Source organism: Carcharhinus amblyrhynchos, chromosome 23 (assembly GCF_965287045.1).
Source record: "Carcharhinus amblyrhynchos chromosome 23, sCarAmb.v2.hapA, whole genome shotgun sequence".
Lineage (NCBI taxonomy): Eukaryota > Metazoa > Chordata > Chondrichthyes > Carcharhiniformes > Carcharhinidae > Carcharhinus > Carcharhinus amblyrhynchos.
Window position 1 is genome coordinate 1,373,731 of NC_137346.1, and position 144,179 is coordinate 1,517,909.

The following is a 144,179-nucleotide window of genomic DNA, read 5'->3' on the forward strand; positions in this document are numbered from 1 at the left end:
GAGGGGGAGCCGAGGCAGAGGGGGGGGGTCGGCCGAGGCAGAGAGAGGGGGGAGCCGAGGCAGAGAGAGGGGGGAGCCGAGGCAGAGGTGGGGGGTCAGCCGAGGCAGAGAGGGGGGGGGTCGGCCGAGGCGTAGTTAGATGATCAATGTCACGAAGTGGCTGTAGGTGAGCTCCGGTGAATTAGTGAGGATGAAGCTGAGTGAACAAGATCAAAGGAGAAACCTTACAGTCCATATTCCCCAAGGTAGCAGGATAGGCTGATCAGGTGGTATGGAATCCTTTCATTTATCAGCCAGTGGATATAGTATAAGAGCGGGGATGTTAGCTGGGTAATATAAAGCATTACTTGGGCCACAACTTGTATGCTGTTCTAGTCACCTCATTACAGAAAGGATGTCATTGTGTTAGAGAGGGTACAGAGCAGATTTACAGAGATGTCGCCAGGTTGGAAAATTGCGGCTATAAGGAAAGATTGTCCAGGCTGTGGTTATTCCCCTTGGAACAGAAGAGGAGAGATTTGATCGAGATAAACACATTTGTGAGGGAATGGATAGATTGGATGAGGATTTATTTACTGCAGCGGAGAGGTCAGTGACTAGGACTTAAAGTGGGGTAGCACGGTGGCACATTGGTTAGCACTGCTGCCTCCCAGCATCATGGAGCCAGGTTCAGTTCCCAGCTTGGGTCACTGTCTGTGTAGAGTCTGCACAATCTGCACCTGTCTATGTGGGTTTTCTCTGGGTGATCCGGTTTCCCCTTTCAGTCTGAATGACGTGTTGGATAGGTGCATTGGCTGTGCTAAATTCTCCCTCAGTGTACCCAAACATGCGCCAGAGTGTGGCAACTAGGGGATTTTCACAGTAACTTGAAAGTGATTGCTAGAAAGATTAGAGGAGAGATGAGAAAATGCATTCACCCACAGGGTTGTTGGGTCTGGAACTCTCTGCCTGAAAGGGTGGTAGATGCAGAAACTCTGAACTGAAGGTGTCTGGATATCCATCTGTCGGGATACAGAAAAACGGATGCTGAAAACGGGGTTAGGCTGAGTGGCTCATTTCTCAGCCAGTGCAGATATGATGGGCAGAGTGGGCTTTATCCGAACCATTAACTGTGATTCTATACACTGTGATGACTGATCTCCTGATGGGCAGATACTGGGCAGATTTAACTAGAGCCCACTGGAGGAGCTAACATAGTAAAAATCACACATTGCTCCTGGTTACACCAGGGTAAACACCTTCTAACAGTGCCTTGTGATATACTCTCTGATTATACACTCCGTCTCCATGCTGAGTTATTCTGATGAGTTTTTGTTCTGTGCAGGACACAGAGGAAGCAGACTGTAGATGCTCAAACAGCTCCTGTGGTCACCTGGTCTCCAAACTCTCTCTCACTCAACAAGTGCAACAAATAATCAGCAAGATGGATATCGCCAGGGGATTGAGTGCCGAGAACCCAGGTACGGCGCCTGGCGCTGACCGGTTTATGGTGACACACAGGATTTAATGGGTGAGAGTTGTTGTCAGTGCCGTGGGGATGTTTTACCGGTTGCTCTCTTTCAGATGCTGCTTTTCAAATCCTCTCCGAGTGCCAGCAGACAGCACAGAACCTCCTGTCCAGTCAGCACCCAGTGCAAGGGGAGATCGAGGACTGCCTGGCACAGCTTTACGCATCTCAGGGTGAGCTCACTGTCTGTGCGGTCTGCACTGTGGGGTGTGGGGCTGTGTGTGGGGATGAGGGGGGGGTGGTATTGTGATGATGGGGAGGGTCTGTTTAGGGCAGTGGGGTGAGGGTGGGGCTGTGTATGTTTTGGGCTGGGGATCTTTCTGGAACTCTGCTGATCATTGCTATGCCTGCAGCTGATTGGAGCGCTGCTGCCGGGCACCTGAGGCGGAGCTGTGAGCTGGTTGGTGCGCAGTTTGGAGATCGCAGCGTGGAACTGGCAAAGCAACTCTTCAAACTGGCACAGACTCTCTTCAACGGGTAAGCTGCCCAGACTGGGGGTCGGGGGGTGAACTGGGGGTCGGGGGGGTTAGACTAGGGGTGACAAGGGGTTGGGCGAGTCAGACTGGGGGTGACGGGGTTCAGACTGGGGGTGACGGGGTTCAGACTGGGGGAGTGACAGGGTTCGGGTGTCAGACTTGGGGTGACGGGGGGGTTGGGTGGGTCAGACTGGAGGTGACGTTGACAGGGGTGGGGGGTGATTCAGACAGGGGGTGACAGGATCACAGTTTGCACTCTGCCTGCCTGACTGTTCCTTGCTGTGATTTGTAGACAGGTTGTGGATGAAGCATTGGGTGTGATTGAACAGGCCGAGTGCCTTTTCTCTCTGCACTGCGGCTCTGACAACCAGATGCTGATAGAGTTGAAGGAAATGAAGTCGTGCCTGCAGCCCCTGGCCAGTATCTTCCCTGTCACTGCCCAACACTCACTCCATCACACACACTGACTGCATTCTCAGCCAACCAGAACGGGAATGGTTCCATCTGTGTACAGTAAGTGCCTGTGTGTACTGTGACTGCGCGTGCCTGTGTGTACTCTGACTGCGCGTGCCTGTGTGTACTGTGACTGCGCGTGCCTGTGTGTACTGTGACTGCGCGTGCCTGTGTGTACTCTGACTGCGCGTGCCTGTGTGTACTCTGACTGCGCGTGCCTGTGTGTACTCTGACTGCGCGTGCCTGTGTGTACTCTGACTGCGCGTGCCTGTGTGTACTCTGACTGCGCGTGCCTGTGTGTACTCTGACTGCGCGTGCAAACGCATCTATGCACCTGTGTTCTCTGGAAGGAGCAAGATCAACCTGACAATATTAAGAAATTTTTATTCAAGAAATAGATGGCGAGATAGATATGAAATATTGTGTCAAAAATTGAACAACTAACTCATCCTCTCAGGTAAAATAATCTTCTGGTTACCTTGGTAACGGCTGATTAGAACTCTCACAACAACATAAGAAATAGGAGCAGGAGTAGGCCATCTAGCCCTTCGAGCCTGTCCCGCCATTCAATAAGATCATGGCTGATCTGAAGTGGATCAGTTCCACTTTCCCGCTTTACAAAGAACAAAGAACAACACAGCACGGGAAACAGGCCCTTCGGCCCAACGAGCCCGCGCCGCCGTCCCACTGTCTCAGTGACCTATTCATGATTTTAGTCTACGCCTAATGTGCGAGGATCAGGGAGGTCCAATTTAGGGACAATTTAGTACCCAATCAATCAGCCTAAAAGCACATCTTTGGGGATGTGGGAGGAAACCGGAGCACCCGGAGGAAACCCACGCAACCACGGGGAGAACGTGCAAACTCCCACAGACACAGGCCCAAATCCATGTGTCCGCACAGTAACAGAGATAGTCTCTGAGCTGTCATGTTGCCCTCGAGATGGTCCAGTTTAAGCACACTAACGACATGAAGCAATAGGCAACTCCCGAAGCAACGTCCAAGAGCAGCCCACTACAACCTGCCGCATGCATGCCCCTTGCTGGACTTAAATGCCTGTGGAGACAAAAAAATTCATTATTAAACAGGCAAAGACTAACATCCCTGAGGCAAAACGTATTCCCAAGCCTACAATGTTTAGTAAGGCCTACTATATCCCCCTATATGTAGCCCGCTCATGTGGCTGTCTAAGTGACTCTTAAACAACCCTAGCGTGCCTGCTTCCACCACCTTACTCGGCAGTGCATTCCACACCCCCACTACCCTTTGCGTGAAAAACTGCCCTCTAATATTTGTCTTATACCTAGCCCCCCTCACCCTAAGCCCGTGACCCCTCGTTCTATCCATTTCTAATAGCGGAAAAAGCTTACCACCATTTACTCTATCTATCCCCTTCATAATCTTATAAACCTCTATTAGATCCCCCCTCAGCCGACGTCTCTCAAGGGAAAACAGCCCAAGTTCACTCAATCTTTCCTCGTAAGACAGCCCTTCCATACCAGGCAACATCCTGGTAAATCTCCTCTGCACTCTCTCCAGGATCTCTACATCCTTCCGGTAGTACGGCGACCAGAACTGGACGCAGTACTCCAAGTGAGGCCTAACCAACGTTCTATACAACTGCAACATCAGACTCCTACTCTTATATTCTATACCTCTTCCTATGAAGGCTAACATACCATACGCTTTCCTCATCACATTCTGCACCTGCACCGACACCTTCAGGGACTTGTGCACTTGCACCCCCAGGTCTCTCTGCGTATCTATACTCCGGATAGTTCTACCTTTTATCGTATAACTCCCCTCCACATTATTCCGGCCAAAGTGCATCACCTCGCATTTCTCCGGATTAAATTCCATTTGCCATCTATCTGCCCAATCTACCAGCCTGTCTATGTCCTGTTGCATTGCCAGGCACTGCTCCTCAGTACCCGCCAATCCAACCATCTTAGTGTCATCAGCAAATTTGCTGATCACACCACCTACCCCCTCTTCCAAGTCATTAATATATACCACAAATAGAAGAGGTCCTAGTACCGAGCCCTGCGGCACACCACTGGTGACAGACCTCCAATTGGAAAAGGAGCCTTCCACTACTACTCGCTGTCTCCTCCTCCCAAGCCAGTTCTCCACCCATCTACATACCTGGCCTTGTATCCCATGAGCCTTCACCTTTTCTATCAGCCTACCATGAGGGACCTTGTCAAACGCCTTACTGAAATCCATTTCTCCCCATAACCCTTAATTCCCCTGTCTATCAAATTCTTGACACTTGTACTCCTTTCCTTGTAAAGGTGTTTCTTCACACAGAGCGGCAAGTGGGAAAACACCCAGAATAAAGCCCCATCAAACACTCCCAGGACAGGTACAGCATGGGGTTAGATACAGAGTAAAGCTCCCTCTACACTGTCCCCATCAAACACTCCCAGGACAGGGACAGCACGGGGTTAGATACAGAGTAAAGCTCCCTCTACACTGTCCCCCCCCATCAAACACTCCCAGGACAGGTACAGCACGGGGTTAGATACAGAGTAAAGCTCCCTCTACACTGTCCCCATCAAACACTCCCAGGACAGGTACAGCACAGGGTTAGGTACAGAGTAAAGCTCCCTCTACACTGTCCCCATCAAACACTCCCAGGACAGGTACAGCACGGGGTTAGATACAGAGTAAAGCTCCCTCTACACTGTCCCCATCAAACACTCCCAGGACAGGTACAGCACAGGGTTAGATACAGAGTAAAGCTCCCTCTACACTGTCCCCATCAAACACTCCCAGGACAGGTACAGCACGGGGTTAGATACAGAGTAAAGCTCCCTCTACACTGTCCCTATCAAACGCTCCCAGGACAGGTACAGCACGGGGTTAGATACAGAGTAAAGCTCCCTCTGCACTGTCCCCCATCAAACACTCCCAGGACAGGTACAGCACGGGGTTAGATACAGAGTAAAGCTCCCTCTGCACTGTCCCCCATCAAACACTCCCAGGACAGGTACAGCACAGGGTTAGGTACAGAGTAAAGCTCCCTCTACACTGTCCCCATCAAACACTCCCAGGGCAGGTACAGCACGGGGTTAGATACAGAGTAAAGCTCCCTCTGCACTGTCCCCATCAAACACTCCCAGGACAGGTACAGCACGGGGTTAGATACAGAGTAAAGCTCCCTCTACACTGTCCTGTCATTGATTAATGTGGCCGTGAGTTTGGAATTATGACTTTAGGTTTCACCATTGGTAAAGTATAAAACTAAATTCTGTAGCAGAGAATCCTACAGTGCAGAATGAGGCCATTCGGCCCATCAAGTCTGCATCATCCACAATCCCACCTAGGCCCTATTCTGTAACCACACATATTTAGCCTCTTAATCCCCCTGACACCAAGGATTAATTTAGCATGGCCAATTCACCTAACCCACACATTTTGGAGTTTGGGAGGAAACCGGAGCACCCGGAGGAAACTCACGCAGACATGGGGAGAATGTGCAGGCTCCTCACAGACGGTGACCTGAGGATGGAATTGCCCACTGTGGGGCAGCAGTGCTAACCACGGTGCCACTCTGCCAGCCTAAGGGAATTTAGGGATTTGTGCTGTGACCAGAGTAAAACCACTGAGGAAACTGTCTTCTGTCAGTCTGCCAATCCACTGGTCTGGTTCAGAAAGCAGCTCCTTTAGCATCCATCACTCTCAGGCTGTAGATTTTGCTGAATTTCACTCATTGTTTGTGGATTGTTTTATGTCCTGGATATACAGTTCTGGGAGACAGGAAATGCATTCTCTCCACAGAGCAGTTTGATATCTTGCTGCAGGCTTCTCAGCAGCTCATCCTTTGAGTCCTTGTCAGCATAAAAGCTTAGAGACCATTTCTTTCCTCCCTTTAGGGTGCTGACTTTCGCTGTGAGAAACATATCCTCTGAAATATCAGCAATCAACTCTCTTTCCCCTGAGCTTCAGGCATGAAGAATCGAGTGCTATCTGGCCCCAAGCAGACTCCAACCCTGCCGCTGATTAGACACAGGATTGTGATGAGCAGGAAGGTCAGTGAAGCCAACATAACTCCGTGACCCTCCCTCGCTGATTGAGTCGGATCCACATTGCCTGAGAATGGAATTCCCCTGTGATGGACACGCTTATTACACTCAATCTGCTGCTTATTAAACTGGCTGAAGATCCTCAGCTACACACTGTTGATCTTACTCCAAACACATGATTAAAAATCCCAGAGCAACCAGTGTCTCTGTCATCTGTACGTGAGCTGTTGTCCGTGTGCCCCCACCCCTGGCTGCATTTAGCATGTACATGCAGACTTATTCCTTATCTTCCCAGGCCTATTGACAAATGGCAGTGTGTTCATGGTGTCCATGAGGCTGAGAGGTGAGGGGAGAGACGCAATCTGTAAATAAACAGGAAAGCAAGTGATTTCATTGTCAGGGAGGGAGTGCCATAGTCAGATGGAGAGAAAGAAGGGCAGCTGTGTAACTGAGTGTGAGAGACCAGGGCAAATGTGATTGTTTAAGTTGCCCCAAGATAGCAGCAGCAGTTTACTGTTTCTGTAGGGGATGGAATTGTTCCTCTTGGGATCTGTCATTGCAATGATGAAGATCCTTATGGAATACCCTGTACTCTGTTCACCATTAACCCTTTCTATACTGTGCACATTGAGTCTTCCTCACTAAGCAGGTTGGAGGCTTGCTGAAATAGGTGGTTAGCAGAAGCCTCTCACTGTGTGTCAGAGGCTCTTACCCAGTGTCAGCAGACTGTAGCTGATGGTTGTTGCTTCCCTAAGTGTGTACTCTGTTGTTCATGCCTCTTTAACCTTTTAGCTGCCAGCTAGCTCAACAAATCACTGCCTCCCACATTTGGAAACAATTTGGAGCCATTTCTGGAATCCAGTGATTAAATAGTGGATATTGTGTAAACTACTGGCACCAGACACACTGAAACATCCCGAGTGTGACCATAACAACTGGGTACCCCCACCCAGAGCCTGGACACATCCAGATCTCAACCCTGACCCCGTCCTCAACCCTGACCCCGTCCTGTCCCTCACCCTGATCTCAATCCTGACCCCGTCCTCAACCCTGACCCCATCCTGTCCCTCACCCTGATCTCAATCCTGACCCCGTCCTCAACCCTGACCCCGTCTTGTCCCTCACCCTGACCCCATCCTGTCCCTCACCCTGATCTCAACCCTGACCCCGTCCTGTCCCTCACCCTGATCTCAATCCTGACCCCGTCCTCAACCCTGACCCCATCCTGTCCCTCACCCTGATCTCAATCCTGACCCCGTCCTCAACCCTGACCCCGTCCTGTCCCTCACCCTGACCCCATCCTGTCCCTCACCCTGATCTCAACCCTGACCCCGTCCTGTCCCTCACCCTGATCTCAACCCTGACCCCGTCCTCAACCCTGACCCCATCCTGTCCCTCACCCTGACCCCGTCCTGTCCCTCACCCTGACCCCGTCCTGTCCCTCACCCTGACCTCAACCCTGACCCCGTCCTCAACCCTGACCCCACCCTGTCCCTCACCCTGACTCCGTCCTGTCCCTCACCCTGACCCTGTCCTGTTCCCCACCTTGATCTCATCCCGTAGCTGGCCTGGTTGAGGTCTCAGCTGTGTTTTGCTGTGGTCCCTCCTTTGGATATGAAAGGGCTGATGCTGAGTATGTGAATGGACACTCTTTATCTTCAGTGATGATCTGACAGCACGGTACAGTGAGGGATAGTTTCTGTGGGCAGCCTCGTGCTAAGCCTGACCTGTGCAATCAAACACTCAGCCTTGGCTCCAGCAGTCTCAATCTGTCCTGACCAGACTCAGACCTCAGACCCACAGCGACAATAACACAGTCTCCAGACGTGCAATTTGTAGTGGATTTATTTGCACCTCACAGCAACATAACCTTTGCCCAAAGGAGCGTTACACGTGGTGGTGAACACACGGTAGAGTGTGTACCCACACTCACTGCTGCCTCTCGCTGCATTCACTCCCAATAAACAAATCTGCAAAATCAGAAACCATTCTAAACTGAAAGTTGAGGAGGGGGGTTTTTATCTGAATATAAGCAGCAATTAATATGCCAGTGAAATATAACTCAGTGTGATGGATGCTGTAAGATTCTGTCCTTTACTGTGATTGTTAAAATAGGCAGTAGTGTTCAGTCGCTGTTCGATGGAGCAGTCTCTGACCTTCCATTGAGCACAGTTTGTGTTTGCAGTTTCACTCACTGCTTTGTGTGTCAGAGGCAGTTACCACAGCTTCAGACACCAACACCCCCACACTACAATCAACTGACACCCACTGTATCCTAATCCTCCGATATCCCAACCTCTTCCCCCACTGCACATTCTTCAGCTGCAAGTCTCTGCTGCCTATTCAACTATCAGAAGCATCACGGCCAATGTTGTCCTTTTTGGGCTTTGGACTCTCTGCTTTCAGGGATGGTGGAGTGTTCAGAGACAAGGTCACTTCCCAATTTACTGCTCCCTCTTGTAAAGAGGACTCGACGATGGGGCCTGCGCTGTGTAACTGCAATGGGAGAGTCAGCGAGCAGGACTGATGTGGAGCAGCTGTGGGGGGGAGCAGGATGGGAGGGAAAGGACCCCATAATGCAGAGGGAGAGAGACTAATCCTTCATTATTACTGCTAGGTGGAAAGTAGCAGCCTAATAGGAGCTCCTAAATCCAGAGCTCTGAGTGTCAGAAATTACTAGGGGGCAGGCCTAGTCTGCAGGAGCAGATGGAGGGCGGAGCAGCAGCACAGAATGAGTATAAAACTAACTTACCTTGGGGATCCACGGCCTAGTCTGCTTGAATCATTCCAAGCTGTGATTCATCCAGAAAGGATGCATCTGTAAAAATAGGTGAGAGTTATAGCAGACAGGCCAAATTTCCTTAGCTTCCTGAGAAAGTGATGGGTTTAGTGGCACCATGATGTACCACATACAGATCATCTCTAATAACAACCAGGATTCAATCCAGATTATCAACCTTCCTGGTGCAGAGATTTTCCACATAAAGCCCCCTGTCCTTGCTCCAGTGAGTCCGACATCTGAGCTTTCAGGTTATAGACTAAATCAAATAAAAACAGAAAACTTTGTAAATTGACAGCACCTGAACCATGTCAGAGAAGAACATAGATTCAGGAGCTGATAATAATGATTTTGAAGATTATATTCCCCTTCACAACTGACCAAGTCCTTTTCCAATCCACTGGAATGGCACTGTCTGTCCCGAGTGGGATGAGGTTCCTTTAAAAGTTTGGTCATGTGACATCTGACATCATCAGCACTTGGGGGACACTTTTCCTGATAGTTTTATACCTTTATTGTCTACAAGTCTCTTTCAAAATACCGGAGAGAAAACCGGAGCTGAGCTGTTTGAATCCAAACTGCAAACGCTCACCTACAAAAACCCAGTGAAGAACAGTTTTTGCTCAGTGCTGCATTTTCAAATGACAACCATAAGACATCGCTACACAAAGCTGATGGCTGGGGGTTGGGAAGGGAAGAGGAGCAGCAACGTCAAAGAAATATCATAGAATCCTACAGTGTAGAAGGAACCATTCAGCCCATTGAGTCTGCACCAACCACAATTCCACCCAGGCCATATTCCCATAACCCCATACGTTTACTCTAGTTAATCCCCCAGAAACAAAGGGGCAATTTAGCATGGCCAATCCATCTAACCCATACAGCTTTGGAATGTGGGAGGAAACCGGAGCACCTGGAGGAAATCCACACAGACTCGGGCAGAACGTGACCCAAACCGGGATTTGAACCCAAATCCATGGCACCATGAGGCAGCAGTGCTAACCACTGTGCCAACATGCCACCCTGTGCTCCAGAATACTCTGGAGCAGTGCTCCCTCTACTGTGAGTAGTAACTATTGCATCAATTAATTGATCGCTTGGAGAAGGCAGAGGAGAACTCAGGTGATCTAATTTGAAAGAAAGAACAAGGTAGAACATGTGGTCCATGGTCATTTTCCAGCTGGGAGATCAAGGTTCGAGAAGATAAAGCTTAACTGGAGTGCTGTCAACGGATTGGTCAATGCCAAAACAGACCTACAGCATCTTCTGGATATGTACAAGGGATTATTGGAAGAGATACTTAGCTCAATGAATGGACTTCAAGTGAAACTCAAGATTAAGTCTAATAGTTAACCATAGATTTCAAAGAGAGAGTGGTGCCATAGGCAATTCACCCCAAGGTTGAAGAAGAATTAGTACGATTTGTTAACACTGGTGTGTTAGCACCAGTTACAATGAGGACTGGGCTACCCCCATTGTGCCTGTCATGAAACCAGATGGTTCAGTTTGTAATTGTGGTGATGCTAAAACAATCATTAACCCAGTGCTGTGTGCTGATCAGTATCTGCTTCCGTTAATTGAAGATTTGTTTGCTGGGTTATCAGGTGGACAGAAATTCAGCAAGATTGATCTTTCACAAACATATTTACAGATGCGTGCAGCTGCTGAATCATAACCATTGCTTATCATCATTACTCATAAAGGTTGTTTTCATTTTAAAAGATTGCCTTTTGGAATAATATCCGCACCAGCCCTATTCCAAAAGATCGATGGATCAGATTGTAAGTGGTCTCTCTGGTGTATAATGTTACCTGGATGCTGTGCTAATTAGAGGGCCCAGTGAACATGAGCACTTGAATAATATGGAAGCAATATTAGGACATCTTCAAGCACATGATCTGTGTATCAAGAAAGAAAAGTGTGATTTTTTGCAGATGTCAATCCAGTATTTGAGTCACATTATTGATAGCAAAGGCCTACATAAAGCATCTAAAAAGATGGAAGCTATTTTAGATGCGCCATGTATAATGATTATGATTCAATAGAGGTCTTTTCTGGGATTAGTGAATTATGGAAAATTTGTCCCTAACTTAGCTACATTATTGAAGCCAATGCATAATTTACTCTGTGTGAAACAGTTATGGGACTGGAGAACAGAATGTGAGAAAACAAACAAGGATGTCAGAGATGCTTTTCAGAAGTCTAAAGTATTGGTTCATTCTAATCCAAAATTAACAATTTTGCTTGCTTATGACACTTCACCTTATGGAGTAGGGGCAGTAGTCTCATATTATGCCTTTGGGAAAAGAACGGCCAATAGCTTTTGCTTCATGTTCTCTGATTAGTGTTGAATCTAACTATGCTCAGCTAGGAAAAGAAGCTTTGAGTATAATTGAGAATAATACCAAATGTTCAATACAAAGGTTCCATCATTATTTATATGGTCGACATTATTGACTGATCATCGACCCTTAGCTACTGTTTTGGGGGCGTTTAAAGCTTATCCTAGTTAGTTTGCTAGCTGATTGCAAAGATGGCACTGATCTTATCTGCACATTTTATTGTAAAGTATTGTCAATCAGAGTGTCACGCTAGTGCTGATACATTTACACGTTTACCTTTACCTATTCAGCAGATGCTGGTTTTGCTCATATTCTTTAGTATTCACTAGTAGATCATTTACTTGTAACAGCTTCTAAAGTTCAGAGGCACATCAGACTTGTGTAGACACTGTAGTTGTTGCGCTGGTGGCTCTGGACTTGCACAGCTCGCGCTTAAGTTGTGCTTCAGCAATACACCTTGCTTCGTGAGCTTGACAGCCTTAGTGGATGAGGCAGTGCCAGGTAGGGCGGTTTTGTGCCAGCGTTTCCCAGGTGATCGTGTCAATGTCACGCGACTTCAGGGAGGCTTTGAGTGTATCTTTGAAATGTTTCTTCTGTCCTCCATTCGAGCGTCTTCCAGCAGAGAGTTCCCCAAAAAGGAGCTGCTTGGGTATGCACTCGTCTGACACACGGATGACATGACCTGCCCACCGGGTCTGCGCTCTCATCAGGAGTGTGTGGACTGATGGTAGACTTGCTCCAGAGAGAACTTCAGTGTCTGGTACTTTGTCTTGCCATCGAATGCGTGATATTCCGCGAAGTCATGTGGAAATGATTGAGCTGTCTTGCATGCTTTCGATACACAGTCCATGTTTCATGGGCAGACAGGAGGGTAGTGAGTACCGCAGCGCTGTAGACCTTCAGTTTTGTTGCTGGGCTGATTCCTCGACGTTCCCATACAGTGGAGCGCAGTTTACCGAAAGCAGAACTTGCCTTTGCTATTCTGCAGTTAACCTCTGTATCAATAGTTACTGCTTGGGAGAGGGTACTGCCAAGATAAGTGAACTGGTCCACTGCCTGTAGTTTCTGCCCTTTGATTGTGATTATGGGTTCTGTGTACGGTGCATGAGGAGCAGGCTGCTGCATGACTTCAGTCTTTTTAATGTTGATAGTGAGTCCAAAGTTGTCACAAGCCGTGGAAAATTTGTCCATACTGACTTGCATCTCTGGCTTTGAGCCAGTACGCACAGTAAAAAGTCTGACAACACCAGGTTTAAGTCCAACCAATTTATTTGATAGTAAACTCACAATAAATTGTGGTTGGACTTAAACCTGGTGTTGTGAGACTTCTTACTGTGTTTACCCCAGTCCAACGCCAGCATCTCCACATTCTGAGCCAGTATACAGGGTGTAGTTACCAGCAAAGAGGAAGCCTCTCAGAACAGTCTCCTTCACTTTGGTAACAGCTTGAAGTCTCCTCAGGTTGAAAAGCTTCCCATCCACTCTGTACTTGAGGCTGATTCCAGCAACACTGTACTGGAAGGCATCATTCAGCATGGCAGTTAACATCATGCTGAACAGCGTGGGGACGAGCACACAGCCGTTTGACACCTTTGGTGACTGGGAATGCCTCAGAGGATTCTCCGTCATCCAGTACTCTGGCCATCATGGAACTGGTGTACCATTTGAACGAATTTGGGGGGGGCAGCCGAACTTTGTCATGATCGTCCACAGGTCTTGTCGGCTGACAGCGTCGAAGGCTTTCGCGAGGTCAACAAAGGTTGTGTAGAGCTTGCGATTCTGCTCCTGACACTTCTCCTGAAGTGCCCAGTAGAAGTCATGTCAGTAGTCCCACAATCTCTGCGGAAACCAGACTGTGACTCTGGAAGCAGGCCCAGCTCCAGATGGGTGACCAGACGATTTAGCAGGACTCTTGCGAGGGTTTTTCCTGTGACGGAGAGCAGCGAGATTCATCGGTGGTTTTTGCCTACTTGCCGATTGCCCTTCCTCTTGTAGAGGTGTACGATGGAAGCATCTTTAAGTTCCCGAGGAATGGATCCTTGCTTCCAAAAGGACTGGAACAACTCGGTGAGCTTCTTGATAAGTACAGGACTAGCAGCTTTATAGATCTCTGCGGATATGGTATCTGCTCCTGGGGCTTTGCCACTGGATAGCTGGCTGACAGGTTTCATGACTTTGGCTACTACCAGTGGGTCATCCATGGCGCTGTCGATGTCAGCCTGGGGAATCCTGTCTATTGCCTCATCGTTAATAGATGACGGTCGGTTGAGGACGGCTTCAAAGTGTTCAGCCCATCTCTGCAGGATCTGAGCCCTCTCTGTAATGAGAGTTGTACCATCTGTATTCAGGAGGGTGGAACTCCCGAGAGATTGAGGTCCGTAGAGAGTGTTGAGGGCTTCATAAAACCATTTCAAGTCGTTTCTGTCAGCATATCCCTGTATTTTATCTGCCTTGGCGCTCAGCCAGGCATCCTGTATTTTACACAGTTTATTCTGGACTGTCCTGCGAGCATTGGTAAAAGCATTTTTCTTGGCAGCTGAAGATGGGTCGTTTTGACAGGTCCGATGAAGACAGTGCTTTTCAACAAGTAGAGCCTGTATCTCCTCATCATTCTCATCGAACCAATCATGCTGCTTGGGGGTAGAGGGCCCGAGCATCATCACCGCAGATGTATGGATAGCATCCCTGAAGTGTTCCCAGTCATCCTCAGTGCTGCCTGCAAGGTGTAGGTCAGCAAGCTTGATTTCTAAGTCTTCAGCCAGTGCTGAAGCTATGCTGGGGTTCTTTAGCTTGGCCGCATTGATTCTTTTCATAACCTTACTTAATATACACAGGGACTGCTATTCTCTATAATATACACAGGGACTGCTATTCTCTATAATATACACAGGGACTGCTATTCTCTATAATATACACAGGGACTGCTATTCTCTATAATATACACAGGGACTGCTATTCTCTATAATATACACAGGGACTGCTATTCTCTATAATATACACAGGGACTGCTATTCTCTATAATATACACAGGGGCTGCTATTCTCTACAATATACACAGGGACTGCTATTCTCTATAACATACACAGGGACTGCTATTCTCTATAATATACACAGGGGCTGCTATTCTCTACAATATACACAGGGACTGCTATTCTCTATAATATACACAGGGACTGCTATTCTCTATAATATACACAGGGACTGCTATTCTCTATAATACACACAGGGACTGCTATTCTCTATAATCTACATAGGGACTGCTATTCTCTATAATATACACAGGGACTGCTATTCTCTATAATCTACACAGGGGCTGCTATTCTCTATAATCTACACAGGGGCTGCTATTGTCTATAATATACACAGGGACTGCTATTCTCTATAATATACACAGGGACTGCTATTCTCTATAATACACACAGGGACTGCTATTCTCTATAATATACACAGGGACTGCTATTCTCTACAATATACACAGGGGCTGCTATTCTCTATAATATACACAGGGGCTGCTATTCTCTATAATATATACAGGGGCTGCTATTCTCTACAATATACACAGGGGCTGCTATTCTCTAGAATATACACAGGGACTGCTATTCTCTACAATATACACAGGGACTGCTATTCTCTATAATACACACAGGGACTGCTATTCTCTACAATATACACAGGGACTGCTATTCGCTACAATATACACAGGGACTGCTATTCTCTATAATACCCACAGGGACTGCTATTCTCTATAATATACACAGGGACTGCTATTCTCTATAATATACACGGGGGCTGCTATTCTCTATAATATACACAGGGGCTGTTATTCTCTATAATACACACAGGGACTGCTATTCTCTACAATATACACAGGGACTGCTATTCTCTACAATATACACAGGGACTGCTATTCTCTATAATATACACAGGGGCTGCTATTCTCTATAATATACACAGGGGCTGCTATTCTCTATAATACACACAGGGACTGCTATTCTCTACAATATACACAGGGACTGCTATTCTCTACAATATACACAGGGACTGCTATTCTCTATAATATACACATGGGCTGCTATTCTCTATAATATACACAGGGGCTGCTATTCTCTATAATACACACAGGGACTGCTATTCTCTACAATATACACAGGGACTGCTATTCTCTACAATATACACAGGGACTGCTATTCTCTATAATATACACAGGGGCTGCTATTCTCTATAATATACACAGGGACTACTATTCTCTAAAATATACACAGGGACTGCCATTCTCTACAATGAACACAGGGACTGCCATTCTCTATACTATACACAGGGATTGCCAACTTTATAATATGCACATTGACTGCTATTCTCTGTAATATACATGGGGAACCTGTGATATGGTGTATCTGGGTTTCCAGAAGGCATTTGACAAGGTGCCGCACCAAAGACTGCTACATAAGATAAAGGTGCATGGTGTTATGGGTAAAGTATTAGCATGGATAGAGGATTGGTTAACTAACAGAAAGCAAAGAATGGGGATAAATGGGTGTTTTCTGGTTGACCATCAGTGACTAGTGGTGTGCCTCAGGGATCAGTGTTAGGACCACAATTGTTTACGATTTACATATCCTGCTGTGATAGTGGAGTCGGACACTTTAGGAATTTTCAAGCGGTTATTGGATAGGCACATGGAACACACCAGAATGATAGGGATAGCTTGATCGTGGGTTCAGACATAGCTCGGCACAACATCAAGGGCTGAAGGGCCTGTACTGTTCTATGATCTACATTCTATGATTTGGTGTTGGAGACCAAGTGTAGTGTGTCAAAATTTGCAGATGACACTGAAGAAGGGAAAGGGTTAATGAATTTAATGCATTTTGTACCTAGCATATATCACAAACATAATCCTTCCCCATGGCTGATGTCCTCAAGCTTTTACTGCTCCTGGTATCAACATAAATTATTTATTCATGTTTCCCTTACTTGTTCATGTCTTTCATTCTTTAACTTTCATTTCCATAAAGACAGATAGTTAAATGTGAATGTTATTTTGTAGACATTGCGAACCTTACCTGTTTGTACTAGCTAAACATAGTTAAACAGCTGCAGATGGTAGAGTGCAATAACGACTATTTGACAGCAGGGAAGCTGGGACCAGACAAGTTACTTGAATGGAGAAGCTGCTGAAGCCGCTGGAAAAGCTGTGGATTGTGACTGTACCGATGGTGGTGTCATGACTGAAGCTGCCAGACAAGCTGCGGGTCCTGGCTGAAGCCAGGGGTTGCATCGTGGCTGGAAGCGGAAGCATTGCGGATCCTGACTGACTGATGCTAAGAATCATGATGTATAAATACCCACTCTTATTTGTGTTCAGTGAGAAGCCTGATAAACTGTTGTTAGGTACCAGGTCTCTCCCAAAGGCTTTTGAAATAAAACTACTGTACTTTGACTCACTAACAGTCTCAGAGGTGTCTTTTACCTATGACAACACTAAGATGGGTGGAAGAACAAAGTGCGCAGGGGACGCTGAAAGTCTGCAAAGGGATATAGATAGTCTATATCTAATGGGCGAGAGTCTGGCAGTTGGAGTACAATGTTGGTAAATGTGAGGTCATCCATTTTGGTAGGAATAACAGCAAAATGAACTATTATTTAAATTGTAAAAAACTGCAGCGTGCTGCTGTGCAGAGGGACCTGGGTGTCCTTGTGCAGGAATCTCAAGGAGTTGGTTTGCAGGTGCAGCAGGTAATTAAGAAGTCAAATGGAGTTTTATCCTTCATTGCTGGGGGATGGAGTTTAAAAACAGCGAGGTTATGTTGCAGCTGTATAAGGTGCTGGTGAGGCCACACCTGGAGTTACTGTGTACAGTTTTGGTCTCCTGACTTGAGAAAGGATATACTGGCACTGGAGGGGGTGCAGAGGAGATTCACTAGGGTGATTCCGGAGTTGAGAGGGTTGGCTTATGAGGAGAGACTGAGTAGACTAGGGCTATACTCATTGGAATTCAGAAGAATGAGGGGAGATCTTATAGAAACATATAAGATTATGGAGGGAATAGATAAAATAGAAGCAGGGAAGTTGTTTCCACTGGCGGGTGAAACTAGAACTAGGGGGCATAGCCTCAAAATAAGGGGAAGCAGATTTAGGACTGAGTTGAGGAGGAACTTCTTCACACAAAGGGTTGTGAATCTGTGGAATTCCCTGCCCAGTGAAGCAGTTGAGGCTCCCTCACTGAATATTTTTAAGGCAAGGGCAAATAGATTTTTGAACAGTAAAGGAATTAAGGGTTATGGTGAGTGGGTGGGTAAGTGGAGCTGAGTCCATGAAAAGATCAGCCATGATCTTATTGAATGGTGGAGCAGGCTCGAGGGGCCAGATGGCCGACTCCTGCTCTGAGTTCTTAAGTTATGTTATGTTCTTATTCTTGAGCCTTGACAAAGGGTCATCTGGACTCAAAATGTTAGCTCTTTTCTCTCCTTACAGATGCTGCCAGATCTGCTGAGATTTTCCAGCGTTTTCTCTTTTGGTTTCAGATTTCAGCATCCGCAGTAATTTGCTTTTATTTGTGTTTCTCTGTGTGGCTCTGTGTTTATGTCTTTGTCTCTCTCTGTCTGTATATCTGTCTGTGTGTGTGTCTCTGTGTGTGTCCCTGTGTGTGTCTGGGTTCTGGCTCTCTGTGCTGGGGGCTGGATTGTTTGCAGTGCTGTGTGTCCAGGGGAAGGTGTGAACTTGTGTCTGGCTGTGTGTGTGTTTCTGTGTCTGTCTCTCTGTGTTTCTTTCTGTGTGTGTGTGTGTGTATTTGTTTCTGTGTGTATTACTGTGTGTGTGTTTCTGTATCTGTGTGTGTGTCCCTGTGTGTGTGAGTTCTGGCTCTCTGTGCTGGGGGCTGGATTGTTTGCAGTGCTGTGTGTCCAGGGGAAGGTGTGAACTTGTGTCTGGCTCTCGGACGCTGTCCCGCTGTGAGAGGAGCTCAGTTTGAAAGCGGAGCCGGAGTTTCATCTCCACAACCGGCAACTCCGAAAGGAGCAGCAAGATCCCGCTCCACTTCCCTCGGCTGGATGGAGGAAAGGCTGGAATCACAGCCCCCGGGGCTGGAAGCAAAGGGTGAGCGGGGTCCCCAATCCCAGCAAATCCCCGGCGGCTCCGGCAAACTCACCGGGAATTTCCCGGAGCCACAGGGACTGGGAGGGAGAGAGAGGGAGAGGGAATGAGGGGCTGAGGGAGGGAGGGAGTGGGGCAGAGACACTATGGTTGGGAGGGGGTGGTTTGGGGATTTGGGGGGGGGTGGATTGGGGGTTGGTTTGGGGGAGGGGGTGGTTTGGGGGGGTGGTTTGGGGAGGGGGTGGATTGGGGGGGTGGTTTGGGGGGTGGTTTGGGGGAGGGGGTGGTTTGGGGAGGGGGTGGTTTGGGGGAGGGGTGGTTGGGGGGGTGGTTTGGGGAGGGTGGTTTGGGGAGGGGGTGGTTTTGGGGGGGTGGTTTGGGGGGTGGTTTGGGGGAGGGGGTGGTTTGGGGGGGTGGTTTGGGGAGGGGGTGGTTTTGGGGGGGTGGTTTGGGGAGGGGGTGGATTGGGGGGGTGGTTTGGGGGGTGGTTTGGGGGAGGGGGTGGTTTGGGGAGGGGGTGGTTTGGGGGAGGGGTGGTTGGGGGGGTGGTTTGGGGAGGGGGTGGTTTGGGGGGGGTGGTTTGGGGAGGGTGGTTTGGGGAGGGTGGTTTTGGGGGAGGGGGTGGTTTTGGGGGAGGGGGTGGTTTGGGGAGGGGGTGGATTGGGGGGGTGGTTTGGGAGAGGGGGTGGTTTGGGGAGGGGGTGGTTTGGGGGAGGGGGTGGTTTGGGGGGGTGGTTTGGGAGAGGGGGTGGTTTGGGGGGGGTGGTTGGGGGAGGGGGTGGTTTGGGGGGGTGGTTTGGGGGGGTGGTTTGGGGAGGGGGTGGTTTGGGGGTAAAGGTATATGAAGGGGATTGGATGGTTTATATCCGGGTGTCTCTGTGTTTGGATCTAATTTTGTTTTATTGGTCTATCAGCTGTGGGGCTGCGGGAGCTCGACTTGGGGTTTCTGAGTGAGGGGCAGCGAAAACGGAAGAGAACCATCTTCAATCGGTGGCAGCTTGGAGAACTGGAGAGAGCTTTCATCCTGACACCTTACCCTGATATCAATATCAGAGTGACACTGGCTGAGATTACCAAACTGCCAGAATCCAAGATCCAGGTAAGATTTCCCCAAATTCCACCATTAACCCCACTCTGAACAATCACATTTGCTTTCTGATTGGCTCAGTAAATAGTTCCAAACTGAGCAAGGTTAAATACTGAACCTGAGTTCAATGGGGAGTTCGGGTGAGATCAATTCATCTTTGGAGAATTAATCACAAAACGATAATAGGGCAGAGCAATTAATTGCAAATCGAGAGCTTTCTGTCTCCACATTGAGCACGGGGGGGGCTGGTGCCCACGTCCCACCCTCCCCCCCAGAAACAGCCCTCTGTCCATCACTGACCTCATTCCTCTGTCCTCTACTGGCCCCCCTTTGTCCACCACTGGCCTCCCCCCATTCCCCACTGCCCTCTCCCCTCTGCCGCCCCTCCCCACTGGCCTTCTCCCCCTCCCTGTCTCTGGAATCTCCTCCAAGATTTTTCTGCTTCTCTCATTCTGACCTGGGGACATCCACAGTTTAAATCACTCCATCATTGCTACCTTCAGCTGTCTGAGCCCCAAGATCCTGCATTCCCTCCATAAAACTTCATAAACTCAACTCATTCAACAAGTGGTTGGCACAGTGGTTGGCACTGCTGCCTCACAGTGTCAGGGACCCGGGTTCACTTCCCGGCACGAGTCACTATCTGTGCGGAGTCTGCACATTCGCAGTGAACAGATATTGTAAAGGGACTGTATGGTCAGAATTTTCGAGTTGATTCAATTTCTGGCACTCTGTGGTTCACAGACTCTGCCAGAGGGTTCACACCAGTGGGGGAGGGTATGGCCTAAACCTGTGCGAGAGGCTGGCATCTGTGCACAGAGAGGGGCCACTGTGCATGCTCCAGTGTCCTGATGGCTTTTCTAACCTCCCCCCTCCACCGCTCACTGCGTAGAGTGCGCAGCACTGCCCAAGGGGCAGCCCCCTGCCCCGGAGCTCTCAGGGGTGGAGCGTGGGGGGGTGCAATGGCCTCTGCCCCACCATCATGCCAGTTCCTTGTTGATGCGGACTGGCTTTACTCCTTGCTGGTGGGAACAGCTCCCTGCAGGATGGGAAACATTAGCCATGCCATCCCAGGCTCACTGAAAAGATGCTAATCTCTGTTGTAATCAGCCTGTCACTGTTTCCCGCCGTGAAGGTGATTATATCATAAAAATTGGCTGGGGAAAGTTGTGACAGGCAGACTCGAGCAGCAGAGCGGGCTGGCAAATTCACACCTGTGGGTGACTCTCCTGCCTGTTTTTTGGTCAAACTTAGTTAGTTGGTAGGTCTGGCATCAGCATCCTGAGTGGGTCACTGCATATGTGCCAATCTGTCAGATTAAGTGTCACAAGTAAGGCTTCCATTAACACTGCAATGAAGTTACTGTGAAAATCCCCTAGTTGCCACACTCCGGTGCCTGTTTGGCTACGCTGAGGGAGAAGTTAGCATGGCCAATGCACCATAACCAGCACATCTTTCAGATTGTGGGAGGAAACTGGAACACCCGGAGGAAACCCACGCAGACACAGGGAGAACATGCCAACTCCACACAGTGACCCAAGCCGGGAATCGAACCCAGGTCCCTGATGCTGTGAGGCAGCAGTGCTAACCACTGTGTCACCACGTCATTCAGTAGGGAGATTGGCATATGCATCCTGGCCCCCACCTCCCCCCACCCATCACCTCCATGATGACTTTGCCAATGTCCCTCTGCCACCGTGCCTCCCGCCCGATCATTGGCCCTGACAGCCCCCTCCACCCCGATTGCACACCTTCCTTTCCCCCCCGTTGCTGTGCAGAGTGCGCAGCCCCCCCCCGCCCACCACCAATTGGCCCACCCTGAGAGAGTGCATGTGGGAGACAGACAGTGTGCAAGGGAGAGTGTGTGCCTAAGAGGGAGACAGAGAGACTCTGGTGTCTGGTTCACTCTCAGTCTCTGGCACATTATATGCTGATCTTTATTAATTACTCTTATTTAGTTATTAATTCATTGCTTTAACATGAACATAGAACACTACAGCACAAACAGGCCCTTTGGCCCACGAGTTGCACCGATCACATCAACACCTACCAATCTATAGACCTATCTATAACCCCCAATCCCATAAAACCCCATATACTCATCCAGAAGTCTTTTAAAAGACCCCAGCGAGTTCGCCTCCACCACCACTGACGGCAGCCGATTCCATTCACTCACCACCCTCTGAGTGAAAAACTTACCCCTAACATCACTTCTGTACTTTCCTCCCCGCACCTTAAATCTGTGTCCTCTCGTAGCGACCATTTCAACCCGGGGAAATAGCCTCTGAGAGTCCACCCTATCTATCCCTCTCAACATTTTATAAACCTCTATCAGGTCGCCTCTCAACCTTCATTTCTCCAGGGAAAAGAGTCCCAGCTCCCTCAACCTAACTTCATAAGGCATGCATGGTTTTATTTATGTTCAGCTAATTGATTTGAGCACACCTCCATGTTTGTTTTCAAATGTTGTGTTTAATGTCATTCCAATCCTGATCTTTCCAAAATATATCCATTGGCTGTGAGTGAGAACATGAAAGTGTCTCTCTGCCCTCTCACTGTGAAAAGAGCAGAGAAACCAGATTGATAATCATCTCCCAGTCCAGTCTCTCACAGGGGGAACTGGAGCCCCTCCACTGCCAACTCCAGTTACAATCCAGGAAATCTCTGTTAGTTTATCTCACTCCGCTGGGCAGTTGTTCCCAGGTAATGGGAATGAACGAAAAGGAAGTGGAGTAGGGAAAGGGCAGTGTGATTGAACCCAAATAACCTTTTGCTGTGCTTCTTATTTCCTAGTTTTTTGCTTCTTGTTTTCCAGGTCTGGTTTCAGAACCGTCGTGCTCGCTGCACTAAACAGCACAAGAAGGCGAGGAACCATCACCTGGGACAGTCTGCAACCCAGGCTCAGAGCTACTTCCAAACCGCTGTTACTGCCAGGGTACCAGACAAAGCTGCCCTCTGCAACACCCCACCGATGGGCAGGGACACCAGACACACCCTGAGTCATGGCAGCTCCCCAGTACAGCAGCCAGGCTGCCTGTCAAACCTCTCTCCAGCCTTCCTGGACCAGTTTATGTGGGAGAATAACTCCGTTTCCAGCTCCCTGCCTCAGCCACCAGGACAAAGTATTCCTCGACACAATGCCTGCCTTGGATTTCAGGATAAAGGTGACACAGTGACTCCCTTCAAAATCCAGGCTGCCAATCTTACACACCTCACAGGATCTGACCAAGTGAAGCCATACCTGGAGCCAGCAGCGGGACAGCAGGAGGACACAGCAACACACACCTCCCTCCGTCACACCTCTGATCTCATCTACAATGCTGCCATTGTCACCAACGTGTAAGCAGTATTGCCCCAGGCTTGGAGGAAACAAGACAGGCTGGAACTGCACCTCGTGAACCAGACTCAGGGAATCTCTCCCTCCCTTCCAGACATCCCTGAGAGTGAGCTGCAGGGAACCAGGCTGCCTGATTTACTATCAATATATCCCTTCCTCACAGGCCACGAGTGACATCTCCTTTCCTTGGGAACTGCACCATCAGCTCAGGTTGATGAGAGCCTGGTTTCCCTAGCCTGCTGATGCCTGTGGGTGCAGAGAATGTAACACAGAATACCAATCCCCTCCTGTTCTGTACCTCACTCATCCTGTACCTCACCCTCTCTGGACGCTGCGCTCCATTATGGAGCTGGTGGAAGTCTCAGAACAGAGCCACATCTGCCATCAGTGAACAGTGGGTGATTGAGGGGCAGTGGGGTGAGGAGTAACGAGTAGCAGATGAGGCAGTGGGCGGGGTACATCAGCACTGGCTCCCTGCGCTGGTCTGGTTTTTATATGTAACACAGTGTGACACACACGTGGCTGATGTGTCTCCTAACACAGCTGAGTGTGGCATTCCTACTCTCTGTGCCCCAGATGGGAATGTGATTCCACAGCTCAGCCCCACTGTCCATGCTGGCAGCGTGCAAGGACTAGGTTTCTACTCTCCCTGGTCAAACATCTGCAATCACCTGTGAACAATGAGCCCAGGGAATTGGGAATCACTCACTTTCAGCAGACAGGGAGAGACAATTGGAAGATTGTTGAAGAGTTCACTGCACCATCTTGTCTTTGTGATCCATTCTCCGTATTGAGATTGCTCTCTACTTGACCTTTCATAAACCGGGTTTTTCTTGCTCTCTCTCCCTTCCTGTAACTGTTAAACCTGTGGAGATACTCAATGAAATAAAGATGCTATAATCTTTGGCTCCTGAACATTTTACTCCAAGAATTTCTGATCCTTTTTCTAATCCAGATTGAAGTACAATTTCCCTAGCCCCATTTAAAAGACAAAGTCATAATAACATTTTTTCATTATTTTAGATCTAAAAACCCTTAGAAGAATCAGATCAGATGATAGACAGGAGCCTCACAGATGATCCTTTTAATTACAGGGGGATTTTTCAGGATCTAGATATCAGCAGCTATTATTCTATAGCAAGGTTTGATGATCTGACCGCTTCCTCAGCCCCTGTGCAGCTGCCTCTATAGGGCAGTCAGTGTATAGCGAGACCACGGCAACCAGAATAATCTTCAACAATCCCTTAATCCTACTCTCAGAATGAAATTGAGTGCAACAAGGAAGAACAGTGTTTACACCGACTCCCACACTCAGGTCACTCATAAAACCCTGCATTCATTTTTGAAAAAAAATTGTTTTAGCATAAACAAGGGAATTTAGCTGGTTTAATAGACATTACAACATTAATCAACATATCCAGTGGCTACAGGCCAGAGTGAAGCTGTATTTCAGTTCATATCTCTCTGCCTGTGGTCTAATCCTCATAGGCAGCTTCTGACCACTCAGTCCGACTCCTCAGTGATCATCAATGCTGCACACACTTCACCCGATCTCCTGGACAGCCTGGGTGAAGATGGAATTTGCAAAATTAAGATAAAAATCAAGGCAGTTATGTTGAACCAGGCACTGTGGCCAATTCTCAGCACCAGCAGGCTGCAGGGAGAGTGGATGTGAGTTTACTGGCAGTGGGAGCAGGGATACGGAACAGCCAGAGGGCCTAGTCTTCTCACAGAGCAGAGATGAAGGGAAGAGTTCAGTAGAGTACGAGAAACTGTTTCCAGTGGTAGGAGGGCTGGGAACTGCACAACTCGGATTTAGGATGACTGGTAAAAATTGGGAGGCGTTGGGGGGAATGAGAACTTAAAAATACCCCAGTTGTGATCTGGAGGGCACTGCCTGAAAGAGCGCTGGAGGCAGATTCAATAGGAGCTTTCAAAATAGAAATGGCCAAATATTTGAAAGGCAAAAAAAATTGCCACCAGTTCCTGTCACTGCAATGTCAGTTTCCATGGTGGTACAGCATGGTAGCACAGTGGGTTAGCACTGCTGTCTCATAGCGTCAGGGACGCAGGTTCAATTCCTGGCTCGGGTTACTGTCTGTGTGGAGTCTGCACATTCTCCTCGTGTCTACATGGGTTTCTTCCAGTTTCCTCCCACAGTCCAAAGATGTGCGTGTTAGGTTGACTGGCCATGCCAAATTGATCAGAGTGTTCTGGAATGTGTGGGTTAGCAGGGTAAATGTGTGAGGTTGTGGGAATAGGACATGGGGGGGGGGGGAGAATTGTTGTTGGTGCAGACTCGATGGGCTGAGTTTCTGTGATTGCTATGCATGGACACCGTTCAGCCCAGCCACTGGAATGATTTGAAAACATCCTGCAACATTCAGTCAGTTCCAGGTGTTCATTACTCCCCTGAAGTTTTTGGGAAGGATTATGTGTTAAAGATGCTGCAGATACAATCTCTCTCTCTCTCTGTGTCACAAAACATTGCTCACATTGCCCACTTCCTGTTGCTGTCACTGTTTTTCAAACACTCCCAGGACAGGTACAGCATGGGGTTAGATACAGAGTAAAGCTCCCTCTACACTGTCCCCCCATCAAACACTCCCAGGACAGGTACAGCACGGGGTTAGATACAGAGTAAAGCTCCCTCTACACTGTCCCCATCAAACACTCCCAGGACAGGGACAGCACGGGGTTAGATACAGAGTAAAGCTCCCTCTACACTGTCCTATTTCTTGCTGGATAAACAGAATGGTTTTGTTGGGTTCTTCAGTAGTTTGGATGTTCGCCTATCACTGGGTTTCCATCAGTCACTAGCTCAGCTCACCAACAATCAGAGATGACACATCAGGAAAGTGGATTTTATTTCACTTGTGACGCTTGGTTTACATTTATAAATTTCCAGATACTATTCTGTCAATAGTTTGGAAAAGGGGGCTGGTCTCTATGAGGCAAAGATTGAGAAGACGTTTAATTGAGGTGCTAAAATCATGAGGAGTTCTCACCAGAGCAGAGGCAGAATTTGTTCCCCCTGACAGAAGGCTTGAGAAGCAGGTGATAACAATTTAAAACAATTGGCATAAGTGACAGTGACACCAGGAAAAACATTTTGACACAGTCAGTGGTTAGGATGTGGAATGTGCTGCCTGAGAATGGTGAAGGCAGGTTCATTCACAGCTTTCAGAAGGGAATTGGACAATAATCTGCAGGGTTACGGGGAAAAGGCAGGAGACAGATACTAAGTGAAAAGAGCCAGCACAGCACAATGGGTCAAATGGCCTCCTACACTGTAATGAGTTGAGCTGTTCAGTTTGAAAGTAGAGAATTCCTGATGGGGACAAGGTGGAGTAACACTGATCAAGCGAGGCTCACCTCACGCTGGCAGCCGCACCAAAGGAAAGCAGGTTCCCTCTAACTATAGCTGGTTCACTCCTTAAAGACCTCAAAGCAACAGAAGGACAGGAATGGGGACATTACTGCTCCAAGCTTAGGATTGAGTGAAGAAATACAGGTATCCCTAGCACAAACCCAGACTACAAGCTTCAAACATCCCCACAGTACAGTGTCACCCCAAGCAGCTACACAGCAAACTCAGCTGAAACATTAGAACATACGCACACACACACAGGTCAAGGTAGGTGTAGGAAAATGCTCTGTTAAGATGGCGGCGTGGGCTCGTTGGGCTGAAGGGCCTGTTGCCCGTGCTGGGTTGTTCTTTGTTCTTAACACCAATCCCAGCCTGTGAAACGAGCTTTCAACATAGCGTTACACATTAGCGTTACACATTAGCGTGCTACATCTCTCCCAGTTCTCCTTCCATGGCTCGTACTATCACATACAGCTCTGCCAAACCAACCACGGAGGACACAATCAGTGCAGACAGGACCCGCTGAGAGAGAGAGAGAAAGAGAGAGAGAGAATATATTACACAGCACATTGAGAACACATCAGCCCCATTCTTTATCTTGCAACACTCAACAGCAGACTGGTTGCAGCTCAGTACAATATATTCCCCGTGACATGTTGACTTACTGTATGTACCAGAGTCCCAGTTATATTCCGCTGAATAAAGCATTTGGCCCACAAGGAATCAAGCATATCCGTGTACAGTTGTCAACAAGTGAAGCTTGGGCAAGGCTGAGCCAGAGAATCAGCACGTTACAGAGGGTATCACAGCCCAATCCTGCATTCAGCTCAGGCCTTGGTTTACCAGCTGCGACAGAGGTTGGCACTGATTGCTTTTTGAACACACTTCTGATTTTACAATCTTTAGGTGTTTTATACACATTGACCAGTGAAACATGCACAGGCTCAGAGTGTCCAGAGCCTGAGTAATTGGGAGACTGTGGCTCAGCCAATAGCAGAGACTGAGGCTGAGCCAGCCATGAGGTGTACTCGATCTGTGTCTCGCTCACATTGGAGAAATTGTGAGCAGGATCTCATTTCACACAAGCAATGATCGCACAATTCATTCACTTTCAAATATTGTTCACCGGAGTTTATCGATTTCTTAAAGTGCACTGTGCAGTAAAGGAGGCATTTTCCCAGTGAAACTGATGTAAGGCCTGTGGCACTGTTGCTTCCCTGTGTCAGGGACCCAGGTTTGATTCCCTGCTTGGGTCACTGTCTGTGTGGAGACTGCACGTTCTCTGTGTCTGCATGGGTTTCCTCTGGGTGCTCCAGCTTCCTCCCACAGTTCAAAAGACGTGCTGGTCAGGTGTGTTGGCCATGCTAAATTCTCCCTCAGTGTACCCTAGTGTGATGATGAGGGGATCATAGAACATTGAAAAACTACAGCACAAACAGACCCTTCAGCCCACAAGTTGCACCGATCATATCGCTACCTACTAGGCTTACCTATATCCCTCAATCCTATTAAGTCCCGTGTACTCATCTTAGTCTCTTAAAAGACCCTATCGAATCTGCCTCCACCACCAAGGGCAGCCGATTCCACTCACCCACCACCCTGAGTGAAAAACTTACCCCTGACATTTCCTCTGTACCTACTCCCCAGCACCTTAAACCTGTGTCCTCTTGTGACAGCCATTTCAGCCCTGGGAAATAGCCTCTGAGTATCCACCTGATCAATACCTCTCAACATCTTATACACCTCTATCAGGTCCCCTCTCATCCTTTGTCTCTAAGGAGAAAAGATCAAGCTCTCTCAACCTAACCTCATAAGGCATGCCACCCAATCCAGGCAATATCCTCGTAAATCTCTTCTGCACCCTTTCAATGGCTTCCACATCCTTCCTGTAATGAGGCGACCAAGTGGGGTCTGACCAGGGTCTTATAAAGCTGCAGCATTATCTGCCGACTCCTAAACTCAATTCCTTGATTGACGAAGGCCAGTACACCATACGCCTTCTTAACCACATCCTCTACCTGCGAAGCTGATTTGAGAGTCCTATGGACCCAGACTCCAAGATCCTTCTGATCTTCCACACTGCCAAGAATCTTACCCTTAATATTATATTCCTTCATCCCATTGGATCTGCCAAAATGTACCACTACACATTTATCCGGGTTGAAGTCCATCTGCCACTTCTCTGCCCAGTCTTGCATCCTATCTGCGTCCCAACTTCTGACATCCCTCCAAACTATCCACAATACGTCTGACCTTCATGTCATCGGCAAACTTACCAACCCATCCCTCCACTTCCTCATCCAGGTCATTTATAAAAATCACAAACAGCAAGGGTCCCAGGACAGATCCCTGGGGCACTCCACTGGTGACCGACCTTCATGCAGAAAAAGGCCCATCTACAATCACTCTCTGCCTTCTGTGGGCAAGCCAGTTCTGGATCCACAAAGCACTGTCCCCTTGGATCCCGTGCCCCCTCACTTTCTCAATAAGCCTTGCATGGGGGACTTTATCGAACACCTTGCTGAAGTCCATATAAACCACATCTACCACTCTTCCTTCATCAATATGTTTAGTCACATTTTCAAAAAACTCAACCAGGCTCGTACGACACAATCTGCCTTTACCAAAGCCACACTGACTACTTTTGATACTATACTCCTCTAAATGTTCATAAATCCTGTCTCTCAGGATCTTTTCCATCAAGTTACCAACCACTGAGGTTAGACTCACCGGTTGGTAATTTCCTGGGCTATCTCTTCTCCCTTTCTTGAATATAGGAACCACATCCGCAATCCTCCAGAAGCTCTCCCGTCTCCATCAATGATGCAAAGATCATCGCCAGAGGCTCTGCAATCTCTTCCTTCACCTCCCACAGTAACCTGGGGTACATCCCATCCGGTCCCAGCAGCTTATCTATCTTGATGCTTTTCAAAAGCTCCAACACATCCTCTTTCTTAATGTCCACATACTCAAGCTTTTCAGTCCGTCACAAGCCTGCACTACAACCACCCAGATCCTCTCATTCTTCTAAACTCCAAAGAGTAATGGTCCAGGTCTATTTAATCTTTTCTCCTTGAGCAATCCCTCCACTCCAGCAATTTGTTTAGTGAACCTTCACTGCACTCCCTCTACACTAAATAAATCTTTCCTTAGCAAGGAGGGCAAAACTGCACACAATACTCCAGCTGCAGTCTCAGTAATTGCAGTAAGACATCTTTACTCTTTGCGTAATAAGGCCAACTTAACTGCGTGCTCTATTTGCCTATTAGCTTTCAGCATCTCATGAACAAGGACACCCCGGACCCTCTGAAGTCCACCACTTCCCACACTCATTATCTAAGAATGAATTGGCAATTCTCTTATTCCTAACAACGTGGATAAATTCACATTTCTCCACATTGTATCACAGACAATTTTTCACCACTCACTCAGCCTCTCTAAATCCCATTTCAATGTCTTTGTATCCTCCTCACAACTCGCACTTCCGCATGGGTTTTGTGGTCATCCGCAAATTTGGAATTCCTCATGCTCTAATAGGTTTGCAGAGCGCTGCAGAAGGCCATTTGGACAGCTGTACCTGAACCAGTTTTCTGAAAGATTCATTAACCCATTCTATCCCACAGCCCAGAATGTTTTCCACAAGTCCAATTGCCTCCTGAAAATTCCTCTGCACTCTGGTTCCACCACCTCCTCAGGTCTGCAGTTCCAGATCAGAACAATCCTCTGTGAAAACAATTCTCATTTCCTCATCTTTTGCAATGATTTTAGATTCCTGATTCACTGGCTAAAGGAAGCAGTTTCTGTGTTTGTCTGACTTATAACATTACTCTCTTCATACTCCTAAACTTTATTACGTTTTCCCAGAGCTCGTCCCTATTGTACTTTGTGAGCGATGTTTCTCATTTTCCTTCTGTTGTGTGGGCTGCAGCAGATTCTGTTGTACTCACCGCTGCGATGTCTGTGAAGAGGTACTGACTGCCGAGGTATGTGCAGGCAAATGCAGCGCCCACTGTCACCAGGAAGTTAAAGATGGTCACAACCACCGCCTTCACCGATCGCACTGCATCAAAAACAGCAGAGATTAGGACAGCACAGCATGGCTTCAAGAAGCTATGGCCAGCCAGGGTCACCAAGGGTCACCAAGTCAGCCAGAGTTACTGGGTCAACCCCAGAGATGCTGAAATGACTACAGTGACATTAGAGCAAAGTTCAACTGTACCAGCAGCTCCTCACAACAGCAACAGCCGCTGGGAGCGCTGGGTTTAAAGGGACTGCGGATCTTTGCAGACACAGTGCCTATTACACAGAAACATTCTGGAGCAAATCTTCCCACGTCATCACAAAAGGAGACCAAGCTGCTACTTCCTAACTGGACACTGTGATGCCGAGGTTACAGCATTGCTCCTATCAGAATCCAATCCTCACCAGGTCAACGTTGGCAAAGGAAGCATATCCAACACCCAAACAGCACCCATACCACTCCACCATGAGTGGGAGGGACAGAGGGAAGGACAGCAAGAGAGAGTGGTCCATTATCTTAGTTTGAACTTTATGTTCAAGGAGGTAGGATGTTCACACCCAGCAGTCCGAATGTGTGTGTGAGCACCCACAGTGACGTACCCATTCTATCCAGCCTGTAGCACAGGGTGAGGTGTTGAATAGGCTGGAGGTAAAGCTCCCAACATTATCGAAGTTTGACCTTTCCCTAGTTGCACTGTGGCACCTCAGGAATACAGCTGAATTCGGTGTGAGGCTGTCTGTGTGGAGAAACAGGAACCAATCCAGAATAAACTCACCTTGTCTTCCCAAATCTCCCAGAGTGCCGTACCGGCGTATCTGCTACAGAAACAACAAGAGGTTATAATCAGGATGTAATTTCAGTGCCAAGCTAGACCAAACAAACATGACAGAATCAGAGTGAGAAAGGCTGAGATCCATTACAACACCTGGCAGTTGACATTTTTAGTAATGCGTCTGTACTCTTGGTTTGCAAGATTCGCTTTGATTGTCTCCAACCTGGCCACCAGCTCTGGGTTCTGAAAGAGACGTCCAAGTGAGGTGAGGGAAGAACCTTTTAAAATTCCAAAACTTACAATGTCTACAACATCCCCAGTGTCCCTTGAACTGAGAGGCTTCCTCAGCCAGAGGGGAATTTGCAGCAGGAGGGTAAAGATCCAGTTGTCATGGTTCACATGGGTACCAATGACATAGGTAGAGAAAGGATAGAGGTTCTGCTGAGGGAAAATGAGCAGCTAGGGACTAAATTAAAAAGCAGAACCAAAGGGTAATAATCTCGGGATTACTAGCTGAGCCATGAGCTAATTCGTACAGGGTCAATAAGACCAATGAGATAAACATGTGACTTAAGGACTGGTGTGGGAGAAATGGGTTTGAATTCATGGGACATTGTCACCAGTATTGGGGAAGGAGGGAGCTATTCCAATGGGACGGACTCCACTAAATCATGGTGGGACCAGAGTCCTGGTGAATTGCATAACTGGGGCTGTAGATAAGGCTTTAAATAGTCGGCGGGATGGGTTCAACTGTGTGGGAAATTATAAAAAAAACAGATAAAGGGAAGGAGAGCTCAGGAGAGATTATTAAAGTCTCAAACAAATAATAGGACAGAGTTTAGAAAGGGTTAGGTATCTAACTTCAGGCACAGCAGATAAGGGGAGGACAAGGAGAAGGGAGGCAGTATGCGCAGGGTCAAGGCTGTTGGATTTGAATGCACGCAGTATACAAAATGAAGTAAATGAGCTAATAATGCAGATTGAAATTGGCAGGTCTGATGTTATGGGTGTTACAGAGATGCAGCTGCAAGGGGATCAGGGCTGGAAGCTAAATATCCGAGGATAAGTGTCCCATCGAAAGGACAGGCAGGAGGGGGCGGGGTTGCCCTGTGTACCAGCCTCTGAGCAGTCGTCGGGATCTGGGACACGAAATACACAACTCTATCTTCTGGTGTGAGAAAAGCAAGATTACGATGGTCATGGAGACTTCAATATGCAGGTGGATTGAGAAAAATAGGTTGGAAATAGATCCCAAGAAAAGGAATTTGTGGAATGTCTACTAGATGGCTTTTTGGAGCAGCTTGTGGTAGAGCCCACTAGGAAAAAGGGAATTCTGGATTTAGTAATGGACATAACGAGGCAAACTTGCTTTGGGAGCTTAAGGTGAAGGAACCCTTAGGAGGCAGTGACTATAACATGATAGAATTCACCCTGCAGTTTGAGGGGGAGAAGCTGTATTACAGTTGAGTAAAGCCAACTACAGATAGTGAGGGAGGAGCTGGCCAGAGGTGATTGTGGGGGGAGCCTTGCAGGACAGACGGTGGAGCAACAAAGTTTTTGGGAGACACGACAAAATTTCATTTCTAGGAAGAAGCATACTAAGGGAAGGATGAGGCAACCATGGCTAACAAGGGAAGTCAGGGACTGCATAAAAGCAAAGGAAAGAGCATATTGTGAGGCGAGGAATAGTGGGAAGCCAGGGGATTGGGATTGGGAAGCCAGGGGATTGGGAAACCACTAAAAACCAACAGAGGACAACTAAAAAACCAAGTAAGGGGAAAAAATGAAATATGAAGGTAAACTATCCAGTAATATAAAAGATGACTGCAAGAGTCTTTTTAGATACATAAAGGATAAGAGTGGACCTTGGACCACTGGAAAATGATGCAGGTTGAGTTGATAGTTAGGAAAGCAAAGGCATTGTTAGCATTACTTTCAAGAGGACTAGAATACTAAAACAGAGATGTACTGCTGAGGCTTTATTTGGCTCTGGTCAAACCACATTTGGAATATCGTGAGAAATTTTGCGCCCTGTGTCGAAGGAAAGATGTGCTGGGCCTGGAAAGAGTCCAGAGGAGGTTCACGGGAATGATCCCTGGAATTACGAGCTTATCGTGGATGTGGGGAGGATGTTTCCATTACTAGGACAGACTGGGATCCAAGGGCACAAGCCCAGAGTAAACAGATGACCGTTTAGAACCAAGATCTAAAACAAGTTGTCACAGGTATAGGTTGAGAGGCTGTAGATTTAAAACTGAGATGAGAAGGAGCTACTTCACAGAGGGTGATGAATTTGGGAAACTCACTGCCCCATAGCGTGGTGGAGCATGAAAAATTAAATGGTTTCAAGAAGGAGATAAATATATTTCTCATAAACTGGGTTAAAGAGATATGGGGAACAGGTGGAGGGGTGATCTGAGATCAGGGAGAGATCAGTCGGGCGGAGCAGGCTCAACGCTTGGAATTTGCTGACTTGTGCTCCTAATTCCTACGTTCCGATGGGATGAGGAGGAATTTCTTCAGCCAGAGGGTGGTGAGTCATCGGAATTCATTGCCACAGAGGGCTGTGGAGGCCAGGTCATTGAGTGTATTTATGACAGAGATAGGTCGAATAAGGGGATCAAAGGCTATGGAAAAAAGGCAGAAAGGGGTTGAGAAAAATATCAGCCATGATAGAATGGCGGAGCAGATTTTAAATTCATTTATTTGTGTCACAAGTGAGGCTTACATTAACACTGCAATGAAGTTACTGTGAAAATCCCCTAGTCGCCACACTCCGGACCTGTTCAGGTACACTGAGGGAGAATTTAGCACGGCCAATCCACCTAAGCAGCACGTCTTTGGACTGAGAGAGGAAACCCAGGCAGACACGGGGAGAACGTGCAGACTCCACGCAGAGAGTGACCCAAGCTGTGAATTGAACCTGGGTCCCTGGCACAGTGAGGTAGCAGTGCTAACCACTCCACCATCATGCTACCCTTTAATTCTGCTCCTATATCCTCTGGTCTAACTTTTTGAAAGCTCCCTCGCTGCACTCCTGTAATGGCTGGGATTTGATCAGTGATTGGTCAGACACAATTTAACAGCCTTACATTAAAAACTTAAATCTTTCACTACTTCAGCTCCATTTCAAAAATAAATTAAGCTCCAATCTCTACTCAAAACACACACAGTGGGGAGGTGATGGCCTAGTGGTATTATCCCTCAAACTGTTAATCCACAAACTCCGATAATGTTCTGGGGACCTGGGTTCAAACCCCACCAACGGCAGATGATGGAATTTGAATTCAATAAAAATATCTGGAATTAAGAATCTACTGATGACCATGAAACCATTGTCAAAAAACCCATTTGGTTCACATCTTTATTTGGTCTGGCCTACATGTGACTTCAGAGCCACAGCAACATGGTTGATTCTTAACTGCCCTCTGAAATGGCCAAGCAAACAACTCAGTTCAAATAATTGCTACAAATTCTCAAAGAAATGAGACCGGACGGACCACCTGGCATTGATCTCAGCACCAGAAAAGTGCAAAACAAACTGCCCTATCGGCCCTGCATAAGTTCTCCTCACTAACATCCGGGAGCTAGTGCCAAAATTGGGAGAGCTATCTCACAGACTAGTCAAGGAACAGCCTGACATAGTCATTCTCATGGAATCATACCTTACAGATAACGTCCCAGACCCTGCCATTACCATTGAGGGCTGAAGGGCCTGTACTGCGCTGTAATCCCTGGATATGTCCTGTCCCACCAGCAGGACAGACCCAGCAGAGGTAGCAGCACAGTGGTATGCAGTCAGGAGACAGTTGCCTTGGGAGTCCTCAACACTGACTCTGGACCTCGAAGTCTCATGGTTTCAGGTTAAACATGGGCAAGGAAACCTCTTACTGGTTCCCATGTACTGTCCTCCCTCGGCTGATGAATCATGTTGAACATTTGGAGGAAGCACTGAGGGTGGCAAGACATACTTGGGCAATTTTCTACTGGCAGGAGTGGCTGGGCAGCAGCATTACTGATCGAGCTAGTCGGGTCCTGAAGGATTAACGGCTAGACTGGGTGTGCAGCAGGTGGTGAAGGAACCAACAAGAGGAAATAATATACTTAACCTCATCCTTACCAATCTGATAGCAGCGGTGACCACTGTACAGTCCTTATGGAGATGAAACCCTGCGTTCACTTTGAGAATAACCTCCATGGTGTTGTGTGGCACTATCACCGTGCTAAATGGGACAGACTTCAACCAGATCCAGCAACTCAAGACTGGGCATCCATGAGGCACTGTGGGCCATCAACAGCAGCAGAACCATACTCCAGCACAATCTGTAACCTCATGTTCCAACATTTCCCCCACTCAACCATTCCTATCAAGCCAGAGGATCAAACCTGGGTTAATGGAGAGTACAGGAGGGCGTGCCAGGAGCAGCACCAGGCATACCTAAATCTCTGTTCTGTAACTCTCCCCAACGCCCTACCATTAACTGAGTAAGTCCTGTTCTGGTTCAATCAAAATGCATCACCTCATTTATCTAAATTAAACTCCATCTGCAATTTGTCAGCCCACTGGGCCAATTGATCAAGATCCTGTTGCAATCAGAGATAACCTTCCTCATTGTTCACTGTGCCACCAATCTTGGTATCATCTGCAAACTTACTAACCATGCCCCCTACATTCTCATCCAAATCATTAATATAAATGATAATTAGCAGTGGGCCCAGCACTGATCCCTGAGGCACACCGCTGGTCACAGGCTTCCAGTTTGAAAAACAACTCTCTACAACCACCCTCTGGCTTCTGTCAAGAAGTCAATTTTGTATCCATTTAGATACCTCATCCTGGATCCTGTGAGATTTAACTTTATGAAACAACCTACCATGTGGTACCTTGTCAAAGGCCTTGCTAAAGTCCATGTAGACAACATCAACTGTACTGCCCTCATCTACCTTCTTGGTTACCCTTTCAAAAAACTCAATCAAATTTGTGAGACACAATTTTCCATTCACAAAGCCATGCTGACTGTCCCTAATCAGTCCTTGCATCAAAAACAGCAAGTGATAGACAGAGCTAAGCGATCCCACAATCAATGGGTCCAATCTAAGCTCTGTAGTCCTGCCACATCCAGTCGTGAACGGTGATGGACATTTAAACAACTCACTAGAGGAGGAGGCTCCTCAAATATCCCCATCCTCAATGAGGGACGGCCCAGTACATCACTGCAAAAGATAAGACTGAAGGATTCACAGAAGTGCTGAGTGGATGATCCATCTCTGCCTCTGTCAGTGCTCCCCAGCATCTCAGATGTCAGTCTCCAGTCAATTCGATTCACTCCACATGATATCAAGAAGAGTCACTGGATGCTGCAAAGACAATGGGCCCGGATAACATTCCGGCAATAGTACTGAAGATTTGTACTCCAGAACTTGCTGCTCCCCTCGCCAAGCTCTTCCAACAGTTATAATTCTGGCATCTACCCAACAATGTGGAAAATTGCCCAGCTATGTCCTGTACACAAAAAGCAGGACAAATCCAACCCTGCCAATTACTGCCCAATCAGCCTACTCTCCATCATTAGTAAAGTGACGGAAGGGGTTATCAACAGCGCTATCAAGCAGCACCTGCTCAGCAATAACCTGCTCACAATTGTTCAGTTAGACTTCCATCAGGTCACTCAGCTCCTGACCTCATTACAGCCTTGGTTCAAACGTGGACAAAAGAGATGAATTCCAGGGATGAGGTGGGAGTGACAGCCCTTAACATCAAGGCCACATTCGACCAAGTGTGGCATCAAGGAGCCTGAGTGAAACTGGAATCAATGGGTATTGGGGGGCAAACTCTCCACTGGTTGGAGTCAAACCCGATACATAGGAAGATGGTTGTGGGGGGTCAGTCATCTCTGCAGGAGTTCCTCAGGATAGTGTCTGAGGCCCAACCATCTTCAGCTGCTTCATCAATGACCTTCCCTCCATCATAAGGTCAGAAGTGGGGATGTTCGCTGATTGCACAATGTTCACCATTCGCAACTCCTCAGATACTGAAGCAGCCTGTGTTCAAATGCAGCAAGATCTGGATAATATCCAGGCTTGGGCTGACAAGTGACAGTAACATTCGTGCCACACAAATGTCAGGCAATGACCATCACCAATAACAGACACTCTAACCACTCCTCTTGACACTCAACATAGGAACATAAGAAATAGAAGCAGGAGTAGGCCATCTGGCCCTTCGAGCCTGCCCCGCCATTCAATAAGATCATGGCTGATCTGTCGTGGCTCAGTTCCACATTCCCGCCCTCTCCCCATAACCCTTAATCCCCTCTTATCAAAAACCCATCAACTCACGTCTTAAAAATATTTAGCAAGGCAGCCTCCACCACTTCAACGGGCAGAGAATTCCAGAGATTCACCACCCTTTGAGTGAAGAAGTTCTTCCTCAACTCCGTTCTAAATTGCCCCCCCTTTATCTTGAGGCTGTGCCCCCTAGTCCTACTGTCCTTTCTGAGCGGGAAGAGCCTCTCCACCTCTATCCTATTCATCCCATTCATCATCTTATACGTCTCAATGAGATCTCCCCTCATTCTTCTAAACTCTGACGAGTACAAGCCTAGTTTATTCAGCCTCTCCTCATAGCTCAACCCCCTCAACTCCGGTATCAGCCTAGTAAACCTCCTCTACACTCCCTCCAAGGCCAAAATATCCTTGCGTAAGTACGGCGCCCAAAACTGCACACACTACTCCAGCTGCGGCCTCACCAATGCCCTATACAGCCGCAGCAAGATCTCCCTACTTTTATATTCAATCCCCCTCGCTATGAAGGCCAGCATCCCATTCGCCTTCCTGACCACCTGCTGCACCTGCAAGCTGGGTTTTTGCGACTCATGCACAAGGACCCCGAGGTCCCTCTGCACCGTCGCCTGCTGCAGTTTTTCTCCACGTAAGTAATAGTCCTTCCTACCATTCTTCCTACCAAAGTGGACCACCTCACACTTGCCAACATTAAATTCCATTTGCCATTTCCTGGCCCATTCGCCCAGCCCATCTAGATCCTTCTGTAGACTCTCCACACCCACCGCACAATTTGGCTTTCCACCAATCTTGGTGTCATCAGCAAATTTCGACACCATACACTCGGTTCCCTTCTCCAGATCATCTATATAAATGGTAAATAGCTGAGGCCCCAGCACCGACCCCTGGGGCACTCCACTAGTCATCAACCGCCAATCCGAATAGCACCCATTGACCCCCACTCTCTGCACTCAATGGTGTTACCATCACTGAATCACCTGCTGTCAACATCCTTGGGGTTACCATTAACCAGAAACTCAACTGGACTCACCACATAAACACAGTGGCTACAAGAGCAGGTCAGAGGCGGTGAGTAACTCACCTCCTGATTTCCCAAAGACTGTCCACCATCTACAACGAACAAGTCAAGAGTGTGATAGGATAATCCCCACTCACCTGGATGGGTGCAGCTCCAACAATACTCAAGAAGCTCAACACCATCCAGGACGAAGTAGCCGCTTGATTGGTGCCACATCTATAAACATCCCCTCCCTCTACTGCCCATGCTCAGTAGCAGCAGTGTGTACCATCTACAAGATGCACTGCAGCAATTCATCAAAAATCCTTAGACAGCACCTTCCAAACCCACGACCACTTCCATCTAGAAGGAGAAGGACATCAGATACATGGGAACACCACCACCTGCAAGTTCCCCTCCAATCTACTCACCATCCTGACTTGGAAATATATTGACATTCCTTCGCAGTCATTGGGTCAAAATCCTGGAATTCCCTCCCTAACGGCATTGTGGATCAACCCACAGCACACGGACTGCAGGGCGGCACAGTGGTTAGCACTGCTGCTTCACAGCTTCAGGAACCTGGGTTCGATTCCCGGCTCGGGTCACTGTCTGTGTGGGGTTTGCACATTCTCCTTGTGTCTGCGTGGGTTTCCTCCCACAGTCCAAAGATGTGCAAGTTAGGTTGATTGGCCATGGTAAAATTGCCCCTCAGCGTCCTGAGATGCGTGGGTTAGAAGGATTAGACGGGTAAAATATGCAGGATATGGAGGTGGTAGGGCCTGGGTGGGATTGTGGTCAGTGCAGACATGATGGGCCGAATGGCCTCTTTTTGTGCTGTAGGGCTTCTAAGATTCAAGAAGCCAACTCACTACCACCTTCTCAACGACAGCTAGGGGTGGGCAATAAATGCTGGCCAGCCAGCGACGCCCATATCCCACGAACGAATAAAGAAAGAACAAAACTCAACACTCGGAGTCATTTACACCGAGGAGTTTCCGGCCTCCATGCTTTTAACTGATTGAGAAATCTAGATGAGAAGCCAAGAGCCAGCGCGCAGGCCAGCACCATGGGAAACACAGCAGAACAGGACCAGAATCCTTGGCCATTCTGCCAATTGAGACTACTGCACCACTCAATGAGATCCTGACCAATCTGATAAGATACTCCTCCTTTCCCACCACAGGATGAGGTAAATTTAATGTACGACATCAAACTGGGTTTTAAAGGAAAGCAAATGAAGAAATCCACTCCTGGAAATGAGTGATCGTTTCAAGATAGAGGGTAGTTAGTGTAAGAAAGGGACATTGAGCTTCAGACACATCTCAACAACAATTGCTATGACAGCATTCCTGAAAAAAAAATCAGCAAATTATTCAGATTTGTACAAATAGATCACATTCTCCAGGATATCAGAGTGTGGCAGCATGTCAGATATCAGTTAATGTTTCTCATTGTTTCAGCTTACAGGGGGCATTCCCCCTCCCTGAGCACTGTGCAGGAGATTGATCCTAATTGGAATTTAACCCACTATACTCACTCTCTCCGGCAGTCTCACTTCTGGTGTGAATATTTCTGCTCCTTCCAGAAGTTCATGTAGATAGATGGGGAACCCTGCAAACAAAACAACTTTTAAAGCAAATACATATACTATACATATTGTTTTATTTATTCTTTCACATCCATAATTGCCTTTGAGAAGGAGGTGGTGAGTTGCCGCAATCCATGTGGTGTATGTAGGTACATCCACAGTGCTGTTAGGGAGGGAGTTCCAGGATTTTGACGCAGCAACAGTGAAGGAACAGCGATATATTTCCAAATCAAAATGGTGAGTGTGGTGAGTGACTTGGGGGGGGGGAACTTGCAGGTAGTGGTGTTCTCAGATATCTGCTGCTCTTGTTCTTTTAAGCAGTAGAGACTGCAGATTTGGACAGTGCTGTCTAAGGAGCCTTAGTGAGTTGCCACAGTGCATCTTGTAGATGGTACACACAGCTATTACTGTGCTCCAGTGGTGAAGACACTACATTTTAAGATGGTGGATGGGGTGTTGATTCAGTGGGCTGTTTTGCCTTGGATGATGTCAAACTTCTTAAGTCTTGTTGGAGCATCCAGGCAAGTGGAGAGTGCTACATCACACTCTGACATGTGCCTTGTAGATGGTGGACAGGCTTTGTAGGATTTGGATTCCTAGCCTCTGACCTGCTCTTCATCACAATATTTATGTGGCTAGCCAGGTTCAGTTTCTGGTCAATTTTTCAAAATCTGGTTGTCCTCTCAAAATTCTATAGGTTCTGGCGCAGTTCCTGCAGATTGGAAGATAGCAAATGTAACCCCTTTAAGAAAGGAGGGAGAGAGAAAACAGGGAACCACAGATCTGTTAGCCTGGTGTCTGTAGTGGGGAAGAAACTAGGATCTATTATAGAGGATGTGATAACCTGCCATTTCAAAAGAGATTAGGAATAAACAGGTCATTCTGAGCTTGGCTGGCCGTGGCTAGTGGCATATTAAGACCATAAGAAATTGGAGCAGAATTAAGCCAATCATCGCATCAGCTCTGCTCTGCCATTCACTCATGGCTGATAATGATTCTCATTCCCATTCTCCCGCCTTCTTCTGTAACCCTTGATCCCCTTATTGACCAAGAACCTAACTATCTTTGTCTTAAAGACACACAACGACCTGGCCTCCACAGCCTTCTGTGGCAATGAATTCCACAGACTCACGACCCACTGGCTGAAGAAATTCCTCCCCGTCTCAGTTTTGAAGGAGTGCCCCTTCACTCTGAGGTTGTGCCCTCAAGTTTAGTTTCTGCCACTAGCAGAAACATCCTCTCCACATCCACTCTATCCAAGCTTCAGTGTTCTGTAAGTTTCAATTAGATCCTCCCCCATGTCCTTCGAAACTCCATGGGGTATAGACACAGACTCCTCAAACTTTTCATTCCTGGGATCATTCTTGTGAACCTCTTCTGGATCCTCTCTAAGGCTAGCACACCCTTCCTTAGGTATGGCGCCCAAAACTGCTCATAATATTCCTAATGGGGTCTGACCAGAGCGTTATACAGCCTCAGTATTACATCCCTGCCCTTGTATTCTAGCCCTGTAGAAATGAACGCTAACATTGAATTTGCCTTCTGAACTGCTGACTGAACCTGCAAGTTAACCTAGACAGCCCTGAATCAGGACTCCCCAGTTCCTTTGTGTTTCTGATTTCCAAAACCTTTCCCCATTTACAGAATAGTCTATGCCTCCATTCCTCCTTCCAAAGTGCATAACTTCTGACTTTTCCACATTGTATTCCATCTGTCACTACTTTGCCCACTCTCCTAGTCTGTCCAAGTCCTTCTGCAGCCTCCCACTTCCTCAACATTACCTGGCCCTCCACATATCTTTGTATCATCTGCAAATTTAGCAACCATGCCCTCAGTTCCATCTTCCAGACCATTAATGTATATTGTACTGATCAGTGCTTGGACCTCCACTGTTAAACAATTTATATTAATGATCTGGATATGGGAATCAAGTATAATATTGCCAAGTTTGCAAATGAGACAAAACTAGGTGGGAATGCATGTTGTGAAGATGATGTAAATAGGTTTTCAGGGGATTTGGGCCAGATCAATGAGTGGGAAAGAACATGGCAGATGGAATATAATGTGGATAAATGTTACGTTACCTACTTGGGTAGAAGGAATGGAGGTGCAAGGAGTTCGATTCAGGTGAGATACGAGGAAATATTGATGTCAAAAAGAAAGGAACTTGGTCAAAGGTAACATGCAAGTTCAGCAAGATATTAGGAAGGCAATTAGTATGTTGGCCTTAATGCAAGAGGATTTGAGTATAGGAGTAAAGTATTCTAGCTTCAGTTGTGCAAAACTTTGGTTAGACTGCACCTGGAGTATTGAGCATAGTATTGGTCCACTTATCTAATGAAGGATATACTTGCCAAAGAGGAAGTGCAGTGGAGGGTCACCAGACTGGTGCCTGGTGGGATTGTCCTAGGGGGGAGAGATTGAGGAGACTGGACCTGTATTCTCTGGAGGAGTGATCTCATTGAAACTTACAAAATTCCTACAAGGCATGACAGGGTAGATATTTCCCTTGAATGGTGAGTCTGGAACCAAGGGACACAGTCTCAGAATAAGGGACAAGCCATTTAAGACTGAGAAAAGGAGGAATTTCTTCACTCAGAGGGCAGTGAACCTTTGGAATTCTCAATCTCAGAGGGCTGTGGAAGATCAATCGTTGACAGCGTTCAGAGATTAATAGATTCCTGGATACTAATAACATTAAGAGCAACATAGTGGCACAGTGGTTAACACTGCTGCCTCACAACATCGAGGACCTGGGTTCAATTCCGGCCTCAGGTCACTGTGTGGAGTTTGCACATTCTGCCGGTGTCTGTGTGTGTTTCCTCCCATGCTCCAAAGATGTGCAGATTAGGTTGATCGACCATGCTAAATTGACTCTGGTGTCAGGGGATTAGCAGGGTAAATATGACATCTCATCAGAACGGGACAGGAGGAGCCTGTTGAATAAAGGCTTTTGTTGTCCTGTTTACATCTTCAAGATGTCTGCATAGCCTGGTCCAAATATGAGCAGGCACCAACACAGTTAGGAGCTTGCAAAAGACACTCGGTATGTCCACCAGGCTGGGTGACCCAGAGAGGAAACTATCTGAGAAGCTGGCCACTCACCTTTTTGTTGTAAGAAGCGGTGAAGTTTTCTCAGCAGGTGGAAGGGGACAGTGCGGGGGGAATGGATATTGTCAAGACAGGACTGGAGATCAGATTGCAGATCCTCAGGCATGGAAAGATCCTCTTTGAGGACCAGGTGGAGTTGCTGCTGGAAGGTATCCTGGACTCTCAGAGCAGCTGCCATTCTCTTCACACTCAGCAATGCCACCAGGCAGGGCAGCGAGGAGACAACCTGGGGACAAAGCCACACAGCCAAACACAGTCAGCAAGGAGGACAGTCATTTCCAACTCACTCCTCAGTGAATAATTTCAATACAAAGCCCCAGAAACCTGTACTTGAGGCACACAAACCTGAGGATAAACAGTGTCCTTTACCCGAGCTTTATAGGAGGTTATTGAACAGAAACATTTAGAGAGGGCAGTGAGCCGGTGCTGCGGTATTTAATCTTTCTCATTGGCCGCGGCCCCGCCTCCGCGCCGACTCCACCCGCAGGCTGCAGGCTGCACTAGGCCCCACTAGGCCCCGTCTCCATGGCAACCGCCCCAGGCCGCCGCCATCTTTTTTGGGGGCAGAATTACGACCGGAGGGATAGGAGCGGGTAGAGGGAGGAGTGGCCACAGGCTCGGAGCGGGAGTGAGCGAGGCGGGGGCGCGCAGGGCGACGGGCGGGGGCGCGCAGAGCCAGCGGGAGCGCGCGGGCCCAGGCGGCTGGGCGCGGGGTTTGGGTTGTGCTCCGGGTCGGTGAGGCGAGGCTGGTCTCGGCGCGATGGCGGCCCCGGGCCTCAGGCGCTGTCTCTGGGCTCTGGCCCGGCTCCGGGCGCTTCCCCTCGGCGGCTCCCGGCAGCAGCGAGTCCGCCCGCTCTCCTCCAGGTAAGCGGCAGCTCCGGGCCCCGAACACGCACCCCCCCCACCTCACCCTCACCCCCCACCCCCCAACCTCACCCCCCACCCCCCCCACCTCACCCTCACCCCCACCCACCTCACCCTCACCCCCCACACACCTCACCCCCCACCTCACCCTCACCCCCCACCTCACCCTCACCCCCCACCCCCCCAACCTCACCCTCACCCCCCCCAACCTCACCCTCACCCCCCCCAACCTCACCCTCACCCCCATCCCCACACACCTCACCCCCCACCTCACCCTCATCCCCCCCACCCCCCCAACCTCACCCTCATCCCCCCCACCCCCCAACCTCACCCTCGTCCCCCCACCTCACCCTCATCCCCCCACCCTCCCCACCTCACCCTCATCCCCCCACCCCCCAACCTCACCCTCATCCCCCCCACCCCCCCAACCTCACCCTCATCCCCCCCACCCCCCCAACCTCACCCTCATCCCCCACCCACCCCCCCCAACCTCACCCTCATCCCCCCACCCCCCAACCTCACCCTCATCCCCCCCACCCCCCAACCTCACCCTCATCCCCCCAACCTCACCCTCATCCCCCCAACCTCACCCTCATCCCCCCCCAACCTCACCCTCATCCCCCCAACCTCACCCTCATCCCCCCAACCTCACCCTCATCCCCCCAACCTCACCCTCATCCCCCCAACCTCACCCTCATCCCCTCAACCTCACCCTCATCCCCTCAACCTCACCCTCACCCTCATCCCCCCCCCCCACCCTCACCCTCATCCCCCCCCCCACCCTCACCCTCATCCCCCCCCCACCCTCACCCTCATCCCCCCCCCCCACCCTCACCCTCATCCCCCCCCCACCCTCACCCTCATCCCCCCCCCCACCCTCACCCTCATCCCCCCCCCCACCCTCACCCTCATCCCCCCCCCACCCTCACCCCTCATCCCCCCCCACCCTCACCCTCATCCCCCCCCCCACCCTCACCCTCATCCCCCCCTCACCCTCATCCCCCCCCCACCCTCACCCTCATCCCCCCCCCCACCCTCACCCTCATCCCCCCCCCACCCTCACCCTCATCCCCCCCCCACCCTCACCCTCATCCCCCCCCACCCTCACCCTCATCCCCCCCCCCACCCCTCACCCTCATCCCCCCCCCACCCTCACCCTCATCCCCCCCCCCACCCTCACCCTCATCCCCCCCCCCACCCTCACCCTCATCCCCCCCCAACCTCACCCTCAACCCCACCCTTATCCCCACCCCCCAACCCCACCCTTATCCCCCACCCCCCAACCCCACCCTTATCCCCCACCCCCCCAACCCCACCCTTATCCCCCACCCCCCCACACCTCACCCCCCCCCACACCTCACCCCCCCCCCACACCTCACCCCCCCCCCACACCTCACCCCCCCCCACACCTCACCCCCCCCCCACACCTCACCCCCCCCCCCACACCTCACCCCCCCCCCACACCTCACCCCCCCCCCACACCTCACCCCCCCCCCCACACCTCACCCCCCCCCCACACCTCACCCCCCCCCCCACACCTCACTCCCCCCCCCCACACCTCACCCCCCCTCCCCTTCCCTCCCCCCCCCTCCCTCCCCCTCCCTCCCCCCCCTCCCCCCCCTCCTCCTGTGCCCGTTGATGAACACTTTGACCACATGCCATGCTTGGGTGACACAGGATTCCTGCCCTCAGCTGAGTCTGTTTATTGAAATTTCAAACTTTCTGATTTGGAAAGAGTCAAGCTGATAATGTATGACCGCTGAGACCTGTGCTCCTGTTTCTAATCAAATTTCACAACACAGTCAACAAACCTCACTCTCTACTACAAGAAAGAAATCTGTTTTCTGGTCATTAGCATATTAAGTAAAGTGACCCTGTATGCTATGTGTAAACCCAACCATGTTCCAGCACCGTCTGTCAAAATCATAGAAGGCTCTGTGTGTATGTCTGTACCAAGACCATTTCACTCAAGCTGTCTAACCTCTTGGAGGTTTTGCGTCCTACAAACAAGTTAACCTGAAAATCTGTCCAGGAAAATGTTCCTCATTTTTTTAATCCTACTACAGATTATTTTTAGATATTTGTTCTATGTGTGGGCTAGTCCAGCATTTATTAACAAACTCTAACTGCCCTTGAGAAGGCAGTGGTGAACAGCTGCCTTGAACTGCTGCTGTCGATGTGGTATAGGTTCACCCACGGTGCTGTCAGATTTGATTTATTATTATCACGTGTGTTTTTAAAAATTTATTAATTGCAAGTAAGGCTACATTAACATTGCAATGAAGTTACTGTGAATTTCCCCTGATTGCCACACTTCGGCACCTGTTTGGGTCAATGCACCTAACCAGCATGTTTTCCAGACTGTGGGAGGAAACTGGAGCACCCAGAGAAACCTACACAGATACGGAGAAAAGCAGATTACGACAGATACTGCAAAAGAGAAAATGCTGGAAAATCTCAGCAGGCCTGGCAGCATCTGTAAGGAGAGAAAAGAGCTGATGACCCTTTGTTAAAGCAGATACAGGGAAAATGTGCAAACTCCAGACAGTGACCCAAGTTGGGAATCGAGCCTGTGTCCCTGGCACTGTGAGGCAGCAGTGCTAACCACTGTGTCGCTCCCAAAAAAACATTTCCTTAATCAAATGGAATTTAATGTTGGCAAGTGCAAGGTGGTCCACTTTGGTAGGAATAATGGTACGAAGGACTATTTCTTACGTGACGAAAAACTGCAGCAGGCGACAGTGCAGAGGGACCTTGGGGCCCTTGTGCATGAGTCGCAAAAACCCAGCCTGCAGGTGCAGCAGGTGGTCAGGAAGGCAAATGGGATGCTGGCCTTCATAGCGAGGGGGATTGAATATAAAAGTAGGGAGGTCTTGCTGCGGCTGTATAGGGCATTGGTGAGACCACAGCTGGAGTACTGTGTGCAGTTTTGGTCGCCGCACTTACGCAAGGATATTTTGGCCTTGGAGGGAGTGCAGAGGAGGTTTACTAGGCTGATGCCGGAGTTGAGGGGGTTGAGCTATGAGGAGAGGCTGAATAAACTAGGCTTGTACTCGTTAGAGTTTAGAAGAACGAGGGGAGATCTCATTGAGACGTATAAGATGATGAATGGGATGGATAGGATAGAGGTGAAGAGACTCTTCCCGCTCAGAAAGGACAGTAGGACTAGTGGGCACAGCCTCAAGATAAAGGCGGGGGGGGTGGTTTAGAACGGAGTTGAGGAGGAACTTCTTCACTCAAAGGGTGGTGAATCTCTGGAATTCTCTGCCCATTGAGGTGGTGGAAGCTGCCTCGCTAAATATTTTTAAGACGCGGGTTGATGGGTTTTTGATATGCGAGGGGATTAAGGGTTATGGGGAGAGGGCGGGAATGTGGAACTGAGCCACGATAGATCAGCCATGATCTTATTGAATGGCGGGGCAGGCTCGAAGGGCTAGATGGCCTACTCCTGCTCCTATTTCTTATGTTCTTCTTATGCTGGCTATTTTTCCAAGGCAGTGGGAAGTTTGACAAGATACCTCACAAGAGGTTATTGCTGAAGGTCAGAGGACATGGAGTTGGGGGTAGGGTGTTAGCGTGGATGGAGGACTGGTTGTCAAATAGGGGGCAGAGAGTGGGGGTCAATGGGTGCTATTCGGATTGGCGGATGGTGACTAGTGGAGTGCCTCAGGGGTCGGTGCTGGGGCCTCAGCTATTTACCATTTATATAGATGATCTGGAGGAGGGAACCGAGTGTATGGTGTCGAAATTTGCTGATGACACCAAGATTGGTGGAAAGGCAAATTGTGCGGAGGGTGTGGAGAGTCTGCAGAAGGATCTAGATAGGCTGGGCGAATGGGCCAGGAAATGGCAAATGGAACTTAATGTTGGCAAGTGTGAGGTGGTCCACTTTGGTAGGAATAATGGTAGGAAGGATTAGTACTTGCGTGGAGAAAAACTGCAGCAGGCGACGGTGCAGAGGGACCTCGGGGTCCTTGTGCATGAGTCGCAAAAACCCAGCTTGCAGGTGCAGCAGGTGGTCAGGAAGGCGAATGGGATGCTGGCCTTCATAGCGAGGGGGATTGAATATGAAAGTAGGGAGGTCTTGCTGCGGCTGTATAGGGCATTGGTGAGGCCGCAGCTGGAGTACTGTGTGCAGTTTTGGTCGCCGTACTTACGCAAGGATATTTTGGCCTTGGAGGGAGTGCAGAGGAGGTTTACTAGGCTGATGCCGGAGTTGAGGGGGTTGAGCTATGAGGAGAGGCTGAATAAACTAGGCTTGTACTCGTTAGAGTTTAGAAGAATGAGGGGAGATCTCATTGAGACGTATAAGATGATGAATGGGATGGATAGGATAGAGGTGGAGAGACTCTTCCTGCTCAGAAAGGACAGTAGGACTAGGGGGCACAGCCTCAAGATAAAGGGGGGGCAATTTAGAACGGAGTTGAGGAAGAACTTCTTCACTCCAAGGGTGGTGAATCTCTGGAATTCTCTGCCCGTTGAAGTGGTGGAGGCTACCTCGCTCAATATTTTTAAGAAGCGGGTTGATGGGTTTTTGATAAGAGAGGGGATTAAGGGTTATGGGGAGAGGGCGGGAATGTGGAACTGAGACACGACAGATCAGCCATGATCTTATTGAATGGCGGGGCAGGCTCGAAGGGCCAGATGGCCTACTCCTGCTCTTATTTCTTATGTTCTTATGTTCACGAAAGACTGGTTTGCGTCATGGATTGGGCTTAATTCACGACTATGTGTAGTTCCTTGCGGTTTTGGGCAGAGCAGGAGCCATACCAAGCTGTGATACACCTAGAAAGAATACTTCCTGTGGTGCCTTTGTAAAAGTTGGTGAGACTCGTAACTGACATGCCAAACTTCCTTTGTCTCTTGAGAAATTATAGGTGTTGGTGGGCTTTCTTAACTATAGTGGCCGTGTGGAGAGACCAGAACAGGGGTTGTTGGTGATCTGGGCACTTAAGAAACTTGAGGCTCTCAACCAGTTCTACTTCGTTCCCATTGATATAGTCAGGGGCATGTTCTCCACTATGCTTCCTGAAGTTGATGACTGTCTTCTCTGTTTTAGTGACATTAAGGGAGTGATTGCTGTTGCACCAATTCGCCAGATTCCCCATCTCATTCCTGTATTCCATCTCATCATTGAGATCTGACTCACTATGGTGGTGTCGTCAGCAAACTTGAAAATCGAGTTGGAAGGGAATTTGGCCACACAGTCATTGCTATATAAGGTGTGTAGTAAGGGGCTGAGAACACATCCTTGTAGGGCACCAGTGTTGAGGATGATCATGGAGATGTTGCCTGTCCTTACTGATTGCGGGCTGTGAGGGAGCCTAGGAATTTGATCCAGCGACTGAAAGAATGACCAAAATATATCCAAGACAGGTTGATATGTGACTTGAGAGGTGATGGTGCTCCCACAGCATTGCTGCTGCCATTCATCTCACAGGAGAGGCAGATATTTCTTGATGACTTGCTGTGTTCACCCTGTACAAGCTGCGTGATACAGTGTGCTGGTGGTGGGTGAGATGAATATTGCGACATTGCGGGGATGGGGGAGGACTGAGATTCTCCCCATGCATGTGTGTGAAATGAACCTCCAGGGAGCCAGTTAATTTGTGAAGAGTGATATTTTTATAATCAGCTGGACTAAAACTTGTTGAGGTAGAGGGTCAATGAAATTGATTACCAGCACAGTTTGTTCAGAGAGCAGGGAAAACAATTAACGCTCCTCAAGTAGATGATTCAGTGTTTGAGGAGAGTCTGCAGCCTGGTTAGATGTGGACAGATTGCTGGAATCAAGCACTCCTCACTATCATGTTGCTGAGGTTGTTGTTTGTGATGTGAAATTGGGTGTGGTATTCTCTGGAGTTTAGAGTAATGGGAGCTGAACTGAGGTTCTGAAGGGATTGACAAGGTAGCTATGAGGACATTGTTCCCCTGAATCGGGAAATCTGAAACACAGGCACAGTGTCAGGTTAAGGGGCCAATAATTCAGGACTGAGAAGGAGAAATTATTTCACTCAAAGGGTTGTGAATCTTTGCAAATCTCTACCCCAGAGGGTTGTAGGTACTCCATGTTGAACATCAGAGGCTGAAAGAGGCAATTTTTGGTCTCGGGGAATTATGGGATGTGGGAACATCCCATCCCAGCCACTGCTTCCTGACGTTCAAGTCGGGGACCCTGACTGATGCAAGAAATCCAGATAAGATCTGTGGAAAACCATCAAAGATGCCAAGAGACAGTACTGGACCAGCTATAGTCCCAAACTAACCACACAAACACCCACCAATTATGGCCAGGCCTACACAACATAACAGGCTACAAGATGAAGGTAGGTAAAATCGCCGGCACCAATGCACTCCTCCCCGATGAGCTCAGTGCATTCTATGTCCGTTTTGAGCAAGAGGTCAGTGAGAGCACACCCTCCACCCTGGAAGCCTTGGCCGAACTTGTATCTTGAGGGTCACCCTCGCAGACACCATTTTGGCTTTCTTAAAAGTTAACTCGTGGAAAGTGACTGGTCCTGATGGGGTATCTGGACGAGCACTCAGATCCTGCACGGATCAACTGGCAGGGATATTTGGAGCCATCTTTAGACTCTCCTTATACTGATCTGAGGTCCCTGTACCAAAGAAAAGCCATTAATGACTTTCATCTGGTGGCTGTGACATCCATCATTAAAGGTTAGTTATGGCAGGTGTCAATTCCGGTCTCCCAGATTGCCTGGATCCACTACAGTGCGCCTATCGCTGCAGCAGGTCCACAGCAGATGCCACCTCCCTGACCTTACACTCAACCATGGAACATGTGGATAACAGGGACCAGACTTACGTTAGATTTCATACTGCAACAAATACAAAAGGTCATGAAAGAAGCCCAGTCCATCACGCAAACCAGTCTGCCATCCATTGGCTCAGACTACACTTTCTGCTGCCTCGGAAAAGCAGCCAGCATAATCAAGAACTGCACTCTCTCAGACAATCTCTCTTCCACCTTCTGTCGGGAAAAACAATCATCTGAGGTCACATACCAACTGACTCGAGAACAGCATCTTCCCTCTTGCTATCAGACCTTTGAATGGACCTATTTGTTTCTCTATACCTTTGCTATGACTAACAACTAAATTCTGCACCCCCTCTACATGCTCAATGAACGCTGTGCTTTTTTTAAATTCATTCGTAGGACATGGACGCCACTGGCTGACCAGCACTTATTGCCCATCTCTGCCTTCCCAAAACGTTAGGATTAATAGTCTAGCAATAATTCCACTAGGCACTTGCCCCCTTTTATCTGTATAGAGTGCAAGAGACAATACTTTTCACAGTATCCCAATATATGTCAAAAATAAATCAAACCAAAAGCAGGTGGGAAAATGGAGTTGAAGCCCAAGATCAGCCAGGATCGTATTGAGTGGTAGAACAGGCTCAGTGGGCTGAATGGTCTCCTGCTACTATTACTTCTATTTATGGATTTGGCAGTATCTTGTGCTGTTGCTATAGTAGTGCTGGATCAAGTGGCTCGTAGACCACTGATTGTAGAGTCTTGTCTTCTGGTTTAGGTTCATTCTGAAATTGGGCCTTTTCTGTCTTCCAGAAATCGTCCTGAAGGCAAAGTGTTGGAACCAGTCGGAGTGTTTGAAGCACTCAAGCAACAAGGAAAATATGAAACCGGTCAGGTAAGAGACTGAGTCCCCACAAGAGGAAGCATCTGCTCTAAGTCTACTCTGTCAACATCTTTTACCATCTTGTATACTTCAATTAGATCTCCTCTCACTATTCTAAACTCTAGAGAGTATCGGCCTAAACTGCTCAATCTCTCTTCAGAAGACAAACCCCTCATCTCTGGAAACAATCTAGTGAATCTTTTCTGAACTGTCTCTAATGTCACTACATCCTTCCTCAAATCAGGGGACTACAACCATACACAGTACTCCAGGTGAGGTCTCACTAATGCTTTGTACAGTTGCAGCAACACTTCCTTACTTTTATACTCTATTCCTTTAGCTCTAAATGCCAGAATTCCATTTGTTTTCTTTATTATCTGATGTACCTGCATACCAGTTTTCTGTGACTCATGCACGAGGACACCCAGATTCCTCTGCACCGAAGCTGCCCAAACATATTCTCCGTTTAGATAATAAGTTGCCGTCAGTGGATAACCTCACACACATCTGCATTAAATTCTGTTGCAACTTTGGCCACTCACCAAACCTTTCCACGTTCATTTGTAAATTTCATACTTCCTCATTGCAACTTATTACCCCGTCTATTTTTGCCACATCTACAAATTTGGCTTTAGTACCCTCTATCCCTGTATCCAAGTCATTAATATAGATTGGAAATAGCTGGGGCCTGAGGACTGAACCCTGTGGTACCCACAAGTTACATGTTGCCAACCAGAAAATTTATCCCCACTCTCTGCTTTCTGTTGGTTAGCCAGACTTTTATCCAAGCTAATAAATTACCCTAACCCCATGTGAACAAATCTTGTATATTAATCTTGTGCGGCACTTTATCAAATACCTTCTAGAAATCCAGATATACTACAGCTACAGAATCCCCATTATCCACTTACTTCGTTACATTTTTGAAGAATTCTTAACAAATTAGTCAAAGCTGTTTTACCCTTTATAAAACAATGCTGACTCTGATGGATTGCGTTTTGACTTTCCAAATGTCCTGTTATTGTTTCCTTAATAATGGATTCTAACAGTTTCCCAACAAGATGTTAAACCAACTGGTCTATAGTTTCCGATTTTCTGCCTCCCTGCCTTTTTGAATAAGGGGATTATATTAGCATTTTCCAATCCATTGGAACCTTTCCCACATCCAGGGATTATAATCAATGGATCTACTATCTCCCCTGCTACTTCCTAGAGTGTAGGCTGCTAGTAAAATGTAGGAAATGCTGCCAGTGCTCATCAACTGTCTTATTTTCCTGCCCAGTCCACTGGGGCCAAATCTGTCCTCATGACTGTGTGATTGCCTTTGTTTAACTCTGGAAGGAGGGACTCCAGTTTCTCACTCTCAAACTGAATTTTGAATTCTGTCATACTATGATCACGCTTCCTTAGAGGATCCTTAACTATGCGGTCATTAATTAATCCCTGCTCATTACACTATACCACATTGTATTGCTCCAGGAAACAGCTTCTAATACGTTCAATGAACTCTCGCTCAAGGCTACCCTTGCCAATTTGATTAATCCAGTGAACTATTCTTTGTTCTTTTCTTGATATTCAGGAGAATAAAAGGGGCTTCTATTGAAATATAGAAGATTGGAAGAGTACCTGACAGGGTGGATACGGGGAGAATCTGGATTTAGAGTTTCACCATTTTAGGACAGGAAGTTCAGCTGTTTAGGACTGAGATGAGAAATTTATTCCTTCTGGGAATTGTAAATCTTTGGGATTTTCCATCTCGGTGGGCTGTGGATTCTCAGTCAGAGTATATTCAATATTGATGTAGATAGCATTTTGGATATTTGGGAAATTGAAGGATATGGGGATCAGGCAGGAAGTGGAGTTGATGTCTAAGATCACCCTGGATCGTATTGAATGACGGAACAGGCTCAAAGGGCCCAATAACCTATTCCCCCGTCTCTTATTGTTGTGCTCAGGCCTGGATTGTAGCCCTGTGTGATGGCAGCAAGGGTGTAACCTTATCCTGGATTGCTGGAGCAGTCCCTGATCTTTTTCTTGTCTTGTCTCTCTGTAGTTGTTTCTGCACAGTGTGTTTGGTTACCGAGGTATAGTCCTATTCCCCTGGCACGCCAGACTGTATGACCGTGATGTGGCATCCTGCAGCTCTGACAGGTAAGGAATGAACGTCCTCGAGCAACTCATTGCTATCCCTGGTTTTATCTTACTCGAGCTTTAAGATTAAAGTTGTTTATTAGGATATCCACATAATTCACTGTAGTTTTCATTGGATTATATTTCCTTGTTCCTTCCACTCTGTTCAGAGTGGTTCTGGAAGGGAGAGGCACCTCAACAGAGTGGCTTCATTGGGAATTTGGAGGAAAGGAGAAATGATCTAGTATATAAACTCAATAGATAGATTATGAGATGTGGGGATTATGTGGGGATAGATTATTAGATGCCGGAGATGAGGGGGTTAGCCTATGAAGAGAGACTGAATAGACTGGGTCTGTACTCGTTGGAGTTTAGAAGGCTGAGGGGGGATCTTATAGAGACATATAAGATAATGGAAGGGGATGGATAGGGTAGAGGTAGAGAGATTCTTCCCGCTTAGAAAGGATAGCAGGACTAGAGGGCACAGCCTCAAGATAAGGAAGGGAGGGGGGAGGGGGACAGTTTAGATCGGAGTTGAGGAGGAACTTCTTCACTCAAAGGGTGATGAATCTCTGGAATTCTCTGCCTGTTGAAGTGGTGGAGGCTACCTCGCTAAATATATTTAAGTCACGGGTAGATAGGTTTTTGATAGACAAGGGAATTAAGGGTTATGGGGAGAGAGTGGGAAAGTGGAACTGATCCACTTCAGATCAGCCATGATCTTACTGAATGGTGGGGCAGGCTCGAAGGGCTAGATGGCCTACTCCTGCTCCTATTTCTTATGTTCTTATATATAAACTGGAGGAATGTAAATATTAAGAGTTATGTTATAGCTACAGAGCTACATTAGGTAAGAGTTAACAGCTTTTTTATAAAAAATGAAAACCTTGATAAATGTTCCACTGGGTGTAAATTTAACGTAAGAGTCTTTAGGCTAAAGTTGTGGCAGGGGACCGTAGTCCTGTGTGTGCATGTGGAAATTCATAGACACGCCTTGTAGTCTGGATGACCAAGTGTTCAGGAAGTGCCACCAGTTTGACCAACTTGAGCTCTGGGTTTTGGAGCTTGAGCTTTGGCTCAGGACTTTGAGGTGTGTCCATAAGGCTGAGAATTATGTGGACAACACCTTTTTAGATGTGGTCATCCTGCATCTTAAGGAAGTTCAGAGCCAGAGAGGGAACGGGAGACCATTAATCAGAAGAAGGGAGGCAGGCAGGAAGTTAGGAAGGCTCAAGAGTGTATCTCACTCAAGAACCATTTTTCTGTGTTGGAAATTGGTGAGAGTGATGGTTCTGCTTGGGAATGCAGCACTGTGGGTGTCTACACCAGCAGGGAGGAGTAAGCCTGGAAGAGCAGTAGTGATAGGAGACTTGATAGTGGGGGTGTAGACAGGTGTTTCTGCACCGACAGATGTGACTCCAGGTTGGTATGCTTCCTCCCTGCTGCCAGGGTCCAGGTTATCACTGAACGGCTACAGGGCATCCTGACTGGGGAGGGTGAACAGTCAGAGGTCATTGTTCATGTTAGTACCAAGAATATAGATAGAAAGAGGGAGGAGGTCCTGTAACAAGTGTTTAGGGAGCTAGGTAGCAGAATGAACAGCAAGACTTCAAAGGTTGTAACGTCTGGATTTACTCCCAGTCCCACGTGCTCGTGAGTATAGGAATAAGAGGATGGAGCAGATCAATGTGTGGCTAAAGAGGTAGTGCAGGAGGGCCCTTTAGTTTCCAGTATCACTGGGTCCATTTCTGGGGAAGGTGGGAACTTTGCAAGTTGGGATGGGTTGCACCTAAACCAGAATGGGACTAACATCCTTGTAGGGAGGTTTGCTACAGCTGTTGGGGTGGATTAAACTAATTAGGTTGAGGGAGGGCGGGAGCAGTGGGGTACGGCATGAAGTTATGATGGGGCAGTGGGACATGGTGTGGAGATATGGGGGGGGAGGGGGCAGTGGGATATGACATGGAGGTGTAGTAGGGGCTGATGCACAGCAAAATATAGAAGAAAAACTGGTCAGCCTGGAAGACAGAGTGATTATAGTAAGGCTGGATGGCATTTATTATAATGCAAAGAGTCCTGCGAGTAAGACAGATGAGTTGAGGGTGTTTATTAACAGATGGATAAATGATATTGCTATCACAGAAACATGGCTGAGGAAGGAACAGGACTGGCAGATCAATATTCCAGGGTATAGAATCTTCAGGCAGTACAGCGGGGCATGTAAAAGCGAAGATGGTGTTGGAAGATGATGATCAAGGAGTCAGTTGCTGCAGTAGGGAGGGAAGATAATTTAGAAAATTCTCCAAATGAGTCCAAATGGGTAGGATGTTGAAATGGGGCAATTACATAGCTGGGAGTGTACTATAGGCCCCCAAACAGTCAGGGCAAGCAAGTAGGCAAATCTCAGTGAAGTGTAGAAATAATAGGGTAATAATTGTGAGGGATTTCAACTTCCCCAACATTAACTGGCATAGTCAAAATACGAAAGGCTTAGAGGGGGTGGAATTTTTAAAGTGCACCCAGGAGAGCTTTTTATTGCCAAGCTGAAAGCCCTAAAATAGAGAGGGTGGTGCTGGATCTAGCTTTAGGGAATGAAGCCAGGCAGGTAGCACAAGTTTCAATGGGGCAGCATTTTGGTGATAGTGACCATAACTCTGTAGGACTGAAGACACTTGTGGAAAGGGACAAAAGAAGACCAGAAATAAAGATTCTGAATTGCAGACAGTCAGTTTTAATAGGATAAGACAGGACCTGGCCAAAGTTAACTGGGAGTAGCAACTTGTAAGAAAATCTACAGCAGTGTGGTAGGATTCATTCACAAAGGAAATAGAGAGAATACTGGCCAACCTGAAACCACAGGGTGGGAGCAATGTGTCCAGAGAAACCTGGATGTCAAGGGATATCCAGGGTTTCATAAGGGGAAAAAAGAAACTTATGGCAGATACTGAACGTGCAAAACAGCAGAAGCCCAAGAACAGTATTGAAAGTGCACAGAGTTACTTAAACAATAAATTAGGAGAGCAAAGTGAAAGCAGGAGAAAGCGCTGATAGGTAAAGTAAAGGAAAATCCTAAGGTGCCTTATAAGTATGTTAAGGGAAGGAGGATGACTGGGGAAAGAGTAGGGCCCATTAGAAACCAACATAGCAATGTGTGTATGGAGTCAAGATACAGGTGATGTTCTAAATGAGTATTTTGCGTTTGTGTTCACTGTGGAGAAAGGTGATGCAGGTATAAAATCCCTGAGGAACATTCTGATTTACTTCAATTTAACATCGAGACGGAGGAGATATTAAACAGGCCAAAAGGTGGAAAAATCCCCAGGCCCAGATGAGATGTCTCCCCAGGCAAGGGAGGAGGTTGCAGAGGCTCTGACATCAATTTTCAAATCCTGTCTGGCCACGGAAGAGGTGCCAGAGGACGGCTAATGTGTTACCATTATTCAAGAAGGAATGTAAGGATGAACGAGTTAGTTACAGGCCAGTGAGTCTGAAATCAGTGGCAGGGAAATTATTATAAAGTATTCTGAGGGACAAAATTAATCTCCACTGTCAGCATGGCTTTGTCTTGGGAGAGACCATGAATGTGCAAAACAGCTGAAGCCCAAGAACAGTATAGAAAGTGCACAGAGTTACTTAAACAATAAATTAGGAACTGGACTGAATTTTTCGAGGGGGTGACTGGGTGTGTAGATGAAGGCAGTGCAGTTGCTGTAGTCGACATGGACTTCAGTCAGGCCTTTGACAAGGGCCCACATGGGAGACTAATGAAGATGGGGCTGTATAAAACGCTGGTTAGATCACAGCTGGAGTACTATGCGGTTGCTACACTATAGAAAGGTTGTGATTGTATTGGAGAGGATGCAGAGGAGATTCACCAGGATGTTGCCTGAGCTGGAGCCTTTCAGCTATCAAGAGTCTGGATAGCCTGGTGTTGTTTTCCTTAGAGCAGGGAAGGCTGAGGGGGGAGCCTGATCAAGGTGTATAAAATCAGGAGCAGCAGAGTTAGGGTGGATTTCCCCTTAGCAGAGAGGTCAATAACCAGGGGGCATAGATTTAAGGTAAAAATGACAAGCATACCATATTCAATCTTGCCATCGTTGGCCTCAGCTGGTTAAGGTAACGAGTAGCCGGCGATTTAGACCAGGAATGTCCCGGGGAATCATGTTATGTAACAGTTAATGGAGGATGTGCTTCAGTTGCCTTGAATGATGTTCAGTGACACTACATCAAGGCAATCAGGAGGGAGAAGAAACTGCTGAGGAAAGAAAGTGGTGTAAGCAAGAGTACTCAGGGGTGGGGTGAGGCAGCACAGAGCCTTGTCTGTAGCTGATTAGGAGGGGGATTGGAGCCAGCACAGAGCCCAATCAATGGTATTGGAATGGTCCATTTTGCCAAGCACTCTTAAAGCTGCTGCCCAGTTTATGTGGTGCTGCTGTAGCTGTTTACAAAAGAAGGAATGAAATGAGGCTAAGTAAACTGTTCAAATTGGTATTAAACAGCTGGCCCAGGAATTTCTCCCAGTTGCCCACTGTGACTTTAACAGAAGTTTGGCAAATCCCTGGCGAGATCTAGAAAAAGGGTTTGCGCTAAAGCTATAGCAGGAGAATCGAGCAGGAATTCTCAGCACTGGGGTCTGGAATCCTGTAAGTGGGACTGCATCAATGTTTCTGGGGCACAAGGTCCCCTTTCTAATTACTTTCAGCATATTTACCATTGTTTTGGAATGATTTTCCCATTCCTAACTCATGGGTGTGTTTGTTCAGAGCAGTACTTTCGAGATGTATGTGTATAAGTCTTTGCTGTTTGAAGTGGAAACAGGCAGGATCTTGAGTTTAATATTCTCCTGCTTGCAGCATGGCTGAATTAACCTTTTGTGTGTCTCCCACACAGTAAAACAGAAAGCTCGGGAAATCAAGGTTCCAAAGAGGTCAAAGGCAAAACTCACACCTACTATCAGGTGTTGATCGACACCAGGGATTGTCCTCATATAGTAAGTGTAAGCACCCTTACGTAGTCCGTGGGAGATGGTGCAGGGTGTTACTTATCCAGGAGTATTCTGCTAGGTTTAGTGTGTGGGAAGGTGTATTCTGAAAAGAGTAACAGACAAAACCAGAATGATGGGAAGTTTCCAGAATGTTCTAAGCTGCAGAAAAATCTTGTCATAGAAACCCTACACTGCAGAAAGAGGCCATTCGGCCCATCGGGTCTGCACTGACAACAATTCCATCTCCGCCTTATCCCCACTACCCCACACATTTATCCCATTAATCCCTCTAACCTACACATCCCAGGACAGTAAGGGGCAATTTTAGCAAGGCCAATCAACCTAACCTGCACATCTTTGGACTGTGGGAGGAAACGAGAGCACTTGGAGGAAACCTACACAGACACGAGGAGAAGTGCAAACTCCACACAGACAGTGACCCGAGCTGGGATTTGAACCCAGGTCCTTGGAGCTGTGAGGCAGTAGTGCTAACCACTGTGCCACCATGCCACTCATGATCTCTGGATTCCAAGTGGAAGTCTTTAGTGAGATAGAAAGCAAAGAATTGTTTTGAGTTTTTTCCTGAACGTGGTTCTTCATAATAATTAATAATCATTCCATCACTCCTAATATCTCAGTGCATGTAAAGGCACTGGCCCATGTGACTGTGGCATTGGGACAGGGAGATCCCAGCGACTGGGTTAGTTTCTGTTGGCCAGCGGTCCTGCTGTTATTCACTGTGCTGCGTCCTGATAAGTCCCAGTGTACAGAGTAGTAAAGCTTGAATCTGATGTTCCGTAGGTCATCCAACTGTGTGCTTTCTCTGGTTTAAACAGAAACTTTGATGTCATGAACAAAGTACTGGGGAGCATGCAGCATCTGAGGAGCTGAAGCCCAGTGCCTTAAGGGAGGGGGAGAGGAATTGGGTGGGGCTCAATGAGAATTGGTGCAGTAGAGATTCATGGGTGTTGGGGGAATGTGGGAATTGGGATGGGGCTATTGAGAGAATGTGGGAATTGGGATGGGGATGTATTGTGGCTGAGAGGAAATTAATGCTGTGGGATTCAGTTTGCAACACAACATGGAGGGGAGACCTGAATCAACAGAGGGGCAATTGTTATTTTTCCTTTGGCATTCAGCTAATGTTGGGTTGGAGTTGGTAATCTTTGGTATGCCAGAGCAGTACACTCAGCTGCTTTTACCTTGTATTTAACTCCGAGTGATTACATCTGTGTTTTCCACTTGTAGTCTCAGAGGTCGCAGACTGAAGCGGTGACCTTTCTCGCAAATCATGATGACAGCAGAGCTCTTTACGCGATTCCAGGTAAAACGGTGATCTTTTGTTTATGGTGCAAAAGCAGGAGGGCCCCAGGTTTGCAGAATCACAGAGTTATTACAGTGCTGAAGAAAGTTAGTTAGCCCATTGTGTTTGCACTGGCTTGATGCTTTGATCGAACCTGCCTTCAGCTCACATTCCGGACCCCAATCACTCACTCTGACAAGCTTTTTTCACATCACATTTGTTTCTTTTGCAAAGCACTTTAAATCTGTGCCCACTTGTTCCCGATCCTTTTACGAGCGCAAAGCATTCTGATGAACACCTTCTGCATTCTCCAGCCATTCACATACTTTCAATGGTGTGACACCCAGAACTGTTCACAGTATTCCAGCTGAGCTCTAACTAGTGTTTTGTATAAATTCAGCATAACTTCTTTGGTCTTGTGCTTTATATCTCTAGTAATAAAGCCTTGGATGCTGCATGCTTTACTATCTGCTTTCTCCACCTATCCCACCACCTTCAGTGTTCTACACATGTGTACACTCAGGCCCTTCTGCTCCTGCACCTCTTTAAGAATTTTATCCCTTATTTTATATTGTCTCTCCATGTTCTTCCTGTTAAAACGCATCATGTTAGAGGAGATAGTGGTATTGTCACTGGACTAGGGTTCAGATCCCACCGTGGCAGATGGTGAAATTTGAATTCAATGAAACAAACATCTGGAATTAAGAATATATTGATGACCATTGAAACCATTGCCGATTGTTGTAAAAGCCCATCTGATTCTCTAATTTCCTTTTGGGAAGGAAATCTGCCATCTTATCTGATCTGGCCTACATGTGACTCCAGATCCACAGCAATGCGGTTGATTCTTTAAAAAATAAATGTCCCCACAAAGGCAATTAGAGGGGGCAACAAATGCTGTCTTGCCAGCAATGCCTATATCCATAATGGATTTTGAAAAAACACACTTTTCCAGATTGAACTTCCTGTGTCACCTGTCTGCCCACTCCACCAACCTGCCTGTCTGTTGAAGTTCTATACTGTTCTCTGCATGGTTTACAATAGTTCCAAGTTTTGTGTCATGCCTAAATTGCCCCCTGCGCACCAAGATCCAGATCAATGATATGTATCAGGAAAAGCAAGGGTCCCAATACTGACAAGCATGCTTGGTTTCATCGGTCAGAGCATTGAAAACAGGAGTTGGGATGTCTTGTTGAAGTTGTACAAGACATTGGTAAGGCCAGACTTGGAATACTGTGTACAGTTCTGGTCACCCTGTTATAGAAAGGATATTTTTAAAGTAGAAAGAGCGCAGAAAAGATTTACTAGGGTGCTACTGGGACTTAATGGATTGAATTATAAGGGGAGGCTGAATAGACTGGGACTTCTTACCCTGCAGCGTAGGCGGCTGAGGAGTGATCTTATACAGGCCTATAAAATAATGAGGGGTACAGATCAGCTAGACAAGAACATAAGAACATAAGAAATAGGAGCAGGAGTAGGCCATCTAGCCCCTCGAGCCTGCCCCGCCATTCAATAAGATCATGGCTGATAAACAAGAAACAAAGAACAACCCAGCATGGGAAACAGGCCCTTCGGCCCAACGAGCCCGCGCCGCCGCATCGCCCTACACCTATTCTACCCTGCATGTCTACGAATGGGACCCTACTCAGTCAGATTCAGGGAAGAAATAGTGTCAATTTGGTGGAAACCAATTAGCCTAAGAGCACATCTTTGGGGTGTGGGAGGAAACCGGAGCGCCCGGAGGAAACCCACGCAACCACAGGGAGAATGCGCAAACTCCCACAGACACAGGCCCAAATCCATGTATCTGCACAGCTAGCAGTGCTAGTCACTGAGCTGTTGTGGAGCCCGTCTATCGGTCCAGGATCAAGCACACACACCGACATGAAGTACTAGGCCACTCCTGGACTTCCAAGAGCAGCCCACGCACAACCCGCCGTGTGCATGCCCCTCGCTTGACACGAGGTGGACCTCCACCTGTGGAATAAAGACAAAACATATTAGTTATACAGCCTGCCCTTCCGGTGTCTCCCGAGGTTTACCCTATTTAATAGCCCCATCTGTCGTGGCTCAGTTCCACATTCCCGCCCTCTCCCCATAACCCTTAATCCCCTCTCTTATCAAAAACCCATCAACCCGCGTCTTAAAAATATTTAGCGAGGTAGCCTCCACCACTTCAACAGGCAGAGAATTCCAGAGATTCACCACCCTTTGAGTGAAGAAGTTCCTCCTCAACTCCGTTCTAAACCACCCCCCCTTTATCTTGAGGCTGTGCCCCCTAGTCCTACTATCCTTTCTGAGCGGGAAGAGTCTCTCCACCTCTATCCTATCCATCCCATTCATCATCTTATACGTCTCAATGAGATCTCCCCTCATTCTTCTAAACTCTAACAAGTACAAGCCTAATTTATTCAGCCTCTCCTCATAGCTCAACCCCCTCAACTCTGGCATCAGCCTAGTAAACCAAAATATCCTTGTGTAAGTACGGCGCCCAAAACTGCACACAGTACTCCAGCTGCGGCCTCACCAATGCCCTATACAGCTGCAGCAAGACCTCCCTACTTTTATATTCAATCCCCCTCGCTATGAAGGCCAGCATCCCATTTGCCTTCCTGACCACCTGCTGAACCTGCAAGCTGGGTTTTTGCGACTCATGCACAAGGACCCCGAGGTCCCTCTGCACCGTCGCCTGCTGCAGTTTTTCGCCACGTAAGTAATAATCCTTCCTACCATTATTCCTACCAAAGTGGACCACCTCACACTTGCCAACATTAAATTCCATTTGCCATTTCCTGGCCCATTCGCCCAGCCTATCTAGATCCTTCTGTAGACTCTCCACACCCTCTGCACAATTTGCCTTTCCACCAATCTTGGTGTCATCAGCAAATTTTGACACCCTACACTCGGTTCCCTCCTCCAGATCATCTATATAAATGGTAAATAGCTGAGGCCCCAGCACCGACCCCTGAGGCACTGCACTAGTCACCATCCGCCAATCCAAATAGCACCCATTGACCCCCACTCTCTGCCTCCTATTTGACAACCAATCCTCTATCCACGCTAACACCCTACCCCCAACGAGTAGGGGGCGTGAGTATGGTTGGTGACGTTACAGCAAATAGGGTCCAGGTGAAGGCTGGGATGAAGGCACTTTATCTGAATGCACGAAGCATTCGGAATAAAGTGGATGAGCTGGTGGCGCAGATCAGCGCAAATGGATACGACCTGGTGGCCGTTACAGAGACGTGGCTGCAAGGTGACAGGGACTGGGAGCTGAATGTCCAGGGGTATCAAGTGTTTAGGAAGGATAGGCAGGAGGAAAAAGGGGGGTGTGTAGCTCTGCTGATTAAGGATAGCATCAGGGTGGTAGCAAGGGATGATATTGGAGCCAAGGTGCAGAAAGTGGAATCGTTGTGGGTGGAGATTAGGAACAGCAAAGGGAGGAAGACGCTGGTGGGTGTCGTCCATAGGCCCCCGAATAATGATCTGGAGGTGGGGCGGGCTGTTAACGCGCAAATAAGTGCGGCGTGCAGGAATGGGACGGCCGTAGTTATGGGGGATTTCAATCTACATATAGATTGGTCGACCCATGTTGGACGCGGTGGGCTCGAGGAGGAGTTCTTGGAATGCTGCCGGGATAGTTTCCTGGAACAGTGTGTGTTGGAGTCGATGAGGGAACGAGCTATCTTGATCTGGTGTTATGTAATGAGGCGGGTAGAATTAGGGACCTTGCGGTGAAGGATCCTCTTGGGGAGAGTGATCATTGTATGGTGGAGTTTCTGGTGCAGATGGAGGAGGAGAAAGTGGGTTCCCGGACAAGTGTCCTTTGTTTGAACAGAGGGGAGTACGGTAGGATGAGAGAAGAATTGGCGAAGGTGGACTGGGGGAGCGCGTTGGAAGGTAGGTCTGCTGAGGAACAGTGGAGGATCTTTAAGGAGATCTTTCTTGGTGCTCAGCGGAAATTTATTCCGATGGTCAAAAAGGACAGTAGGAGGAGAGGTAATAAGCCGTGGATAACGAAGGAGGTGAAGGAAAGTGTTAAATTAAAAGTGGAGGCGTTTAGAGTAGCTAAGAGTAGTGGGCGAGAAGAGGATTGGGAGAGGTTTAAATGTCAACAAAGATTGACAAAGAAGTTGATAAAGGAGGGTAGGAGTAACTATGAAGCTGGGCTAGCGCTTAATATAAAAAAGGATAGCAAGAGTTTTTATACATATATAGAAAGGAAGAGGCTGGCTAGGGTGAACGTTGGTCCCTTAGAGGATGAGAAGGGGGACTTAGTGGTAGGGGACGGGGATATGCTGAGCTCTTGAATAACTTTTTTCTTTCTGTCTTCACGGGGAGGACGTGAATAATTTGCCGAGTGTTAGAGATGGAAAGTTGGTAGGACTGGTCAATATCTTTTCCCAAAGTAGGGGAGTCTAAACCTAGAGGGCATAGGTTTAAGGTGAGGGGGGAGAGATATAAAAGGGTCCAGAGGGGCAATATTTCTTATGTTCTTATATTTTCACACAGAGACTGGTGAGTGTCTGGAACAAACTGCCAGAGGCAGTAGTAGAGGCGGGTACAATTTTGTCTTTTAAAAAGCATTTAGATAGTTACATGGATAAGATGGGTACAGAGAGATATGGGCCAAACATGGGCAATTGGAACTGGCCTAATTGTAAAAATTGAGTGGCATGGACAAGTTCCATGCTGTAAACCTCTATGACACTGTAACCAGCTTCCAAAACAGAAAACTAATTGTTGAGCAGGATTCCATGACCTGCCTAGTTCTCTTAGACTGCCTGGTAGTCACCCATTTCCTCTCTGCTTCCAGGCTAAGCACCTTGCTGAACGTGCTATCCACATCGCTGTCAGCCTCGTGGATCTGCCATAGAGACCCCAGCTGCTGCTTGAGCTGTGAAACCCCGAGTCCAGGTTTCTGCAGTTGGCAGCACTTCCTGCATGTATAGTTGTAAGAACACTGGTAGCATTCGTGACTTGCACATATTAGAGGATACAAATTAATTAGCTGATATCAACTGGGCAGCTTTAATACCCCCAGAACAGTGAGGGGAAATCGGCTAGGCTTACTATTCCAGTTTTCTGTCCATGCCACTACTAAATTGTGAAATACCTCCAAGTTGAATAGTCTGTGGACCCAAACCATGAAGGGTCTTATTTGAGGAATGGTGTAGGAGCAATTTTCTGAGGTGTCCCCTGGGGTGCCCTGTATATAGTTGACCTCACTCAACCAATACATAGATTGCAAAAGACAGTATATAGTTAAAGAATGAAAAGGAATTTATTTGCTAATGCATGCATCAGGAGGGAGACCCAATCAGTGAGGGTTGACTCTCTGAGCTAATATTGCTAGGTAAAATTATTGTATTATCCTGAGTATTTCAATATCCCACCCAGTCTTGTCAATCAGACTGGAGGGTCCAATCACGATATTAAACATTATTACCTTAGCCAATAATGTTCCACCTGTCAACAAAAATAGGAGCTTATTAGCTTATTGACCATGTAGGTTCCTCCCCCAATACCTAGGAAACCTAACTCACATCAATTCTAGTCACCAATGTCATAGTTAACATCTGTGATTTTTAATTGGTGAAAGGAGTCACTCTTTTGCTGCAACCAGGGCCTTTATGAGCTTGAGACAGTGCTGCAGTCGCGCTATCCATGAATGAATTTACTCCCTTAAGTTGCAGGCCTATGATTCAACTTGTTTTCGCATATCCAAAAACAGACAAGAGAAGCTGCCTCCTGTGCTCCACTGTATTGAAAGAAATTAGCCTGTTTATCACTATGTTTCTCATCATGCTGCATTCAGAACAAAGTTGGCCAAGGTGCACAATACACATGTATGGAAAATACAGTTTAAACTTATAATACTTGGATAATTCATGGTTGTACAGTTTATAATACCTTTGCATATTTTGTTCTCGGCACATTGTGAATTCTGATTATATATAAGGCACTTTATAACTACCTTAACCGAGTTTACTTATTATAGTAAAACTAAAATGAAAGGCCTCAAACTAAGAATTCTACAACCCCAGAGAGACTATTGCCACCTTTGGAAGCGTCAGTCAGATAGAATCAGTACATTCACAAAGTTGCGTTTGTTCGGAACACTGCTTATGTGCTAGATCACGCAGGTCCCATTCACCCATCACCCCAGTATGTTGGCTCCAGCTCCAGCAATGCCTCAGCTTTGCTACATTTGGCTCTATGTGGTTTTATTGGGAAGGGCTGGAAGCTGCAGGGTGGGCTGGCATTCTGATTTTCAGATACGGTTTTGATATATAGAACATTGAACACTACAGCACAAACAGGCCCTTAAGCCCACAAGTTGCGTCGATCACATCTATACCTACCAAGCCATAGAACTATCTGTAACTCCCAATCCCATTAAATCCCATATACTCATCCAGAAGTCTTTTAAAAGACCCCAGAGAATTCGCCTCTACCACCACCGACGGCAGCTGATTCCACTCACTCACCACCCTCTGAGTGGAAAAACTTACCCCTAACATCTCCTCTGTACTTGCTTCCCGGCACCTTAAACCTGTGTCCTCTCGTAGCGACCATTTCAGCCCTGGGAAATAGCCTCCGAGAATCCACCCTATCTATTCCTCTCAACATTTTATAAACCTCTATCAGGTCACCTCTCAATCCTCGTCTCTCCAGGGAGAAGAGACCTAGCTCTCTCAACCTATCTTCATAAGGCATGCCTCCCAATCCAGGCAACATCCTTGTAAATCTCCTCTGCACCCTCTCAATAGCTTCTACATCTTTCCTGTAGTAAGGCGACCAGAACTGTGCACAGTACTCCAAGTGGGGTCTGACAAGGGTCTTATAAAGTTGCAGCATTACCTCCCGACTCCTAAACTGAATCCCTCGATTAATGAAGGCCAGTAGACCATACGCCTTCTTGACCACATCCTCCACCTGCAAGGCTGATTTAAGAGTCCTATGGACCCGGACCCCAAGATCCTTCTGCTCTTCAACCCAGCCTTGATATTGTACTCCTTCATCCTATTGGACCTGTCAAAATGGACCACTACACATTTATCCGCGTTGAAGTCCATCTGCCACTTCTCCGCCCAGTCTTGCATCCTATCTATGTCACACTGCGACTTCTGACATCCCTCCAGACTATCCACAACACCACCAACCTTCGTATCGTTGGCGAACTTACTAACTCATCTCTCCGCTTCCTCATCCAGGTCATTTATAAAAATGACAAACAGCAAGGGTCCTAGAACAGATCCCTGGGGCACTCCACTTGTGACCGACCTCCCTGCAGAAAAGGACCCATCCACAACCACTCTCTGCCTTCTGCAGGCAAGCCAGTTCTGGATCCACAAGGCAACAGCCCCCTGGATCCCATGCCCTCTCACCTCAAGAAGTCTTGCATGGGGGACCTTATCAAACGCCTTGCTGAGGTCCATGTCAACCACGTCCACTGCTTTTCCTTCGTCAATGTGTTCAGTCACATTTTCAAAGAACTCAACTAGGCTCGTAAGGCATGACCTGCCCTTGACAAAGCCGTGCTGACTATTCCTGATCATTCTAAACTTCTCTAAATGCTCATAAATCTTGTCCCTCAGAATCCTCTCCATCAACTTACCAACCACTGAGGTCAGACTCACCGGTTGGTAATTTCCCGGGCTATCCCGGTTCCCTTCCTTGAAAATAGGAACCACATCCGCAATCCTCCGGAACCTCTCCCATCTCCATCGACGATGCAAAGATCATCGCCAGGGGCTCTGCAATCACTTCCCTCACCTCCCACAGTAACCTGGGGTACACCCCATCCGGTCCTGGTGACTTACCTATCTTGATAGAATTTAAAAGTTCCAACACATCCCCTTTCTTAATATCCACATACTCAATCTTTTCAGTCTGCCGCAAACCTGTAGTACAACCTCCCAGATCACTTTCCACCGTGAATACCAAGGTAAAGTACTCATTAAGCACCTCTGCCATTTCTTCCGGTTCCACACAGACTTTTCCCCCTTCACCTTTTATAGGTCCTATCCCTTCTCTTCTCATCCTTTTACTCTTCACATATTTGTAGAATGCCTTGGGATTCCCCTTAATTTTACCCGCCAAGGCCTTCTCATGTCCCCTCTGGCTCTCCTAATTTCCTTTTTAAGCTCCTTTCTGCAAGCCTTATATTCCTCCAGATCCTTAACATCTCTTAGCTGTCTGAACCTTTTATACACCTTTCTTTTCTTCCTGACTAGGTTCACCACAACCTTTGTGCACCACAGCTCCCGCGACCTACCAAAACCTCCTTGTCTCATCGGAACATTGTCGTGCAGAGCTCCGGTCAAACATTCCTTGAAAATCCGTCACCTTCCTTCAGTACTTTTCCCCAAGAACACCTCCTTCCAGTTTACTCGTCCAATTGTCTGCCTGATATCGTCATATTTCCCCTTACTCCAGACAAAACATAAGAAATAGGAGCAGGAGTAGGCCATCTAGCCCTTCGAGCTTGCCCTGCCATTCAATAAGATCATGGCTGATCTAAAGTGGCTCAGTTCCACTTTCCCGCTTTCTCCCCATAACCCTTAATTCCCTTGCCTACCAAAAACCTATCTACCCGTGTCTTAAATATATTTAGCGAGGTAGCCTCCACCACTTCAACGGGCAGAGAATTCCAGAGATTCACCACCCTTTGAGTGAAGAAGTTCCTCCTCAACTCCATTCTAAACTGCCCCCCCCCTATCTTGAGGCTGTGCCCCAACGAGTACAAACCCAGTCTATTCAGCCTCTCTTAATAGTTCAACCCCCTCATCTCCGGTATCAGCCTAGTGAACCTCCTCTGTACTCCTTCCAAGGCCAAAATATCCTTGCGCAAGTGCGGCGACCAAAACTGCACACAGTACTCCAGCTGCGGCCTCACCAGTGCCCTGTACAGTTGCAGCAAGACCTCCCTGCTTTTATATTCTATCCCCCTCGCTATAAAGGCCAGCATCCCATTTGCCTTCCTGATCACCTGCTGCACCTGTAGGCTGGGTTTTTGCAACTCATGCACAAGGACTGCCAGGTCCCTCTGCACCATAGCATGCTGCAGCTTTTTGCCCTTTGAATAGTAATCCCTCCTACTATTATTCCTGCCAAAGTGGATAACCTCACACTTGCTAACATTGTACTCCATCTGCCTAACACCTTCCTAGCCTGCCTGATCCTATCTTTTTCCAATGCTATCGTGAAGGAGATAGAATTATGATCTCCATCCCTGAGATGCTCTCCCACCGTGAGATCTGTCACCTGTCCTGGTTCATTAGCCAGCACCACGTTAGGTACAGTCTCTCCTCTCGTAGGCTTATCCACGTGCTGTGTCAGGAAACCCTTCTGAACACACCTAACAAACTCCTCCCCATCCAAACCCCTTACCCTAGGGATACTCCAGTCGATGTTTGGGAAATTAAAGTCCCCCATCACGACAACTCTGTTATTACTGCAATAATACTATATAGCTGGAGGAATTTGCAACGTGAAACCATTGAACATAACATAAATAGGAGCAGGAGTAGGCCATCTAGCCCTTCGAGCCTGCCCCGCTATTCAATAAGATCATGGCTGATCTGTCGTGGCTCAGTTCCACCTTCCCGCCCTCTCCCCATAACCCTTAATCCCCTCTCTTATCAAAAACCCATAAACCCGCGTCTTAAAAATATTTAGCGAGGTAGCCTCCACCACTTCAACGGGCAGAGAATTCCAGAGATTCACCACCCTTTGAGTGAAGAAGTTCCTCCTCAACTCCGTTCTAAACCGCGCCCCCCCCCCTTATCTTGAGGCTGTGCCCCCTAGTCCTACTATCCTTTCTGAGCGGGAAGAGTCTCTTCACCTCTATCCTATCCATCCCATTCATCATCTTATATGTCTCAATGAGATCTCCCCTAATTCTTCTAAACTCTAACGAGTACAAGCCTAGTTTATTCAGCCTCTCCTCATAGCTCAACCCCCTCAACTCCGGCATCAGCCTAGTAAACCTCCTCTGCACTCCCTCCAAGGCCAAAATATCCTTGTGTAAGTACGGCGCCCAAAACTGCACACAGTACTCCAGCTGCGGCCTCACCAATGCCCTATACAGCCGCAGCAAGACCTCCCTACTTTTATATTCAATCCCCCTCGCTATGAAGGCCAGCATCCCGTTCGCCTTCCTGACCCCTGCAAGCTGGGTTTTTGCGACTCATGCACAAGGACCCCGAGGTCCCTCTGCACCGTCGCCTGATGCAGTTTTTCTCCTCGTAAGTAATAATCCTTCCTACCATTATTCCTACCAAAGTGGACCACCTCGCACATGCCAACGTTAAATTCCATTTGCCATATCCTGGCCCATTCGCCCAGCCTATCCAGATCCTTCTGTAGACTCTCCACACCCTCTGCACAATTTGCCGTTCCACCAATTTTGGTGTCACCATACACTCGGTTCCCTCCTCCAGATCATCTATATAAATGGTAAATAGCTGAGGCCCCAGCACCGACCCCTGGGGCACTCCACTAGTCACCATCCGCCAATCCGAATAGCACCCATTGACCCCCACTCTCTGCCTCCTATTTGACAACCAATTCTCTATCCACGCTAACACCCTACCCCCAACTCCATGCCCCCTGACCTTCTGCAATAACCTCTTGTGAGGTACCTTGTCAAACGCCTTCTGAAAATCCAGAAAGACCACATCCACCGGCTCTCCTCTATCCACTGCCCTAGACACATCCTCATAGAGTCACAACACGTTACCCAAAGCAGGGAAAGATTCTGGGTCTGTTTATAAGATGTGAACATTTGTCTTGTGTTAGGTTTAGACTACGTGAGCCATGAAGATATCCTGCCTTACAGCTCCTCAGATAGGAACCCCATTCAGCACGAGTTATTTGAAAGATTTCTCTCCTATGACCCTGCAAAAGGTATGTCTGAAATCAGTTTGCAAACAGTTATGTGTCTGCTCTGCATGTTCTTGCTCTTGATGCTGAGTGCCTTTGTGTAGTTATGCAAATGGGCTTTAATTGTTAGATTTGCAGCATTCACATCACTATTGTGGGCACCAAATTGAAGATGAGAGAAGAGAGCTGTTTATAAATAAGGTGGTCTGAAATGGGAGAGGCAGAAGTGATTTCCTGAGAGACCATAGCTTGGCTCAACTCAGGATGCTGTCTCTCCTGCCCACGCCAGTTAAAAGTTTGTGGCTTTAAACTTCCTCCTGGAACCACAGCAAATACTATCAGACAATCCATTGCAGGACTGAGGGAGTTCTCCACCATCAGACAGGCAGGTCTGGGACTGCGCTGCAGCGTCGGGGCGACGGGTCTGGGACTGCGCTGCAGCGTCGGGGCGACGGGTCTGGGACTGCGCTGCAGCGTCGGGGCGACGGGTCTGGGACTGCGCTGCAGCGTCGGGGCGACGGGTCTGGGACTGCGCTGCAGCGTCGGGGCGACGGGTCTGGGACTGCGCTGCAGCGTCGGGGCGACGGGTCTGGGACTGCGCTGCAGCGTCGGGGCTGTTGAGCAGATGATTGGGAAGGGCTGCGCTGTCGGGAGTTACTTAAGACATTAAAGCAAGGCACTGTCAGTCTGCTCGTGAAGATGATACAAATGCCATGGAATTTACTTGAAAGAACCTAAAATTCAGTGGGTGTCCAAGTTAAGATTCCTTTCTCAAACAGTACCATTCGATGCAGATTAGCTGGCTGTTTAGCTCCTTGGGGTTTGTGCAGTCTCTCTGGGTTACTGCCTTTCTGTAATGGTGAATTGTATGTTGAATGCTGTGAGGCATTTCTAGCAGGAATGCTGAGGCTGTTTGCTGTACGCAGGCTGTGGATACCAATTTGCGCTCTTTAGGATGAGGGACATTGCTGGTGGAAAACTCTCCTTTCCAGTAGCCAGTCTTCCCAGCAAGAGGTCCCTGGATAGATGTACCAGCAGTGTAAAAGATGTTCCTCTCTGCTGTCCCAACAATAAACCTCATCCCCATCCTTGGAGCATCCTTAACTGCATTTCCCAAAGCCCACTGTAGCCTCTCTGACATTGCCAAGTGCTGTCATGTTGGAGGTAGTTTGGGATTGGAGGCAGTTTAGTGTCAGATGCTCATGCCGATTAGGAATTGGACTGAAAATGCCTCCAGTTTATTTCACTTTGGCCTATTTCAGACTGCCTGTGCAGGAGATGAGCAGGAGATTGACTTGAAAGGCATAGGCCTGGATTTTCCAGTCTTGCCTGTGGCAGGAATCACTGCAAGTGGGTCTGGATAATAATGGTGAGACTGGAAAATCCCAGCTGTTAGTGATGGGTTAACAGACCTTTCAATTAAGTCCTAATTTAATGTCAATTATTCAGTAGAAGTCACTGTTATAAAAAGGGGCCATGATGTGGGTATGCCGGCGTTGGACTGGCGTAAACATGGTAAAAAGTCTGACAACACCAGGTTTTAGTCCAACCGATTTATTTGATAATAGACTCTCAAGCTTTCGGGTTAGTCCCTTCGTGCTTTATATGCTCTGTCTGAGGCCAGAACTCTCCATTCACCTGACGAAGGGACTAACCCGAAAGCTTGTGAGCCTATTATCAAATAAATCGGTTGGACTAAAACCTGGTGTTGTCAGACTTTTTACTGTGTTCTCAGGGCAATGCAGGCCTAGACAGTGACACTTTCACTCCACCAACTAATTTCTTAAAAAGCTGTGAAAACTGACTATTGTTCAGTTGGTTTTCGTCATCTGATTGGTTTGTGCTGATGTAGATCTGGATTTAAAATATTGCACCTTTTCATCCACAAGCTTTGCCATTTGTAGCCAGAGACACATTACGTGCCTGGCAGGAGAAGAACCATCCCTGGTTAGAGCTGTCTGATGTACATCGAGAAACGACAGAGAACATCCGGGTCACAGTTATACCTTTCTACATGGGCATGCGGGTAAGGTTATCTGGTCTGCTGTTAATGTTTAATTGAAACCCACTGGTAGATGTTTCCCATTTTGCAGTTGTCAGTTTAGTGCCTTGTCTGTGAATTGGTTTTGTGTGAAATTGTTCAAAGGTGCAATTACATACTGGTTTTGAGTCTTATCCGGTCTGATCCCAATATCTGTGTTGCTCAGTACATACTGTGAGCTATATACTGTAGTCTGACCAGCCAATGATTCATTCAACTGTTCACATCACAGGACTTGCTTGTTTCTCACTCTCACTCACCCTCTTGGATAGTGGTGACAACTGAAACTGTGTTTGGATCGGAGACTGATACAGCTTGGAGAGAGGCTATTCGACTTATAGTGCCACTGCTTGTTGACATCTCAGTCTGCTGATTTACATCACATACAATCTGTGGCACAGAAATAGACTATTTGGCCCAACAAGTCAACTCGAGCCTCCTCTCACCCTTCCTCATCAAAACTAGCGCCTCCATCCCTCGATTTTCTCCTGCTTCGTGCTTTGTCTATGTTCCCCTTCAATGCACCTACGCTATTCTTCTCAACCACACCCTGTGTAAGTGAGTTCCACACTTCAGAGGTTTATTCTGAATTCCTGATTGGGTTTCTTGGTGACTGGTGACTATGTAAATGAGTGTGGAAGTTTAAGAAATAGAAGCAGGAGTAGGCCATCTAGCCCTTCGAGCCTGCCCCGCCATTCAATAAGATCATGGCTGATCTGTCGTGGCTCAGTTCCACCTTCCCACCCTCTCCCCATAACCCTTAATCCCCTCTCTTATCAAAAACCCATCAACCCGCGTCTTAAAAATATTTAGCGAGGCAGCCTCCACCACTTCAACAGGCAGAGAATTCTAGAGATTCACCACCCTTTGAGTGAAGAAGTTCCTCCTCAACTCTGTTCTAAACCGCGCCCCCACCCCTTATCTTGAGGCTGTGCCCCCTAGTCCTACTGTCTTTTTTGAGCGGGAAGAGTCTCTCCACCTCTATCCTATCCATCCCATTCATCATCTTATACGTCTCAATGAGATCTCCCCTCATTCTTCTAAACTCCAACGAGTACAAGCCTAGTTTATTCAGCCTCTCCTCATAGCTCAACCCCCTCAACTCCGGTATCAGCCTAGTAAACCTCCTCTGCACTCCCTCCAAGGCCAAAATATCTTTGCGCAGGTGCGGCGCCCAAAACTGCACACAGTACTCCAGCTGCGGCCTCACCAATGCCCTATACAGCTGCAGCAAGACCTCCCTACTTTTATATTCAATCCCCCTCGCTATGAAGGCCAGCATCCCATTTGCCTTCCTGACCACCTGCTGCACCTGCAAGCTGGGTTTTTGCGACTCATGCACAAGGACCCCGAGGTCCCTCTGCACCGTCGCCTGCTGCAGTTTTTCTCCACGTAAGTAATAGTCCTTCCTACCATTATTCCTACCAAAGTGGACCACCTCACACTTGCCAACATTAAATTCCATTTGCCATTTCCTGGCCCATTCGCCCAGCCTATCTAGATCCTTCTGTAGACTCTCCACACCCTCTGCACAATTTGCCGTTCCCCCAATCTTGGTGTCATCAGCAAATTTCGACACCCTACACTCGGTTCCCTCCTCCAGATCATCTGTATAAATGGTAAAAAGCTGAGGCCCCAGCACCGAGCCCTGGGGCACTCCACTAGTCACCATCCGCCAATCCGAATAGCACCCGTTGACCCCCACTCTCTGCCTCAAGTTTAGTGGGATGAGGGAGTTTTTAAGTAACTTTTTAAGAATCAAATATTGTTTGTTTTTGAGTTTAATGTTTAAACACAAGGATTGAGTTTAATGTGGATAAGTGTGAAGTTATCCACTTTGACAGAGAAAGGCAAGTTATTATCTAATTGGAGAGCAAATTCAAAATGCGTCCAGGCAGAGGGATCTGGGTGTCTGTGTTCATGAATCACAGAAATTCGGTATGCAAGTACAGCACGTAATAAAAATAGCAAATGGGATGTTGGCATTTATTGCAAACGGACTGCATTTTAAGAGTAGAGAAGTGTTGTTGCAATTGTATCAGGTGTTGGTGAGACCACACCTGGAGTATCGTGTCCAGTTTTGATCTCCTTATTTGAAGAAGGATGTGATAGCAGTGGAGACAGTTCAGAGGAGATTCACCAGACTGATTCCGGGGATGAGGGAGCTGACAAATGAAAAGAGATTAAATAGTTTGGGCTTATACTTGCTGAAGTTTAGAAGGATGAGAGGGGACCTGATCAAGGTATATAATCTTTTAAAAAATATTGATATAAAATAAAAGTTGACCAAATGTTGCCAGTAATAAGGCAATCTTAAACAAGAGGTCACAGGTATAGCCCGACACGCTATAGATTTAACACTGAGATGAAGAGGAACTATTTCTCAGAGGGTGGTGAATTTATGGAACTCGCTGTCCATAGCGTGAATCATTGAATAGTTTCAAGAAGGAGGTATATATAACTAATAAAAAAAGGAATGAAAGGATATGGGGAACATGTGGGGAGGTGGATTTGAGACCAGGGAGAGATCAGCCATGATCTGATTGAGCCAGCTCCGCCATTCAAAGGGCTGAATTTGCTGACTTTTACTCCTAATTTCTATGTTCCTATGTATTGTTGTAAGTCCCATCCAGAATCCTAATGGGCAAGGTGGGGGGTCTTCTCTCCAGTGCCTCCTATATTCTTTGTATAGTATGGTAACCAAAGTAGACTTGTGTTTCAACCAAGTTCAATACAGGTGTAGCATAGCTCCCTTTATTTTCAATTCTATTCCTTAGAAATAAGACCTGGTGTTTGCTTTGTTTTTTTTGTGGGCATGATGGTCTGTGGTACAGCATTTACTGTTTGCTGTATTTCTGCTTGCAGATCCCTTTGTTCTTCTCTACCTAAACTGGCACTTTTCAATGTGACGTCCCTATCCTTCCTACCAAAATGCACACATTCAATCATCTGTGAATTTTATTTGTCAATTATATGCCACTTTTACAAGTGTTTTTCCTCCTGTAATTTGTTACTGCCCTTCTGAGAATTGACTTATCTCCATCCTCCAGCCCTCATTTAAGTGTCACCTGCACATTTAGAAATTGTGTTTGGGAACAGTGTTGGCTCCAGCACTGAGCCATTTGGGTCATCACTTTTCACCTTCTGCCATTCTGAATAACTACCCTTTACTTCCACCTCTGCTTTCTGTCTCGAAGCCAGCAAGAAATTCGTTTTGTCTTTTGACCCGGGTTTCACAGTCCCTGATTTTATTCATTAATCTATTAAGGAGCACCTTATCAAAGGCCTTTTGAAAATCCTGATAACTTGTATGTACTGTATTACCATTATTACTCCCCCTGTTACCTGAAAAAATTCAATAAGGTTGGTCAAATGAGATTTTCCTCTTTGAAATCCATGCTGACTATTCATTGTTATATTTCTTGTTTATAGATGTTTTACTATTCTCTCCTTTTGTAAGATTCCATTACTTTTTCGGATTCCACTATTTTTTCAGATTCCATTATTTTTCTTATCACTGATATTAAGCTGTCTGGTCTGTAACTCCCTGGACATATTCTGTCCCCCTTCTTAAACATATTTACATTAGTTTTCTTGTTAGGGAATTTGAGTACAAGAATCAATAAATCTTGCTTTAATTGTTGTGGGGCTTTGGTGAGACCATGCTGTGAATACTGTGTGAAATTTTTGTCCCTTCAATTTAAGGAAAGACATTTATTTCATATTGAATTTGAAGAATTGAACTTGGTATGTGTGGATTGGGGAACTAGTAGGACGACAGCAGGACGGCCTGGTGGCACGGTGGTTAGCACTGCCACCTCACAGCACCAGGGACCCGGGTTCGATGCCTGGTTTAGGTCGCTGTCTGTGTAGAATCTGCATGTTCTCACTGTGTCTGCGTGGACTCCCTTTGGATGCTCCGGTTTCCTCCCACAGTCTGAAAGATGCGCTGTTTGAGTGTACCTGCAGTAAAAAGTCTGACAACACCAGGTTTTAGTCCAACCTATTTATTTGATACTATACTCGCAAGCTTTTGGGTTAGCCCCTTCGTCAGGTGAATGGAGAGTTCTGGCCTCAGACAGAGCATATAAAGCACAGACAGTTTAGAGATTACTGATTAGAATGCGAATCCTTACACCTAACCTGCTGTTCAAGACCTGAAGTGGCTGATAATGTGAGTGGAAGGAGCACTGATCACAGTTTAAAGAGATGTGTATTGTCTCCAGACAGTACAGTAAGTGAGGTTTTGCAAACCCAGGCAAGTCACGGGGGTTACAGATAGTGCGACATGAACCCAAGATCCCTGTTGAGACCGTCCTCATGTGTGCGGAACTTGGCTATCAGTCTCTGTTCAGCGACTCTGCGCTGTCGTGTGTCATGAAGGCCGCCTTGGAGAATGCTTACCCGAAGGTCAGAGGCTGAATGCCCGTGACCACTGAAGTGTTCGCCAACAGGAAGGGAACAGTCTTGCCTGGTGACTGTCGAGCGATGTTCATTCATCCGTTGTCGTAGCGTCTGCATGGTCTCCCCAATGTACCATGCTTCGGGACATCCTTTCTTGCAACGTATCAGGTAGACAATGTTGGCCGAGTTGCAAGAGTATTTACCATGTACCTGGTGGACGGTATTCTCACGTGTGATGATGGTATCCATGTCGATGATCCGGCATGTCTTGCAGAGGTTGCTGTGGCAGGGTTGTGTGGTATTGTGGTCACTGTTCTCCTGAAGGCTGGGTAGTTTGCTGCGAACAATGGTCTGTTTGAGGTTGTGTGGTTGTCTGAAAGCAAGAAGTGGGGGTGTGGGGATAGCCCTGGCGAGATGTTCGTCTTCATCAATGATATGTTGAAGACTCCGGAGAAGATGTCGTAGCTTCTCCGCTCCGGGGAAGTACTGGACGACGAAGGGTACTCTGTCCACTGTGTCCTGTGTTTGTCTTCTGAGGAGATCGGTGCGGTTTTTCGCTGTGGCGCATCGGAACTGTCGATCTATGAGTCGAGCACCATATCCTGTTCTTATGAGGGCATCTTTCAGGGTCTGGAGGTGTCTGTCACGATCCTCCTCATCTGAGCAAATCCTGTGTATACGGAGGGCTTGTCCATAGGGAATGGCTTCTTTAACATGTTTAGGGTGAAAACTGGAGAAGTGGAGCATTGTGAGATTGTCTGTGGGCTTGCGGTACAGTGAGGTGCTGAGGTGACCGTCCTTAATAGAGATGCGTGTGTCCAAGAATGCAACTGATTCTGGGGAATAGTCCATGGTGAGTCTGATGGTGGGGTGGAATTTGTTGATATCATCATATAGTTGTTTCAGTGATTGTTCCCCATGAGGCCAAAGGAAGAAAATGTCATCGATGTATCTAGTGTACAGCATCGGTTGAAGATTCTGTGCAGTGAAGAAGTCTTGTTCGAACCTGTGCATGAAGATGTTGGCATATTGAGGTGCAAATTTGGTCCCCATGGCTGTTCCATGTGTCTGGATGAAAAACTGGTTGTTGAAGGTGAAGACATTGTGGTCCAGGCTAAAGCGGATGAGTTGTAAAATTGCATCTGGAAACTGGCAGTTGTCAGCATTGAGTACTGAGGCAGTTGCAGCAATGCCATCGTTGTGGGGGATGTTGGTGTAGAGCGCTGAGACATCCATTGTGACGAGGAGTGTCCCTGGTTCAACTGCTCCGTGTGTGCTGAGTTTCAGTAGAAAGTCCGTAGTGTCGTGACAAAAGCTGGGGGTTCTTTGTACAATGGGTTTCAGGATGCCCTCGACGTAGCCGGAGAGGTTCTCACACAGAGTTCCATTGCCCGATACGATGGGACGGCCAGGTGTGTTTGCCTTGTGTATCTTTGGGAGGCAGTAGAGATCTCCAATGCGGGGAGTACGTGGAATGAGAGCACGGAGGGTGCTCTGAAGGTCCGGATCAAAGGTCTTGATCAGATTGTTGAGTTGACGAGTGTGTTCTTTGGTCGGATCTGTGGGTAATTGTCTGTAGTGTTCCTCATTGTTTAGTTGTCGGTACACTTCTTTACAGTAATCCGTTCTGTTCAGTATGACGATGGCCCCTCCTTTGTCTGCTGGTTTGATGACAATGTTGCGGTTTGTCTTGAGAGCGTGGATGGCGTTGCGTTGTGCTTGGGTGATGTTCGGGGCTGTCTTGTGAGTGCGGCTGATGAATCTGGTGTTAACGCACCTCCTGATGGTTTGGGCATACAAGTCTAGTCGAGGGCAGCGGCCTTCCGGAGGAGTCCAATTGGATTCCTTCCTCTTAGGCTGTTGCACTGCGGATCTCTCTGTCGGCTGTTCTGGTTCATCGACTGTCTCATTGTGTTCGTTGCTGGCCTCTTGGGGTTTGTGGAAAAACTCCCGCAGCCTCATTCGTCTGATGAATTCCTCTGTGTCCGCTGCGAGACTGATGGGGTCCATTTTGGCGGTGGGGCAGAAATTGAGCCCTCGGCTGAGAACTTCGATTTCATCTGGTTGAAGTGTGTAGTCCGACAAGTTGACAATAGACCTCCCTGCGGTAGTGCTGTTTTCTACTGTGGTGCCGGGGGAGGCTTGGTTGTTGCTGGCGGCGATGCCGAGTTTCTCAAGTTTCCTATTCTTGGTGTGCATGTAGGTGGTGTAGTTTCTTTGTCTCATCTGCTTGGCAGAGTTTCGCAGTTGGTCTGCATCCTGAGCACAAGTTGAGAGAATGTATTCCATTTTAGTTTCCAGGGTGCGGCGTTTGCTGTAAAGCTGGTGTATGAGGTGGTTGAGAAGTGTGAGAGAGGTGCGACGGCAAAGTCTCTCAGCGTAGTCTGTGTTATAGGTTGTCTTGAGTGGGTTCGTGATCTGTAGTCCTTTTGGTATCTTGTCTGCTTTCTTGCATCTCTGTAAAAACTTGATGTCTGTGTCGATATGTGCAATCTTCTTGGAGATCCTCTCCACTTGGATCCGGCAGTTTGTGGTGTCGATAGTAGTATACACAGGATTTGCTCAGATGAGGAGGATCGTGACAGACACCTCCAGACCCTGAAAGATGCCCTCATAAGAACAGGATATGGTGCTCGACTCATAGATCGACAGTTCCGATGCGCCACAGCGAAAAACCGCACCGATCTCCTCAGAAGACAAACACAGGACACAGTGGACAGAGTACCCTTCGTCGTCCAGTACTTCCCCGGAGCGGAGAAGCTACGACATCTTCTCCGGAGTCTTCAACATATCATTGATGAAGACGAACATCTCGCCAGGGCTATCCCCACACCCCCACTTCTTGCTTTCAGACAGCCACACAACCTCAAACAGACCATTGTTCGCAGCAAACTACCCAGCCTTCAGGAGAACAGTGACCACAATACCACACAACCTTGCCACAGCAACCTCTGCAAGACATGCCGGATCATCAACATGGATACCATCATCACACGTGAGAATACCGTCCACCAGGTACATGGTAAATACTCTTGCAACTCGGCCAACATTGTCTACCTGATACGTTGCAAGAAAGGATGTCCCGAAGCATGGTACATTGGGGAGACCATGCAGACGCTACGACAACGGATGAATGAACATCGCTCGACAGTCACCAGGCAAGACTGTTCCCTTCCTGTTGGCGAACACTTCAGTGGTCACGGGCATTCAGCCTCTGACCTTCGGGTAAGCATTCTCCAAGGCGGCCTTCACGACACACGACAGCGCAGAGTCGCTGAACAGAGACTGATAGCCAAGTTCCGCACACATGAGGACGGTCTCAACAGGGATCTTGGGTTCATGTCGCACTATCTGTAACCCCCGTGACTTGCCTGGGTTTGCAAAACCTCACTTACTGTACTGTCTGGAGACAATACACATCTCTTTAAACTGTGATCAGTGCTCCTTCCACACACATTATCAGCCACTTCAGGTCTTGAACAGCAGGTTAGGTGTAAGGATTCGCATTCTAATCAGTAATCTCTAAACTGTCTGTGCTTTATATGCTCTGTCTGAGGCCAGAACTCTCCATTCACCTGACGAAGAGGCTAACCCGAAAGCTTGCGAGTATAGTATCAAATAAATAGGTTGGACTAAAACCTGGTGTTGTCAGACTTTTTACTGTGTTTACGCCAGTCCAACGCCGGCATACCCACATCACGAGTGTACCTGAACAGGTGCTGGAGTGTGGCAATTAGGGGATTTTCACAAGAACTTAATTGCAGTGAAAATGTAAGCCTACTTGTGACACTAATAAATAAACTTAAACTTAAAAAGCGGCAATTTGCATTTGTAATGTGAAAAATGTCCCTGTGAAACTTCACTTGAGGCGATAGATGGTGAAATACAAACTGAGCCATGAGAAGGTGACTGAAAGTTGAGTCAAAACTTTTCCCAACGTACCTCTGGCTGGCTTCCTATCCCCCAAAAAGCTGAACTTGTCCAAAACATTGCTGTCCACATCCTAACTCAGCGAGACCCCTTCCCATTTGCCCGTCGCTTTTGCTCACTGACTGCGTTGACACATTGCTCAACAATCGTGCGTCAACTTTAAAATTCTTAACCTTGTTTTCAAATCCCTCCGTGGCCTTGCCCTTCCGTATCTGCAATTTCTTCCATCTCTACAACCTTTTGAGATCTCTGCGCTCCTCCAATTCTGGCCTCTTGTACATCCCCAATTTTTAATTGTCTCCACCATCGATGGCCATGCATTGAGGTGTCTGGACCCTAAGAATCTACACTGAAAGAGCATCCCACCCAGGCCCTATCCCCTGCCTCATCCCCCTAACCCCACGTATCTGCCATGGCCAATCCACCCAACTTACGCATGCCTGGATACTTAGGGGCAATTTACCGTGGCCAATCCACCTAACCTGCATCTTTGGGAGGAAACTGGAGCACCCAGAGGCACATGGGGCATCTGTCGTGTTTTATGTTTAGTTTAATAATGTTCCAGTGAAGCACTTTTGTTCTCTTTCCACTATTAAAGGTGCTAATATTAGACAAACTGTGTGACGTGGTTGAGGGAGATGTTGGAAAGGTAGAAGTTGATTGTCATTGCACGCATGAAGAGTTATTTGTTCCCTGAGGTGGAAATGCCTGTGGCTATTTGTCTAGCCTTTGGATACTTCCACTGCTTCATAAGTAATTTGGCAAAGGACCTTTACCAGCTCAGTAACTGGGTTTAATATGTGAATGTTTCAGTGTAAAGAAGGTGCAGTCTGCAGCATAGCTGCTGAGAATCTTGTGTAAATGTTGCAAACTCTTTTCAAAAACTTCTCAATTAAAATTTTATCCAATTAAATTACAGGAGGCACAGAATTCCCATGTGTACTGGGTAAGTACCTGCTCACTCTAATCATGATACATGTGTTAATGCTCATGGGGTATTTCACTACATATTCCGGCTCAGCTAAACTGGAGATTGAAGCCAGAACACTGCAGGGATGATGCTGTATATATGCACATAGGCTTTTCTCAGTTTTTTACCCAACCTGGTGATTGTTAGGGAGGGCAAAGGTTGTGATTGGAGGGAGGGGTTTGTTTCTGGGAGTGGGGAGGGGTAGAGTTATGGTGGGGAGGGGAGGCTGATGCAGGTGAGGTTATCCCCTTGCAACGTGAAAGCACCCTGAATTTCACCTCATGGCCGTGGTAATGGTTAATGGGTGAGGAGGGAAATGAGCCCCAGAGAGGCTATTGAGGGCTCCTGTGTGGAATTGGGTCCAGTTACATGTTTGCAGTAGAACATTGAGGACTGAAGTACACAAACAATCTTGCTGTACTCTCCCCTAGAGGGAGCAATGATAAAAGTGGAGAAACACAGCTCACTTTCTAATTCTGAAATCTCTCCCTACATATGCAGAAAGAAGAGGTTATAGACTATAGGAACACAAAAACTAGAAGCAAGAGTAGGCCATTCAGCCCTTCAAGCCTGCTGCACTGTTCATTTTGATCATGGCTGATCATCAAATTCTACTTTGTGAGGAAAGGTTGAAGAGACTGGGCTTGTATCCATTGGAGTTTAGAGCAATGAGAGGCGATCTTATTGGAACGTGTAAAATCTTGAGGGTATTTGATAGGCTGGATGTGGGGAGGATGGTTCCTCTTATGGGGGAGACCAGAACTAGGGCAGTCTCCCTTATATGATAGAGATAAGAATTGTTTTCTCTCTGAGGGTCCATTAGTCTGTGACACGCTGTTTCTCAGAAAGGGAGACGGCTCAATGAATTTAATCAATGTTATGTTTGATGAATATTTGATGGATTATGGTGGGAGAGTGCAGACAGGACATTGAAATCAGAACAGCCATGATCTTACTGAATGGCAGAACAGGCTCGACAGGTCAAATGACACAGTCCTGTCCCTAAATCCAGTGGTTCTATGTTCCTATGTACTCCAGCTCTAGGTCAAACCCTGGCAGCTTTCTGCATGCAGAACCTGATGGGTACAACATGTATTGAAAGTAAGAAGTCTGACAACACCAGGTTGAAGTCCAACCGATTTATTTGATAGTAAACTCACAAGCTTTCGAGGTTTGCCTCTTTGTCAGGTGAATGGAGAGTACTGACCTCAGACAGAGCATATAACAGCGCAGACATGTATTTACAGAGAAACAAGAGCAGCAGGTACAGTTAGTCACACTAAGGCATGTTCCCCTCTTGTAAAGATGTCTGACTCAATGATTCAGTCTGAGAGTCTGACTGTGGCCTGTTTTCCTGACTTTCTCCTTAGTGGAGGTACTGTATCCGGTTGGAAAACCTCGGGACAGAAGTTGTTCAGCTTCGGGAAAGGCACTGGAGAATCTTTAGCCTGTCTGGAACGCTGGAGACTGTGCGGGGGAGAGGAGTTGTAGGCAGAGTGAGTATCAGTGCAATGTTGTTTCATACTCAGTCTATATTCCCACCACACTCTTTTAGTGTCCTGTATGGAATGGCTCCAGGTTTGTAATAATATGAAAGCAAATTACTGCAGATGCTGAAATCTGAAATAGAAAATGCTGGAAAATCTCAGCAGGTTTAACAACACTTGTGAGAGAGAACAGAGGATGACTCTTTGTCAGAGCTTGTAAAATTTGGGAATATTAAGCACAGGAATGCTTCAGAAGTTTGGGCAATGTAATTCGCTGGACTGTGATGTAAATGTGCCTCACAGGTAAGTGTTTGAAATTGGGCACTGGGCAATAAACTATCCTGCTGCGTGTAGTTTACCCCCTGTTGTTGCAAACAGTGAGAATCTAATTGAATGACATCATAATCTATGTCAGTAGAAAAGAGGATTAAAATGTTAATGAGCAAGTCTTGCAGAGGCTATCACTGGACAGTGGGTGTGGAGTCACCTTCTGTCCTGTGGCTGCATCTAGATTATCACACTTAAAACGTGCAGCTCCACTATCAGCAGTCAGACAATGACAGGCACCACACATGCTCCTCTAACCAGCTGTTTCTACCAACCCCTTTCCTCCTTATCAAGCACACATTCTGAGGAGCAATGTATCTTTCTACTCCATCCCAATTTACTGGGACAGCAGTTTAAAAACTTCTAAATACTTTTAGAAAAGAGATGATTGAGGGGAGACCTGAGTTCTTTATGAAGGGGTTTCAGAGAATAGATGTAAGGATAATATTTCCACTTATGAGGAATACAATACAGAGGGCCATATGTTGAGAATGTGGAACCCACTACTACAAGGAGTGTTGGGGGTGAATAATGAAACACTTTGCCTCAGTATCTCATATTGTGGAGGTGTTGCGTACCAATTGACAGTACAAATGTCAGGGTATATTTTAAGGAACTTGTACAAATATTTACGTAATGCATAACGAAGGAGTCTGAGATAGGAGGATGAGAAAGGTTAGATTAGAAACTGGGAATTTTTAACATTTATTCTTGGGATGTGAGATCACTGGCAAGACCAGAATTTGTTGCCAATCCCTACTTGCCCTTGATAAGGTAATAGTGAAACACTTTTTGTATCTCTGCAATCCATAGGTTCATTCACAGTGCTGTTCGGGATTTTAACATGGTGGCACAGTGGTTAGCACTGCTGCCTCATGGCACCAGGGATCCGGGTTCGATTCCTGGCTTGGATGACTGTCTTTGCGGAGTTTGCATGTTCTCCGTGTCTGCGTGGATTTTGTCCATGGGCTCCAGTTTCTTCCCACATTCTAACGATTGTGCAGGTTAGGTGGATTGGCCATGCTAAATTGTCCCTTAGTGTCAGGGGGACTAGCTAGAGTAAATGCATGGGGTTATGGGGATAGGGCCTGGGTGGGATTGTGGTCAGTGCACTGAATGGGCAGAATGGCCTGTAGGGATTATATTGTTTTCCTCTGGTCATTAGCTACTGAAATGTTAAGTGGTCACTTTAAACTTAACTAAGTTTGTTTACTGTAATAATGAGATTAAATTTCTGAATTGCAAGACATGTTGGAGTGTCAGTGCAGCAGGTGTGGAGAAGGCACAGTGTAGGTAGAGTGGAGTGATACAAGGGTTTGTGATGACATGAGACAGGGAAAACCAGGATTACGCACAAAGGAGCAGAGAGGGAGTGAATGAGGTTCAAAATTGGCAACTGGCTTCAGAAGGTAAACAGAAAAATTATTTGAACAAGTTAGAAAATCTCAGCAGGTCTGGCAGCATCTGTAAGGAGGGAAAAGAGCTGACGTTTCAAATCCAGATGACCCTTTGTCAAAGCTAAAGGCATAGCAAGTGGAAGATATTTATACTGCAGGGTGAGGGAATGAAAGATGAGTCATAGTCACTGAAACCAGGGGAAATGCTGCTAATTGTAGCCCATAGAGAGAATCTAAAATCAGTTTATTTTGGCCAATTGTCACAAAAGGGCAGAGGCTACAGAACATCAGCAAAAACGCAGGAATATTTTCACACCTTGGGTTAAAAGTCGTGGAATACATGGAGCTGAGTTCAGCAAAGCGTTCAAAGTGCAAGATGCTCTGGACTTTTACTGCAACCGACATAACAATGCTGATGGAGGAAAGAGCGTCTCTTTGTATTCATTGTTATTCCAGGAAATGGGGTGAGAAAGAGTAGATAACTTCAGTAGGAGATCCAGAATGGGCACAGACAGAATGGCCTCTGCCAAGATTTTTCTTGGTTTACCCTGGTAACACGATGCCAATGTGGAGTTCAGTGCCTATTCTGATTAAAAACTTTTTTTTTGTCTCTCTGTTCAGGAGCCAGTTTTATCAAAGGAGCAGCCAGCATTTCAGTACAGTAGCCACGTCTCGCTGCAAGCTCCCAGTGGTCACATGTGGTGAGTAACCTGTTAACTGTTGTGTAAAAATCTGCTCTGGACTCGTCACTTCACAGTTCTCCATATCTGTCACATTGTGCAAACCATCTGAAACGAGGAGAGTGTTTCTCTATAAACACTATTAGGGGAGAGAGTGCTGTAGAGATGCCATAAAAACCTAATTGGCTTATTAATTTCCTTTAGGGAAGGAAATATGCTGTCCTTACCTGGTCTGGCCTACATGTGACTCCAGAGCCACAGCAATGTGGTTGACTCTCAACTGCCCTCTGAAATGGCCGAGCAAGGCACACAGTTCAAGGGTAATTAGGGATGGGCAACACCTGAGTGAGGCCCTTTCCATTACTGAATTCACACTCGCAGACTTGTAGCTTTAGCAAAAGGGAGGAGGAATTCTAAGAAATTGCGGCTGTATAGGGCATTGGTGAGGCCGCAGCTGGAGTACTGTGTGCAGTTTTGGGCGCCGTACTTACGCAAGGATGTTTTGGCCTTGGAGGGAGTGCAGAGGAGGTTTACTAGGCTGATGCCGGAGTTGAGGGGGTTGAGCTATGAGGAGAGGCTGGATAAACTAGGTTTGTACTCGTTAGAGTTTAGAAGAATGAGGGGAGATCTCATTGAGACGTATAAGATGATGAATGGGATGGATAGGATAGAGGTGGAGAGACTCTTCCCGCTCAGAAAGGATAGTAGGACTAGGGGGCACAGCGTCAAGATAAAGGGGGGGGTGGTTTAGAACGGAGTTGAGGAGGAACTTCTTCACTCAAAGGGTGGTGAATCTCTGGAATTCTCTGCCCTTTGAAGTGGTGGAGGCTACCTTGCTAAATATTTTTAAGACGCGGGTTGATGGGTTTTTGATAAGAGAGGGGATTAAGGGTTATGGGGAGAGGGCGGGAATGTGGAACTGAGCCGCGACAGATCAGCCATGATCTTATTGAATGGCGGGGCAGGCTCGAAGGGCTAGATGGCCTACTCCTGCTCCTATTTCTTATGTTTCTCAGGCTATTAGGAGACAGTAAGTGATTGCATTGATTGACCTCAAATTATGTCCAGAATCTTCAGTAAGCCAATGGAATCAGTTCACAGCTGCAGCAATTTCTATCCAGGGTTCCCTTTGCCGTTCTGGTTTATGAAGCCTGAAGCATTGTTAAACAACTCTGTTACAACAACAACTTAGGTTTCCGTCATCTTTAACATAATAAAACATCTCAAGATGCTTCACAGGAGTGTTGACAAACATGACAAAATCCATTGAAGGAGATATAATCCAAAGCTGTGTTAAAGAGTTTGCCCAGTTTGGAGTGCATTGAAATAATCAAGTCTAAAGATAACAAAGACACCATTGAGGACTTTGTCAGCAGATGAGCTGAAATGTGCAATGGTGGGAAATGTTAAGGAGGTGGAAATAGATGGTCTTGGCAAATGTGTGATCGTAAGCTCACCCTGGAGTCAGATATGACATCAAGGTTGTTAACAGACTGGTTTAGGAGAGGATGTGCTGCTTAGGTTGATTAACTGTATTAATTTGCCCCCTTAGTGTCAGGGGATTAGGTGGGTAAATACATAGCATTACGGGCATAGGGCCTGGGCAGTTTTGTTGTCAGTGCAAGCTCATTGCTCCAAATGGCATCCTTCTGTAGGGATTCTATGATTCTATTCTACGTTGGTAACTGGGGAACAGAGTTTGGAGCGGCAATCGAAAAGGATGGTTTCAGTCTTCCCAAAATTTAGTTGGAAGAAGTCTTTGTTTACCTAGTACTGGATGTTGGATAAGTGGTCTGGTGCGACAACAAAAATCTCTCCGTCAATGTCAACAAAACGAAGGGGATTGTCATCGTCTTCAGGAAGCATAGTGCCTGTCCACATCAATGGAGACAAAATAGAAATGGTTGAGAGCTTCAAGTTTATAGATGTCCAGATCACCAACAATCTGTCCTGGTCCCCCCATGCTGACATTATAGTTACAAAAGCCAACCAACGTCTCTACTTTTTCTGAAGACTAAGGAAATTTGGCATGTCAGCTACGACTCTCTCCAACTTTTACAGATGCACCATAGAAAGCAGTTGTTCTAGTTGTATCACAACTTGATATGACTCCTGCTTTGTCCAAGACAGCAAAAAACTACAAAGGATTGTGAACGAAGTCCAATTCATCACGCAAAGCAGCCTCCCATCCATTGACTCTATCTACATTTCCTCCTGCCTTGGAAAAGCAGTCAGCATAATTAAGGACCCCACACACCCTGCACGTTCTCTCTTCCATCGGGAAAAGATACAAAAGTCTGAGGATGTGTACCAGCTGACTCGAACAGCTTCTTCCCTGCTGCCATCAGACTCTTGAATGGACTTACCTTGTGTTAAGTTCACCTTTCTCTACACCTTAGCTGAGTTTAAAGTTTACTTATTAGTGTCACAAGTAGGCTTACATTAACACTGCAATGAAGTTAGTGTGAAATTCCCCTAATCGCCACACTCCGGCATCTGTTAGGGTACGCTGAGGAAGAATTTAGCATGGCCAATGCACCTAACCAGCATGTCTTTCAGACTGTGGAAGCTATGACTGTAATACTACATTCAGCACACTCCCTTTTCTTCTCTATGTATGGTATGCGTTGTATAGCATGCAAGAAACAATACTTTTCATTGCATACTAATGCATGTGACAACAGTAAATCAAATCAAAATTCACAAGAGGAACTGAGAAGTGGTGTTTGAGAGAGCTTGGTGTCGTCAGTGTACTTTGTGAAACTAATATTGTGCTTTCTGAGGCTGAGGCTGAAGGGGCAACAGTGGGTCTTTGGGGAACACCCAGAGGGAATGGTTCATGAGCAGGAGGAGAGGTCAACTCTGGCTATACTGAAATAGAAAAGAATGCTATCAGCTATTGCAATTTTCTTCCAGCTCTCTCCCCTGTATGCTGCCCACCTTTTAGATTCACCTGGCCTCTTTCAAAAATTATTGTGACTACCCAACATTCCACTTGCACACACACACACACACACACACCCCCCCCGACATATATAACGTGTAATCCATGTGTTTTCCTCATTTCTGAACATCCCCAATTTTAAAATTCCTTCATAATTAACAAACCAGCTGCCAAGGCCCTCCCTAAATCACTCTCTGCTCATTCCCTCTGCTTTTGCCCCCTCTCTTTTCCTCCTCCCCCTCCTTCCATCAACCACACCTCCCAGCCCTGCCCTCCTCCCCACCCACTGCCCAAATCTCCTTTATGCTTTTAATGATGTTCCAGTAAAGTGTCTGGGTAATATGTAAAGGCACTGTACAGATGCAACTTGTTGTTTGGTTATAGACCCCAGCATGTGGCTTTGTGATGTTGCTGCTAGTTTAAATAGCCACAGACACTGAGCTACGTGAACCACAGTATACAAAACAGCATTACAGTCCCAACAGAAATTCAATTTACAAAATTAACATGCAGGTCAGACGGTGTTGAACATCCTGTTAATTGTTCAGCAAGGTGCTTGGAGGTATTTAAAGGCTGTCTGGAGTAGTCACGGATTGTGGCATCATCTCGAACGATTCCCTAAAGCTGCCTCCAGTCATTTGCTTTGATCAGTGAACCATCATTGCTGAGCTCATACGTAGGAGTAGATTTACGTAGGAGGGCAGAAGATGACATTTCATTCAGTGATGTAATTCCCAAATGGGTAGAGAATGAATGTGATGATTAAGCTGAGGGATGAGGCCTTTTCCCTTATTTTATTTTTCAAGGTGACCATGTCATTCCTTTATTTCCTGCTTGTAGGTTCACTTCAGCAGCTGATATTGCTGACACTGTTAATGGTGCTTCTTTTCTAGTCCAGCCCATCTCGCTGCTATTTCAGGTTATTTGTGGATTAATCTAGGATGGAGTTATAAGTGATGAGCATGTTGTTATAGAAATCACTAAAACATAGATAATAGTCTTCAAAATCATTTCAGAAATGGAATCTTTTTGACTTGCGTTACAACCTGCTCCTCAAGGTGAAATCACTATCTCACACAGTTAACAGCATTGCTTTGGTTTAATGCTCTCTGTCTGGACCCATGACCTGTCACTGCTTCCTTGACCTCCCAAAGTTCAGCACGCAGGCAGCGAGTATGTTCGTTGTTCTGTTGTCTCACAAACTCTCAATATACTGCATGCTAGCTACCAAGGTGTTACATATTGCACAGGGCACAGAAACAGGCTGATCAGTCCAACCATTCCAATACCAGAGTTAATGTTCCAGTCAAACTTCCTACTATAGCTCCTCATCTAAATCTCCCATTGTGCCTCTCTGTCCCACTTCCCTCATGCATTTGTTTCGCTTCCCTTTAAATGCATCTCGATATTGTTCACTTCAGTCACTTTCTGTAGGAGCAAGTCCCACATTCTCATCACTCTCGGGCAAATTTCATATAAAATCATAGAATTCTAGAGTGTAGAAGGAGGCTATTTGGCCCATTGAGTCTGCAATCCCACCCAAGCCCTATCCACATTACTGCATGTATTTAGCCTAGCTAGCCCCCTTGACACTAAGAGGTAATCTAGCATGGCCAATCCACCTAACCTGCACATCTTTAGAGTGTGGGAGGAAACCGGAGCATGCGGAAGAAATTCGTGCAGACAGCGACCCAAGCCGGGAATGGAACCCAGGTCCCTGGTGCTGTGAGGCAGCAGTGCTAACCACTGTGCCACCTGAATTGCCACTTGGATTCTATGGTGATTATCTTATATTGATTCTCTCTATCTGCTCAATTGAAACCTTTCAAAATTTTAACAACTTTGAGGTCACTCCTCAGTCTTTGTTAAGAGAAAAGCGTCCCAGCTGGTCTGCACACCCACACTGTGTTGTTGTTTTTGTAATGTCTTTTGAGCAGAATTCACTTCTGGGCTTGAGGGCACAAGTTGTCTGTTCCTAAGCCAAAAGCAGAATAGAGGCACAATGCAGTACTGATATCTGGAATGATGATGTGGAGTTGCCGGCGTTGGACTGGGGTGGGCACAGTAAGTAGTCTCTCAACACCAGGTTAAACCCGACAGATTTATTTGATAGTGCAAGCTTTCAGAGCAGCGTTCCGAAAGCTCGTGCTACCAAGTAAACCTGTTGGACTTTAACGTGGTGTTACTTTCTGGAGTGACTTTCAAAGGCAGGTTTGCTGCTATTGAACCGAATGATGTTTAATATGTAAAGTTCCGGCATTAATGTAAGTCCTTTTTGCTGTTTTCCAAACCCAACAAAAGTATCAGCAGACATCTTTCCAGTGTATTTTGATTGCAGGTTCTGACGTTAGCTTTAAGCTGTACTTTGTACTGGATCGGTAGAAACCTCGCTTCATGCTTGAAGGTTAAAACCAGCTCTTTCTACGCTGGAAGCAGAACCTTCAACAGAAAAACAAAGGAGCTACTTTCCTCGCTATAAACAAGTACTAGGCCAGCGTTTATTGTCCATCCCTAGTTCGTCTTGAGAAGGGGTGGTGAGCTGTCTTTCTGAACTGCTGCAGTTCGTGTGGTGTAGGTATACCCACAGTGCTGGTAGGGAAGGACTTCTGGGATTTTGACCCTGTGACAGTGAAGGAACGGTGATAAATTTCCCAGTCAGGATGGCGAGTGATTTGGAGGGGAGATTGCATGGTGTTTCCACCATGGTGTTTCCAGATACTTGCTGCACTTGTTCTTTTAGATAGTGGTGGAGTTAGAAGCTAACGTCTTGGCGAGTTTCTGCAGTGCCTTGTGCAGGTGGTACATGCTGCTGCTGTTGGTGAAGGGGCGAGTGAATGTTTGTGGGAAGGGTGCCTGTGTAAAGCCGTCCTTACATTGCAACATACTGTCTGAACTGATATGGCATCATAGCCATCAGTTAACAATCAATCTCCTTCCCCAGTGGGACATGAATGGTCCCTACTCACATGGGGAATGTTCGCATCAGCCTGGAAGCTTTGCTTATCTCTTCATTCATTGTTTGAATTAACTTAATCTTTCTCTTAAAATCTGTTCACTGTTTTATTTGAGGTTTTCTGATTCAATCTATGAGTACAAGGTGTATGAGATATTAGTCATCAGATGATTCTTCCTTCTGCAATCTCTTAATCCTCATTGTGCAAATTAGGTTTCCCTTATCTTCCAGCCCAGTTTCCTCTGGCCACTTGCTCCTAGCTTGTGCAGTGCTGCTTTGTGGAATTCTTCCCAGCTGTTCATTAGTTTCAGGTGACTATTGCTGAGAATTCATCTGCTGCTGAACGGAGATGTGGTTTAAAATCGAGGAGAGAATTGGGAGGGTTACAGGTAGGAGTGGAAAAGATAAGGGAGCATTCAGTCACATCCTGCCATTGTGGACTGTTCTTTGCCCTTGAATCTGCTCTGCAATTTAATTAGGACATAGAATCCCTACAGTGCACAAGCAGGCCATTTGGCCAATCAAGTCTACACCAACAACAATCCCATTCATGCCCTATTCCCATAACCCCACACAATACCTTGCTAATCCCCCTACCTACACATCCTGGGACACTAAGGGGCAATTTAGCATGGCCCATCTGTTTCTTAAATTCACCTGCGTTAATGCCATATCCCTTATTATTCTTAACTAGCAAAAACCTTTCTCAGGTTTAAAAATGATTCATTGTGTTAGCATCGAACAAGAAATCCAATTGGGAATTCAGAAGAAGCTTCTTTACCCAAAGAGTGTTGAGAATGTGGAACTTGCTGAACACAGCTGTTGAAGCAATCCATGTACATTGAAGAGGAAACTGGACAAGCCAATGAAGGAGGAGGGAATAGAGGGTTCTGACGATGGACTTAGATGAGGGCATGTGTGAGGAGGCTTGACCGGAGCATGGAATGGTTGAGCCGTGTGGCCTGTTTCTCTGCCCTATATTCTGTGCCCTGTTCGTTTTGGGGTAGACTTTCAAATTTATGTGAAAAATTGTTTCCTAGCATCTCGCCAGAATGGCCTGACGCTGATTTTAAGGTAATGTTCTTTTATCCTAGACTTGCCACCAGCAGAAAGCCTTCCTCTCTATCTACCCCAAAGATGCTATAAACAACAATCAGCTCACTGCTTCACTCTCTGTCTGCCAGGAATACAAGCTTGTTTTACCCATCCACCCAGAGAGCCAAACCATTGGAGCTCTGCTAAAATCCTGGTGAATTTCTTAATTTAAACCTATTTATTAGTGTCACAAGTAGGCTTACATTTTCACAGTAACATGAAGTTACTGTGAAAACCCCCTAGTCGTCTCACTCCAGCATCTGTTCGTGTACACTGAGAGTGAATTTAGTATGGCCGGTGCACCTGAACAGCACATCTTTTGGACTGTGGGAGTACCTGGAGGAAACTCATGCAGACTTGGGGAGAAGGTGCAGACTCCGCACAGATAGCAATCCAAGCCAGGACTCAACCCCAGGTCCCTGGCATTGTGAGATAGCAGGGCTAACCACTGTGCCACATGGTGTCAAACCTCTTGAGGTTTTGGCTACACTTATCCAGGCAAGTGCAGAGTAATCCATCACACTTCCGACCTGTAATGGTAGACAGGCTTAAGGGAGATACGAGGTGAGTTATTCTTGTCACAATTCCTAGCCATCTAGCTTCTAGCTTGTCCATTTCAGTTTCTGGTTAATGGTATCCACCAGGATATTGATAGTGAGGAATTCAGCGATGACAATGCCATTGAATGCCACGGGGCAATGGTTAGATTCTGTCTTGTCGGTTTTAATTTTGTTTTAGATTAGTCCTGTGAAGTGCCATGGGATGTTTTATCACATTAAGTTTTGAGGAGAATGATTGGTTTAGAGAGGGATTTTTTTATTTACCTGACACTGTCTAGAAATGATGTGGAAATGCTGGCGTTGGACTGGGGTAAACGCAGTAAGAAGTCTCAAAACACCAGGTTAAAGTCCAACCAGTTTTTTGATAGTAAATCCACAAGAACTTTCCATACACCTGTCGAAGAAACAACGTTTCCGAAAGCTTGTGGGTTTACTATCAAATAGACTGGTTGGATTTTAACCTGGTGTTGTGAGACTTCTTGCACTGTCTAGGAAGCCAATGTTAGCTGAAGGAATGAAGAAACAATCCTTTCCTTTGGGTTAAACCCAGCCAATCCGCCCCCCCGCCCCCGCTTGCTGTTGCTGCTTGACTAAGTAGGCAGGAGCCATTTCCAGAGGCTGACTTTGTCTCTGCATTCCACAGGGGTTCCTATCGCTTTGAGAGAGCCAACCGGAGTCTCCTCGATGTTCGTATTCCACCATTCTCCCTCGAAAGCAAGAACGAAGATTCTCCCAATGGGTTCTTGCCTGGCCCATTCACCTCCTTAACCTGAGCACGAGGTAGCTGCTATCGGCACACACTATAGATAGAGACGGATGGAGGGGGAATTGGGGAATGCAGTCCATGGTACAACAGTGAGTTAGATATAGCTGTAACCAAGCTACCTCGGTCAGATATCAGCAGGAAGGGCAAGGAACTGGAGTGGATTCTTTAGTTAAAATAAAGTTTGACATGGAGTGTGGTACATGCAGGTCAACAGAGCTTTATTCAGAATCTGAGCCATTTAAAATCTTGTCTACAAAATTATTATTGTACGTTTCTTACCTTTTTATGTTAGCTTTTATAAATTCTTGTATTCATATTTAAAATGAACTGCCTGTGTAAACCTATGATATAATTGTTAAACACAGTAAAAAGTCTGACAACCCCAGGTTTAAGTCCAACCGATTTATTTCTTGAAGAAGAGGGAGACCTCGAAAGCTAGTGAGTTTACTATCAAATAAATCAGTTGGATTTAAACCTGGTGTTGTCAGACTTTTTACTGTGTTTACCCCAGTCCAACGCTGGCATATCCACATCATAATTGTTGAACTCACACTGTTGTTTTCCTGCCAGTGCCCCCAGCCTGGATTCCCCAGCCAGCTCCCCTTCTCCGTTCCCACAATTGCTGGAAAAGTTGCTGTATTTTCAAGAATAATGTCAAGTCAAGATATCAGAGGGTGCAATAACTGCCTTTAGAATGGGGCCTGAGTTACACCTCCCCACCAAGCTCCAGTTATTCCCCACTTCCTAGCTTTGCTTCCATTGAACAGCGTACTGAGTGATGATTCCTCAGCTGTCACGCAGTGCTGTAACCGGCCTTGTATCTGGCATTCACACTATAACTTGCTGTGAGAGCATGCAGAAGTATGAGGGAGAAATGGGAATGGGAGGAGGTTAAACTGGCACTGAGGGGAAGGAGATGACACATGACAAAGAAACTGATGATTTATTTGCGTTTGTTGGAAGGAGGTGGTTGATAAGTTTTTAAAATATTAACTTACAGGATGTGTGTGTCAGTGGCTGGCCAGCGTTTATTGCCCATCCCTAACTGCCCTTCACGAGGTGGTGATGAGCTGCCTTCTTAAACCGCTACTGTCCAAGTGGTGTAGGTACTCCCACAGTGCTGTTAGGGAGGGGCTTCCAGGATTTTGACCTGTATAGAAATTAAGCTGGATATATCCTTTCCTCAGATGATGCTCGGCCAGTTACTGTTTGTAACAGAGAAAGTCCAGCCAGGTCCACTTCCCCAGAGGGCGAATATCCTCTCAGCCAGCCAACATGATCAGTCCCCAATGTTTCCAAAAAAAACTCACCTTTCATTCTTTCAATGGGTGGAGCCCAAGGTGCTCAACCTTTCTTCATAAAGTAACTTCATCATTCCTGAACCAGCCCATTGAGTCTTCATGCTGCCCTCGTAGCGCGCTGCCCCTCTCGCCTTGCCGGTAGCGCGCTGCCCCTCTCGCCTTGCCGGTAGCGCGCTGCCCCTCTCGCCTTGCCGGTAGCGCGCTGCCCCTCTCGCCTTGCCGGTAGCGCGCTGCCCCTCTCGCCTTGCCGGTAGCGCGCTGCCCCTCTCGCCTTGCCGGTAGCGCGCTGCCCCTCTCGCCTTGCCGGTAGCGCGCTGCCCCTCTCGCCTTGCCGGTAGCGCGCTGCCCCTCTCGCCTTGCCGGTAGCGCGCTGCCCCTCTCGCCTTGCCGGTAGCGCGCTGCCCCTCTCGCCTTGCCGGTAGCGCGCTGCCCCTCTCGCCTTGCCGGTAGCGCGCTGCCCCTCTCGCCTTGCCGGTAGCGCGCTGCCCCTCTCGCCTTGCCGGTAGCGCGCTGCCCCTCTCGCCTTGCCGGTAGCGCGCTGCCCCTCTCGCCTTGCCGGTAGCGCGCTGCCCCTCTCGCCTTGCCGGTAGCGCGCTGCCCCTCTCGCCTTGCCGGTAGCGCGCTGCCCCTCTCGCCTTCCCAACTTCACCTATTTCCTCCATCTGTCACATTTTAACTTACTCATTTGATCGATTGAAATCTCTCTGCAGATTCTTTGTGTTCTCTTGATGATTACTTTTCTACCTATCTTTGGCAAACTTAGCTGCCATACGTTCAGTGCCTTCATCTGAGTCATTGATATAAACTGTAACTGGTTTAATGGTGGGAGACAGAGGGTGGTGACAGCCGGCTGCTTTAGTTACTGGAGGCCAGTGTCCAGAAGCGTACCACAGTGATCTGTGCTGGGCCTCCTTTTGTTCATCATATATATAAATGACATAGATGACTATGTGGGGGATAAGATCAGTAAGTTTGCTGATGACACAAAGATTGGCTAGGTGGTTAACTGTGAGGTTGAACGTTTTGGGTTTCAGGAAGATATAGATGAGCTGGTCAAATGGATGGATAGATGGCAGGTGGAATTTAACCCTGATACGTGTGAGGTGAAACACTTTGGAAGTAGTAGTTTGACAAGGAAGTATACTGTGGAAGATCTGACACTGGGAAGTTCTGAAAAACAAAGGGACCTTGATGTGTTTGTCCCCAGATCTCTGAAGGTGAAAAGGCAAGTTAATAGGGTGAATAAAGAGGCATATGGCACACTCACCTTTATCAGTTGAGGCATAGATTACAAAAGCAGAGAGGCCATGATGGAGTTGTATAGAACTTTGGTGAGGCCACAGCTGGAGCACTGAGTGCAGTTCTGGTCGCCACATTATGGGAAGGACATGATTACACTGGAGGGGATGCAGAGAGATTCACCAGAATGCTGCCTGGGATGGAACATTTAAGTTATGAAGAGAGGTTGTAAAGGCTTGGGTTGTTTTCTCTGGAGCAGAGAAGACTGAAGGGTGACCTGACTGAGGTGCTCAAGATTATGAGGGGCATGGGCAGGGAGGATAGGGAGCAGTGGTTCCCCTTAGTTGAAGGGTCAGTTACGAGGAAACACAAGTTAAAACTGAGGGATGGGAGGTTTAGGGGTGATTTGAGGAAAAACCTTTTTACTCGGAGGGTGGTGACGGTCTGGAATGTGCTGCTTGGGAGGGTGGTGGAGGCGAGATGCTTCACATCCTTTAAAAAATACCTAGATGAATACTTGGCATGCCATAACATTCAAAGCTATGGCCAAGTGCTGGCAAGTGGGATTAAGTGGGCAGGTCAGGGTCTTTCATATTTCGGTGCAGACTCGATGAGCCAAAGGGCTTCTTCTGCACTGTAGGCCCCAGCAGTGCGCCCTTTGGCACTCCACTAGTTACAGCTTACAACCTGAAAATAACCCAGTCATGCTGACTCTGTTTCCAGTTAGCTAACCAATTTTTATTTATATGTTACCACCTACACCCTGAGCTATTATTTTTGTCGTAACTTTTAATGTGACACTAGGTACAGTACTGGTGGGGACGGGTCTGTCACTGTATAACACTGGGGTACAGTACTGGTGGGGACGGGTCTGTCTCTGTATAACACTGGGGTACAGTACTGGTGGGGACGGGTCTGTCGCTGTATCACACTGGGGTACAGTACTAGTGGGGACGGGTCTGTCACTGTATAACACTGGGGTACAGTACTAGTGGGGACGGGTCTGTCACTGTATAACACTGGGGTACAGTACTGGTGGGGACGGGTCTGTCGCTGTATAACATTGGGATACAGTACTGGTGGGGACGGGTCTGTCATTGTATAATACTGGGGTACAGTACCGGTGGGGACGGGTCTGTCACTGTATAACACTGGGGTACAGTACTGGTGGGGACGGGTCTGTCATTGTATAATACTGGGGTACAGTACCAGTGGGATGAGTCTGTCATTGTATAACACTGGGGTACAGTACTGGTGGGGATGGGTCTGTCACTGTATAACACTGGTGTACAGTACTGGTGGGGATGGGTCTGTCACTGTATAACACTGGGGTACAGTACTGGTGGGGACGGGTCTGTCACTGTATAACACTGGGATACAGTACTGGCAGGGTCGGGTCTGTCACTGTATAACACTGGGGTACAGTACTGGTGGGGATGGGTCTGTCACTCTGTAACACTGGGGTACAGTACTGGTGGGGATGGGCCAGTCTGTTACACTGGCTCAGCTGGATGTATTTTCTCTGATTCCGAACATCATGGATTTGTACCCAGTCACAGGGCTTGAGCTAATCTAGGCTGATTTATCAGTAGTGAGGAAGTGTTGTTTTGTGGGAAATGCTGTGTTGAAGATGTTGGATTGAGTCCTAGTGGTCTGGCTGGATGCTAAAGCTTCAAATTCACTGGGAGAATTTTGTGTTGCCCTTCAAAGTGTCCTACCCAACATTTCTCCCTCCTCATCCTGTCTGTACAATATGGTACAATTCAGTGACTCTCCTTTGGGCCTGCAGTTTTTATTCTGATATCCGACTGAGCCTTGCTTCATCCAGGAATTGTTCAGTATTACCTGGGATATGACCTGGTGGCCAGTGAAATCCCATTCACCTGATGAAGGAGCAGCGCTTCGAAAGCTAGTGGCTTTTGCTACCAGATAAATGTGTTGGACTTTAAGCTAGTATTGTGAGACTTCTTACTGTGGCCAGTGAGGGCCAGAGCTACAGCACCCTCACCAATCTAATTTCTCCAATTTTCACCAATTAGTTCTTTTCCCGGGAGGCTGGGTTGACATTGTGGCCAGAAGGTGTACATGTGCACAAGGACAGTCACGCACCCAAACATGAACATACAGGTTTTACTATACTGTCTGCTTCCAACACGTTTGTTGCCTGTCCAGGTTACAACATCCTATTGTCTAAAATAATCACCTCATCTCACTTCTTCCCTATGTGAATCAGCTTAAATCTGTGTCCTCTGGTTACTGACCTTGCTGCCACTGGAAATAGTTCCTCCCTATTCATTCTATCAAATGCATTCAAAATTGAGGAGTTTTATCAAAGCTCCCTGTAATCTTCGCTCTTTGATCGCTTCTCTGGCCTCTTCACACAGCTGAAGTCCCTCATTTCTTCTTGTATTCTGTTAAACCTTTACACCCATTCTGTCTTTAACCAGTCCACCCCAACCAGGAGACTGGGTGTGTCTCTGTCCATCTCCAGGCCTCCTTCAGATAGGATAGGGAACCCAGACCTCTTCTGCTGGAGCTGGTTGTGAGGGGGCGTGGGGAGGATAAAACGAGAAACATGGAGGGTGAGGAAATGGAGTTACGGGGGGGACAGGAGGCAATATATTGTTTGGGTCGGCTGGTGGTGAAGAGCCCAAGGTGGCGATGATTTGGGTTATTTTCAGGGACTGCACTGAGATGTGCTGGATGGTAGGTAATTGCTGCTGCTTATTGCTGTTTCTGCTTTCTGCAAGGATTCGTACACTTTCCAAAGGGCAGACACCAGCATCTTCGACCCCGTCCTCCTCTCTTGAGAGCAGTACTGAGGACAACGGTCCCTTCACTTCCCTGCTCTGAACATCTTTCTGTAGCATTTGATCGAATAACTAAATACAGTCGACCAGTAGGATCTGGTCTCATACCAGAGCAGCAGTAACTCCGGCATCAATGGGCAGTGCTGGTGATGTCAGCTAACACTGAGACACATTACCTTCCCACATTATAACTAGCATCATCTTTAAATATAGGCTTACTCATGCAGTAAGACTTCCATTGAGGCTTTATATCTGTCAGAGTCATAGAGATTTACAGCATGAAATTAGGCCCTTCGGCCCAACTGTCCATGCAGCCCTTTTCTTTTTAAAACCTCTATGTTAGTTCCAGAGGAGGTAATTTCTGTCTGTTTTCGCTACAGAGCTGTTTTTAGTTGACCAGTCTCAGCCCTGAAGAGTAATTGGATCATGTTCCTGGCCTGCTTTGAGTGCCTGGGCTTTTCTCTGTGCCAGTGATGTGAGAGACTGAGTGACAGTGTATCTCAGTGTTAGAATCTCCTGAGAAGGGGCTCCATGTTTTACTCAGTCAGTAGTTGTGTTGCTCTAGGTACAGGGTTGTGTGTGTGAATGTGGTCCTGTTGGCAGTGCTGGTGTTTTCTAGCTCCTTCCTAACATTAGTATAAAGTTGAGTTGTGCCTGTGTGGAGTAGTTTCACAACGAGTGATTGCACGTGAGGCTAATTGTGGATTGTCACTGGAGTTTAGTATAACAGTGTAACATCTGCGATAACCTCCTAGGAGTATAGCTGTCAAGATTCTGAACCTCAGATTTGGTTTATTCCCAGCGACCTTGAGGGAGGCCAGTGTTGAACTTGCAGGGGCCCTGGCAGACATATTTAAAATGTCAGTATTCACGGGGGAGGCGCCGGATGATTGGACGGTGGCTCATGTTGTTCTGTTGCTTAAAAAAGGTTCCAAAAGAAATCCGGGAAATTATAGGCCAGTAAGTTTGACGTTGGTGGTGGGCAAGTTATTGGAAGGTGTGATAAGGGATAGGATCTACAAATATTTGGATAGACAGGGACTTATTAGGGACAGTCAACACAGCTTTGTGCGTGGTAGGTCATGTTTGATCAATATATTAGAGTTTTTCAAGGAGGTTACCAGGAAAGTGGATGAAGGGAAGGTGGTGGATGTTATCTATCTGAATTTCAGCAAGGCCTTTGACAAGGTCCCTCGTGGGAGATTAGTTAGGAAGGTTCAGTCGCTAGGTATACATGGAGAGGTAGTAAATTGGATTAGACACTGGCTCAATGGGAGAAGCCAGAGAGTGGTTGTGGAGGATTGCATCTCTGAGTGGAGGCCTGTGATGAGTGGAGGCCTGTGACTACTGGAGTGCTGCAGGGATCGGTGTTGGGTCCATTGTTGTTTGTCATCTATATCAATGATCTGGATGATAATGTGGTAAATTGGATCAGCAAATTTGCTGATGATACAAAGATTGGAGGTATAGTGGACAGTGAGGAAGGTTTTCAAAGCTTGCAGAGGGATTTGGACCAACTAGAAAAATGGGCTGAAAAATGGCAAATGGAATTTAACGCAGACAAGTGTGAGGTATTGCACTTTGGAAGGACAAACCAAAGTAGAAGGTACAGGGTAAATGGTAGGACTCTGAAGAGTGCAGTTGAACACAGGGATCTGGGAATACAGGTACAGAATTCCCTAAAAGTGGCGTCACAGGTGGATAGCGTCGTAAAGAGTGCTTTTGGTACATTGGCCTTTATAAATCGGAGTATCGAGTATAAAAGTTGGAATGTTACGGTAAGGTTGTATAAGGCATTGGTGAGGCTGAATTTAGAGTATAGTGTACTGTTTTGGTCACCTAGTTACAGGAAGGATGTAAATAAGGTTGAAAGAGTGCAGAGAAGGTCCACAAGGATGTTGCCAGGACTTGAGAAGCTGAGTTACAGAGAGAGATTGAATAGGTTAGGACTATTCCCTGGAGTGTAGAAGAATGAGGGGAGATTTGATAGGGGTGTATAAGATTTTGATGGGTATTGATAGAGTGAATGCAAGCAGGCTTTTCCCACTGAGGCTTGAGGAGAAAAAAAGCCAGAGGGAGTGGGTTAAGGGTGAAAGGAGAAAAGTTTAAAGGGATTCTTCACACAGAGAGTGGTGGGAGTGTGGAATGTGCTGCTGGATAAAGTGGTAAATGCGGGATCACTTTTAACATTTAAGAAAAACTTGGATGGGTTCATGGATGAGAGGGGTGTGGAGGGATATGGTTCAAGTGCAGTGGGACTAGGCAAAAAATGGTTTGGCACAGACAAGAAGGACCAAAAGGTCTGTTTCTGAGCTGTAATTTTCTATGATTCTATGGCATTCTGAGTTACAGTACTGGTTATTTGGAATTGCAATGATGGGAGAGATTTGATTAAAACTATCACTCGGGCTGATCTTGTCAGATTCCAGTTTACCTGTGTTCAGTTATTAAATAGCCTCGGAACCGGGACTAGGTAGTTGTGTAGAACTCAGATGTACAGTGACCAGTCCATTGAGGAAACCCACCTTTTGATATTTGCATCTAAAACCAGCAGCTGTCGGGCAGCTGCTGATATTCAATGAGAGGTTCAAATAAAGACTTTTGGTTGATAATGTTTCCCTTATTTTATTTCAGTAAGTTGTTGAACGTGTTGCTTCAAATCTAACCCCTGTATCCGCCAGAGAAGAACTCTGGCAGAGCACACACAGGTCAGCAAATTCTACAACATGGATTCTCCATGCAGACTGGGTGACAGGATTGCAGTTATTGAGCTAAAGCAAGGGTACTGCAGATGCTGGAAATCTGAAATTTAAAAACAGCAAATGCTGCAAAAACTCAGCAGTTGGAACAGCATCTATTGGAGAATGGAGTTCCATCGCCACTTTGCAGCTCTCCCACTCCATTTACCTTCACTTATCGCTGGAAAGAGTTCGAGAAGCGCCAGGATTGTAATACTGTGCCTCAGCAAAGGGGAAGAGGAGGAAAGAACAAAATAGGAGGTCAATGATTGGGCAGGAAGTGTCTGTCACAGCCTCTGCCTGACTCACTGAGTATTTGCAGCATTTTCTGTAATTGGTCATTGAAAAATGTTTCTGGGAAATGGGAAATAAAAACTGTACAATGGGCCAGTGGCGCGGCTGAGGAGGTCGCGCACTGGCTGGCAGGAACGGGAGAGCTGACTAAGTATACTCTTGGCTGAGGTGTAAAATCCTGCAGGGAATGCAGACCCATGAGCCTGCTGGTTCTGCAAGAGAGTAACATCAGACTAAAGCTGACCATTGTAGATACAGTAGGATTTGGAGACCAGATAAACAAGGAAGGCACCTTGACATGCTTTCATCTCCTTCTCTGCAGGGGAACGTTCCGTTTCGAGAGGCCAGAAGGTTCTCAGCTTGATGTCCGCATCCCACCCTTCTCCCTGGAGAGCAATAAAGATGACAAGGCCCCCCCTGCTGGGTATAGCTGGTAGGGCACCGCCTGTTGGAACCTGCCTGGAACTTTGGGTGTGGGTCAGAGAGGGTGAAATGAAGTGGAATGTCTTCCATTGCTGGCCCTTTACAGATCTCCCAGGCTGATATAAACACCGGTCACGTTTTGCCTGTTTTTGCTGAAGAAATTGTTTTGAATGTGCAACGCAGACTGAATGCTTGTCTCATTGAAGGAGGGGATTGGAGGAGAACGAGGTTGTGTGCTGAGAGGTTGGAAGAGAAGAAATGGGGTTTGTGTTCAACAATTGGCACTTTCAAACTTTTGCTTAATTATGCCAAAAAGGGTGAACAGTGGGATAGGGCAGTGTGCCCAGCAGCTCCCTACAGCATTGCCAGCTTGGGCATGTGTGGCCGTTTGGAGCTGACTAGACACTAGCTGCGCAGCTGAGGCCCAGTGGTGTCTGTCCTGCTGTCCCCCTTCTCTATCCCACTGCTGCCCTGCCACAAGAGTTATTAATGGAGCAGGAATGTCTGCCAGTATGTTAATGTGAAGATTAAATGAAATGAAAGGGTTAAAACTGGAGCTGTGTCCTTTCAATTGTGTGGAAAGTGTGCTGCAGTTTATCCTGGAATGAAATGACATTCAGACTGTTATATTGCTGCTGCACACACTCCCAAATCACTCAGAATACTTTGCATTACCTGGAAGTGCGATTCTGTAGAGGAACACAAACAGCCAATTTGTACACAGTTGGATCCTGCAGCCATTAGTGAGATGTCTGGCCAGTTATTTCAGTGACTCAGCAAATTGCCACAAATGTTAGAAATCTGAAATGTACAGCTCAGGCAGAGCAGCAAAAACAGGCCAACCGTTCATTAGACCCTGGTCTTGATGAAAGGTCATCAAGTTGAAACGCTAACTTCGTCTCTCTCTCTTCCTCTGCCCACTCCCTCTGTTCCCCCCCTCCCACTCCCTCTGTTTCCCCCACTCCCTCTCCCTCTGTTTTCCCCCCTCCCCCCCACTCCCTCTCCCTCTGTTCCCCCCCCTCCCACTCCCTCTGTTCCCCCCCTCCCACTCCCTCTGTTCCCCCCACTCCCTCTCCCTCTGTTTTCCCCCCTCCCACTCCCTCTGTTCCCCCCCTCCCACTCCCTCTGTTCCCCCCCTCCCACTCCCTCTGTTCCCCCCCTCCCACTCCCTCTGTTCCCCCCCCCTCCCACTCCCTCTGTTCCCCCCCTCCCACTCCCTCTGTTCCCCCCCTCCCACTCCCTCTGTTCCCCCCCTCCCACTCCCTCTGTTCCCCCCCTCCCACTCCCTCTGTTCCCCCCACTCCCTCTCCCTCTGTTTTCCCCCCTCCCCCCCACTCCCTCTCCCTCTGTTCCCTCCCCCCCCACTCCCACTGCCCTCTGTTTTCCCCCTCCCTCACTCCTACTGCCCTCTCTCAAATGCTGCCTGACATGTTGCATCTTAATGTTTTGTTGCTGTTCAGAGGGAAATATTGGCTGAGGAGGGTGGGGAGATTCCTCTTCCTTAGTGGTGCCATGGAATCTTGAACATGCACCAGCTCCGGTGTTGGTCCCACGGCTCCTGCATCTTGGTTGATCTCTGCCAATTTAAGGCCACATTCAGACATTAAGGTGAGTCACGGGTTACCTTGTGCTGTTGTTCTGTACATGGGATTTATATCATCCTGCAATTTAGTTATGCAGTGGGAACAATTATACTGTGATGCTATGAGGTGAGGTTATATGTGTAACCCTCCAGATCTACGAGCCTGTGAGATATCTGCAATTGCCCAGCCATTGGTGACTGTACCTTTAAGCTGTGAATGGTCTAATCTCTAGAATACTCTCCCTAAAACACCCTGCCCACCCCCCCCCCGCCCTTAAAAACACTCCGTCAAATCAAGCTTTCTGCCCTAATATTTCTGAATATGGCTAAGCATCAGATTTTATTTGATAATGCTCCTGTGGACTTGGTTATTGCTAAATAAATGCAAGTTGTTGTTTATTGACCTGTTACTGTAAACATCTCCCTTATGGGAGAGACTAGAAGTAGGGGACATAGTTTAAAAGGAAGTGGTCTCCTATTTAAGGCAGGTGAGAATTATTTTCTGAGGGTTGTTGGATTTTGGGATTATCTTTAATGAGAGCAGCAGAGGCTGGGGCATTGAATATTTATGAAGCTGAGTTAGATTCTTGCCCGAGATGGGAGTCACAGGTTGTAGGCGTTAGACAGGAAAATGGAGGCCACAATCAAATTAACCATGGTTTTATTAAATGGCGGAACAGTCTTGAGGGGCTGAATGGCCCACTCGTAATTCATACCTTTGTAAACTGTACTAAGATATAACATTGCCCTCCCACCCCTGTCCGTAGCTGCCATTGTGTTGTTGCTACTCCCAGCCTCAAATGGAACAGTAACCCAGGGGAATGGTGTTGATCAGTCTCAGCACTGAGTCACAGTGTGTCTCAATCTCACTGCATCCAGCATCCTGTTGTGTGACCTGATGGGCCTATTTCTGGGGAGGGCTGGTTGAGGATTCAGAACTGTCCTCTCACTCGTTACCTTATAGTGATTAAAGCTGTGTTGTCTCTGTGCCTGTTTTGTGACTGGAAATGATGTGGATTTGGCTAGTTCTGATTAGAAATGTACACAGGCTGCTGTGTTATTTTGGGATAGGTTTGTGGGGGCTGCAGTTCTAATATTGTTGTCAGTATCTGTCAGCCTTAGACCTGGCACTGTAGAAAGCTGCTCTCACTGCGCAGTTTGTAATGATTGGGGTGTGAGTGGGTGGGGTGCAGTCACTGATACCATTCCGATTATATACACCCTTGAAATAAAAGCCACAGAGCAGGATCTATTTTGTAGTCAGGAGCTGTGCTGATAGTATTTATTCACTGAGAATCAGTCAGTCATGTTTGGCTTTGAGGATTTGCAATGGGTGATGGTTCATTCTTTAACACAGGCTACAGTTAAACACCATCACATAGGAAAATATAGCCCTCAGAGAAAGCAGATTCAAGTTAGCAGCACACCCGAATATTCCTTTACTCACAAAGTATTGTTTCACTGGTGTCTTCCTCCTATATGAAATGTGCAGTGCAACAGCTGGATTTACTCTCCCCACACACCACCTCCTCCTCCATCTCCTGTTACTTTCTCTCTCTCTCTCTCATACTTACCACACTTCCTCTTAAATGGAGCATTTAATGGACAGCTTTTTGAAGAAGGAATACTTTCAGTGCTCACTGTGGTAATGTGGCCTTGGATTCAGTGTCACTCTCAGAATTATACATCAAAGAAGACTGTTCAGTCTATCATTATCTGTGCTGGCTCTAGTTGCACTCTGCTTGTTCCCCATATCTCTGTAATTTTCCTTCAAGTATTTATCCAAATCTGTAATGAAAGTTACTTTGAACCTGTTTCCTCTACCCTCTTGGGTGTTGTATTCTGATTCCTGACAATTTACTACATAAACAGTATCTCAGTGCTGGTGTGGGTTCCATTGGCCCTTTCAGAATATGGAAAGGCTGAATCTGTTGAAAACTGAAGGAATGAAGAGAATTGGAGGATGTTCCTGAATTTGTACTAGGCGGGAGTGGAAAATTCCAAGTATGTGCGTGTACAGAGACAGCCAGAGGCTGGCACTACGGGAATGTGCTGTTTTCCCAGTAGCTGGTGAGTTTAGTTTGAAGGTTGAGGATAGCCAGGACCGAAAGAAATGGCTGTACTCTCTGATACTACTTTCACATTGAACTGTTGTTCTGATTTGTTCAAATATTAATCTGGTTAATAATTGCTTGCAGATGGCGCAGGGCAAGGCTCACCCCTAAACTCGTAAGTTCCAGAATGTTCTGGCAGCTTGCAGCAACAGAATTCAATCTCTTTCCTGGTTAGTATGCAAGCACTGGGATCGTTCCTCAGTTAACTCTCCTAGTGTCATCCCCCTGTACCTTAGTCAAGTAACTGATCAGTGTGAGAGCCCGGAGTTGGCATGTTCAGTTGTGAGGATCATTACAAATAAAGTTGCTGTTGCTCTGAGACTCCATCCCGCAGGATGACTGGATGGTGATTACAAGGTGGGATCTCTTCTTCCCCTCTTCCTCCCCAATTGTAACATCTCTGGCACAGCTGTGACTGACAGAGCCCTGGAATGAGGGGAAGACTGTCTTCAATGTCTCCTCTGCCACGTGCTAGCTCTCAATCATTCTGTCAGAACAACTGAGACAAGAATTAGAAGGTGTAAGATTTCAGGTATGCCTAACAGTTCACATCCATCTACAATTTCCCTCTCCAAAGTCTCTGACTGTATTGTTGCTTCAGTAAAAAGTCTGACAACAGGTTTTAGTCCAGCCGATTTATTTGATAGTAAACTCACTAGCTTTTGAGGGGTTTCCCTCAGGTGAATGGAGAGTTATCCTTTTCTGGAAGGCTCAGTTTAAATCCCTCGTTAGGATTCCACCTTTGCCATAGGACTGAAAGGACTCGTTACCATGCTTACAGATGACATCCTTTGTGACTGTAATAAAAATGGACTTTTCCTCTTGTCCTTCTCAGCCTGGCTGAAACCTTTGATGTGGTTTGGCCACATCCTCCTCCCCCTCACTGCCTTCCAGTTGCAACTGCATGTGCGTGGCTCCATTCTACCCAATTGATCATGGCCAGAATTCCCATTCATAGATTCATACGCATTTACAGCACAAGAGGCCATTCAGCCCATTCGTGTTCATACCAGCCAACACTAATCCCATTTTCCAGCACTTGGCCCATAGCCCTGGAGGGCAGAGTGTTCCAGATTCCCTCTGGGTGAAAGGGCTTCTCCTCAACTTCCTTCTGGTTTATGATGTGGAGATGGCAGCGTTGGACAGGGGTAAACACAGTAAGAACTCTCTGAACACCAGGTTAAAGTCCAATAACTTTAATTGGAATCTCAAGCTTTTGGAGTGCTGCTTGAAGGATCAGTGTTCTGAAAGCTTGTGATTCCAAATAAACTTCAGTTGGTGTTGTGAGTCTTACTGACCTTAGATTGAAGATAAGAGGTAGAAAGCTAAGCCCCAGTGTTTACTGACTGCTGTACAAATAGAAAAGATGCCTTCCTATCCACCCAATCAATGCCCCTCATAATCTTACACACCTCGATCAGGTCCTCTCCCAACCTTTGCTGCTCCAAGGAAAACAACCCCAGTCTATTCAATCTTTCCTCATAGCTCAGACCCTCCATCCCAGGCAACATTCAGAACAATTAAGAACAAAAGGAAAAGACAGTAAGGAGAATAAGGAAAGTGACAGGCAGAGAAATCAAGGGCCAGAGTCAAAGACCAAGTTTAAAAAAAAGTACTAGGAAAGGGAGAAGAAGTGTAAAGATAAAATTTATTAGTCACAAATAAGGCTCACATTAACAATTAGGTTAGTGTGAAATTCCCCTAGTAGCCACACTCCAACGTCTGTCCAGGTCAACACACCTAACTAGCCTGTCTTTCAGACTGTGGGAGGAAACCAAGCACCCGGAGGAAACCCACGCAGGCACGGGGAGAACATACAAACTCCACACAGTGACCTAAACTGGGAATTGAACCTGGGTCCCTGGCACTGAGGCAGCAGTGCTAACCACTGTACCACCATGCTGCCCATGGCTATTAAAAGTGCTCACCTGAAGTAACAAAATGGATTAATTGGTTGCACAGATAGATGTAAAGGGCGATGATATTGTTGGCATTACAGAATCATGGCTCCGAAGTGACCAAGGATGGGAACGAAACATTGAAGACTATTCAGTGTTTAGGAAGGACAGATGGAAAGGAAAAGGTGGTGGAGTTGCATTGCTGATTAAAGATGATATTGATACGATATTGGGGAAAGATATTTGCATAGATGATGTGGAATCTGTATGGGTCGAGTTAAGAAATAATAAGGGGCAAAAAACATTGGTGAGGGCGGCACACAGATCACCAAACTGTAGCAGTAATGTTGGGAAAAGCATTGGACAGGAAATCAGAGATGTATGTGTTAAAGGATCATTGATTATGGGCAACTATTATGGGACAGTATAGATTGGGAGGGTCAAATTAGTCACAGTACAACAGAGGAGGAATTTCTGGAGTGCATATGAGATGGTTTTCTGGAGCAATACATTGAGGAACCAACAAGGGAACAGGCCATCCTGGACTGGGTATTGTGCAATGAGAAAGGATTAGTTGGCAATCTAGTTATGAGAAAACCCTTGGGGATGTGTGACCATAATATGGTCGAATTGTTTGTCACAGTGGATAATGATGTAGTTGATTTTGAGACCACGGTCCTGAATTCCAATAAAGGGAACTATGACGATGAGGCATGAATTGGCCATGATGGACTGGCAAACATTACTGAAAGGAAAGACATTGGACAGGCAATGGCAGGCATTTAAAGAATGACTAGATGAACTCCAGATTCTGTTTGGTGCAAGAGTGGGAAGGGAATTGTGGCCAAACCAGGTCTTACAAGGAAAATTAGAAACAGTATCAGATTTGAGGAAGAAGCATACAAATTGGGAAGAGAAAGCAATAGGCCTGAAGATTGGGAGCAGGTTAAAATTCAACAAAGGCAAAGGGATTGATTAAGAAGGGAAAATAGAGTATGAAAGTAAGCTAGTAGGGAACATAAAAACTGACTGTAAAAGTTTCTATAGGTATATAAAGAGAAAAAGATTGACAAAAAAGAGTGTAGGGCCTTAGTCGGAAACGAGAGAATTCATAATGGGGAATAAAGAAATAGCTGAGGAATTAAATCTGTCCTTTGCTGCAATCTTCACAAAGGAAGACATGAATAATGTACCGGAAGTGCTGAGAGAGACATGTTTTAGTGAGGAGCTGAAGGAAATCAGCATTAGTAGGGAAATGGTTTTGGGGAAATTGATGGGATTGAAAGTGAATAAATCTCCAGGTTCTGATAATCTTTATCCCAGCGTATTTAAGGAAGTGGCCTTGGAAATAGTAGATCCATTGGTGGTTATTTTCCAAAATTCTTTGGACTCTGAACTGTTTCCTGCAGATTTAAGGGGAGCTAATGTAAGCCCACTAATCGAAAAGGGAGGTAGAGAGAAAATAGGGAACTATAGACCAGTGAGCCTAACGTCGGTACTGGGGAAGTTGCTAGTGTCCATTATCAAGGATTTCATAACTCAGCATTTGGAAGGCAGTGGGATAATCAGACAGTCAGCATGGATTTACAAAAGGGAAATCATGCTTGATGAATCTATTGGAATTCTTTAAGGATGTAATTAATAGAGTTGACCAAAGAGAACCAGTAGATGTGGTTTATTTAAACTTTCAGAAGGCTTTCAACAAGGTCTCATATAACAAACTACTATGTAAAGTTAAAGCACATGGGATTGCAGGTAATGTCTTGAGATGATAGAAAGCTGGTTAGCAGATAGGAAGCAAAGAGTTGGCATAAATGGGTCTTTTTCTGATTGGTAGTGGTGACTGGTGGCGTTCCACAGGGATCTGTGCTTGGGCCCCAACTGTTCACATTATATATTAATGATTTAATATATAATGAAAAGAATTGTTTGATAGGGCAGACACAGCACGGATTCGTTAAGGGGAAGTCGTGTTTGACGAATTTATTGGAATTCTATGAGGATGTGACTAGTGTGGTAGACAGAGGGGAACCGGTGGATGTGGTGTTTCTCGATTTTCAGAAGGCGTTTGATAAGGTGCCTCACAAAAGGTTGCTTCAGAAGGTTAGGGGGTAAGGTGTTAGCGTGGATAGAGGATTGGTTGTCTAATAGGAGGCAGAGAGTTGGTATCAATGGGTGCTATTCTGACTAGCGGTTGGTGACTAGTGGAGTGCCCCAGGGATCGGTGCTGAGGCCTCAGCTATTTACCATTTATATAGATGATCTGGAGGAGGGAGCTGAGTGTAGGGTGACGAAATTTGCTTATGACACAAAGGTGAGTGGAAAAGCAAATTGTGCAGAGGGTGTGGAAAGTCTGCAGAGGGATCTGGATAGGCTGAGCGAGTGGGCGAGGACCTGGCAGATGGAGTACAATGTTAGCAAGTGTGAGGTTATCCACTTTGGCAGGAATAATAGTAGGAGGGATTACTATTTAAAGGGTGAAAAGCTGCAGCATGCTACGGTGCAGAGGGACCTGGGGGTCCTTGTGCATGAGTCGCAAAAACCCAGTCTGCAGGTGCAGCAGGTGACCAAGAAGGCGAATGGGATGCTGGCCTATATAGCGAGGGGGATAGAATATAAAAGCAGGGAGGTCTTGCTGCAACTGTACAGGGCGTTGGTGAGGCTGCAGCTGGAGTACTGTGTGCAGTTTTGGTCGCTGCACTTGCGCAAGGATATTTTGGCCTTGGAGGGAGTGCAGAGGAGGTTCACTAGGCTGATACCGGAGATGAGGGGGTTAGACTATGAAGAGAGACTAAATAGACTGGGTCTGTACTCGTTGGAGTTTAGAAGGATGAGGGGAGATCTTAGAGGCGTATAAGATCATGAAAGGGATGGACAGGGTAGAGGTAGAGAGATTCTTCCTGCTCAGAAAGGACAGCAGGACTAGAGGGCACAGCCTCAAGATAAGGTGGGGGGGGGGGGCTGCAGTTTAGAACGGAGTTGAGGAGGAACTTCTTCACTGTCTGGAATTCTCTGTCCATTGAAGTGGTGGAGGCTACCTCGCTAAATATATTTAAGACACGGGTAGATAGGTTTTTGACAGACAAGGGAATTAAGGGTTATGGGGAGAAAGCGGGAAAGTGGAACTGATCCACTTCAGATCAGCCATGATCTTATTGAATGGCGGGGCAGGCTCGAAGGGCTAGATGGCCTACTCCTGCTCCTATTTCTTATGTTCTTATGATTTGGAAGGGGAAACTGAATATATTATCTCCAAATTTGCAGATATTAAGTTGGGTGGAAGAATGAGCTGTGAGGAAGATGCAGAGATGCTTTAGTATGATTTAGACAGACTGTGTGTGGGGACATCTGCATGGCAGATGCAGTATAATGTGGATAAATGTGAGATTGTCCACTGGTAGCAATAATAAGAACAAAGAAAATTACAGCACAGAAACAGGAATAGGAAGATAATAGGCAGTTGCTTGAATGGGTGTAAATTGAGAGAGGTGGATACTCAGTGAGACCTTGGTGTCCTCATGCATCAGTTGTTGAAAGTAAGTACTTAGGTACTCCAGATAGTAAAGAGGGCAAATGGTATATTGGCCTAAATCATGAGGGATGTTTTACTGCAATTGTACAGGGCGGTGGGGCCATGTCTGGAGTATTTTGTGCAGTTTTGGTGTCCTTATCCGAGGAAAGGATATTCTTGCTGTAGAGGCAGTACAGAGAAGGTTTACCAGGCTGATTCCTGGGATGGCAGGTCGGTCATATGAGGAGAGACTAAATTGGTTAGGATTGTATTCACTGGGATTTGGAAGAGTAAGAGGGGATCTCATAGAAACTTATAAATTCTAACAGGGTTAGACGGGGTAGATTCAGAAAGAATGTTCCCAATGGCATGGAGTACAGAATTAGTGATCATACGGGGCAGCACAGTAGTTAGCACTGCTGCCTCACTGCTCCAGGGATCTGGGTTCGATTCTAGGTTTGGATCATTGCTGTACGGAGTTTGCACATTCTCCACTTGTCTGCGTGGGTTTCCTCCAGGTCTCTGGTTTCCTCCCACAGTCTGAAAGATGTACTGTTTAGGAACATTGACCCGAACAGGCACTGGACTGTGGTGACTTACGGAATTTCACAGTAACTTCATTGCAATGTTAATGTAAGCCTTACTTGTGACTAATAAATAAACCTTAAACTTTTTTTGGTTTGAGGATAAGAACCAAGGTGAGGAGAAATTCCTTCACCCAGAGGGTGGGGAATGTGTGGAATTCACTCCCACTGAATGTTGTTGAGGCCAAAACGTTGTCTGATTTCAAGAAGAAATTAGATGTAGCTCCTGGGGCTAAAGGGATCAAGGGATATGGGAGGAATGGGGATCAGGATATTGAATTTGATCAGCCATGATCAAGAAGAATGGCGGAGCTGGCTTGAAGGGCTGAATGGCCTCCTCCTGCTGCTAGCCTCTGTTTCTATTCCTAGCTGTCTCTCCTGATTTATCAGTTAACTAATCCTTGAATCATGTTTCCTATTTATTAATAGAAACAAATTACTGCGGATGCTGGAATCTGAAACCAAAAGAGAAAATGTAAGGAGAAAAAAGAGCTGATGTTTTGAGCTGTGACAAAGGGTCATCTGGACTCAAAACTCTTTTCTCTCCTTATGGATACTGCTAGACCTGCTGAGATTTTCCAGCGTTTTCTCTTTTGGTTCCTATTTGTTAATCCCAAGCTCAGTATAACACCCCATTAAACTGTATCTGCCGACTGTCAGCCCACAGAGCCTGAATGCCCTCCATTCACCCATCTCTGTTATCCATTTGGACACTGCTGACACCCAATCCTGAGTCCAGAGGATGGTTTCTGCACATTGTGTTCTATCAGTAACGGTTCATTCTATCCTGGAATACTGCTGCTGCTATCAGGACTGCACATTATCCCAACTGGTTTCGCAGAGAATACCTCTGATCAACAGTAATGTGTAAATCTATCCACTCTGAGTTTCTGTAAATGCTTATGACAGATAATTTGATTACCTTTCCTGAGTCATACTGATGCCGTGTCTCCATTCTGCGTTAGCCGAGAGAGACAGTACTGGCAGTTGTTTGACAGCTAATGGAAACCAGTGTTCACTCCTCAATCTGACAGTGTGTGACACAGTGGTTAGCACCTCTGTGCCTCAGCGCTAGGGGCCTAGGTTCAATTCCTGGCTTGAGTGACTCTGTGGAGTCTACATTCTCCCTGTGTCTGTGTGGGTTTCCTCTAGGTGCTCCAGTTCCCTCCCACATTTCAAAGATGTGCAGGTTGTTAATTGTGCTAAATTGACCCTTAGTGTCCAAAGATGTGCAGGTTAAGTGGACTGGTCATGCTAAATGTGTGGGGTTACGGGGATAGGATGGGGATTGGGCCTGGACAAGATGCTCTTTCAGATAGCCTCTTTCTGTATTGTAGGTACAGTAGTAGGTTCCAGTAGCCAATTACAGGATAAAAATGACCCAATATGCCTGGAGTATTTGACATTAGGGCAAGTTTGATAGAAGATGTGAAGAAAGGGGAAGCACTTTTCTCAGTAAACCTTGCTGTTTGAGACAGCCTTGTTGCTGACTGTGAGCATGACCCTAACACAGTCCCTGCCCCTGGTGTTGAACCTTGCTGCTTTGCTTCCTGTGGACTGTATGCCTGTAGGAGGACAAGCCTGGGAGGGGGACTGAGGCAGATATGCAAAGCACAAACAACAGAACCACAAGAACTAGCTGTACTCTGACTCATTGTCATGTGTTGTTCCTGGATTCTGTCCATGTCAGCTACAACACACTGTTCCAGTTCTGCAGACTGGGAGGGCTAACTCTGCACCCTAGCTGGCAAAACAATACCCCTGTGCTCTGGAACTGTTAAAAGCTGAAAATTCTAGCCCCCGTCACCCCCTGCTACCATTTCAGAAAGAATTAACAATTCCCAACAACGATGTCACTCACTTTCACCTCAAACCCATCCATTCTCCCAATCTCAAATTAGAGCCATAGAGGTTTACAGCATGGAAACAGGCCCTTCAGCCCAACTTGTGCACACTGCCCCTTTTTTTAACCCCTAAGCTATTACTCCAACCCAACCACATTCTACCTTACTCCCCAACTAAACTTCTCATGGGGTGACCCCAAACTTTCCCTCGCATCCACCCACCCATACTTAAAACTCATTTCTAGCTCAGGCTCATTTTCACTATATCAACTTTTTACAAATTCCACCTCGCTACAAATGCACCCACTCCCTACACCCGTTCTCTCACTGTTATCCCCAGAGTTCTCTTTTTCCCTAAACTCTGTGGAACATCTCAAACTTGCATCACGTCAGAATCTCAGTGGGAGCAAAGACTTTATCTCATTGCTCTGAATGGACAGACAGGATGGGAGTTTTGAATTTGGGTGATTAATTTTCCCCCTCTAGCACAGAGGCAGCAACCCCCTTCCTCCTGCTGAGATCAGCAAAAGTCACATTGAAGGGTCACAGTGTACAGAATCCTGAGGAAACCTTGAAATGTTGCTCTCTGTGGGTGCTGCCAACATTTTCCGTCGAATTGGAACAAGGGACAGTTTGATTTTTCACTCTGAACCTTTGGGGAATGAGCCAGTCCTCCAAGAGCATGCTGCAGAGTTCCAGCTTCACTTCCCTACTACTTCCCTCATCTGCCTCTCTGCCATTCAATTTGTCTTCAGTTGTAACTGAGTCAACATTAGGACAAGGAAAATGTTTGTCTTCACTTTGTCCCCATCCACATTCTCCGATTGAATCACCCTGTTCACCTTTAACCTTGTAAGTTTCTGACCACATGCCTGGTTCATTGATTTTGATCTCCTATCACCCATCTCCAGCCTTGCTGGTGAGTGGTGTTGAAAGCCAAGTCCAGCTATGGTTGAATGTTGGAACAGGCCTGATGGGCTGACTCTCTCGTGTGTTCTGCCTCAGCCCATTTGCTATTGTCACTCATCTATTGTCACTTTCAGACTCAATTATTCTAGATCTCAAACCTCTTCTCGAAAGCTCTCCTCCATCTCTCGCACCCACTTTACCATCTGTGAAGGCAGCTTTGGCCACCTGGAACTTTGAAAGTGTCATGTAAGATGTTGCTGCACTCCATTTATTAACCAGAATTGGAACTGATCACAAGTTACTGTCTTCATTGTTTCCAGAATCTTCCTAGTTTTCTATTTCCCCGATAAATACAGAAATAATGAGAAACATTTGCAAGAGGCTGCATGCCCCCGCCCCTGTGCAAGTTTATAAGTTGCATTGTTTAGAAAATTAAATATGAAAATATCTGTTAGACATTTCATTTTGTGTTTTGAATAAAGAGTCTAACTTGATAAAGCTGCTGCTTCTCCTCAGTGTAAATTTATATAAACTATCCCATTGCCTCCTCCGCCATCCTGAATTATTTTGAAAACACATTTTGGAGCCAGTTTGTTTCTTGGCTCAGTGTCCAGTCCACATTCTTCCTCCTGGCTTGGAGAGTGCACATGTGTCTCTGATAATGTCTCAGACCCTTTACTTGCAAGTTTCAAATGAGACCTGATTTCAGCAAGTGTCCAAATTCTATTTGAGGCCCAGGAGCTGTGTTATTGTTATTGAGCTGATGGATTCTGGCAGGAGAAGAGGAGGAGGGACTGGGAGGGACTAGACTAACTCAAAACAGCACCAAGCTATTTATAGTGGGGTTAAAATCAGTCATCCTTGCTGTTAAAAGACGGCTGTGGATCTGAGCCGTGCAAGAAGTCATCAAACCCAGGATCTCTGGCGGGGTCAGCACAGTGCGGTGAGGGAAAACTGCCTATATCTGGAGTTCAAACTGAAGAAAGACCAGGGATTGACCCAGTTCCAGGACAAATTCAGGTGAGTGTGTATCGGGGCTGGACTTTATTCCCAGTCTCCCAATTCCCTTTCTCCCAGATTCCCATCTGATTCTGTGTCTCTGTGGGATTCCTGCAGGAACTCTGTTGCTGGAACTGGTGATAAGTCTGGTCATGGGGACTTCCTGCCTGCTTTTTAATATAGTTAAATACAGTGTCCTCCTTGGTCGGAGTACATCGCACTGACAATGCTTGCTGTATGAGGATTTATAAGTAACTGCACCAATATCTGTGGAATGTGAGCAGCTTTTGCCAGGAATTCTCAACAACTCAATCAAGCTTAACTGGGAATCCCAGCTGCCAAGCCTGCAAGTGACTACAACAACTTCTGGCATTTATATAGCACTGTGTATTGTACTGAAAGTATAAAGATAGGCTTCCAAAGAGTTCAGTTTTTCTGAGTGTATTACGGGTAAAGGATGATGTTCTGGAGGCCAGAGAGGAGTGCCAATCCTCCGAGGGCTTGTGGGGATGGAAAGGATTACAAAGTTGAGTGGTGTGGCCATGGAGGAAGTTGGAAATGAGGATGGAGTGGGGCTCAATGTAGTTCAGTGAGCAGGGGTGATTTGTAAATGGGTGCTAGTGTGAGTTGTTATAACTGTCCCTGACTGAGACCCCAATGAGGTAATGGCCTTGGGTTGGGAGAAGTTTGAACTGGTTCCCCTTTATTCTAATATTCTCGCTGCACCAACATTGGTCACAATTTAAAAGAAGACCCTTCCTCTGCAGATACCTTCTCCCAGTCCAAATTTACTCCTTACTCAAAGTGTGGTTAAACCTTTTAAAGAGTAAATTTATTCGTAACTAAAACAAACATGAGAAAACAATAAAATGGTCACACACACATTATAAGATACAGGAGCAGAATGAGGCCATTTGGTCCATCGAGTTCACTCTGCCATTTGACCATGGCTGATATGCTTCTCATCCCCATTTTCCTGCCTTCCCCCCAATAACATAGAACACTACAGCACAAACAGGCCCTTCGGCCCACGAGTTGCGCCGATCATATCAACACCTACCAATCTATAGACCTATCTATAACCCCCAATCCCATTAGATCCCATACACTCATCCAGAAGTCTTTTAAAAGACCCCAGCGAGTTCGCCTCCACCACCACTGACGGCAGCCGATTCCATTCACTCCCCACCCTCTGAGTGAAAAACTTACCCCTAACATCACTTCTGTACTTTCCTTCCCGCACCTTAACCCTTCAACCCGTTACCAATTAAAAATCTGTCTAACTCCTCCTTAAATTTACTCACTGTCCCAGCATCCACTGCACTTTGGGGCAATGAATTCCAGATTCACAACCCTTTGGGGGAAGTAGTTTCTCCTCAACTCTATTTTAAATTTGCTGCCCCTTATCCTGAGCCTATGACCTCCCGTCCTAAAATGTCCCACTAGAACATAGAACATTACAGCGCAGAACAGGCCCTTCGGCCCACGATGTTGCGCCGACCAATTAAGAAAAAAGCAATGACCCTCTAACCTAAACCAATCCCTTTCCATCCATAAACCTATCCACGGACCTCTTAAACGCCCCCAAACTAGGCGCATCTACAACTGCAGCAGGCAGGGCATTCCATTCCCTCACCACCCTCTGGGTAAAGAACCTACCTCTGACATCCGTCCTATAACTACCACCCCTTAATTTAAAGCTATGTCCCCTCGTGCTAGCTTTCTCCATCTGAGGAAAAAGGCTATCACTGTCCACCTTATCTAAACCTCTAATCATCTTATACGTTTCAATAACGTCTCCTCTTAGCCGCCTTCTTTCCAACGAAAACAACCCCAAATCCCTCAGTCTCTCCTCATAGGACCTTCCCTCCATACCAGGCAACATCCTGGTAAACCTCCTCTGCACCCTCTCCAATGCCTCCACATCCTTCCTATAATGTGGGGACCAGAACTGTACACAATACTCCAAGTGCGGCCGCACCAGAGTTTTGTACAGTTGCAACATGACGTTGCGGCTCCTAAATTCAATCCCCCTACCAATAAATGCCAAGACACCGTATGCCTTCCTAACAACCTTATCGACTTGATTTCCAACTTTCAGGGATCTATGCACATATATACCTAGATCCCTCTGTTCGTCAACACTATTCAGAGTCCTACCGTTAGCCCTATACTCTACACATCTGTTATTTCTGCCAAAGTGAATTACCTCACACTTTTCCGCATTAAACTCCATCTGCCACCTCTCGGCCCAGCTCTGCAACTTGTCCAAGTCTCTCTGTAAACTATGATACCCCTCTTCACTATCTACCACTCCTCCGACTTTGGTGTCATCAGCAAATTTACTAATCCATCCTTCTATACCCTCATCCAGATCATTTATAAAAATTACAAACAGCAGTGGCCCCAGAACAGATCCCTGAGGTACACCACTTGTAACCGAACTCCATGACGAATACTTTCCATCAACCACCACCCTCTGTCTTCTATCAGCTAGCCAATTCCTGATCCAATTAACTAAATCACCCTCAATCCCATACATCTGCATTTTCTGCAGAAGCCTTCCATGGTGAACCTTATCAAACGCCTTACTAAAGTCCATATATACCACGTCAACTGCCTTACCCCCATCCACCTCTTTGGTCACTTTTTCAACAAACTCAATAAGGTTAGTAAGGCACGACCTACCCTTCACAAAACCGTGCTGACTATCTTCAATCAATTCATTACTGTCTAAATAACTATAAATCCCATCCCTAATAATTTTTTCTAATACTTTGCCCACAACAGAAGTAAGACTCACCGGTCTATAATTCCCAGGGAAGTCTCTATTCCCCTTAGGAGAGAATTAGGAAGCATAGGTTGGACTAGGAGATTACAGGGACTGGGAACGTCTGAAATGTGGAGTTTTTTCAAGGAGCAGCTACTACGAGTCCGTGATAGGTATGTCCCTGTCAGGCAAGGAGGAATTGGTAGGGCTAGGGAACCGTGGTGCACTAAAAAAGTTGATTCGTTGGTTAAAAAGAAAAAGGAGGCTTATGTTCGGATGAGACTTGAGGGCTCGGGTAGTGCACTAGAAAACTTTAGATTGGCTAGGAGGGAGTTGAAGAGTGAGTTAAGAAGGGCTAAAAGAGGACATGAGAAGACTTTGGCTGATAGGATTAAGGAGAATCCTAAGGCGTTCTATAGGTATGTCAAGAACAGAAGGTTGGTTAGGGCAAGATTAGGGCCAGTTATAGACAGCAGAGGGAAGTTATGTGTGGAACCGGAAGAGATTGGAGAGGCATTGAACCAATATTTCTCTTCGGTGTTCACGCAGGGGGACAAGAATATAGCTGAGGAGGACACTGGGTTGCAGGGGAGTAGAATAGACAGTATTACAGTTGATAAGGAGGATGTGCTGGATATTCTTGAGGGATTGAAGATAGATAAGTCCCCTGGTCCGGATGGGATTTACCCTAGGATTCTCTGGGAGGCAAGAGAAGTGATTGCAGAGCCTCTGGCTCTGATCTTCAGGTCGTCGTTGGCCTCTGGTATAGTACCGGAAGATTGGAGGTTAGCGAATGTTGTCCCATTGTTTAAGAAGGGGAACAGAGACTTCCCCGGGAATTATAGACCGGTGAGTCTCACTTCTGTTGTGGGCAAGGTTTTAGAAAAAATTATTAGGGATAGGATTTATAGTTATTTGGAGAGTAATGAATTGATTGGAGATAGCATGGTTTTGTAGCGGGTAGGTCATGCCTTACTAACCTTATTGAGTTTTTTGAGAAAGTGACCAAAGAGGTGGATGGGGGTAAGGCAGTTGACGTGGTATATATGGATTTTAGTAAGGCGTTTGATAAGGTTCACCATGGTAGGCTTCTGCAGAAAATGCAGATGTATGGGATTGAGGGTGATTTAGGAAATTGGATCAGGAATTGGCTAGCAGATAGGAGACAGAGGGTGGTGGTTGATGGTAAATATTCGTCATGGAGTTCGGTCACGAGTGGTGTGCCTCAGGGATCTGTTTTGGGGCCACTGCTGTTTGTAATTTTTATTAATGATCTGGATGAGGGTATAGTTGGGTGGATTAGTAAATTTGCTGATGACACCAAAGTCGGAGGTGTGGTAGATTGTGAGGAAGGGTATCATAGTTTGCAGGGTGACTTAGACAGGTTGCAGAGCTGGGCCGAGAGGTGGCGGATGGAGTTTAAAGCGGAGAAGTGTGAGGTAATTCACTTTGGTAGGAATAACAGATGTGTTGAGTATAGGGCTAACGGGAGGACTTTGAATAGTGTGGATGAACAGAGGGATCTAGGTGTATGTGTACATAGATCCCTGAAAGTTGGGAATCAAGTAGATAGGGTTGTTAAGAAGGCATACGGTGTCTTGGCGTTTATTGGTAGGGGGATTGAATTTAGGAGTCGCAGCGTCATGTTGCAACTGTACACAACTCTGGTGCGGCCGCACTTGGAGTACTGTGTGCAGTTCTGGTCCCCACATTACAGGAAGGATGTGGAGGCTTTGGAGAGGGTGCAGAGGAGGTTTACCAGGATGTTGCCTGGTATGGAAAGGAGGTCCTATGAGGAGAGACTGAGGGATTTGGGGTTATTTTCGCTGGAAAGAAGGCGGCTAAGAGGGGATCTTATTGAAACATATAAGATGATTAGAGGTTTAGATAGGGTGGACAGTGATAGCCTTTTTCCTCGGATGGAGAAAGCTAGCACGAGGGGGCATGGCTTTAAATTAAGGGGGGGTAGTTATAGGACGGATGTCAGGGGTAGGTTCTTTACCCAGAGGGTGGTGAGGGATTGGAATGCCCTGCCTGCTGCGGTTGTAAATGCGCCTAGTTTGGGGGCGTTTAAGAGATCCGTGGATAGGTTTATGGATGAAAAGGGATTGGTTTAGGTTAGTGGGTCATTGTTTTTTAACTGGTCGGCGCAACATCGTGGGCCGAAGGGCCTGTTCTGCGCTGTAATATTCTATGTTCTATGTTCTTAAACAATGGGACAACATTCGCTATCCTCCAGTCTTCTGGCACTATACCTGTGACCAACGACGACCTGAAGATCAGAGCCAGAGGCTCTGCAATCGCCTCTCTTGCCTCCCAGAGAATCCTAGGGTAAATCCCGTCCGGCCCAGGGGACTTATCTATTTTCAAACCCTCAAGAATATCTAGCACATCCTCCTTATCAACTGCAATACTATCCAGTTTACAACCCTGTAACCCAGTGTTCTCCACAACTACATTTACGTCTCCCTGCGTGAATACCGAAGAGAAATATTTGTTCAGTGCCTCTCCAATCTCTTCCGGTTCCACACATAACTTCCCACTGCTGTCTCTGACTGGCCCTAATCTTGCCCTAACCAATCTTCTATTCTTAACATATCTAAAGAAAGCCTTAGGATTCTCCTTAATCCTATCAGCCAGTCTTCTTGTGTCCTCTTTTAGCTCTTCTTAACTCACTCTTTAACTCCCTTCTGGCTAATCTATAGCTTTCCAGTGCACTACCTGAGCCCTCAAGCCTCATCCTGACATAAGCCTCCTTTTTCCTTCTAACCAGCGAATCAACTTTTTTAGTGCACCACGGTTCCCTTGCTCGACCATTTCCTCCTTGCCTGACAGGGACATACTTATCAAGGACTCGCAGTAGCTGCTCCTTGAATAAACTCCACATTTTGGATGTTCCAAGACCCTGTAGTTTCCTAGTCCAACCTATGCTCCCTAATTCTCTCCTAATAGCCTCATAATTACCCTTACCCCAGCTATAACTACTGCCCCGAGGTTCATGCCTATCCCTTTCCATCACTAAGGTGAACGTAACCGAATTGTGGTCACTATCACCAAAATGTTCACCAACTTCCAAGTCTAACACCTGGTCTGGCTCATTTCCCAGCACCAAATCCAATATAGCCTCACCTCTAGTTGGCCTATCGACATACTGAGTCAAAAAACCTTCCTGCACGCTTTGTGTAAAAACTGACCCCTCTAACGAGCTAGAGCTATAGCTATTCCAATCAATATTAGTAAAGTTAAAGTCTCCCATAACAATTACCCTATTACTTTCAGTCCTGTCCAGGATCGTCTCTGCAATCCTTTCCTCTACCTCTCTAGAACTTTTAGGAGATCTATAAAAGACTCCCAACAGGGTGACCTCTCCTCTCCTATTTCTAATCTCCGCCCATACTACCTCAACAGACAAGTCCTCATCAAACTTCTTTTCTGTCACTGTGATACAGTCCTTGACTAATAATGCTACTCCTCCCCCCCTTCTACCTCCTTCTCTACTCCGACTGAAGCATTTGAACCCTGGAACCTGCAACAACCATTCCTGTCCCTGCTCTATCCATGTCTCTGAAATGGCCACAACATCAAAGTTCCAGGTACTGATCCACGCTGCAAGTTCATCCACCTTATTGCGAATACTCCTCGCATTAAAGTATACACATTTCAAACCCTGCTCCGCTCCACCCCCACGATGCCGCGCTTTGCAGTCCTCATCTATTACCCCCTCCATTTCATCCCTGCTACAAGAGGAAGCATCCGCTCCACGTCTACTTTATCCACACCTTTTATCATCTTGTATACGTCAATTTGATCTCCCCTCATTCTTCTGAATTCCAGACAGTATAGGTCTAAACTGTTCAATCTCTCTTCATACAACAAGCCCCTCATCTCTAGAATCAATCTAGTGAACCTCCTCTGAACTGTCTCCAATGTCACTACATCTTCCCTCAAATAAGGCGACCAAAACTCTGCGCAATACTCCAGGTGCGGCCTCACCAATGCCTTGTATAGTTGCAACAATACTTCCTTACATTTATATTCTATTCCTTTAGCTATCAATGCCAACACTCCATTCACTTTCTTTATTATCTGCTGTACCTGCATGCTAGTTTATTGTGACTCATGAACGAGGACACCCAGATCCCTCTGCACTGGAGCACCTTGAAGTCTCTCCCCATTTAGATAATAAGTTGCCTTATGCATTTTTGCAACCAAAATGCATGATTTCACACTTACCCACGCTAAACTCCATCCACCACATTTTGGTCACTCTCCTAATCGATCCGTATCCATTTGTAGGGTTTTTATTTTTTCATTGCAAATTACTGTCCTGCCTATTTTTGTTATCAACAAATTTGGCTATCGAGCCTTCTATCCCAGTATCCCTACATTCACAAAGTCCAGATAAAAACAAAACAAAGAACAAAGAAAATTACAGCACAGGAACAGGCCCTTCGGCCCTCCAAGCCTGCACCGACCATGCTGCCCGACTGAACTAAAACCCCCTACCCTTCCGGGGACCATATCCCTCTATTCCCATCCTATTCATGTATTTGTCAAGACGCCCCTTAAAAGTCACTATCGTATCCGCTTCCACCACCTTCCCCGGCAGCAAGTTCCAGGCACCCACCACTCTCTGTGTTTAAAAAAAAACCTGCATCGTACATCTCCTTTAAACCTTGCCCCTCGCACCTTAAACCTGTGCCCCCAGTAATTGACTCTTCCACCCTGGGGAAGAAAAATCAGACTATCCATTCTGTCTATGCCCCTTATAATCATGTAGACCTCTATCAGGTCTCCCCTCGACCTCTGTCGCTCCAGTGAGAACAAACCAAGTTTCTTCAACCTCACCTTATAGCTAATGCCCTCCATACCAGGCAATATCCTAGTAATTTTTTTCTGTACCCTCTCCAAATCCTCCACATCCTTCTGGTAGTGTGGCAATCAGAATTGAACACTATATTCCAAGTGCAGCTTAACTAAGGTTCTATAAAGCATGCTGTATACCGCCTTGACAGCCTTCTCCACCTGCGTTGCCACTTTCAATGACCTGTGTACCTGTACACCCAGATCCCTTTGCCTATCAATACTCTTAAGGATTCTGCCATTTACTGTATATTTCCTATCTGTATTAGACCTTACAAAATGTATTACCTCACATTTGTACATCCGCAAACTTACTAATCAATGCAGTTCCATTTTCCTCCAAATCATTTATATATATTACAAACAGCAAAGGTTCCAGCACTGATCCCTGAGGAACACCACTTGTCACAGCCCTCCATTCAGAAACATAAGAACATAATAAGAACATAAGAAATAGGAGCAGGAGTAGGCCATCTAGCCCTTCGAGCCTGCCCCGCCATTCAATAAGATCATGGCTGATCTGTCGCTGCTCAGTTCCACTTTCCCGCCCTCTCCCCATAACCCTTAATCCCCTCTCTTATCAAAAACCCATCAACCCGCGTCTTAAAAATATTTAGCGAGGCAGCCTCCACCACTTCAACGGGCAGAGAATTCCAGAGATTCACCACCCTTTGAGTGAAGAAGTTCCTCCTCAACTCTGTTCTAAACCGCCCCCCTTTTATCTTGAGGCTGTGCCCCCTAGTCCTACTGTCTTTTTTGAGCGGGAAGAGTCTCTCCACCTCTATCCTATCCATCCCATTCATCATCTTATACGTGTCAATGAGATCTCCCCTCATTCACTGTTACCCTCTGTGATCTTTGACCAAGCCAGTTCTGTATCCATCTTGCCAACTTCACCTTCTGCACCAGTCTGCCATGAGGGACCTTGTCAGAGGCCTTACTGAAGTCCGTGTAGACAACATCCACTGCACTACCCTCATCAATCATCTTCGTCACTTCATTGAAAAACTTGATCATGTTAGTGAGACATGACCTCCCCTTCATAAAACTATGTTGCCACATACATCCACTTATTTATAAGTGAGAGTAAATCCTGTCTCCAAGAATCCTCTCCAATAATTTCTCTACCACTGATGTAAGACTCACCAGCCTGTAATTACCTGGATTATCCTTGCCACCCTTCTTAAACAAATGGACAACACTGGCTATTCTCTAATCCTCTGGGACCTCTGCTGTTTATATAATATATACGAATCATTTTTTACCAGTCAATAAACAAGGAAGCACGATCAGTTCCCATTGCCTCCACAACCATTGAAGATTAAAGTTTAGATTTGTACATTTGCCCCACCTTTCCCTTCGGGTGTCACTGAATTAGGCTATGACACCATCCCGGGTCACCATGCCATAGTCTCTCTCAGGTTGAAGTATAATCCATGGAAGAGTTTTTACAGAGACTGGTTACATTACATCCTCAAACATCTTTTCCACTACGGCTTTGGCTGTTATTCATTGAAAAGTACATATCCCCTTTAAAAAGTTCAATATACCCTTCAGTCATTCGGGGCTGTAATGACAGAGGCAGCAGAGTTTTGGGAAATCTCTCAGGGACAAGCCAGCAGATGTTAAAAGTACAGGAAATAAATACTCTTGCAAATAGGCACACTGCAGCTGAGCTTGGGGTTAAATGTGACACAGTGACCTGGACTGAGACAACAACTTCCGTCTTCCGAATGTTTTATAGTTTGAAATTTTCATTCAACCAGGCTTAGACATAAAACAAGCAGTGTGACAAGCCATAGTAGAATGATGATTGTACAGTGACCCTGTACAGTTACACTGTGAGTGATCCTTACCCTGCTGAATAAACAGTGACTCTGTACAGTTACATAGTGAGTGATCCTTACCCTGCTGAATAAACAGTGACTCTGTACAGTTACACAGTGAACGACCCTTACCCTGCTGAATAAACAGTGACTCTGTACAGTTACACAGTGAGCGACCCTTACCCTGCTGAATAAACAGTGACTCTGTACAGTTACACAGTGAGCGATCCTTACCCTGCTGAATAAACAGTGACTCTCTACAGTTACACAGTGAGCGATCCTTACCCTGCTGAATAAACAGTGACTCTGTACAGTTACACAGTGAGTGATCCTTACCCTGCTGAATAAACAGTGACTCTGTACAGTTACACAGTGAGTGATCCTTCCCCTGAATAAATAGTGACCCTGTACAGTTACACAGTGAGTGATCCTTACCCTGCTGAATAAATAGTGACTCTGTACAGTTACACAGTGAGTGATCCTTATCCTGCTGAATGAACAGTGACTCTGTACAGTTACACAGTGAGTGATCCTTACCCTGCTGAATAAACAGTGACTCTGTACAGTTACACAGTGAGTGATCCTTATCCTGCTGAATAAACAGTGACTCTGTACAGTTACACAGTGAATGATCCTTACCCTGCTGAATAAACAGTGACTCTGTACAGTTACACAGTGAGCGATCCTTCCCCTGAATAAACAGTGACTCTGTACAGTTACACAGTGAGTGATCCTTAACCTGCTGAATAAACAGTGACTCTGTACAGTTACACAGTGAGTGATCCTTAACCTGCTGAATAAACAGTGACCCTGTACAGTTACACAGTGAGTGATCCTTGCTGTGAATAAACAGTGACTCTGTACAGTTGCAGAGTGAGTGATCCTTACCCTGCTGAATAAACAGTGACTCTGTACAGTTACACAGTGAGTGATCCTTCTCTGAATAAACAGTGACTCTGTACAGTTACACAGTGAGTGATCCTTACCCTGCTGAATAAACAGTGACTCTGTACAGTTACACAGTGAGTGATCCTTACCCTGCTGAATAAACAGTGACTCTGTACAGTTACACAGTGAGTGATCCTTACCCTGCTGAATAAACAGTGACTCTGTACAGTTACACAGTGAGTGATCCTTACCCTGCTGAATGAACAGTGACTCTGTACAGTTACACAGTGAGTGATCCTTACCCTGCTGAATGAACAGTGACTCTGTACAGTTACACAGTGAGTGATCCTTACCCTGCTGAATGAACAGTGACTCTGTACAGTTACACAGTGAGCGATCCTTACCCTGCTGAATAAACAGTGACTCTGTACAGTTACACAGTGAGCGATCCTTACCCTGCTGAATAAACAGTGACTCTGTAGAGTTAGACAGTGAGTGATCCTTCCCCTGAATAAACAGTGACTCTGTACAGTTACACAGTGAGTGATCCTTACCCTGCTGAACAAAGTGACCCTGTACAGTTACACAGTGAGTGATCCTTGCAGTGAATAAACAGTGACTCTGTACAGTTACACAGTGAGTGATCTTTACCCTGCTGAATAAACAGTGACTCTGTACAGTTACACAGTGAGTGATCCTTACCCTGCTGAATAAACAGTGACTCTGTACAGTTACACAGTGAGTGATCCTTACCCTCCTGAATAAACAGTGACTCTGTACAGTTACACAGTGAGTGACCGTTTCCCTGAATAAACAGTGACTCTGTACAGTTACACAGTGAGTGATCCTTACCCTGCTGAATAAACAGTGACTTTGTACAGTTACACAGTGAGCGATCCTTACCCTGAATAAACAGTGACTCTGTACAGTTACACAGTGAGCGATCCTTACCCTGCTGAATAAACAGTGACCCTGTACGGTTACACAGTGAGTGATCCTTCCCCTGAATAAAAAGTGACTCTGTACAGTTACACAGTGAGTGATCCTTACCCTGCTGAATAAAGTGACCCTGTACAGTTACACAGTGAGTGATCCTTGCAGTGAATAAACAGTGACTCTGTACAGTTACACAGTGAGTGATCCTTATCCTGCTGAATAAACAGTGACTCTTTACAGTTACACAGTGAGTGATCCTTACCCTGCTGAATAAACAGTGACTTTGTACAGTTACACAGTGAGCGATCCTTACCCTGAATAAACAGTGACTCTGTACAGTTACACAGTGAGCGATCCTTACCCTGCTGAATAAACAGTGACCCTGTACAGTTACACAGTGAGCGATCCTTATCCTGAATAAACAGTGACTCTGTACAGTTACACAGTGAGTGATCCTTACCCTGCTGAATAAACAGTGACTCTGTACAGTTACACAGTGAGTGACCCTTACCCTGCTGAATAAACAGTGACTCTGTACAGTTACACAGTGAGTGATCCTTACCCTGAATAAAAAGTGACTCTGTACACCTACACAGTGAGTGATCCTTACCCTGAATAAAAAGTGACTCTGTACAGCTACACAGTGAGTGATCCTTACCCTGAATAAAAAGTGACTCTGTACAGCTACACAGTGAGTGATCCTTACCCTGCTGAATAAACAGTGACTCTGTACAGTTACACAGTGAGTGATCCTTACCCTGCTGAATAAACAGTGACTCTGTATGGTTACACAGTGAGTGATCCTTACCCTGAATAAAAAGTGACTCTGTACAGCTACACAGTGAGTGATCCTTACCCTGCTGAATAAACAGTGACTCTGTACAGTTACACAGTGAGTGATCCTTACCCTGAATAAACAGTGACTCTGTACAGTTACACAGTGAATGATCCTTCCCCTGAATAAACAGTGACTCTGTACAGTTACACAGTGAGCGATCCTTATCCTGAATAAACAGTGACTCTGTACAGTTACACAGTGAGTGACCCTTACCCTGCTGAATAAACAGTGACTCTGTACAGTTACACAGTGAGTGATCCTTACCCTGAATAAACAGTGACTCTGTACAGTTATACAGTGAGTGACCCTTACCCTGCTGAATAAACAGTGACTCTGTACAGTTACACAGTGAGCGATCCTTACCCTGCAGAATAAACAGTGACTCTGTACAGTTATACAGTGAGTGACCCTTACCCTGCTGAATAAACAGTGACTCTGTACAGTTACACAGTGAGTGATCCTTACCCTGCTGAATAAACAGTGACTCTGTACAGTTACACAGTGAGTGATCCTTACCCTGCTGAATAAACAGTGACTCTGTACAGCTACACAGTGAGTGATCCTTACCCTGCTGAATAAAGTGACCCTGTACAGTTACACAGTGAGTGATCCTTACCCAGCTGAATAAACAGCGACCCTGTACAGTTACACAGTGAGCGATCCTTCCCCTGAATAAACAGTGACCCTGTACAGTTACACAGTGAGTGATCCTTACCCTGCTGAATAAAGTGACCCTGTACAGTTACACAGTGAGTGACCCTTACCCTGCTGAATAAACAGTGACTCTGTACAGTTACACAGTGAGTGATCCTTATCCTGCTGAATAAACAGTGACTCTGTACAGTTACACAGTGAATGATCCTTCCCCTGAATAAACAGTGACTCTGTACAGTTACACAGTGAGTGATCCTTACCCTGCTGAATAAACAGTGACCCTGTACAGTTACACAGTGAATGATCCTTCCCCTGAATAAACAGTGACTCTGTACAGTTACACAGTGAATGATCCTTCCCCTGAATAAACAGTGACTCTGTACAGTTACACAGTGAGTGATCCTTACCCTGCTGAATAAACAGTGACTCTGTACAGTTACACAGTGAATGATCCTTCCCCTGAATAAACAGTGACTCTGTACAGTTACACAGTGAGTGATCCTTACCCTGCTGAATAAACAGTGACTCTGTACAGTTACAGTGAGTGATCCTTACCCTGCTGAATAAACAGTGACTCTGTACAGTTACACAGTGAGTGATCCTTACCCTGCTGAATAAACAGTGACTCTGTACAGTTACAGTGAGTGATCCTTACCCTGCTGAATAAACAGTGACTGTACAGTTACAGTGAGTGATCCTTACCCTGCTGAATAAACAGTGACTCTGTACAGTTACACAGTGAGTGATCCTTACCCTGAATAAACAGTGACTCTGTACAGTTACACAGTGAGTGATCCTTACCCTGCTGAAGAAACAGTGACTCTGTACAGTTACACAGTGAGTGATCCTTATCCTGCTGAATAAACAGTGACTCTGTACAGTTACACAGTGAGTGATCCTTATCCTGCTGAATAAACAGTGACTCTGTACAGTTACACAGTGAGTGATCCTTACCCTGCTGAAGAAACAGTGACTCTGTACAGTTACACAGTGAGTGACCCTTACCCTGAATAAACAGTGACTCTGTACAGTTACACAGTGAGCGATCCTTACCCTGAATAAACAGTGACTCTGTACAGTTACACAGTGAGTGATCCTTACCCTGAATAAACAGTGACTCTGTACAGTTACACAGTGAGTGATCCTTACCCTGCTGAAGAAACAGTGACTCTGTACAGTTACACAGTGAGTGATCCTTACCCTGCTGAATAAACAGTGACTCTGTACAGTTACACAGTGAGTGATCCTTACCCTGCTGAATAAACAGTGACTCTGTACAGTTACACAGTGAGTGATCCTTATCCTGCTGAATAAACAGTGACTCTGTACAGTTACACAGTGAGTGATCCTTATCCTGCTGAATAAACAGTGACTCTGTACAGTTACACAGTGAGTGATCCTTACCCTGCTGAAGAAACAGTGACTCTGTACAGTTACACAGTGAGTGACCCTTACCCTGAATAAACAGTGACTCTGTACAGTTACACAGTGAGCGATCCTTACCCTGAATAAACAGTGACTCTGTACAGTTACACAGTGAGTGATCCTTACCCTGAATAAACAGTGACTCTGTACAGTTACACAGTGAGTGATCCTTACCCTGCTGAAGAAACAGTGACTCTGTACAGTTACACAGTGAGTGATCCTTACCCTGCTGAATAAACAGTGACTCTGTACAGTTACACAGTGAGTGATCCTTACCCTGCTGAATAAACAGTGACTCTGTACAGTTACACAGTGAGTGATCCTTATCCTGCTGAATAAACAGTGACTCTGTACAGTTACACAGTGAGTGATCCTTATCCTGCAGAATAAACAGTGACTCTGTACAGTTACAGTGAGTGATCCTTACCCTGCTGAATAAACAGTGGCTCTGTACAGTTACACAGTGAGTGATCCTTACCCTGCAGAAGAAACAGTGACTCTGTACAGTTACACAGTGAGTGATCCTTACCCTGCTGAATAAACAGTGACTCTGTACAGTTACACAGTGAGTGATCCTTACCCTGCAGAAACAGTGACTCTGCTTAATCTTACCCGCCAAGGCCTTCTCATGACCCCTCTGGCTCTCCTAATATCCTTTTTAAGCTCCTTCCTACAACCTGTATACTCCTCTAGATCCTTAACATCTCTTAGCTCTGTGAACCTTCTGTACGCCTTTCTTTTCTTTCTGACTAGGTTCATCACAACCTTCGTGCACCACAGTTCCCGTGACCTACCAAAACCTCCTTGTCTCATTGGAACGTTGTCGTGCAGAGCTCCAGACAAACATTTCTTGAAAAGGGACCTACTATTGGACAAAATTAAGAATAAACAATAACCAAAAGCTAATGGTGAACACAACACGTCCCAACTGGGACTAAAAGGTTAATGGACCCTCTCAGGGCCTTCCTTTATAATGGGCTCAGAAAACCAGCGCCACCTCGTGGGCAAATTAGCAGTCCTCAGGGAGCTCATATTCAACCAACCTAACTGGGAGATCAATTAGTGATTTTCCATGCAGTGTATGGGGGATATCACAGCTCAGGTTACCTTCGGACGTTAGACTCAATCCCAGCAATCTTTTTCTTTTGGGATCAACGTGAGGATCATGGAACCCATCATAGAATCTCTGCAGTACAGAAGGAGGCCATTTGGCCCATTGAGTCTGCGTCGACCACAATCCCACCCCAGCCCTATTCCCGCAACCGCACTCATTTTACCCTGCTAATTCTCCTGATGCTAATGGACAATTTAGCATGGCCAATCAACCGAACCCAAACATCTCCGGACTGTGGGAAGAAACCGAAGCATCCGGAGGAAACCCACGCAGACACAGGGAGAATGTGCAAACTCCACACAGACAGTGACCCAAGCTGGGAATCGAACACAGGACCCTGGTGCCACGAGGCAGCAGTGCCAATCACCGCGCCACCATGCCCCCCAAATTGAATGAGCCAGGAAGGAGGAGAGAATAGATAAGCAGCATATATTCTGTCAGATCCTTAGTGCATATATAGTGAATATAGTTCAATAAACTCTTTTTGTTAGAGCCACATTGTGTCACCTCCAGTTATTACAATTCCATAATAATTCCTTATCAGCAATATTGTGCCATCAAGATCTTATCACTGACATGGTTGCCAAGACCTAGAACATAAGAACATAAGAACTAGGAGCAGGAGTAGGCCATCTGGATGTTTCATTCTGAGAGTGATTCTACTGACAGATTAGCGATCTTTTACATAGAAACTAGAAGCAGGAGTAGGCCATTTGGCCCTTCGAGCCTGCTGTGCTATTCATTTTGATCATGGCTGATCAACAAATTCAATATCCTGATCCCCCCTTCCTCCCATATCCCTTGATCCTTTAAGCCCCTCTCACTCTTCTAAACTCCAGTGAATATAATCCTAACCAATTTAGTCTCTCCTCATATGACAGACCTGCCATCCCAGGAATCAGTCTGGTAAACCTTCGCTGCGCTCCCTCTATAGCAAGGACATCCTTCCTCAGATAAGGACACCAAAACTGCACACAATACTCCAGGTGTGGCCTCACTAATACCCTATACAATTGCAGTAAAACATCCCTATCGCTATTCTCAAATCCTCTCACTATAAAGGCCAACATACCATTTGCCTTCTTTACTGCCTGCTGTGTCTGTGTGCTTACTTTCAGCGACTAATGCTCGAGGACTCCAAGGTCTTGCTGAGTATCCGCTTCTCTCAATTTACACCCATTCAAATAATAATGTCTCCCTATTATTGCTGGCAAAGTGGATAACCTCACATTTATCCACATTGTGCTGCATCTGCCATGCAGATACCCACACACTCAGCCTGTCCAAATCACGCTGAAGCATCTCTGCATCCTCCTCACAGCTCACCCTCCCACCCAACTTTATATCATCCGCATATTTGGAGATATTGCATTCAGTTCCCTCTTCCAAATCATTAATATTTAATCTGAACAGTTCGGGTCCGAGCACAGGTCCCTGTGGAACCCCACTAGTCATTGACTGCCAATCAGAAAAAGACCCATTTATGCCAACTCTTTGTTTCCTATCTGCTAACCAGCTTTCTATCCATCTCAAAACATTACCTGCAATCCCATATGCTTTAACTTTACACAGTAGTCTGTTATGTGAGACCTTGTCAAAAGCCTTCTGGTACACTATTCATCCACTGGTTCTCCTCGGTTAACTCTACTAGTTACAGCCTCAAAACATTCCAATAGATTCATCAAGCATGATTTCCCTTTTGTAAATCCATGCTGACTGTCTGATTATCCCACTGCCTTCCAAATGCTGAGTTATGAAATCCTTGATAATGGACACTAGCAACTTCCCCAGTACCGACGTTAGGCTCACTGGTCTATAGGTCCCTATTTTCTCTCTACCTCCCTTTTCGATTAGTGGGCTTACATTAGCTCCCCTTAAATCTGCAGGAAACAGTTCAGAGTCCAAAGAATTTTGGAAAATAACCACCAATGGATCTACTATTTCCAAGGCCACTTCCTTAAATACTCTGGGATAAAGATTATCAGAACCTGGAGATTTATTCACTTTCAATCCCATCAATTTCCCCAAAACCATTTCCCTACTAATGCTGATTTCCTTCAGCTCCTCACTAAAACATGTCTCTCTCAGCACTTCCGGTACATTATTCATGTCTTCCTTTGTGAAGATTGCAGCAAAGGACAGATTTAATTCCTCAGCTATTTCTTTATTCCCCATTATGAATTCTCCCATTTTATAGTGAAACAACCTTTATTTAATACACAGTTTAATTATGACTCAAACAACTGAAGCAACTTAACTATTTACAGTTGAACAATATTTAAACATGAGAAAGAAATTTATTTCTAACTTATCACAGTTTCAGTTCCAAATAAGCAATGTTGCTCTGACAGATTTATATGCCACTTATTATGTTAGCATCCATAAATATGCTTGCTATAATGAGTATAGTTTGTCTTGAAGCTTTCAGAGAGAATGACTTTCAGCAATTTGCTGAAAATCCCTTTCTTTGAGCAATTCCCAGCTGGAAATGAAAAGCTGTTTCTCTGCTGTAGACTTTGCACCTCCCATTAATCATGTCATCACATGACCCTGCAAATCTAACCCCCCCCCTTCCATCTTTTAATCAAAACCCCAGGTGAAATCTCCATCTATCAATAAAAATCCATCAGCTCCATCTTAGTAAGCACTATGATCCTGCTTTGCCAGCATCTGAGCTGTATTCTTTCCAGATACACTGACTGCCTGCAGAATAGAGCTGAATCTGTAAACAGTCCCCTTAAACATAAAACTATATATATCTATAGTAATAACACACTATCATTACAGATGGACCATAAAAGCTGCTCTTGGTGGCATTTGGAAAAGTTAGAAATATTATAGTTTTTATTAAAGTTAAATGTTGTGGATGGAAACAGAAAAAGAACAAAAAGTCCATCTGTACGAGATTCTGGTTATAATTCCTTTATTGTGGAGTCCAATAGGTGTAGACAAAGGTCATGGGTAGAAGAGGGCACTGACAATGTTAAAGTGGCGGTGTGGGCTTGTTGGGCCGAAGGGCCTGTTTCCTGTGTTGGGCCGAAGGGCCTGTTTCCTGTGTTGGGCCGAAGGGCCTGTTTCCTGCGCTGTGTTTGTTCTTTATTAAAGAATGGGGTGGAGCCAAAGGCTGTGCTAACGGGTCAAGAGGAGAAGTGTTTCTGGGAAGTGTGAATGGAGGAGGGAGGAGCAGCTCCTGTTTAAATTACTAATGAGAAAAACATGATTAAGATCGAAACATGCAGAGAAAATATCCCTTTAAAGCTGGTTTATTTTGCAGTTCAGCAACGTTTAAAAGGAGAGCCAGTAAACTGCTAATGATGAAGACAAATCACCAATGGAGACTGACTCAGACATGAAGATTTCCGGCTTTCTCTGGTGAGTGGGTTGCTGCAATACCCAAATGTGCCACACTGTGGCAGTGCAGGCTGCTCAATGCAATAATCCTCCCAAAACCAGCAGCAGAAATAAACCTGGATCAAAATCCGGATACTGACCAACTTCCAAACATTTAACCAGCGGAAACAAGCAGCCTGCACAGTCCTCTGATTAAAGAAAAAATCATTCATCATTAAAATAAAATTATTCATCGTTCACTCCAGGAGATTTTGGATTCAAAAGCAACAAAAATCCATGTTTGCCCAATATTCACAGACCCTGTGTCCAGATTCAAAACACCAACCAGACACGGGACTGACCCACTGGACACGGGACTGACCCACTGGACACGGGACTGACCCACTGGACATGGGACTGACCCACTGGATCAAAGTTGTTGATGGAAAGAATCTTTGAATAATTTCAGGGATTGGTGGTACGATTTGATTCCAGCGGGTGGTCAGTGTGGGTGTGAGGTGAGTGGGCAGCGGGTGGTCAGTGTGGGTGTGAGGGGAGTGGGCAGCGGGTGGTCAGTGTGGGTGTGAGGGGAGTGGGCAGCGGGTGGTCAGTGTGGGTGTGAGGGGAGTGGGCAGCGGGTGGTCAGTGTGGGTGTGAGGGGAGTGGGCAGCGGGTGGTCAGTGTGGGTGTGAGGGGAGTGGGCAGCGGGTGGTCAGTGTGGGTGTGAGGGGAGTGGGCAGCGGGTGGTCAGTGTGGGTGTGAGGGGAGTGGGCAGCGGGTGGTCAGTGTGGGTGTGAGGGGAGTGGGCAGCGGGTGGTCAGTGTGGGTGTGAGGGGAGTGGGCAGCGGGTGGTCAGTGTGGGTGTGAGGGGAGTGGGCAGCGGGTGGTCAGTGTGGGTGTGAGGGGAGTGGGCAGCGGGTGGTCAGTGTGGGTGTGAGGGGAGTGGGCAGCGGGTGGTCAGTGTGGGTGTGAGGGGAGTGGGCAGCGGGTGGTCAGTGTGGGTGTGAGGGGAGTGGGCAGCGGGTGGTCAGTGTGGGTGTGAGGGGAGTGGGCAGCGGGTGGTCAGTGTGGGTGTGAGGGGAGTGGGCAGCGGGTGGTCAGTGTGGGTGTGAGGGGAGTGGGCAGCGGGTGGTCAGTGTGGGTGTGAGGGGAGTGGGCAGCGGGTGGTCAGTGTGGGTGTGAGGGGAGTGGGCAGCGGGTGGTCAGTGTGGGTGTGAGGGGAGTGGGCAGCGGGTGGTCAGTGTGGGTGTGAGGGGAGTGGGCAGCGGGTGGTCAGTGTGGGTGTGAGGGGAGTGGACAGCGGGTGGTCAGTGTGGGTGTGAGGGGAGTGGGCAGCGGGTGGTCAGTGTGGGTGTGAGGGGAGTGGGCAGTGGGTGGTCAGTGTGGGTGTGAGGGGAGTGGGCAGCGGGTGGTCAGTGTGGGTGTGAGGGGAGTGGACAGCAGGGTGAGAATCACTAACTGTGTAGTTGTATGTTTCCAGGAAGGGTGCATTGGAAAGGGTGCAGAGGAGGTTTACCAGGATGTCGCCTGGTACGGTGGGAAGGTCTTATGAGGAAAGGCTGAGGGACTTGAGGTTATTTTCATTGGAGAGAAGAAGGTTACGAGGTGACCTAATTGAGGCATACAAGATGATGAGAGGATTGGATAGGGTGGATAGTGAAAGCCTTTTACCTCGGATGGTGATGGCTAAGACAAGGGGACATAGCTTTAAATTAAGGGGTGGTAATTATAGGACGGATGTCAGAGGTAGGTTCTTTACTCAGAAGGTAGTAAGGGCGTGGAATGCCCTGCCTGCAGCAGTTGTGGACTCGCCAACTTTAAGGGCATTCAGATGGTCAGTGGATAGGCATATGGGTAACATGGGAATAGTTTAGGTTAGAGGGTCATTAGATTGGTTCCACTGGTCGGCGCAACATCGAGGGCTGAAGGGCCTGTACTGCGCTGGAATGTTCTATGTCTACGTTCTAGGACGGATTGGGAATGTGGGCACAGAACCGGCTTGTTTCACCCAACAGTAAGCCTTTATACGCTGTGTGATCTGTGTCAGCATATAAACTCTTACAGTTGAGAGAGGTGAGTCACACCGAGACTACCAACCATAGAACCACTGGAGACACTGGAATCACTGGAGACCCTGCAGCAGCACAGGTGGGGCGCAATAAACAGAGCAAAGTTCAGTCTAGACAGGAACCATGGCAACGGGCAACTGACATCAATTTCAGAAATTATAGAGAAAAAAAACACAAAAGATTATAAAATTCCCTCAGCACCTTCAGGAACTGTATCCCAGTGAGAGTCAGCACCTTCAGGAACTGTATCCCAGTGAGAGTCAGCACCTTCAGGAACTGTATCCCAGTGAGAGTCAGCACCTTCAGGAACTGTATCCCAGTGAGAGTCAGCACCTTCAGGAACTGTATCCCAGTGAGAGTCAGCACCTTCAGGAACTGTATCCCAGTGAGAGTCAACACCTTCAGGAACTGTATCCCAGTGAGAGTCAGCACCTTCAGGAACTGTATCCCAGTGAGAGTCAGCACCTTCAGGAACTGTATCCCAGTGAGAGTCAGCACCTTCAGGAACTGTATCCCAGTGAGAGTCAGCACCTTCAGGAACTGTATCCCAGTGAGAGTCAGCACCTTCAGGAACTGTATCCCAGTGAGAGTCAGCACCTTCAGGAACTGTATCCCAGTGAGAGTCAGCACCTTCAGGAACTGGATCCCAGAGTACTTAAGGAAGTAGCCTTGGGAATGGTAGATCCATTGGTGGTTACTTTCCAAAAATCTTTGGAATAATTCCTGCAAATTGGAACGTAGCTAATGTAACCTCACTGTTCACAAAGAGAGAAAACAGTGAACTTGGGGTGAAAGGTTATGGGGAGAAAGCAGGATTAGATTATTGAATTGGATGATCAGCCCTGATTGTGATGAATGGTGGGGCAGGCTCAAAGGGCTAAATGGCCTCCTCCTGCTCCTATCTTCTATGTTTCTATCTTTCCAACATACCATTTGCCTTCTTTACTGCCTGCTGTACCTACGCGAATACTTTCAGCAACTGATGCACGAGGACTCCAAGGTCTCACTGAGTATCTATCTCTCTCGATTTACACCCATTCAAATAATAATCTGTCTTCCTATTATTGCTACCAAAGTGGATAACCTCACATTTATCCACATTACACTGCATCTGCCATGCAGATACCCACACACTCAGCCTGTTCAAATCACACTGAAACATCCTCCTCACAGCTCACCCTCCCACCCAACTTTGTATCATCTGCAAATTTGGAGATAATACATTCAGTTCCCTCGATGCAGAATCGTCGAGCAGAGACTGAGAGCCAAGTTCCGCACACATGAGGACGGTCTCAACCGGGATCTTGGGTTCATGTCGCACTATCTGTAACCCCCAAGACTTGCCTGGGTTTGCAAAATCTCACTAACTGTCCTGGCTGGAGACAATACACATCTCTTTAACCTGTGCTTAACCCTCTCTCCACTCACATTGTCTGTACCTGTAAAGACTTGATTACCTGTAAAGACTCACATTCCAATCATTATCTTGTAATTGACTCTGTGTCTATATATACTGTTTGTAAACACAACTCTTCACTCACCTGATGAAGGGGTAGTGCTCCAAAAGCTCGTGCTACCAAATAAATCTATTGGACTTTAACCTGGAGTTGTGAAGCTTTTTACTGTGCCCACCCCAGTCCAACGCTGGCATCTCCACATCATGGCTATCCACCTTGACAAAGAATTCAACCATATTATGACCATTCGTCCCCAAGGGATCTCTCACAATTAGATTGCCAACTAATCCTTTCTCATTGCACAATACCCAGTCCAGGATGGCCTGTTCCCTTGTAGGTTCCTCAATGTATTGCTCCAGAAAACCATCTCGTATGTACTCCAGAAATTCCTCCTCTGTTGTATTGTGACTAATTTGACCCTCCCAATCTATAAGCAGATTAAAGTCACTCATAATCTGTGATGTTCCTTTAACACATGCATCTCTGATTTCCCAACATTACTGCTACAGTTTGGTGGCCTGTATACCACCCTCACCAATGTTTTTTGCCCCTTGTTTCTTAACTCGACCCATACAGATTCCACATCATCTATGCAAATATCTTTCCCCAATATCGTATCAATATCATCTTTAATCAGCAATGGAGATAGACCTTGGAAATCTCCCTGTCTGTGGGACCATTTATTTATTCTTTTGTGGGATGAGAGCTTCGCTGCAAAGATCAGCATTTGGGGCCCATCGCTCTTCCCTTGTACCGTGTGTCTTGGACACCGTATCAGAGGGCAGTTGAGCGTTGACTACATTGCTGTGGGCTCTGGAGTCACATGTAGGCCAGACCGGGTAAGGATGGCAGATTTCCTTCCCTAAAGGACATTAGTGAATCAGATGGGTTTTTCCCATCAATCGACACACACGACCATACATTTGGTTCATCAAATCTGCACCAAATCTCCAAAAGAGCATTCCACCCCAGGCCTCACAATTGGCACTATCCCCATAACCCCATTGCTACATTCTCCCTCAGTGTACCCGCTGGAGTGTGGCCACTAGGGGATTCTCATAATAACTTCATTGCAGTGTTAATGTAAACTTACCTATGGCACTAATAAATAGACTTTAACTTAATCCTCTTAATCTATACATCTTTGGGCACTAAAGGGCAATTTAGCATGGCCAATCCACCTAACCAGCACATCTTTGGACTGTGGGAGGAAACCGGAGCACCCGGAGGAAACCCATGCAGACATGGGGAGAACATGCAGACTTCACACAGACAGTGACCCGAGGCTGGAATTGAATCCGAGACCCTGGCGCTGTGAGGCAGCAGTGCTAACCCGCTGTGCCAGCTTGCTGCCCTGGTCACCAATATTCAGATTAGTGATTTATTTATCTGGGGTTTCGTGTCAACACACTATGATCCTGAAAGTCTCCACTTCTTTCCAATTTGGAATGCAATGTTCCAAAGAACTCAGTGCACCTAATCAACCCAGAGTGGCTGGATTACGGGTCTGGTGGGTGTATGTAACTCCCTGTCTCAGCGACCATGGCTGTAGACTGTTACTAAGGTTAGGTTTACAGTAACAATCTAAAGCCACGGTCACCGTGGAAACAGGGCTGAGCCCACATCCCAGAGTCACAGTCGCTGATCGCTCTCCTGAGGCTGGGATTGGAGCAATTTTCACTCCCATTCCCTGCTCCTCATCCCATTCGCTCTGAGATACAGATGCTGCAGGCAAACCTGTCTAAATGCCTACACCTGAAACACTCAGTCTGCAGATCCCCTAATCCCCGAGACCCCCAGACTGCAGACCCCCAATCCCCGAACCCCCTAATCCCCAGGACCCCCAGACTCAGACCCCCTAATCCCCGAGACCCCCTAATCCCCGAGACCCCAGACTGCAGACCCCCTAATCCCCCGGGACCCCCAGACTGCAGACCCCCCAATCCCCAGGACCCCAGACTGCAGATCCCCTAATCCCCGAAACCCCCTAATCCCCGAGACCCCCAGTTTGCAGACTATTATCATTGTCTCTGGGTTTTGTTGGGTTTTTGCTCTGAGATTGTAAATTTTACCCTGGATTATTGGCCTTGCGAATGTCTCCTGTGACCTTTAGTGATTGATATATTTGAACTTTGCTCCTGTACCCCAGCTAGACTTGCACCTTCCAATGTGACCTCATTATTCTTTCTACTAAAATGTACTGTTATTTGTATGGAATGAACTTCATTTGCCAATTATTTCCCCAGTTAACAAATGTATGAATGTCCTCCTAAAATTTGTTGTGTTCCTGCAAACTCAGCCCTGTCGACCATGCACCGTGCTCCCTACTGCCCCCTGGGGGCTCGTGCTGAAATTGGGAGAGCTTTCTCCCAAACCAATCAAACACCAACCTGACAATCACTCTCACAGAATCATCCCTTACTCCAAATATCACCATCACTGTCCCTGGATACATCCTGTCCCACCAACAGGATACCATCGAGAATTGTCCTGGGAGATCTCAACATCATCTCTGGACCCCGCGAAGTCTCAGCTCAAACATTAGCAAGGAAACCTCTTGTTGATTATCACATACCGTCTCCCTCGGCTGATGAGCCAATTTTCCTCAATGGGAGTCTGATATTATTGCGGTCACAGGAGACATGATTGAGGGAGGGGAAGGACTGGCAGCTCAATATTCCAGGGTATAGATTCTTCAGGCGAGATAGTGGTAGTGGTGAGAGTGTGTGTGTAAAAGAGGAGGTGGTGTTGGAATACTGATGAAGGAATCAGTTCCTGCAGTGAGATAGGATGAAATCTTTGCAGGCTTCTCAATTGAGGCTATGTGGTGCAACTTAAAAACATAAAGGAGACAATCACGTTTCTGGGAGTGAATTAGAGGCCCCCCCAGGGAGAGATAGATCGGCAGATACGTAGACAATTTTCAGAAGTGTAGAAATAATAGGGTAATAATAGTAGGGCATTTCAACTTCCCCAGTATTAACAGGGGTAGGCAAAATGTAAAGGCTTCGAGGGAGTGGAATTCTTAAAGTGCATCCAGGAGAGCTTTTTGAGTGAGCAATGTAAAGGAGACAGGGGCAGTACTGGACCCAATTTTAGGAAATGAAGTCAGTCAGATGGTAGAAATGTTCGTGGGGCAGCATTTCAGCAATCATATTCTGGTAAAATTTAAAGTAGTTATTGAAAAGGATAAAGAAAGACCAGAAATAAAGATTCTGACAAAAGGTCCAGAGATCCCTGGATGTCAAAGGACATTCAGGATTGGCTAAGGAAAACAATGGGATAGTTGTGGCAGCTGAAGTGGATGCCTGAGAGGAGTATAGAAAGTACAGGGGAGTACTTCAAAAAAGGCAATTAGGAGAGAAAAGAAGGATCATGAAAAAACATTGGCAAAATAAAGGAAAGTCCCAAAGTGCTTTATCAGTGAATGAAGGGAAAGAGCATAACCAGGGAAAGAGTAGGACCCGTTATGGAGCAAAGTGTGTGGAGCCGACAGACGTGTGTGAGATATGAAATGAGTATTTTGCTGTGTTCATTGTAAAGGAGGATGATGTGGTACAGATAGCAGGGGGAGCACTGTAATATCATGGAACGTGAATAAATCCCCAGGCCCACCGATTCCCCAATCCATTTAACCCGCTTTTTATTAGAAATATATCTATCTCCTTCTCGAAACTATTCAGTGATTCAGACTCCACCACACTATGGGGCAGCGAGTTCCACAAATTCATCACCCTCTGAGAGAAGTAGTTCCCCCTCATCTCAGTTTTAAATCTACCACCTTATAACCTATACCCTGTGACCTCTTGTTCGAGATTGCCCCACAAGACGAAACAATTGGTCTACATTTTCTTTATCAATCCCTTTTAAAATTTTATATCCCTCGATCAGATCCTCTCTCACCCTTCTAAACTCCAGCGAGTATAAACCCAAACTGTTTAATCTCTCCTCAAATGTCAACCCTTTCATCCCTGGAATCAATCTGGTGAACCTCAAAGAACAAAGAAAATTACAGCACAGAAACAGGCCCTTCGGCCCTCCAAGCCTACACTGACCATGCTGCTTGACTGAACTAAAACCCCCTACCCTTCCGGGGACCATATCCCTCTATTCCCGTCCTATTCATGTATTTGTCAAGACGCCCCTTAAAAGTCACTACTGTATCCGCTTCCACTACCTTCCCTGGCAGCAAGTTGCAGGCGCCCACCACCCTCTGTGTAAAAAATCTGCCTCGTACATCTCCATTAAACCTTGCACTTTGCAGATTAACCCTACGCCCCTCTGAACTGCCTCCAGTGCCACCACTTTCTTCCTCAAATAAGGAGACAAAAACTGGACACAATACTCCAGATGTGGTCTCACCAACACCCTATACAATTGCTGAACACTTCTCTACTCTTATATTGCAGTCCCTTTGCAATAAATCATAGAATCCCTACAGTGCAGAAGGAGGCCATCTCAGCATCGAGCCTGCACAGATCACAATTCTACCCACACCCTATCCCTGTAACCCCACTGATTTACCCTAGCTTCCTATCCCCCTGACACTAAGGGGCAATTTAGCATGGCCAATCAACCTAACCCGCACATCTTTGGACTGTGGGAGGAAACTGGAGCACCCAGAGGAAACCCATGCAGACACGGGGAGAACATGCAGACTCCACACAGACAGTGACCTGAGGCTGGAATTGAACCCGGGTCCTTGGCGCTGTGAGGGAGCAGTGCTAACCAAGATCCCATTTGTCTTTTTTATTACGTGCTGTACCTGCACACTGACTTTGTGATTCATGAACACAGACACCCAGATCCCTCTGCCTGGATGCATTTTGAATTTGTTCTCCATTTAGGTAATAATTTGCCTTTCTCTTTTTTCTGTCAAAATGGATAACCTCACACTTCTCCACATCAAACTCAAGCTGCCAGATTTTGGTCCATTCTCCTAGCCTATCTATATCCATCTGTAAAATAGTTTTAAATCCTCCTCACTTCCTGCTTTCCCACCTATTTTAGCATTGTTTGCGATGTTACACTCTGTTCCTGCTTGTGGATCATTTATATGGATTGTGAACAGTTGAGCTCTGGCAACTGACCCCTGCATCACCCCATTAGTT

General features: G+C 46.6%; 4 protein-coding genes across 5 annotated transcripts in view; 3 read left to right on the plus strand and 1 right to left on the minus strand.

Moving 5' to 3' along the window:
• The window catches only part of smyd4 (SET and MYND domain containing 4), an 18,609-nt gene extending 11,474 nt beyond the window's left edge, over nucleotides 1-7,135 (plus strand). Inside the window, exons 7-11 of the mRNA XM_080210855.1 lie at nucleotides 1,325-1,460; nucleotides 1,564-1,680; nucleotides 1,861-1,984; nucleotides 2,276-2,496; nucleotides 6,315-7,135. Coding sequence (XP_080066981.1) covers nucleotides 1,325-1,460; nucleotides 1,564-1,680; nucleotides 1,861-1,984; nucleotides 2,276-2,450 — 552 coding nt within the window. The 3' untranslated portion in view covers nucleotides 2,451-2,496; nucleotides 6,315-7,135. The remainder of the gene's footprint in view (nucleotides 1-1,324; nucleotides 1,461-1,563; nucleotides 1,681-1,860; nucleotides 1,985-2,275; nucleotides 2,497-6,314) is intronic.
• Nucleotides 7,136-18,634: 11,499 nt separating this feature from the next.
• LOC145357564 (homeobox protein SEBOX-like) lies at nucleotides 18,635-26,313 on the plus strand. The gene is made up of 3 exons (XM_080211039.1): nucleotides 18,635-18,680; nucleotides 19,592-19,776; nucleotides 22,580-26,313. The coding sequence occupies exons 1-3, from the start codon at nucleotides 18,635-18,637 to the stop codon at nucleotides 23,105-23,107; spliced, it is 759 nt and encodes a 252-aa protein (XP_080067165.1). The 3' UTR covers nucleotides 23,108-26,313.
• vma12 (vacuolar ATPase assembly factor VMA12) lies at nucleotides 25,952-43,744 on the minus strand. Its single transcript, XM_080211096.1, has 7 exons — nucleotides 43,612-43,744; nucleotides 43,261-43,492; nucleotides 40,105-40,178; nucleotides 31,418-31,507; nucleotides 31,268-31,310; nucleotides 30,419-30,531; nucleotides 25,952-26,993 (listed from the first exon to the last, which is right to left on the minus strand). The coding sequence occupies exons 2-7, from the start codon at nucleotides 43,442-43,444 to the stop codon at nucleotides 26,898-26,900; spliced, it is 600 nt and encodes a 199-aa protein (XP_080067222.1). The 5' UTR covers nucleotides 43,445-43,492; nucleotides 43,612-43,744; the 3' UTR covers nucleotides 25,952-26,897.
• Nucleotides 43,745-43,940: 196 nt separating this feature from the next.
• poldip2 (polymerase (DNA-directed), delta interacting protein 2) lies at nucleotides 43,941-104,375 on the plus strand. Of its 2 annotated transcripts, XM_080211093.1 has the most exons (12): nucleotides 43,941-44,130; nucleotides 51,719-51,800; nucleotides 53,842-53,939; nucleotides 58,809-58,908; nucleotides 60,151-60,226; nucleotides 71,015-71,122; nucleotides 72,988-73,124; nucleotides 82,393-82,419; nucleotides 83,814-83,939; nucleotides 86,276-86,355; nucleotides 94,530-94,666; nucleotides 103,357-103,458. In XM_080211093.1, exons 1-11 carry the CDS (start codon nucleotides 44,027-44,029, stop codon nucleotides 94,657-94,659), a joined length of 1,068 nt encoding a protein of 355 aa, XP_080067219.1. In that variant the 5' UTR covers nucleotides 43,941-44,026; the 3' UTR covers nucleotides 94,660-94,666; nucleotides 103,357-103,458. The 2 variants fall into 2 exon arrangements, with proteins under 2 accessions (XP_080067219.1, XP_080067220.1); XM_080211094.1 differs by lacking the exon at nucleotides 94,530-94,666 and having other exon boundaries at nucleotides 103,357-104,375.
• The last annotated feature ends 39,804 nt before the right edge of the window (nucleotides 104,376-144,179 follow it).

What these genes read in the sequence shown, in the direction of transcription:
- vma12 (XM_080211096.1), bottom strand. Translation starts at nt 43,444, where the DNA reads ATGGCAGCTGCTCTGAGAGTCCAGGATACCTTCCAGCAGCAACTCCAC. An exon ending in CTAAAAATGTCAACTGCCAG is followed by an intron (nt 31,311 to 31,417) that starts GTGTTGTAATGG and finishes TTGTTTCTGTAG; the next exon opens with CAGATACGCCGGTACGGCAC. An exon ending in TCTTCACAGACATCGCAGCG is followed by an intron (nt 26,994 to 30,418) that starts GTGAGTACAACA and finishes TCTCTCTCTCAG; the next exon opens with CGGGTCCTGTCTGCACTGAT.
- LOC145357564 (XM_080211039.1), top strand. Translation starts at nt 18,635, where the DNA reads ATGGAGGAAAGGCTGGAATCACAGCCCCCGGGGCTGGAAGCAAAGG. An exon ending in CCCGGGGCTGGAAGCAAAGG is followed by an intron (nt 18,681 to 19,591) that starts GTGAGCGGGGTC and finishes TTGGTCTATCAG; the next exon opens with CTGTGGGGCTGCGGGAGCTC. An exon ending in TGCCAGAATCCAAGATCCAG is followed by an intron (nt 19,777 to 22,579) that starts GTAAGATTTCCC and finishes CTTGTTTTCCAG; the next exon opens with GTCTGGTTTCAGAACCGTCG.
- poldip2 (XM_080211093.1), top strand. Translation starts at nt 44,027, where the DNA reads ATGGCGGCCCCGGGCCTCAGGCGCTGTCTCTGGGCTCTGGCCCGGCTC. An exon ending in CCAGGGATTGTCCTCATATA is followed by an intron (nt 58,909 to 60,150) that starts GTAAGTGTAAGC and finishes TTCCACTTGTAG; the next exon opens with TCTCAGAGGTCGCAGACTGA. An exon ending in AGCTCTTTACGCGATTCCAG is followed by an intron (nt 60,227 to 71,014) that starts GTAAAACGGTGA and finishes GTCTTGTGTTAG; the next exon opens with GTTTAGACTACGTGAGCCAT.